The sequence below is a fragment of the Gopherus evgoodei genome, chromosome 4 (assembly GCF_007399415.2).
Source record: "Gopherus evgoodei ecotype Sinaloan lineage chromosome 4, rGopEvg1_v1.p, whole genome shotgun sequence".
NCBI lineage: Eukaryota > Metazoa > Chordata > Testudines > Testudinidae > Gopherus > Gopherus evgoodei.
Genome location: NC_044325.1, coordinates 14,686,211 through 14,818,507, shown reverse-complemented (window position 1 = coordinate 14,818,507; position 132,297 = coordinate 14,686,211). Strand labels below are relative to the sequence as shown.

The window sequence follows — 132,297 nt, the reverse complement described above, 5'->3', positions numbered from 1 at the left end:
GATCACCAGCAAGAAGTATGGGTTGGACAATCCTGTGGGTTTTGAATCCTTTCAAAAATGGATCATTGTCAAAGGGGAACTGAACAGGTGCAACAGAGCACAGGGAGCACTTTCCTCCAACTCTGTAGCTGACATCCTTATGGAGCCAGCAGGAACCCACCAATACTTCCACTACTCATTCCCAGTCTTCACCAATACTCCCATCATCCCCTCACACTAGTCTAAAATGACAATTCAACTGTGGATCACCAGCTGCAAGCAGCAGTTTGTCAATCCTACTGTAGATCATCAAACTGGTACCTGTAGCTAGGAAGCTACAGCTGGACTGGCATTGCATTGTCAGGGCTGAAGCCAGGGGGTATTAACTTAGCAGGGGTGGGCAGGGGAATTTTCAAGGAGGCTGTCATGGGAATGGGGCATGGCCAGAGGGTTACTGGGGAGTGATGTGGGGGTAGCATGTGTAGTTTTCTCTGAGTCTCCAACTAGAGCACAGGCTGGGGACTTTCAGGGCTGGAGTAAGTCTAGAGGGGGAGCATTTCTCAGGGTAGAATAAGAGGGATAGTGGAGCTGGGACTATGGTTGGAGGGGCAGAGATACTGTGGAGGGCTGAGAAGCACAGAGTGAGGACTCAGCTGGAGGACTAAGGAGGTTCACTGGTTGAGGCAGCTGTCATCTTAGAGCAGTCAGAGATGGTGCTCATGACAGCCACACACATCTTAAATCAGATTAAAGTTGCCCTAATGTGAAAGCTGGGAAAGCCTTAAACTGAGTGCAGATGACTAGTGTGGATACACTCAATTTGTGAGGCTTCGGACTGTGAATAAAATCACCTGAAACCTCACTGAGTGACTGCTGTAATGTAAAAGGCCTATCATAAAACATAGAGCAAAATCATTCTGCCCCTTTCAGTTCCCAGAGATGGGTAGAGCTATTGTAACACATAGAGCTTTTTTGCACTAGAAAAGTTTATTGTGTTTAAATGCAATTGCAAAGAATTGAGTTAGCTGGCATTGCTGACCGTGACTGACCAGTGCGTGTAGACCAGATCAAATTGTGTTCAGCATTGCATCAGCTAATCGTTACTACTAACATGATACTGAACACAATTTGCCTTCATTTACATAGACCAGTAAGTCATGTCAATGAGCAGTGTTTCAGCTAACTCAGCTCTTCACAATCATGTTCATATACAATACAATTTTCTAGTGAAGCCAAACCAATAGAGGAGCTATAGCACACATTCCTCTGAAAATCTATCCTCTGGCAGAGCCTCCACTGTACCCCACAACAAATGAGACTTTGACAGGTCAGCACCTAACTCACCATGTCCCCATCTATAAGACGTGATGTCCCCTGTAGTACCCAATTTATTAACGTTTTTTAATCAGCTCAAGCTTTAGAAAGTGTATTTAATTTTCTAAAGCTTGTTGAATAAAAGGAATGATCCTCTATGCCCAAGTTTTCAAAAGGGAGAGCTGATGCATATCTGTAGAAATGTTGGCCCTAAAACTACACACACATTTCTCCAAACGAAGGCTCCAAATCAACACACAGATAATTCTTCAGACTCCACTCCTCTCATGAACACACATAATACTTTGCTGAATCTGTTTTAATTCCTTGAATTATGTATCATCATAATGAATGTTTAGATTTGAATTAGTATTATTTACTGCTTTTGGTTGTATTTTTTTTAAATGCGATTGCAAATGTTAAGAAGCTGAACAAAAGTATGGTTTAGCTTTTTCAGTGCTGCCCGAGATTTAAGCTGCAGGAATGCATGGGTACAGAGTTTTGCTGTTGTCATTTTCTATTTATATGTTTTTTATCAGCAAATGGGGTTGAGTCAAATAACCAAAATACATTCTTAAAGGATAACTTTGAGTTTGTCAGACCTAGTTTATTGGCATTGGCAACAGTTAACCAGAAACTCAAGGACCACATCTAATTTGAATAAAATGGAGCTATGTAGCTACACTCTTCTTTACTACATATTTGTAGCCTAAAGAGACTACAACTCCCAGCACACAATTCTCTATGTAGGCCCACAGCAAGATAAGGTATTGACTGTGGGGACCTATAGTCTTTGGAGGCAGAACCTCCACATTAACAAGGACAGCACTGTGTGTCATTTGACAAAAGTGAATTCAGAAAGAGTCCTGTTCCTTGGCACTGAACAAGGAAAAAGGAAAACATCCCTAAAGCTACAATATCTGTCTGTCTCTGCTTCATTGTAGAATTTCTGCTTAGAGCCTTTTCTAGTCCTACTCCTTCCCAGCTTCCTGCTAAAGTTTTAAAGGAAATGTTGTCTATACGTGATATTTAACAAGAATATTTAATAAATTAAAGATCAAGACAGTTTGTCAGCTTTACCATCATTCCACAATAAATTATCTATTAGCCATGAGGTGGGTTTTGTCCAGTTGAGTCACTTAGATTGTAAGATTGCAAAGGTGGAAAAACATGTTCATTAGTTTTAGGATTTTTCTCAACAAGACTATCTCCCTTCACTAAGAGTGTGTTTGAATTCCATTGATACTAGGATCATGTAGCAATCCAGCTGGGGTTTGGAACCAGCAGAAGATTCCACTTCTTTCCTTTGTAATGACTACTTTGATCAGTGTTTAATCAGGTAGAATCTGTACATGTTGGTGGTTTCCAGTATTTTTTCTCATCCAGTCCTAGGTAGACTTGGTGTCCTGGTGAAAGTATGGGTAAATTTTGGGCTGCATTCCAATTGTTAAAGAAGAGAGCCTGCGATCTCTTCAGTTTGGCTTCATGTTATTTAAGGAGGGCCAAATGTACCTATAACATTGGCATCATTCTGATATCTTGATCCAAAAGTAGCTAAGCTGGATTTACTCCAGTGACTACAGGACACCAAATCAAATAAACAGTCTTTTTGTTGTAGATTTCTCTTAATAATCTGTACTGGTATCTCCTCCAATCTGCCAGTAGTGGATGATGGGAACTGGAAGCAATATGCTTGAAATTACACCATATCCCAAAAGCTTAAAATTAAAAGATGACAAACTCTGGCCTATAGTCAGCGACTATTCATTCTGGATGCCAGAATGAGACAAGATGTATTTTAACTTCCTTGTGAGCTGTTGGCTCTAGTGAGAACCTATATTTATAAGAAAAATAGTTAATGGCTAGTAATTAAGTATGTTACTTTCTTTGGGCTCTTCTTTTCCAAGGCCTACTGGGTAATGCTTTGGGCATGAAAGGTTTTTAGAATCTGTCTTTCTGGTCATTGTGCCACACTGCAATTTGGACTCTTGACACTTGGCGAGGCCACAATGTCCCTTATGTATCCTTTTCAATGTCATCTTTGTGGGACCACAGTATAATTTATCTATGGCAATCAGTCCTCCAGTTTTGGAGAGTTCCCCTGTCATTGCATGGAAGTCACAGATTAGATGGGAGACTTACTGCTAAGTAATTGTGCTATGTTATAAATTGAGATGCATTTTGCAGTTGTGTACCATCACTGGTGATCATTTTAACCAGTTCTGATTTTCAGGATGAGGCTGGAAGGCCACTAAAAATGGCACCCATGCGTGCTTCTAGATCATCTGAAGCTTCTAGAAAACACAAATGATTAACAGGGTTCTTGGTAAGATGTCAACCACCACTAGAAATTGCCCGGGTGCATACTCTGCTGTAAATATAAATCTCATCAAACACATGAGCAATCACTTGGCACTTCAGGGACATCATGTCTAAAACTTTTTACTAATGATACCCAGGGCTTGTGGTCTCATGATCTTGACATTGCTAAGACCCTGCAAATATCTTGTGAAGCACTCATGCCCATAGGATTGCAAAATATTCTCTATAAGGGAATACCTAGTCTTGGAATCTAAAAGCCATCTGGAACAAAATGCTACATGCTTCCAATCATCTCAGTGTAAATTCAGTAACACCCGGGCAAGCTTGTATCTGTAGGCATCTGCTGAAACAGCTGTACACTTGGAAACTTCATAAATGCCAGTAGTGAAGAAGTAGTCAATAGATGGTTTAGATTGCATGCCAGTGCTTTATCCACACCCAAACTGATTCTCCTCAAGCATTTCATAAAGAGCTTGGCCTTTTGAGGAAAGGTTGGGTATGCATTTTCTTCATTCTTGAAATGTACCAGCTCTATTACAATTTGTCTTCCCGATACAGTTTTTCAAGAAACATTACACACATCCTCACATTCTGGCCACACTGAGTCAAGCTCTGTGTTTTACTAGTATTATTTAAAAACAAATACCTTGTTGTGCAAAGTGGTAGTGACTTTTTTTTTTATGAATAGCAATCACTAACCTAAGACTCTTTAAGTCTGACTAATTATGCACAAATTCAGTAGGAGATTCACAAAGCAATTTTCCTATTTCATCTTTAGTTGTGAATGAGAGAAAGTAACTAACTATCAATATGTTTGAATTTCTCTAGTGAAAATTTTCTGATGGAAGTAAGCAACAGTTCAGAAGAATCAAGAAAATAAAAATGTACTAAGCACCTACATTTCAAAAGGATGGAAAACCCTTTACTTTGAAGACTTGTACCAGCAGAGGATTTATGCTAGAATGGTGGTTATGGTGAGGAGGGTTGTTTGGTTTGATTTTATTCCTCACAATATTTGTATTTTATATGTAGGTTTTTCAGTTGTTGATAACCATTACTTACTATGTTTATCACTCACATTCATATATCTAAATGAGAAGCAGGACAAGTATAGTAAGATCATCTTGGATGTTCTCCATGCATCCAATACTGCCTTTGAGAGGGGATCTTTGTTTAAAGCTAAAAGGAATCAGAATTCAGGTTTGGTATGTGCTAACTCTAGACCCCATTTTCCAAACTCACAATTGTTATTAGCCAGTATTTGGCATCTGCTCAGGAACATCAGATTCAAAAGTTAGGTAGTGATAGCAAAACTATCAGAGGGGTAGCCGTGTTAGTCTGGATCTGTAAAAGCAGCGAAGAGTCCTGTGGCATCTTATAGACTAACAGATGTATGGGAGCATGAGCTTTCGTGGGTGAATACTAGAACATCATTTTCCTTTTTTGAAAATTAAGCTAATACTTGGTAAAGATGCCGGATTGATAGCTCTGGAAATGGAAGTCCTACACAAGGTACAGGAGGGGCAACTTCCCCACACTGCTTTGCCACTGAACTTTTACTATATTCTGAAGGGGCCACTTTTAGAGTATGTCTTCATTGTAGTGTTAGCTTGGGCTAGCCTAGCATGAGTGGAGCATCCCCACTGCAAAGCCTTACCTGTGCCAGATCCATGTGGTTGTGTCCACAATGGTACTGAACTTGCTGGGCTGGATTTCTAGCAGAATGACTCACGGCTTTTAGCAGTACATTGAATTGGGCCACTCTTTGAATTCATTCACAGTGCGTTGTGGGAGAACTTGTCTGTCCTTCCTGGGCTCCCGTGGAAGTGCTCTTGTAGGTCTTACTGATGTCATGCCACAGCTTTACCACATGGTTGGTGTCAGTTTCTGGCCAACTGGCAGCACAGGAGAGGGATTTATTGAATGGCATCTCTGTAAATGCTGTGGAAGTGCAACAGAAATGGAGCAGGAAAATGTAGGTTTAAATCATAGTGCACAATAAAGGAGGAGTTAGACAAGAAATACAGCCCAAGTGGAATTGTGGGATAGGATAGGAGGACTAACAGCACCCCAGCTGGATTAGCCTGTGTTCACACAGCAAAGTTGGTGAGTTGCCATCTCAGGCTGAAGTGAAACCCAAGTTCAAGCCTATACCCTCAGCTATGCCTGCTAGCTCAGGCTTAAAGCACTCTCAAGCTCAGGGTAGAGGTCTTTTGTATGGCTGGGAAGGGGTTAAAGTGAAACACATGGGCTAGAGCCTGGGTAAAACCAGCACTGAAGCCTCCCCCTTTGTGGAGTGCAAGAGCAGCTAGTTCAGTCTGTGGAGCATCTGAATTCTTTTCTAACAATAAAGGAGCCCTTGCCGTGGGATTTGTTTTGGTGCGATGGGGTCTTGTCTAGGAAAAGGATGGAGAATTACAATTTATTTCAGAGAGGCCACACTAAATAGCTGTCAAATGGTGATGACTTTTGGTCACTATTAGCTTGCACCAGGTGATCTAGAAAGGAAAAAGCGCTCTCTCTTCTTACCCATTCAGATTTCCAAGTAACAATTCCAAAGCTGAACCCAAGAGACACAGATAATATGGCACAAATTCAGACAGTGCAGGTTGAATACAGTTTGACAACAGCGTTTTGACAGCTCACCAACATCTGCAAAACACCATCTATTTGGAGGGTTCCTTTTGATAGTAATAAAAGGTTTCTGAAGAGCTGAATGTCCAGAAATATTTGTTTCTTTCCCCCAAATATAAAGGAATATCAAAAATTGTGCTAATAATATTTTCAAAAATCAAACATTTCTCAAATAGTTTTTTTCTGTGATATGTGGCATATACAAAATATGCAATAGCATGGGTTTTACTGTTTTTAATTGGCTTTCGTGGAAATTCTGCATGACATGTTCCACCAATGGGGTGGAGCATGGCAACTGTGTAACATCTTAAAGTAACACTATTCAACAGTTTAGGTGGATTTAGAAGTACTGTACCACAGGGGTTGGGATAAACTCAGCGCACAATACTACTTTTTTGACCAGCTGTCTTTCTGATTCTCTTTCAGATACAAGGAGATGTATAGTATTTTCCAGAATTGTCTGAATGCTGAACTCTCATTGATGAGCATTTGTAACTCCTGAATGTACAATTGCTAGAAGTTTTATTCTGGTCAGAAGATTTTTCCACTTCCCAGGAAGAATTGTGCAGCACGGAACAACTCACATGTTTTACCAGTTAGAGCTTTAGTCTTTACTTAATTTATCTGATAGTGTCTCTGTCATCAAAATGAGAGTTTATATAAGCCACAGATTTTGCTTGCTGTCTGCTATCAGCCGTCTGTGCCCATTGCTTTCAATGGTGCAGTATCAGGCCCATAGTCACTAAGATATTTGAGGGTGTAAAATGTCTGTAGTCCCAACCAGTTTTTATAACCTCTCATAGGATTGTCTCAAGGAATTTTATTTAGCCTAAAATAACTCAGATTCTCGTTCAGTCACAGCTAAAGATATCTGTATAAACCTCTGGCCCATGAGGATACTTTAGATTGAGTCACTGAGAGCCTTGCAGCCTTCTCAGGTTTTTTGGATATAATTTAACATTAAAGCAAGAAACTTCAAAATTTTATAAAGATAAGAATTCCCAAAAGTACAGCAGATTAGTTCAGACAAGAGGGTGAGATTTCTGCTTACTAAAGTTAAACTTCTTGTATTTTTCTAGTTTTCTCCTTTAAGTACCTGAATCTAGTTTTCTCCTTTAAGTACCTGGATCTAGTTGGCATCTTTGTACATTCAAACACTTATTTTTTTGCCACATTCATTGATGTAAATCTAATCAGTCACTGCTCTCGTTTAGCAAGCTTCTTAGCTACAACACAGCTAATGAGACATTTTTTTGCATAAATTGAACAGTTATAACTAGAGATGAGCTGGAACCAAAATGTTGGATTCAAACTCTCAATACTGTATTTGGAGATATTTGAAATTTGAACCTTGATCAACATTTTGCAAACAATCCCTGTGTTTACAAGGGACTGTACCGAAACTCCTTAATAGTCCTGAATTGCGGGGTGTTCAGAATATTCCACTGGATTTTTGCCACCTAAGCTCTTCTCTAGTGACAACACTGCTGAGGTTAAATTTAGTCTAATTATTTTTGTGCTGGTGTGGTGTGACTGCTGCCAAAAATAAAAACATTGTTAATGCCTGCTGGGCAGAAGAGGATGGTGGACAGAAAATGGTTTTGGGATCATATTGACTCCTTAGAGAAGAACTGCTGTTGCCAGGAATTTGGGTTCTTAGCATTTTTATGCCTCTGTCTGTTTTTCTAAGTAATGAATACACTATGTAATCCACATCAGTATGTGTTTCTTTGGGGATGGAGTGAAACAAAACGTTAGCCAAGCAGAAAGGGCTGTTATTAAGAGAAAGGGCTTAAGGCAGCTGTATAAACTCAGTATACCAGGAGCAGGTGACCTATCAGAAGAGGAAACCCTCATATCCCAGGACATGCTATTATAGTACCTGAGTCAAAACATTTCACATTTCACAAAAACAGACAAGTTATAATGTAGTGCAGCTCTGTATCACAGCAAAAAAAAACCCACAGACCCTCTATGTATGTAGCCAAGAGAGCTATCCTTACCCTTAGACATAATCTGATTCTCCATACAGAACAGATAGTGGCTAGTGCTCCTCAGGAAAATGAAAATGTCAGCTAGTCCCATGCACATGGAGACCAAGAAAGCCAGAGAGGCTTGAGACTATGACTTCTCTAAGGATTTAAAAATGTATTTTCTTTGTTTCCTTTTGTTAAAGTTTATTATTTAGACTCATAGACTCATAGACTCATAGGTCAGAAGGGACCAATCTGATCATCTAGTCTGACCTCCTGCACAAGGCAGGCCACAGAACCCCACCCATCCAGTTTTATAACAACCCCATCCCAGGATCGAGTTATTGAAATCTTCAAAACTGGTTTGAAGACCTCAAGCTGCAGAGAAACCACCAGCAAGCGACCCGTGCCCCTTACTTCCATTATATACATGCCATGTTTATTTCTCTTTTGCATACCTCTACCTTTTACTTTTGCATGGTACCTCAATGAAACTGTTTGCTGATACCCAACACTTGTCATGCTGTATTCTAACTGTCCCTTTGTATTGTTTTATTCTGTGTTCAAAACCAAGAACATAATCGTTTTTTAAAAGAAACAAATTAGAAAAAAAATAGTTCTGCACTATAATATGTGGGGAAAACAAACAAACAATTACGTTAGAAAAGTGTGGTGTTGGTAAAGTGGACATCCATCCATGATAACTGGACTTAAACTGGACTTATTAATTTATTTCACAGAGATCTGATGGTACAATTTTTGCTTACTACAGACAATGTCTGGATTTGAAGTTGGTCTGGATTGGACCCAGTCTAGAGATGAAAGGCTCTTTACTGATAATGGATAGAAAGTAATGGACATTTTAATAGATGTGCAACCATAACAGCAAAGTAATTCATATCTTTGAAAAATGAAGCACACTCTTACACCGTTATGTCAGTTACTGCTTAGTTAAAGTTTGAAAATGTAGAGGTACTGTTAATGGAGAGCTTCCATTTTGTCTTCTGACTGCAAAAATAATCTGAGAATTACATGAGGAAAAAAACCTAGTACATTTTAGTAATGCAGGCTAGAAAAATAAGATTTCATTATCTCTTTTGAAAGCCATTCTTAGAGGCCATGATCCACATCTAGTGGAATCAAAGACTCCTGCTGACTTCACTGGAGTTGGATCAAGCCTATATTTCATACTAGCTTAGAGAAAACAACAGCGGTGACAAGTTGACTTTCATCACTGTAGCCTGGGTCACTTGTAGGACGATCATGTAGATAATTAGCGAGTGATAACAGGATGCTGATTAAATTAAGTTTTTATTTAAACACTTGGGGCTAGTATGATTAACCTCTTATTTTTTTGTGAAATGAATAAAATGCTTTTTCATATCGTTGGAAAACTCTAATAGATCTTCTACTCAATTCATCCAAAGCAAAACCTTATTGTTTTGTGCAACTTTACTGAAACGATAGAGGTTGTGACACAGGCAGTTGTACACACAAAATTGATAGTAATGAAGTAGATCGCTGGGCTGCTTGTAATGATTCCCAACAACAACATTAATCCATCCCAACACTAAGTACTCCGTAAAGTCAACTGGAGTTCTACAGGTGGAATACTTGCAGGATTGGGCTCACAATTTGGGACTCTGTCACTGCAGGTGATGGGTCAGAAGCTCAGATCAACCTAATCTGTGCTTAGCACACGGTACATCTGAGAAGAAGGGCATAGCTGACTCTGCCATCTTTCTGTCCCCTTGATCCTCAGGAAAAAAAGAGCCAGTGTGGCCCCTGGTGCAAGTTACAGCAGTGTCAGTGTTGCTTTGACTTGTGTAAGTTGGAATGGCTCCCTACAGGCCGTGCTACCTGCAAGAATGCTGGTATGACGATACTCCAGCCACACCCTCCCATCCTGACACATTCCATACTTCAGAGGGGCCAAGAGCACATGTTGTACAACTGTCTATGCCTGTTCTATGCCACTCAGGGATTTCCCCAGCTGGCTGTTTTAGCCAAATTTCTCTTTGTTGTGCAGCTGGAACGGTTGCAAATATCTGTCCTTCATATCAGTGTTTCCTTTCTTTTCTACCACCTTCAAAGTACTTACTGGGATTTATATTGGTCTACCCATCCTATACATACTACTGTTTTTAGTTGGGATATACAGAGAAAAACAGCAATCTTTGATAACCTGAAGAAGAATCCCTACAATATATGCTTCTGGAGTTTCATTCATGACCTCTTCATTAAAATGACAGTTCTAGAACTCAGAGCATTCTCAGTTTTTCAAACTATATCCATTCTTTGATGTCTTGTCCCAAAAGTCAACAAGCTCACATGAAGGACCAAACAATTATTTTCTGAGTTCATTACACCATTAAGTATTATTTTTTAAAAGGCCAGTTTAGACCTGAAATTTGATCTTCCTTATAATTCATAATCTGGTGGTGAAACCCTTGTAGATTCAAAATACGGATTTTTGGATTAAAATCCAATCACATTATCATCACTGTATATGAAGGATCTATGATGCTTTGTGCTCTGTTATGGAAGAGCCAGCAGAGGGTGCACAAGTTAACTAACAAACCATATACCCAGATTTATGCTGGCATTCTTGATGATACTGGTTCACCAAAAAGGAAGTACACAGGAAAGCCACTTTAATTTAGTGTTCCAGTAGAAACAAAAGGGAATATATAATTGAAAACTAAAGGAAAAAAAGTGGGCATGGGAGACACTTATTAATAGGCTTTCAGAAGGCCATTGCTAATATATAAAAGTATAATACGTGTTAGGGTTGAGAAAGACATTTTGGGTCATCTAATTCCAGCCATGCCTCCTCTACCCAGTACAGGATTGGTCACCTAAAGTATCATTTCATGCGATTTAGTTTTAAATGTCTCAAGAGGAGGCTTCCTTCCCTTCCTTCCCTTGAGAAATTATTAACAATCTTGCACTATCAGATATTGTTCCTTTAACCATATATATACTCAGAATCAAATTGCATAACAGTATCCTCCTCAATATGAATGAAATGGGCAAGATTGGGAGAGCTGATGAGAACTCCAGTCAGTATGCCTTCTTAATTTTATGGTTAACTTTGAGCTGAGTTAATCATTGTTATAACCATTTTGTGGATGGGAAAACTGACGTACAAGAAAGGCTTTCCACTGACTCCACTAGGCTTTGGATCAGGCCCATAACAATTTGCCCAAAGTAACATAGCATTTCCTCATCAGACCTGGGAATCAAATATACAAATCTTAATTCCCAGTTTTTGATTATTATTATTTATACAACACAACTCTCCCAGACCTAGAAAACAAGAACATTTTATGAGAGATCAAATATTGTTTTCTCCCATCATTCCAGATATAGTCTAGACTAATTTCTTATAGTTATACCTGTAAGAAAAAAGAGACAATTCTCATATTAAGAAAAAGCCCATCACACTTTTGTATCTTGACCTATTTAAATATTTCATTGATGGAATCATAAACAATTCCATTGCCATATTGTGACACAAGCAAAATGCTATCAGAATCAGGTGGAGTTTTATACAATAAACTGAATATGTTCTGTATTTTTAGCACTTATATAAACACAGATGGTTTAGTCAGAGCCTTATGTAAACTGATGACAGTATGTTATGACAAGAAAATGCATGATATAACTTTAGAACTCCTGGTTTCCATCACTCTTATGTATCCTAAACAAACCTGATCTTTACATAAATTACCCATCCCTTGTAAAAATGCTTGGACTTTTCCTAGGCATTTTTATTTTTTTCATAAGCAGGGGCAAGAGTATATGGAATGTCAATAAACTAGGAAGAAAACAGAAGGCGCTGGAGTCTGGAGAAATGAGCATAGGCTAGCGAGTCAAAAGAGCCTGAGCTTTAAACTTCACCTCAAGGTGAAATTCACCCTTGTGCAGAGGGCCTGCACAAAGAATATCTGTGCACTGCATGAGTCCCACTTAACCCCTCAAAATAGGGCTGAAGGCCAACTGGAGCAGTATATAGGCCTTGTGTGGTCCCTCTGCATAGGAGTGAATTTCACTCTTCAGTGAGCACCAGATAAGCTCATTTTATAATAAAATAATAATTGTAGAGTATTAGTTATATAGCACCAAAAGCATGCCAGGCACTCTACACACACAAAAATAAAGACAAGGTCCCTGCCCCAAGCAGCTTACAAGCTAATGATACAACATACAGGCAAAGAATGGGAGAAGGAATGCAACAAAAAGCAAGTGAATAAGCAGCAGGTGTTTCTATGTACATGTCCATACTCATTTATAAAGCATTTATCATTGTAGTATCGATGGCTGCCTATTTAACACATATATCGTTATTTGTATGTTTTATCTTGATTTTTTGTATGCTTGTTTTATATCTTGTTGATTGTCAATGTCTTTTTATTTTTATTTTTCTATTTAACATTTATCTCCAGGATAAAACATAAAAGGTCTGGTCTACATACAAAGTTGCACCAGTTTAATTGAAGGTGGGATTAATTAAATCTGTGCAAACCTCTGTGTGGACCCACTGATTTTGGTAAAAGAGTCTCCATTTATTTCTTTTTGGTGTAGCTTAACTTGACTGGGAACAGGTTTAAGCTAAACTGAAATAAAAGTGTCTACAGAGAGTGTGCACTATATTTATCAGTTTAAAAGGCAATTTAAGTTAAAGTAGTGCAACTCAACCCTCTAGGCAAGGCCTACATTTTACAGGTACAAGCTACACATGCAACTGTTGATCACTGATTACTCTCGCCCCTCGTTCCACCGATATAGTCACAAGGTGCCCGTTATCTACCGGGTAATGAGCATTGGGATAGGGCGGAGGCTCGATCACTGGATGTCCTCGGGAGGAATGACAAGTGACCCCGAAGGTGGCGATGGGGATAACGCAAACAATGAATCGTGGAGTTAAAATTGAGGGTTTATTGAATGGGTCACAAGTGCGGATGAGGAACAACTTAATACTAGTTACAACTTGGGCCTACAATATAATACTAGAACAAATAATAAAAATACTGCAATTACAAACAAAAGCTGACCCTGGTACCGCTCTAGGTCCCAGTAGTTATTCAGGTCCTTCCAAGGGTTAGTAAAGGTGCTATTGGTGCTATTATTAAGCATAAATTTAATTACTCGTCTAAGCTAAAAAATGCAGTAAGACAGTTAAAGATTGCCGTGAGACTCTGGCCAATCCCCCTTGCGTTCAAGGTTTCCTGGTCAGTGGGTTTCCCCTCGTAGGAGCTTTGGGGCGGCTAGAATCGGCTTTCGTCTCCGGCTTACACAGACGATTACAGGCTCAGTTAGTTAGCAGAATTAGCAGCTAGGCATACTTACACACACAAACCACAAAAGTTTCATCACCACTGGCAACCAGGTAGGCTTCTGAGAACACAGAGCCGAGGGAGACCTCGAGTTGATCAGGCTCGGTTACGGGTACGGGTTTCTTCATTTCTCCCTGCCCACCGCTTGCACGGTGGGCAATTTATAAGGGTAATGACGTGTTCAGTTTTTTGGCCAGGTTTCTCCTAATTAGGAGATTTACAGATGCCTCGTTACCACCCTCGGGGGGGGGGGGGTTCCTGGAACTGGCTGACCACAAAATTTGCCTAGCCCCAATGGTTACTTTCGGGGAAATGCTTCTTGTTTGAGAGTACGTGTATGCTCGTTTCCTGAACATGGAGGCCAGGGCAAAACTGCCTAGGGCTGTGGCACTAACAGTAACCAGTTTTAGTTTGATAAAGAGTCCACACAGAACTTGCACTAGTTTAAACCAATTTAGGCTAAGTCAGTGCAAGTTGTGTGTGTAGACAAGCCCAAAGAGCAATGGCAATTTAAGGAGAGACTTGAAGAAAGTAAGGATGGAGGCATGACCGACTGAGTAAGTTGTGAGGTTCTAGAGGAAGGGATTTTGTAGGACAAAGCATGAAGATGAGACTGGGAGAAAGTTAGTCATGCTGCTTCGTAGGGCAAAGTGGTAAATAAGCAGGGAAATGAAAAGAGAGTAGGGCACAGAAGGATGTGAGAGGCTAAATTGTGTAGCATCTTGAAGGCTAGAGCAGTTTGCTTAATTCTGATGTAGAAAGGACCCTGATCTTGCTCCCACTAAAGACAATAGCAGAACATCCATTGACTTAAATGAAAACAAGATTGTGCCTTAAATCACTGTCTGAACAAAATGATAGCTCATTATTTAAGCTAATTAAATTAAAAATTAAAGTGTAGTAATTGCTGTGTATTTCAATTTTCATTATTTCTGTACGATAACTGGGTAACAATTGAATTAAAGAAGAAAGAACAATTTCTAACAATAAAATAATTTGTACTTACAGTTGATATAAAATATGGACTACAGTAAATGAAGTGTAAACTACCCAATGTCTAGCTACACATGTTTATGCAGGACATATTTTAGCATCCAGTTACATTTACCTAGGGCTCTTTGTATATATTTGATTGTTTATTCCCTATTCTAGCAACACTAAAACAGTGAATCACAGGTAACATTCTGAAGCCAATAGCACTGAAGAAAATTTGGCCTCCCTCCATTTGTACTAATTTTAAAACGGATTTGCTCTAAAACTATATCTTCTTAATCTAAGGAAAGAGCTTTTCTCCTTAGAACTGCTCTATTCTGTTCATAATAGTACATGAGAATACAAGACTGTTCTACTTAGTAGATACCCATTTTAGTGTTAGTGAACCTGCATAAATAAATTAGTGAAGCGTGAGGATTTTTCAAGCTTGCATTTTACACAGACACTGAAATAATTTCAACTAATTGCAATGGAGTTATATTTACTATAAAGTAGAACAAAGAACCTGCATCTCAGCTATATGGAAACTGAACATAAGAACATAAGGTCCATCTAGCCCAGTTTCCTGTCTTCTGACAGTGGCCAGTGCCAGGTGCCCCAGAGGGAATGAACAGAACGTAATCATCAAGTGATCCATCCCCTGTCGCTCATTCCCAGCTTCTGGCAAACAGAGGCTAGAGACACCATCCCTGTCCAACTGTTCATATCTGTGTTCTTATGGGATTGGTATCAGGGAAACCTGTACTCGTTAATATCTTACTGTCAAACTGTCTGGAGTGGCTCAAGAGCATGAGTATCAACCTCATGGCAGACTATTAAGAAGCAAGGCACAAACCCCGAACTGGTTCATAGAATCATAGTATATCAGAGTTGTAACGGACCTCAGGAGGTCACCTAGTCCAACCCCCTGCTCAAAGCAGGACCAATTCCCAGCTAAGTTCCATACTCAGTTTTCAGCAACCAAGTATCCGGCACTACCACATCCTAGCCCACAGAGTCACAGACAGTCCCCTTGGGTACTCCAAACTATCTTGCCACCCAGGCAAGTTTGCCTTCAATAGATGGTCCCTTACACCAAAAAATCACAACAATATTCAGGTTACTTCCAGTCCAAAAGGACCAGTCATTTACCCTAGGTCAACTGCACTTCAGCTCTTACACCAGAGGCAACACTTATAGCCAATCCTATAATACAATAACTAAAGATGTATTAACTAAGAAAAAGAAAGGAGTTATTTACAAGGTTAAAGCTGATAAATGTACACTCACAAATGAGTTACAGTCTTAAGTTCGAAAAGGTAGTAGAAGCTTCTATCATAAGCAAACACTATATGTCCTTTAGGACAGTGGTTCTCAAAGCCAGTCCGCTGCTTCTTCAGGGAAAGCCCCTGGCCAGCACATAGACTCATAGACTCTAGGACTGGAAGGGACCTCGAGAGGTCATCGAGTCCAGTCCCCTGCCCTCATGGCAGGACCAAATACTGTCTAGACCATCCCTGATAGACATTTATCTAACCTACTCTTAAATATCTCCAGCGATGGAGATTCCACAACTTCCCTAGGCAATCTATTCCAGTGTTTAACTACCCTGACAGTTAGGAACTTTTTCCTAATGTCCAACCTAAATCTCCCTTGCTGCAGTTTAAGTCCATTGCTTCTTGTTCTACCATTGGAGGCCAAGGTGAACAAGTTTTCTCTCTCCTCCTGATAACACCCTTTTAGATACCTGAAAACTGCTATCAGGTCCCCTCTCAGTCTTCTCTTTTCCAAACTAAACAAACCCAATTCCTTCAGCCTTCCTTCATAGGTCATGTTCTCAAGACCTTTAATCATTCTCGTTGCTCTTCTCTGGACCCTCTCCAATTTCTCCACATCTTTCTTGAAATGCGGTGCCCAGAACTGGACACAATACTCCAGTTGAGGCCTAACCAGCGCAGAGTAAAGCGGAAGAATGACTTCTCGTGTCTTGTTTACAACACACCTGTTAATGCATCCCAGAATCACGTTTGCTTTTTTTGCAACAGTATCACACTGTTCACTCATATTAAGCTTGTGGTCCACTATGACCCCTAGATCTCTTTCTGCCATACTCCTTCCTAGACAGTCTCTTCCCATTCTGTATGTGTGAAACTGATTGTTCCTTCCTAAGTGGAGCACTTTGCATTTATCTTTATTGAACTTCATCCTGTTTACCTCAGACCATTTCTCCAATTTGTCCAGATCATTTTGAATTTTGACCCTGTCCTCCAGAGCAGTTGCAATCCCTCCCAGTTTGGTATCGTCCGCAAACTTAATAAGCGTACTTTCTATGCCAACATCTAAATCGTTGATGAAGATATTGAACAGAACCGGTCCCAAAACAGACCCCTGCGGAACCCCACTTGTTATACCTTTCCAGCAGGATTGGGAGCCATTAACAACTACTCTCTGAGTACGGTTATCCAGCCAGTTATGCACCCACCTTATAGTAGCCCCATCTAAATTGTACTTTCCTAGCTTATCTATAAGAATATCATGCGAAACTGTATCAAATGCCTTACTAAAGTCTAGGTATATCACATCCACCGCTTCTCCCTTATCCACAAAGCTCGTTATCCTATCAAAGAACGCTATCAGATTAGTTTGACACGATTTGTTCTTTACAAATCCATGCTGGCTATTCCCTATCACCTTACCACCTTCCAAGTGTTCGCAGATGATTTCTTTGATTACCTGCTCCATTATCTTCCCTGGCACAGAAGTTAAACTAACTGGTCTGTAGTTTCCTGGGTTGTTTTTATTTCCCTTTTTATAGATGGGCACTATATTTGCCCCCTTCCAGTCTTCTGGAATCTCCCCCGTCTCCCATGATTTCCCAAAGATAATAGCTAGAGGCTCACATACCTCCTCTATTAACTCCTTGAGTATTCTAGGATGCATTTCATCAGGCCCTGGTGACTTGCAGGCATCTAACTTTTCTAAGTGATTTTTTACTTGCTCTTTCCTTATTTTCTCTTCTAAACCTACCCTCTTCCCGTAAGCATTCACTATACTAGACATTCCTTCAGACTTCTCAGTGAAGACCGAAACAAAGAAGTCATTAAGCATCTCTGCCATTTCCAAGTCTCCCGTTACTGTTACCCCCTCCTCATTGAGCAGTGGGCCTACCCTGTCCTTAGTCTTCCTCTTGCTTCTAATGTATTGATAAAAAGTCTTCTTGTTTCCCTTTATTCCCATAGCTAGTTTGAGTTCCTTTTGTGCCTTTGCTTTTCTAATCTTGCCTCTGCATTCCTGTGTTATTTGCCTATATTCATCCTTCGTGATCTGACCTAGTTTCCATTTTTTATATGCCGCCTTTTTATTTTGTAGGTCACGCAAGATCTCAAGGGTAAGCCAAGGTGGTCTTTTGCCACATTTTCTATCTTTCCTAACCATCGGAATAACTTGCTTTTGGGCCCTTAATAGCGTCCCTTTGAAAAACTGCCAACTTTCCTCAGTTGTTTTTCCCCTCAGTCTTAATTCCCATGGGACCTTGCCTATCAGCTCTCTGAGCTTACCAAAATCCGCCTTCCTGAAATCCATTGTCTCTATTCTGCTGTACTCCTTTCTACCCTTCCTTAGAATTGCAAATTCTATGATTTCATGATCACTTTCACCCAAGCTTCCTTCTACTTTTAAATTCTCAACAAGTTCCTCCCTATTGGTTAAAATCAAGTCTAGAACAGCTTCCCCCCTAGTAGCTTTTTCAACTTTCTGAAATAAAAAGTTGTCTGCAATGCAGTCCAGGAACTTATTGGATAGTCTGTGCCCCGCGGTGTTATTTTCCCAACATATATCTGGATAGTTGAAGTCCCCCATCACCACCAAATCTTGGGCTTTGGATGATTTTGTTAGTTGTTTGAAAAAAGCCTCATCCACCTCTTCCGCCTGATTAGGTGGCCTGTAGTAGACTCCCAGCACGACATCCCTCAGCCCGTGCCGCTTCCTGCAACCTCTCCTTGGCCTGGGGTGGCAAACCACAGCCAGTCGGAGCCGCAATCGGCCGAATCTGCAGACGTGGCAGGTAAACAAACCAGCCTGGCCTGCCAGGGGCTTTCCTTGAACAAGTGGCGGGTGGATTTTGAGAACCACTGCTTTAGGGCTAACCCAGGCCAAGCACTGGGGATTTTTTGCTTATGCATAGTAATCCTCCCCGCTCAGAGTCCAAGCAGCATAAAGATACAGTTTCTTCTTGTCCAGGATTTTTATTCCCTTCCCCCAAAATTCAAGCTGATGGGATGAATCCACTGCACATCAACTGTTCACGGGTATCTGGGGGTTGGGGGAGCGATCAACAAAGTCTTTTGTCCTTTGATGTTCCACAGTGGTTTGTCTGGGGTCTATGTGCCTTTTTTATCCCTGCCAGGCAGGATCTAACATCTCCTGCAGCAAACTAGTATTTCACACTTGGTAATGCTTCTCTCCTGACCGCTGGTGAGTTACACAGTTACAAAAGTTTACAATGCAAACACTTAAAATAATCTTATAACCTGGGATACAGATATTAGAAGTGAGATTAATACATGCGGCAATTAACGAGCATTTCACAAAGCCTAAACACTAAACACATTTTTATAAATCTAGTACCTATTTTATCAATAATAACTCACAGATGAGCCAGACTGGTTTCCAGCTATGCATTTGTCAGTGTTCAGATGAGGGGTAGGGGCGTTGGCACCTGGTCTGCCAGCATTACACTTACTTCTTCTGAAGCACTCTTGAGAGCTCAGGATATCCCAGAGCAGTAAAGCCTGCTGGCACTTAAGGTTGTTCCTGATTGAACAAATAAGCAAACATATCTGAAGGAATGTCCTAGCCCTGGAAAACAATTAAGGATTTCAAGGGTTTTAGATATCAGAGGGGAAGCCGTGTTAGTCTGGATCTGTAAAAGCAGCAAAGAATCCTGTGGCATCTTATAGACTCACAGATGTTTTGGAGCATGAGCTTTCGTGGGTGAATACCCACTTTGTCAGATGCATGTAGTGGAAATTTCCAGGGGCAGGTATATAAGGCAAGCAAGCTAGAGATAACGAGGTTAGTTCAATCAGGGAGGATGAGGCCCTGTTCTAGCAGTTGAGGTGTGAAAAGCAAGGAATGAGAAACTGGTTTTGTAGTTGGCAAGCCATTCACAGTCTTTGTTCAATCCTGAGCTGATGGTGTCAAATTTGCAGATGAACTGAAGCTCAGCAGTTTCTCTTTGAAGTCTGGTCCTGAAGTTTTTTTGCTGCAGGATGGCCACCTTAAATATATACAAACCTGTAGGAGAGCACTTCAGCCTCCCTGGCCACACTATAGCAGACCTTAAGGTAGCCATCCTGCAGCAAAAAAACTTCAGGACCAGACTTCAAGGAGAAACTGCTGAGCTTCAGTTCATCTGCAAATTTGACACCATCAGCTCAGGATTAAACAAAGACTGTGAATGGCTTGCCAACTACAGAACCAGTTTCTCCTCCCTTGCTTTTCACACCTCAACTCCTAGAACAGGGCCTCATCCTCCCTGATTGAATTAACCTTGTTATCTCTAGCTTGCTTGCATATATATACCTGCCCCTGGAAATTTCCACTACATGCATCTGACGAAGTGAGTATTCACCCACGAAAGCTCATGCTCCAAAACGTCTGTTAGTCTATAAGGTGCCAAAGGGTTTTAGAGGAAACCTGAAAAAAGTTAGCAAAGGCCAAGACTTAAGAAGGCAGAGAGATACCTACCTTGCATTGGTATTGTGAGATTGAATTAACATTTGTCAGGTGCTTTGAGTTCTTCAGATGGAAAGTGCTATTTAAGAGCAAAATATTTTCAAAATCCAACAAAAGCAAGGACATTCTGACCTGCTCTTCTGTCAGAGGGTCTTGGGGCAACATCCTTCGTAGATTTGGAATTGTAATAATCTGTTGTACAAAGAAAGTGATCCAGTTACAGTGAAACAATGACAGGTGGCCTCAATGAAATGGTGATTGTCACATTATAATAATCAGAGTAGAACAGAATATGGATGGCTCCGCTCCTCTGAAAATCAGACCACTTAGGTGCCTAAATGTGCATTATGTGGCCTCACTCTAGGCATCCAGGTTTGAAGACTCTGGCCTTTTTGTTTACTAAGCAAGGCATTACCCAAAAGGAATCACTTCCGTTACCATAGCAAGCCAGGATTGCTTGAGGCATTCAAAGATGCCATGGCCTAAAGATATTAAAATGTCTAGAGACAGCCTTAGGACAGTGTGAAAAAGTTAACAGTAGATCAAGAAAAGAGGTATAAGAACTAGCTTAGTCAATCATAGAAAAGCCATCGAAAGTTGTTTCTTTACATTACAAAACTATAAACAACTTCTAATTCTGGCTTAATATTATGACTATAGAACTCTGCTAAAGCCACCTGGTGCTTGAGAACCATGTACAAGTTCTTACTAGCAAAACTAATTCTTAACATGAAAAAGCTTCACCAGAATTACAGTTATAGGCCACTATTCAGTAAAGCATTTAAGTATATGCTTCATAGGGCTTGTCTACATCAGAAAGTTGCAGCGCTGGTGAGGGGGTTACAGCGCTGCAACTTAGAAGGTGTACACATCTGCAGGGCATCACCAGCGCTGCAACTCCGTGTTTGCAGCGCTGGCCGTACTCCCGTTTTGTCTCGGGTGTAGAGGATCCAGCGCTGGTGATCCAGCGCTGGTAATCAAGTGTAGACACTTACCAGCGCTTTTCTTGACCTCCGTGGAATAAGCAGGTATCCCAGCATACCTGAGGAAGCGTCTGGTAATCAAGCAGGTCTCCTTCCCCGGTTTGCAGGGGGGTTTGGGGAACGCGAGAGCAAACCGCGGGGAAGCTGGTCTCCTTTCCCGGTTTGCTCTCGTGTTCCCCGAACCCCCGTGCAAGCAGGTCTCCTTCCCTGCGGTTTGCAGGGGAGTCTGGGGAACGCGAGAGCAAACCGCAGCGAAGCTGGTCTCCTTTCCCGGTTTGCTCTCGCGTTCCCCGAACCCCCGTGCAAACAGGTCTCCTTCCCTGCGGTTTGCAGGGGGGTCCGGGGAACGCGAGAGCAAACCGTGGCGAAGCTGGTCTCCTTCCCCGGTTTGCTCTCGCGTTCCCCGAACCCCCCTTGAAGCCGCCCAACAGCGCTGCAGTGTGGCCACATCTAACACCACTTGCAGCGCTGGTTGCTGTAAGTGTGGCCACTCTGCAGCGCTGGCCCTATACAGCTGTACTAATACAGCTGTAACAACCAGCGCTGCAAAATTGTAGATGTAGACATACCCATAGTAAGCACAAGTTCATATCCCACTGAAGCCAATGGGACTTAACCACATGCTAATAGTTAAGTGCACCTTTATGTCCAGGGCTCTATCAAATTCTTGGCCATTTTTGTGAATTTCATAGTTATAGCAATTTAAAAATCTTGAATGTCACAGTTTCAGATATTTAAATCTTAAATTTCACAGTGTTATAACCATGCGTGAATATGTATTTAAAGAGAGCAAAAATATAATCCTGTAAAGCCCTTAAGTTAACAAAAGCGGGCGAGGGAAAAAGAAGTTCTGGTTTCAAATGTCATTAGTTGAATGTGATTATTGAGCATCCTGCAACTGTGTCTTTCTTCATTCCCTGTCTCTGTGCTGAAAACACCTGTCTGTGTTTAGTTACAGCTCTCCGCATGCACGGAGTAGGTTGGAATTGTCAAACAGTGCTGAGCTGGCCTTGCAAGGTGGGGGATTCTGCCTTCCCCTGAGATCCAAAACCGTCACACAAGCAAAGTTCAGTGTGCTGCTTTCGTGATATTTTTGAAGGAAGGAATCTGCCGCCTACAATTCTTGTCAAAGCCAGGAACTGCATTAAGGGAAGTTAAATCCCCCATCAACAGGGGCATTTGTGCAGGGTCAAAAATATGCACAGCTTTTAGGAGCCTTGCTGCAGGTGGCCGAAACTTTTGAGCCATTTTTGCTACATGGCTTGACTCTTCCCCATAGCAGTAATATTGTCCATACAAGAAAACACTTGCTGAGCACCGGCATTTAACTCAGCATTGTCAGAGTGATTTTCATTTGACTGAGTGTCAGTCCAGAACAGTACATACATTACTTTGTTGTGAGCTTTGCGGATTATGACATGTCAAGATTTGAACCAAGTGATTAAGTCCATCAGTCCTGTGGCATTCTTGGCAATGAACTGAACTTCCTCATTCAGCTGAGCATTGTAAGAAGGGTTGAAAGTTTTGTTAAAACCTGCGTTTTCAGAGACAGTGTGAGCTCTTCTGGGATGAACTCTCAGCAGTACTTGAGGTGAGTGGCTTGGTATTGTACAGCTCAAAATCAAGAATTCTAATGCTTTGGGGGAAGTGCAATTTTTTGTTCTGAAATTTCAGTTGCATTTGCAATGTACTGCCTGTATCAAAGTTTGCGGGCAGGGCAGTATTTAAAGATCTTTTTAATGTAGCTGACCAGTTTATCAGCTTTACCAAACTCGCATCTCCACGGCTCACTGACTAGAGAAATTATATGTGCATTACATGTAACATGGACAGCGTTTGGCATTAGACCTTGGAGAACCGATTTGAAAGATTTTGTCACGTAAGTTGCATCATCGCTTGTGAAAGCAGATACTTTGTCAAAGTCCGCATCGTATTTTGAAACAGTTTTAATTATCACTTGAGAAACTGCTGTAGAGTTAACAGCATCCAAGTAAATGCAGTTGACAAGCACAGTTGTTAGCTTTCCTGTCTGTATATCTTTGGCCTGGTCAGAAATAAAATCAAACAGAATATGGTGTGCATAGTTGTCTTGCTCTTCTGGGCACTCATCGGAAATAACTGCAAAAGATTCACACGAGTTAGAGACCTCATCTCCTCAAAATGTCTGCAAAGCCTTTGGAAGATAGTCCTGTCGTAGCTTATTCGCACTTGGTAAGCAACCAGCATATTGTACATTCTGTTGAATGAATTCACGCAGTTTTGGGACATCAGGTTTTTCCAATAGTATATTAGCACTTGCAAATGTATCCACAAGTTCCATGATAGCTAAATGATGGGTCTCAGAGCTCTCAGTGATCTTCTTAGAAAGAGAAGAAATTGTTTTGGTTTTTTTCCTTTTTGTTTCCCAGCAATGCACTATGCTGCAGAGCCCTCTTTCTGCTTCAATGGCTTTCCGAGTTTAAGTGGTGCTGAACGATTGCCCATCATGCATGATCCAACGTTTTAAAACACTGCAGCTTGTACAAAACAGTTTGTCACCTGACATGTAGAATTTGGCTTTAAAATTCTTTCACACGATCTGCTACAGCAATGATTGTAGAGCAGAGGTGGGCAAACTACGGCCTGCGGGACTGTCCTGCCTGGCCCCTGAGCTCCTGGCCTGGGAGGCTCACCCCCGGCCCCTCCTCCACTGTTTCCCCTCCTCCGCAGCCTCAGCTCATTCGCTCTGCCTCTTGTGCAATGCTCTGGGTGGCGGGGCTGTGAGCTCCTGGGGCGGTGCAGCTGCAGAGCCCGGCCTGACCTGGTGGGCTGTGCTGCGTGGTGGCGACAGCGGCGTGGCCCAGCTGTAGCGCTGCCAGCCACCAGTGCTCCAGGCAGCACGGTAAGGGGGCAGGAAGCGGGGGAGTTGGATAGAGGGCAGGGGAGTTCAGGGTGGTGGTCAGGGGGCAGAGGTCTGGATGGTGGTTGGGGGGGAAACAGGGCATTGAATGGGGGCAGGGTTTCCAGAAGGAGGGGGGGTTGGATGGGGCGGCAGGGGGCAGTCAGGGGTAGGGGGTCCAGGAGCAGTCAGGGGACAGGGAGAAGGGGTGATTGGATGGGGAAGGAGTCCTGGGAGGGCTGTCAAGAATGAGAGGAGGGGTTGGATGGGGCAATGGAGGTCTGGGAACAGTCAGGGGACAGAGAGCAGGTGTGTGTGGATGGGGCAGGGGAGCCAGAGGGGCCATCAGGGAACAGGGGGAGTTGGATGGGGCAGGAGTCCTGGGAGGGCAGAGAGGAGGTGGGGGCCGGGCCATAACCCCCTCCCCTAACAGCCTCCCCTGGGCCACAACCCACTTCTCCTAGTCCCCCTCCATATAATTTACAAAACCCGATGCGGCCCTAAGGCCAAAAAGTTTGCCCACCCCTGTTATAGAGGATTTTGATTTATTTTGGACACTTATTTTAAAATACTTTCACTTGTTTCACTCCAACGGCGGAGAGAGTGGGAACTGACCTGGCAAAAGAGCTAAGTCACAAGAAGAGGTAGCCACTGCCCCGAAAGAAACCACAAGCTGCTATGCCAAGCACGGCCATGAGGAGGTGCTGAGCTGATCCCCTTCACACCTCCTTGCCATAGACTGTGAACTTTGATCAATAGCGCGGTGGTAGGAAGTGGCCTAGGGAGGGCAGCCTTAAGGCACCCCTGGTGTCAGACCTTTGATAGCCCTTACAGGCCATGGACTGGAGCCCAGTGGAGTGGGAGGGCCTGGGCTCCCCTAACAACCCCCTACCCTGCATGTTGAAGGGCCTATGCCCTGACCACTAGGAAACATATACTATGAGAGCAAACCATCACAAGAGCTCCTAATTTAGATTTTTGTTTTTCACTCTGTTAGTGTCTCAATCGTAAACAGATTTTCCTTTCCCATTTAAAAATATGAATAGCATTAAAAAATGAATTATTTATAAGTGAAATGCCTGGATAGAGAGATTGCATTATGCCTAAGGCTATGATTTTGGCACAGAAATTTTAGTGAATTTTATGGCAGAGGTGTGGGAAAAATAGTCACAGAAATGTCACCAAATAATGTATCTTTCACTACATCAGCATACACAGAAGCCTAGAGGGGGTGCTGAAAAGTGAGGCTCAGAGAGAGGGTTGGAGAGCAAGCCCATCCTGCACTCATTGCAGCTGTGACTCCTCTCCAGCGGGGCTGGACCTGGCTTCCTGCTCCCAGCATTGTGTCCTGGTGCATGGGTAGGGCCCTGCCAAATTCACAGCCATGGAAAAACACATCACAGACCATGAAATCTTGTCTCCCCCCGTGAAATCTGGTCTCTTGTGTGCTTTTACCCTATACTATACAGACTTCATGGGGGGAGATGAGCATTTCTCAAACTGGGGGTCACAAGGTTATTTTAGGGGAGGTTATGGTATTGCCATCCTTCTACGCTGCCTTCAGAGCTGGGTAGCCAGAGAGCTGCGGCTGTTGACCAAGTGCTTAGGTCTGAAGGCACCACCCTGCCAGCAGCAGTGCAGAAGTAAGGGTGGCAATATGATACCATGCACCCTTACTTCTGTGCTGCTGGTGGTGACAGCTCTGCCTTCAGAGCTGGGCTCCCAGCCAGCAGACACCGCGCTCCAGCCATAGGTGCTAACTTTTCCCGGTGCCGGTGAGTGCTCACACTCCCCGCCCCTTGCCCTGGTCTGACCCTGCCTCGCCCCTGCCTTGCCCCAACTCCGCCCCTTCCCTGCCCCATTGGACTCCTTCCCCAAATCTCCGGCCCGGCCCCGCCTCTTCCCTGAGTGTGCAGCGTTCCCCCTCCACCCCCTCTCCGTCCCAGTGCTTGCTGCTGCAAAACAGATGTTTCGCAGTGGGGAGCACTGGGAGCTAGGGGGAGAAGCAGCACGCTCAGGGGAGGAGGTGGAGATGGAGGTGAGTTGGAGCAGGGCACCCACCAATTTTTTCCTGTGGGTGCTCCAGCCCCGGAGCACTCACGGAGTCAGCACCTATGGCTCCAGCTGCTGAGCTTTGAAGGCAGCCACTGCCAGCAGCCATGCAGAAGTAAGGGTAGCAGTACTGCAACACCCCTACAATAACCTTGTGACCACCCCACTACTTTTTTTTGGGTCAGGACCAATACAATTACAAGACCATGAAATTTCAGATTTAAATAGCTGAAATCATGAAATTTACAATTTTTAAAATCCTATGACTGAAATTGACCAAAAGGGACCAGGAATTTGGTAGGGACCTATACATCGGGTTGCAGTGCCTCTCACATTTGGCTTGTCTGCCCCCTCTATAGAAGGAGACAGAGGGGCAGACAGGCCAAATCAGAATGTCACTGTATCCCCATGTGCCAGGTCATAACGCCAGTCAGTTTGGGGCTGTCAAAGGTACGTTCACAGCCATTTCTGAGATTTCATGTATGTTATTCAAATTCATGATTGCTGTGACCTCTGTGACAAAACTGTAGCCTTAATGAAACCCAGTATCCCTAAACATATGGAAACAATAATCTAATGAAAACCACCAAGCATTTATTTCTCTTATTTTGGTTGGAACAGAAGCCAACTTAACTCTGTTTATTTATAGTCTTTTCGTGCATTAGTATCATTAGTGAAACTCCAGGAGTAATATGTGTTATCTTGATAGATTATTCCTAGAGCTTCATTAATTTGTTTTCTGCTGTTGGAGTCAGCAGGGGGAGCTCACCTGACTTCACAGTGAGTAGTGGACAAGTGTCGGGACTGCACATGCACAGTATTGGTAGCTCTTTGTCATTTTGTTTTCACAGCCTTGTAATTCATCCTCCCTTTGCCTCCCATTGCTCTTGACAACCACACCTTTGTGTTCTTTTGTGTTGTCATCAAAAATGTGCTTGCTAGATCACTGCTCTCCAAAGTGCTATCTGTATCCCTCACTGCACTGAGGGCACCAGAACTGCCACTTCACTGATGTTCAGCTTGATTTAGTTTGCCTTCTGGCTTTAATTCTTTTACTAATTTTTTTCAGTGTTATGAGTCATTGTTCCTTCAGGAAGTGAAAATTAATTTCATAAGGGTGAAGTAAGGCAAGGCACTATGAGGGGGAAAATATGGAAAAAATCTTTTAAAATCATTTTTAACCCTCAAGTTATTGATATGTATTACCAATCTCTAACACCAACTTCATTTAGCTTATCTGGGATTTAAATATACTTAAGGGGACTGTTGGCACCTTACTAAAACTTAGTGGGGGTTGTTGGTTGGCCAGCTCGCAGTACCAAAAGGAAGGGGAAGGGTTGATGGAAAATCAGGACAATGGGACTGACAGTCCCTCAGGGGCAATGGTGAGAGGCCAGTGCTCCAGCTCAGCATGACTGACAGGGTGGGCAGGCTAATGAGAGAGTCAGGAGGCCAAGGCATGGGAGCGGGGGGTGCCCATCCTCTCTGTGAACTGGTGTTCCCTGGGCCTGAGTGGGGCCAAGCTAAGGCGAGGCCAACGGGAGCCCAGGCTGAGATGGGGAGCAAAGCCTTGCTGGCCAGGGCCAGAGAGAAGCAGAGAAGCAGTCCAGGGAGCAGAGCTGTCACCTAGGAGCTGCAGCATCAGCATGGGAGCTAGGGCAGTCCGGAGCCAAGTGTGGTGAGCAGTCAAAGAGAGTGAGGGGGACTGTACTATTGGGTTTCTGGGAAGTGGGCGGGCAAAGCCTGCCCACTGCTAAAGGATCCCCCCCCAGCCTAAGGGGAGGATCCACAGGACCACAGAACCCACTGATTATGGGGGACAACTAATAAAAGAACAGGGACAGGAGTGTGGTCAAAGGGTCATAAGAAGGGAACCTGACGGGGACACCGAGCAGAGAACCCCGGACAGCGCCCACTGCTCCTCAAAGGCGTCAAGGGAGCCAGTGGATGCCGCCCAGAGGAACTCCGCCCGGATGCGTGAACGGATCGTGGATCGGAAACAAGCCCCACAGTCACTGGAGTCTCCATCGGCCAACCTCCTCTCTCTGGTCGCGTGGATGGCCTTTTTAGCCAAGGCGAGGAGGAGGTTGTCCAGGAGGTCCCAGGACTTCATGGGGCCATGGATAGGGAGTGCATAGAGAAGGAGGTGAGGGGAAAAGTAAAGCCAGAAACACAAGAGGAGATTAGTGAGGAGCCGGTATAGGGGCTGCAACCTGGCGCACTCCAAGTAGACGTGCGCCAGGGTCTCCCTCACGCCGCAGAAGGGGCAGGTGTCTGGGACAGGGGTAAACCGCGCCAAGTACACGCCCGTGCTCACGGCCCCATGGAGGAGCCGCCAACTGATATCCCCAGCGGGCCTTGGGACCAGGGTAGAGTAGAGGCTGGCCCACCAGTGAGGGGGACTGTAGCAGAGTGGTCACCCTGCTCCGGCCCTGAAGGGCTTAAAACAGCCTTGGGAGAGGGCTATGGCTCAGAATGGCTAGGCTGATTGGGGAAGCAGCTACAGCTGTGGCCAGCTCAATTAGGGCCCAGCTGGCCCTGATAAAAGTGCTGTGATCCAGGCACTCAAAACAGAGATACTCTCTCACTAGCTTCTTGAGAGAGAAGGACCTGGCTGCCTGGGAATCAGAGAGGGATACCTAGGGTGGAGCAGTGTTGGGGAAGGGCAGAGGGAGCTCCACCTATCTAAGCCCTAGGCTGCAGGCTGAGTTAAGGGCCCAGAAGGGTACTAGGGCTGCAGAGAGGTGGCCCAGGAAAAGACAGAGGCAGCTGGTCCAACCCCCCTTACTGATGTTGAGTGGTTTATAGACTGCAGTCCTCCCCAGGGAGCAGGGGCTAGATGATGACTGGCAGTAGCCACTGAGGCAAGGTGGGGATAGGAGGTCTGGGGCTCCAAACCCCCTACCCCCCTACAGCACTGCCAGGGCATGTGAAGGAGGCTGGAGACACGTGAGGGACAGACTGTGAACTTCCCTTACATTCCAGAGACTGCAGGTTGTGATGTTCCTCTACCACAGAGTGGGGTGACATGTTTTTCCTTAGAGCTAGGGGAAGAACCCTGGTATATAAGGTCACTGGAGTCTGGGAGGGACATGGGGGCCAGCAGCAGGTGAGGCATCAGCCAGCAGAGGGTGCTCTGGAGCTGAAAAAGAGCTAATTCCCTGGACAACCAGCAGGAGGCGCTATGCCAGTGAGTTGTCTTTCCAGGGTCCCTGTGGCAGGATGAGGGCCCAGCGCAGGGAGACCCCACCAGATGGGGGGAGAATCATAACCTCAACAGGGCTGATGCTGGGAAGAAGGGACTTCCACCTAGATCCTGAGGGTGTGTGGCCCCTGCCAGAGAAAGTCTGATCTGCTACATCCGTACAGCACTGCCAGGGCATGTGAAGGAGGCTGGAGACATGTGAGGGACAGACTGTGAACTTCCCTTACATTCCAAAGACCGCTGGTTGTGATGTCCCTGTACCGCAGAGTGGGGTGACATGTTTTTCCTTTTATTCTTTTCCATTTTTTTTTAAAGTAGTTGCTGTTTAATAAATTGTTTGCTTTGAACTGTATGTCAAGGAAGCATCCAGAGCAGTGAGAGCACTCTGGAGTGGGGACACTCTATCCCCTGCCCTAAGTAACCACAAAAAGGTTGGGGGTCAAGACTCCCAGGATTCCTGGGCCCAGCCGTGTCGGGGTTTTGAAGACTCTGCAACCCAGGAGAGTGGAAGGCGAATGGTCAGGCAGGCCTTTGGGTAAAGGGAGTGGGAGTGAAGATCAGATCTCTTTGCTAGCCCATTTCACTAGGATGGTGTATGAGCCGGGAAAGTTCCCCACAATAGCAGGACCATTCCCCCGCTTACATATAAATCAAATTTGGGGCCTTTACTTCTCCCTATTTAAGATGTTTCATCTTGCTTTGGTTCTCTGTTAAACAGCTCTTCCATTAGCAGCTGCAGCTTCTTAAACTGCAAAGTATGTGGGGCTTGTTTCCATCTAAAGGCAGATCCACATACAGGGTTAAGGAGCACCTTAAGGAATTTAGCTGTAGCTCAAGTCGCGCTTTTTAGCTCTGAAGGTTCTGGCTCCAAACCCCACTGATGACCCAAGCAGGGTTTCTGTATCATGATAAAAATGTCACCCTTTATTGTGATGTCACCTTACCTTGTAATGTATACCAATGACTGGGAGTAATTAAAGAAAAATGTCTTGGTCAAATTATTCTCCATGTTTGATCTAGATTTTTATCTGGGGCAGAATGTATCCAGATCTGTTAACTTTCATCACATTTGTTTCCTGACATAGCTTAGCTCTATCACATTTTTTTATTTCTCGCACAATTCAGCATCTGACTACACTTGCCACAAAAAATTATTTTCAGGTTTTGACTTCAAATTTCAGCCACGTTTAAAATTAGTTATAAAAATATTCTTTTTCCACTATTAGTGCTGCAAACAATAGATTGTGCTTTCTTCACGTCTCGTAAAAAAAAATCAAGACAGATTTTGAGTGGCTTTAATATTGTGATCAGTTTGTGTATCTCAGTCAGGAAGAGTACCAAAAAATCCTTCTGCTTGAACAGAAACAAACATTGGGTCTGAACAGTAAGAGAAACATCTGGAATAATTCTATGGTCAAAAGAACTAAGAAGGTAAAAGATCTGAATGGTGAATTTGCTCATTGAGGAAATCATAGATTCATAATACTGGAAGGGTCCTCGAGAGGCTATCTAGTCCAGTCCCCTGCATTCATGGCAGGACTACGTGACCTCTCGATTTCCCTTCCAGTCCTATGATTTCCTCAAAGAGCACAAATGTGGATACAAGCCAAAGTGCCAGGAGGTTCTATTCCCATGAAATAAATCCTGCTCAGTGGAGAAAAGATGAGGGAAGCAATAGCTGTCAGATTCACAGAAGGACTAGGGAGATCAAGAATTAGGAGGGGGAGGTGGGAAGAGGACAACCTCTGCCTGCATGCAAAGGACAAGCTAGTCTGGATTTCCTGCATCTATGAGATCACTGGTCTGGACACCTTAGTGATGATAATAATGAGCAGTCAGAGACAATGTAAATTAACAAACAATATATAGAATCATAGGACTGAAGGAGACCTAGAAGGATCACCTAGTCCATTCCCCTGCACTCATGGCAGGACTAAGTATTATCTAGACCAGCGTTTCTCAAACTGGGGTCCACCAGGGTACTCCAGGGGGTTTGCCAGCCCACTGATCAACTCCTCCCCCTCCCTCCCAGTGCCTCCTGCACACCCATGGAACAGCTGTTCCCTGGCATGCAGGAGGCAGTGGCAGGGAGGGCAAGGAGCTGGGATGAGGTGCTCTTGGGGGAGGGGGAAGACAGAGGCAGGGAAGAGGAGGGGCAGGGGTGAGGGGGGTCTTGGGGGAAGGAGTGGAGTGGGAGCATGGCCTGGGGCTGAGCAGGTGGCTTGGGTGTCTGTGAAAAATTTTATATCAAAATGGGGGTCCTTGGGTTGGTAAAGATTGATGACTGCTGATCTATACAATCCCTGACAGGCAAGGGCGGCTCTACACATTTCGCCGCCCCAAGCACAGCGTCATGCTGCGGGGGGCGCTCTGCCGCTCGCCGGTCCCGCAGCTCTGGTGGACTTCCCGCAGGCATGCTTGCTGAGGGTCCGCTGGTCCCGCAGCTTCGGTGGAGCCGCGGGACCAGCGGACCCTCAGCAGGCACGCCTGCGGGAGGTCCACCGAAGTCATGGGACCAGCAGACCCTCTGCAAGCAAGCCGCTGAAGGAACCCTTCCTGCTGCCCTCCCGGTGACCTGCAGAGCACCCCCCGCAGCATGCCGCCCCAAGCACGTGCTTGGAGTGCTGGGGCCTGGAGCCGCCCCTGCTGACAGGTGTTTGTCTAACCTGCTCTTAATCTCTAATGATGGAGATTCCACAATCTTCCTAGGCAATTTATTCCAGTGCTTAGCCACCCTGACAGTTAGGAAGTTTTTCCTAATGTCCAATCTAAACCTCCCTTGATGCAATTTAAGACCATTGCTTCTTGTCCTATCCTCAGAGGTTAAGAAGAACAATTCTTCTACCTCCTCCTTGTAACAACCTTTTATGTACTTTGAAAGCTGTTATCATGTCCCCTCTCAGTTTTCTCTTTTTCCAGACTGAAAAAAAAATAGATTTATTTAATCTTCCCTCATAGGCCATGTTTTCTTTAATCATTTTTGTTCCTCTTGCCTGGACTTTTTCCAATTTGTCCACATCTTTCCTGAAATGTGGCACCCAGAACTGGACACAATACTCCACTGAGGCCTAATCAGCGTGGAGTGGAGCGGAATAATTACTTCTCGTGTCATATTTACAACACTCCTGCTAATACAGCCCAAAATGACGTTTGCTTTTTTTGCAACAGTGTTACAGTCTTGACTCATATTTAGCTTGTGGTCCACTATGACCTCCCAGATTTCTTTCCACAGTATTCCTGCCTAGGCAGTCATTTCCCATTTTGTAGGTGTGCAACTGATTGTTTCTTCCTAAGTGGAGTATTTTGCATTTGTCCTTCTTGAATTTCATCCTATTTACTTCAGACCATTTCTCCAGTTTGTCCAGATCATTTTGAATTTTAATCCTATCCTCCAAAGCACTTGCAACCCCTCCCAGCTTGGTATCATCCACAAACTTTATAAGTGTACTGTCTATGCCTTATCTAAATCATTGATGAAGATATTGAATAGAACTGATCCCTGCGGGACCTCACTTGCAGTGCATTTCCAGCATGACTGTGAACCACTGATAACTACTGTCTGGGAATGGTTTTCCAACCAATCATGCACCCACCTTATAGTAGCTCCATCTAGGTTGTATTTCCCTAGTTTGTTTATAAGAAGGTCATGTGAGACAGTAGCAAAAGCCTTACTAAAGTCAAGATATACCACACCTACCACTTTCCCCCATCCATAAGGCTTGTTACCCTGTCAAAGAAAGCTATCAAGTTGGTTTGACATGATTTGTTCTTGACAAATCCATGCTGACTGTTACTTATCACCTTATCTTCTAGATGTTTGCAAATGGATTGCTTAATTATTTTCTACATTATCTTTCTGGGTACAGAAGTTAAACTGACCGGTCTGTAATTCCCTGGTTTGTCCTTATTTCCCTTTTTATAGATGGGCACTATATTTGCCCTATTCCAATCTTCTGGAATCTCTCCCATCTTCCATGACTTTTCAAAGATAATCTAATGGCTCAGATATCTCCTCAGTCAGCTCCTGGAGTATTCTAGGATGCATTTCATCAGGCCTTGGTGACTTGAAGACATCTAACTTGTTCTTTTCCTATTTTAGCCTCTGATGCGACCTTATTTTCACTGGCTTTCACTATGTTGGACGTCCAGTCACCACCAACCTTCTTGGTGAAAACCAACTAAGAAGTCATTAAGAAACTAAGAGGTCATTAAGCACCTCTGCCATTTCCACATTTTCTGTTCTTGTTTTCCCCCCCTCATTGAGTAACTGGACTACCCTGTCCTTGGTCTTCCTCTTGCTTCTAATGTATTTGTAGATTGTTTTCTTGTTACCCTTTATGTCCCTAGCTAGTTTGAGCTTGTTTTGTGCTTTGGCCTTTGTAATTTTTTCCTTACATATTTGTGTTATTTGTTTATATTCATCCTTTGTAATATGCACCAAGGTGTGGTGTATTGAGGACTGTGCTGGAATTGCAAGCTAAGAGTGCGGGATTTCCTGGTCATCATGAGTTCAGGCTAAAGGCCTCCATAGAAAAGTATGTGAGCAGACAGTGTTGCCATCTTGGGCAATTTTTATTTATTTATTTATTTTGCCAATTGGAGTTCATTTCAAAGGCCTCGGTGATTAAAAAAAACTTGAATTGGTGACTTTTTGGGATACAAATCACTTTCTTGTGATGAAATTCCAGTGATTTTTACTTAGAGCTCTGTTGTTCTTCAGTCCCTGTGTCTTTGCTGCCACCTAGTGACTTTTCAAATGAGCAGCCACCAAAACACGTGTAATAGGAACAAATCCAGCTCCTCTAACCAGCAGATGCACACATGCCACTGGGAACAGAGTCTCACTGGCTGCAGCAAAGCGGGGCTTCTTATTGGCCCCAGGATGTATCCAGTTGGGTAAGGATGCAGCCAACAGGGAGGTGGGATATAAAGCGGCAGCAGCCTATGGGGAAGTGACTGACAGCTGCTACAAGTATTGCCAACCTCTCTGAAGCCCGGTCTACACTACGCGTTTAAACCGATTTTAGCAGCGTTAAACCGATTTAACGCTGTACCCATCCACACTACGAGGCCCTTTATATCGATATAAAGGGCTCTGTAAATTGATTTCTGTACTCTTTCCCGACGAGAGGAGTAGTGCTAAAATCGGTATTACCATATCGGATTAGGGTTAGTGTGGTCGCAAATCGACGGTATTGGCCTCCGGGTGGTATCCCACAGTGCACCACTGTGACCGCTCTGGACAGCAATCTCAACTCAGATGCAGTGGCCAGGTAAACAGGAAAAGCCCCGCGAAATTTTGATTTTCATTTCCTGTTTGCCCAGCGTGGAGCTGTGATCAGCACGGGTGGCAATGCAGTCCCAAATCCAAAAAGAGCTCCAGCATGGACCATACGGGAGATACTGGATCTGATTGCTGTATGGGGAAACAAATCTGTTCTATCAGAGCTCCGTTACAGAAGACGAAATGCCAAAGCATTTGAAAAAAAAATCTACAGGCTACACAGTGCTGCGTGACAAGCGTAACAGGAAGCCAGAGACTCAAATGGACGCTCATGGAGGGAGGGAGAGGGTACTGAGGACTCCAGCTATCCCACAGTCCCCAGCAGTCTCCGAAAAGTATTTGCATTCTTGGCTGAGCTCCCAATGCCTGTAGGTTCAAACACATTGTCCAGCGTGATTCAAGGTATAGCTCGTCAATTTACTCCCTCCCCCCACTACGTGAAAGAAAAGGGAAAGAAATCGTTTCTTTACTTTTTTCAATGTCACCCTATGTCTACTGAATGCTGGTGGTAGACGCGATGCTGCAGCAGTGAAGAGCAGTATCCGCTCTTCTCCTCTCCCCAATGGTAGACGATACAATATGACTGCTATCCGTCGTCACCATCAGCTCGTGCTTGATAACTGCTGAATAACCCTGGCTGGCCTCAGTGGCGCCTGGGTAAAAATAGGAATAATTCCTGGTCATTCCCAGTAGATGGGACAGAACGGCTGGTAACCATCCTCATCATAGCAACTGGGGGCTGAGCTCCATCAGCCCCCTCCCTTTCCTGTGTAAAGAAAAGATTCTGTACTGCCTGGACTATCACAGTAGCGGCAGGCTGGGCTCCTCTCCCCCGCACCGCTTAATGTCCTGCCTGGACTGTCATAGCAGCGGGAGGCCGCCTCCCCCTCATTTTATCTCACTAACAAGTCACTGTTTGTTATTCTTGCATTCTTTATAACTTCATGACACAAATGGGGGGGACACTGCCATGGTAGCCCAGGAAGGTTGGGGGAGGAGGGAAGCAACGGGTGGGGTTGTTGCAGGGGCACCCCCCGTGAATGGCATGTAGCTTATCATTTCTGCGGGATCTGACACGGAGCGGCTGCGCTCTCTGATACACTGGTTCTCTAGTACACTTGCCCCATATTCTAGGCAGGACTGACTCTATTTTTAGAAACCATAAAGGAAGGATTGACTCGGGGAGTCATTCCCAGTTTTGCTTTTGCGCCCCCGGCCGCTCTCAGCCAGGGGCACCCTGATAGCAGCAGACAGCACAGAAGGACAGATAACCGTCATCTCATTGCCAAATTACACTGGCAGCAGACAGTACAGAACGACTGGTAACCATCTCTGCTATCATGCAAAAGCAAATGAATGCTGCTGTGTTGCGCTGGAGTATTGCCTCTGTCTGCGGCATCCAGTACACATACGGTGACTGTAAAAAAAAAAAGCTGAATGGGATCCATGGTTGCTGTGCTATGGCGTCTGCCAGGGCAATCCAGGGAAAAAGGGCGTGAAATGATTATCTGCCGTTGCTTTCACGGAGGATAGAATGACTGACGACATTTACCCAGAACAACCCGCGACAATGATTTTTCCCCCATCAGCCACTGGGCTCTCAACCCAGAATTCTAAGGGGCAGGGGAGACTGTGGGAACTATGGGATAGCTACAGAATAGCTACCCACAGTGCAACGCTCTGGAAATCGACGCTAGCCTCGGACCATGGACGCACACCACCAAATTAATGTGCTTAGTGTGGCCGTGTGCACTCGACTTTACACAATCTGTTTTATAAAACTGGTTTACGTAAAATCGGAATTATCCCGTAGTGTAGATGTACCCAGATTTTCTTTTGAAATGGCAGAATCAGAATTTTTGAAGCCAGGTGTCATTCTGTGATTTTTGGACTACTCTTTGCATGCTATTGGTGAAAACTCGAGCTTTGTGGTTGGTAGCACTGGAGCAGAGTCAGTCTGGAAAGAACCATCCGAAAGCAAGGGGGAGTGAATTGCGCCTCATTGTCTTAAGGAGCAGCCAGTTTTGTCCTTCTCTGTTTTTGGTTTCTTGTGTGTTATCCTTCTTAATTCTAAGAAATAAAATAGTGTTATATTGCAGGAATATTTATGTTTTTATTTAATTTCTCCGTGTATATACTGTGGACATAACAGAAGGTACCTCAGTTGCTGCTGTGTTAGAACAGCAATGGGTATTCCAGTACTCATGGAGAGCTGATGAAGGACTCCTTTCAGCTTCATCTCTTGGCTTGCATCTTCTTGAACCATGTTTAATTTGCATGAACTGCAAGCAATTCTGAAATAGGCTAAGACATTTGCCCATACCTGTCCTTCAGCCTACAGAAGATCTGTACACACCCACCCACTCACATGCTGAAAATCTCATGCATGCCTAAAATTCATAACATCAAGTTCTCTAGTTTATGAAAATATAAACTAGTACTTAGCTGTCTAGCCAATTTTAGTCCTACACAGAATTTTGCAACATAAATAATGGCTGTCATAATCTGTGGGCAGGCCGCTCCTGCGGAGAGCCTTTTCCAATCCCTTGAGTGAACCCCTTTCAGTGGCAGGCCAGTGCCTCTACTTCTTCGAGGTGGGATCTTGCAACCCAAACAGTCTACGACTGAGTCTCCGGGTTACTCCAGGTTGCCAACTGCATTTTTTTCAGCAGACCCAATTGGTTTGGCTCCTGCAATTTTCCTGCAGGAGCCTCTGACAGCACAGGCTTGCAGTAAGATAGAAACAGCTTCTTCAAAACAAAGCATAATTTATTTTGCTCCAAAGGTGAGCTGAGAGAAGTGGATTTTAACATAACAAAGATTCCTACAGAGAGAAGGTGGGTGAGCCAATATCTTTCATTGGACCAAGTTCTGTTGGTGAGAGAGACAAGCTATCAAGATTATGGAGCTCTTCTTCAGCTCTGTGCAGCTCAAAAGCTTTTCTCTCTAATCAACAGAAGTTGGTCTTGTAAGATACTACCTCACCCAGCTTGTCTCTCTAATATCCTGGGACCAACAAAGACTACATACAAAGACTGCTACATGCATATTCCCTTACTGAAGCTTAACACCACTCACGCAGGTCTGGCTTATTTCCTGTTTCTGAGTTGAGAGAAAACAGTCTGCACTGCTTTCGGTCTCCTCCCTCCATTTCTCTGTGTCTCAGTCAGACTGTCAGATTTTTTTTTGGAGACCTGAAGAAGAGCTCTGTGTAGCTCAAAAACTTGTCTCTTTCACCAAGAGAAGTTGGTCCAATATAACATTTAAAAATTTGATTAAGATGATTGATTTTAAAAATTGAATGGTTCTGAGTTTAAGTAAAGAAGTTTCTGGTTATCAGGGAATAGCATACCTCACCAGCCTTCTCACTTCCTGGCCAGCCTCTCTGATCACTTCCCTCTCCCCTTCTGCTGGAGGCACTTTCCTAACTAATCAGCACCTTTCACTCCTTTAGCATCCCAGCCTTAGCAAAACAAAATGCATTACCTTTGCTAGCACCTGCAAGTAGAATCTCCACATAATGGCCTGTGACTACTAATAGCACCCTGATCACTGATGTGGATGCAGCAGAAAGAAAGCTACAGTCTCAGCTATGAGAAATTAAATACTTTCTATTGTGGGTTTATGAGCACCTGGATGGTAATCACTGGGCTAACAATAAAAACAGGGAGTCCCTGTCCTTGTGGTGCCTCTTCATTGTTTTTGCTGCTACAGACTAACAGAGCTACCACTCTGAAACCTGGGCTACCAATGTAATTGGGAGGATATAAATGGAAGGAACAGGAAGCCAGGGGAAGCTTAGAGGGTTATAGAGAAGCTGCATCTTGCTATAAGCCTGCATGATACTTCAGAAGGAAAGGCTAAATACACACTTGGTGAAAGGATCACAACCTGGTGTGTTTGTGATTGTGAAATCAGGTGAAAGGGACAAGTGGTGAAGTACCCTGGGTAGCAACAGAGGCACCTTCTTGTTGGTGTCACTAGGCATAAATCTAGGCCTCAGTGAACCAAAGCTCCTCCATGTTGAACTCTACTTGATCTAGAAAGCTAGCAGCTGTGAAATTAAATGCGTAACAGTAAGTTATCAGTTGCAGCACAGCTAAAACCAGTCTAAAGCAGTAGTGATAAGGCCTGTGCACCTTTAGCAGAAGGACAAGATAACTTGCAGAAAGAAAACTTACTAACGAGCTGCCGTGGCCAAGATTACCTAATGCACCTGCACTTACATAACTGCTACGGGGAGAGGAAGCGGGGGGGAGAAAGAGAAAAAAAAATCTTATAAAAAGGGAAAAGCCGCTTGTGTCAGTATGCATGATTTGAGGCGTTCGTCTCCTTGCACCGCTTTGAGATCTCAAATAAACTTTGCTTGCTTCTCTACCTGGTGTGTGTTCATTGGCGCTTTGCACTCTGGGCAACGAACCACTGTTGCTTGCCTCGGGCACCCTCTGTGCCTGCAACAGTTTTGGCGTCCCTGGCTGGGCTCGAGGCTAAAATTAGCCTTGCCCGGATCCCTCCTGGTGGTCAACGGATCGCGGCAACAACCGATGCCCAGTGCACACAGGTGACTTCACCGGGGGCCTCAGCGGAGACACAGTTTGACTGACCCCGGAGGGCACAACGGTGCAACGCGCTCGAGTAGTGGAGAAGCAGTTGAGGGCGACGGTGAGGAACCGGTCCTTTGGATAAGGTAGGAACAGTCCAGTTGTCTGGACTTTGTCTGATAGGACCTGGGGACGCCCAGTGTCTTCCTGCGGCATGGGGCAGGGACAGAGTAAAGTGGGGCGGGCATGGTGCACACCCCTAGAATGCAATCTAGTGAATGGGAAGGTGTTTGGTTTGGATCCGATGACTAAGCATAAACTGAAAAAGTTCTGTATAGTAGACTGGCCTCAATATCAACTAGAGGACCAGAAAAGGTGGCCACTGGAAGGATCACTTAATTATGACACAATCCTCCAATTACTCCTGTTTTGTCAGCGAACAGGTAGCTTCTGAAGCTGTTTGTATGGAGAGCTCTTGTAAAAAAATCCCCCACCGTAGCTTCTGTTCTTCCCCCTGTCTGGCAGAGTACAAGGATTCAAAAGCAGGTTAGGGATAGTGCAGGGACAAAGGAGGGACCTGTCTAGAAAGGGGAGACCCTATGTCCTAGTGCACTCTCTCCCTGTTGTAGCTAAAAAGCAAGATCAGATGCAGAATGGTACTGGGGGCCTGTGTGAGTGACTGTTACCGGAAGATGCCCAGAGTACCCTGTGAAGCAAAAGCTCGTGACCAGGACTACTCTAACGCAAGCCCGGTAACTAGTGGATCTTTAGGAGGTCCAACCCATGGTGGGCTGACTCGGCCTGGCATCGTCTGGTGAGGAAGCTACCTGGGTCTAGGAGTGTGTGTACCCATCTTCCCTTCCCCTTTCCTTTCCGTGTGGGCTACTGACAGTCTGATCATCTCACTGGATGCAATCAGAGTAAGCGGCGCCATCTCCCAGAGACTAGCCGACACTCTTTGCTGAAGGGAGGTGTAGGAGGGTTGTGGCCATCCTCCTTAGCCTCTCCTGTGTGAGTACCCTGTAGGGAAAAATCCTTAGTTTATGAGCCGCTAGTGCGGACAGGGCACCCTCCCTATGTGTGTAAGTGGAAAATGGGTGGGGGGGGGCAGTCTAAACATTCCATCTTACCCCCTAAGAGTACCCCCAGCATATTATATGTACGTACATTATGGTTCATCAACCTGCAGGTATTTAGAGAATTGGAATATTTACACGCGTGAAAATCCATTTAAACAATGCCACTAGAAGGTACTTCAATCTAGATAAGATCATACATCTAAGAGGAGCGTTTAATCACCAAAAAGCCCTGACACAGTGTGAGCAAATTTGTCTATTGAGGAAAGGAACAGGTTAATTTGAAATTCAGCTTGGCCCAGGGATAAAAAGGAAGTTGCTCTGCGTTCAAGGTCAAGAATCAACGCAGACTATGCTAAGTACAAAGAAAAACTGCTTTCTGCCCCAGCTGGCTGTGGAAAAAGGAAAATTGACAGAGGCGAACCAAAGGCAATACAAGTTACAGAACTAAGATTACATTTGCAAAGCCTAACTGTCCAGTAAGATCCAACAGTGTGCCTTTGTGACCGCGGAGCCGGTGTGGCTTGGTGACACCAAAGAAGCCACAGGCAGCCGACCTGGACTGGAATCTCTGAAAGAGATGCTACAGGAGATTCCAGGGTGTAAGAGAACAGCCCTCCCAAGAGCGGAAGCACGTTAGAAATTCTGGACAAGCTGTATACAGGATAATCTCCCATCCACCTCTCCCCCTTCTCTGAACATTATACACAGAAGTGGCCAGTCTGGACGTACATGTGTGAGTATGAAAAGGGCTTAGGGCATTAATATTTTCCTGAGTGATGTGGGAGTGTTCCCAACACTCTCCGTTGTTGTTTTATTATTTTATTAACGAAGCTTTAAAATTCAGTTATATGGTGTGTTTTCTTTATCTGCCCCCAATGATCCTGTAGTGTCAGCCTGATCACCTGACACAAGGGATAGATTGGTAACAGAAATTTGTCACAGTTTGGTGAGCAATTAAGAAGGGGGGAGCCCTGCAGAATTTACACCATCTATTTGTTTTACCCTTGTTATTTTATGTTTATGCTTTGCTTGGTACTGTTGGTGTTATATGTTGAGAACTGCATGAGTAAAAGTGAGCCCCAATAAGATAAGGAAACGCTATCTGGTTCTGGTTCTGTTCTGTTTAACCGGTTACTGTTGTTTTTCTGCTCTGTTCATTTGGGCATTAGGAGTGTGGGCGGAACTGAACCTCTCATTCGTAATTCCTCGGAGTGGAAGCCATGCATGTGAGGAAGCTCTGAGGTCGAATTGAGATCCTTCTGTCCCATCCCCTGTAGCGGTCAGTGTATAGAAGTGGGAAAGCCTGGCTTAGACTGTAAGTTCCTCTGCTCTGTGTAATTCTCTTTTCTGTTTAAGTGTCAGCAGACAGATGGATGGGTCTCTGGGTAAACCCTCTAAAGGGGGTTGGATTATATGTTAAGTAAATGGCCTTTGCCCAATGGCCATGTGTTTTCGTCCAGGTGACAAGCCTTACGAGGGAGGACTCGGGTAGTCTTGTGAGTAAGAATGTTCAAGGGAAGAGACCAGGAGGGGTGGGTGCTAGTTGAGAAGCCCACCCTCCTAGCTAAACTGGTAGTGGAACAAGTTGGTGCCCATGGAAGGGACGGTTCAGCAAGAAAAGCCGGATTGGGCCCAAGTGGGCAGGCAACAGACAGAGAGATTGGAAAACAGACTGGAAAACTTTAAGGGTGTAGTGGAAGGAAGGAGTCAGTAAGTGTAAGCATGGGGATTTCAAATACCCAGGACTTACTTGGAATGGTGAGTTAAGTTGATAAAAGTGGCTATTGGGAGACAAGCAAGTGATTTAAGGGAGAGTGAGAAGTTAATTCTGTAGTTGCTGGAGGGAACAGCAGTTGAACTTTGTAAAAATGCTAAAGAAGAAAGTTCTTGGTGTCTGTGAAATGTTTGTAAATAAATTCAGGCAAAGAAATTATTGGATTGCAATCATTTGGTTTGGCTATGAACAATTTAGTTAAATTAGCTGAAGAATGTATACTGTGTTATGTAATTGAAAACCTGGGCTGCCGATGAAACAAATACAAGAAAGGGTAGACCTCTGTTTTTTTGTCTTTCAGATAACCAGAGAAAACTGATGCCAGCTGAACAGCATTCAACGTACCATGCATTTACTAGCACAATAGGAATTATGTTTTGTGTTCTATGTTCTGTCTTGTGGTGTTTGTCTTGTGGCTGGAATTGTTGTGTTTAATATTTTCATAGAATAGTCTAGTTTAAAATCAAACAAAAAGGTTAAATTAAAATGCAGATGCTTGTCTTGTTCAACTTGGAATACAAAGTGTTTGGATAAATCAGGAGAATGTGATATACTAAAGTCTAATGCATTTCCTTAAGTAAGAAAAAGAAACGTCATTGGCCAAATTGTTAATTGCAAAAATTGTTAAAATTTGCATACCAACAGTCTTTGGAAGCAAAGACATGAAAAGTTAACCCACTTCCCATATTGTACATGGGATCTTTCTGGCTAACTCAGATTTCTAGCCAGGGGGCTGGGGATGGTGGAAAGCTATTGGACTAGAGGTTGAATTGAATGAACTCCTCAAAGTGGGTGTGCTTGTTCTAGCTTGTTGCTCCAAAATTCTGTAATAAGGTTATTTTAGTAAAAGGGTGTGTGTGGCATATATTGAATAATAAGACGAATGTACTGTATAATGACAATGTTTGTGTGTTCATTGTTGGGAAAAAGGTGTATAAGTGAAAAGTGGAAGTTTCCTTTGCAGGTCAAAAGAAGCCAAGAAGGGAAAAAGGACAAAGAACAGAATGAGTTAACGGAAAAAAATAATTAGCTAGCAAGCTCAGGCTATAGATACGACACTGACTCCATTCAAGGACACTGCTCACAGTTAAGACTTAGCTAACAACCAGGAAAAGGAGGGCTTGAATTTGCCCACGCAGCTATAAGGTTTGCAAAACACTGCCAGGCACTAATGAAATGTGTTAGGTTTCTTTTCTCACAGGTAAGGAAGCGCTACCCAAAGACCCTAGCAGCCCTGCCACTCCTTGGAACCAGGAAACTGGATTGATGTAAAGGTCCACCAACAAAAGACTGCTTTGGCTCCATGCTGAAAAGGCCCTTATTAAGCCCTGCTAACTACCAACACTGCTGTGAAGTACCAAAGGCTGACTGCTTGGACCCATGATTCTCACTGCAAAAAGACCCCTCCATCTTGGGAGAATTCTCCTATTGATGCTTAGCCTATTTCTCCTTCTAGCTCCACTGTGCCTTCTGGACAGTAGGGAAAAAGTACAAGGTGAAGTGCTAGTAACCTCTCCCTTGTTCACTGACAGATCTACTGTGCCTTTGAATTTTTCTAAAAGAATCAAAACCATTACAGAGTGATGTGCTGGTAACCTCTCCCCTATAGGATGCTGAACCACGACTGTTTCAGGAAAGAAGAAGGAACACTCAGAAATTGCCAAAGTCCGGGAATTCCTGACTAGAAAGGACATTAAGAACTGACCCTGGTGAAGAAACAAAGAATTATACACTGGCGGGAGGACATTTGTGGGACCCATGCTTGGGAATGTGGTATTGATTGGAGCTTGGGGTTTATTCTACAGGCTGCGCCCTGTGTCCTGGAGAGTGACTAATAATGTAACCCCCCCTCCTATGCTATTAATGTCGATGCCTTTTGAAAGTACCTGAGAATAGTTAAATAACAGGTGTATTATAGTACTACACCAAGGAAAGATGGTATTGAATATCACTGAGGCTGGGAAGACATTGCAGTGGGATCTAGTATGTTTAGGAATTCGGGATTTCCTGAATGACCAGCTGATGGCCATTCGGAGTGATCTTGAGTACCAGACTTGGCCCACTGCCCTTACAGACGCATCAGAAATACCATCTGATCTGTGATCATCGAGACATACGTGGACACTTCCTGGGCGGAAGTGTGGCTTCCCAGGGCCAGGTGTGCGCCCTTATAGGGGATGAATGCTGTACTTATGTCCCAGAAAACGCACAGCATATTAACAAGCACATCCTGTCAGCCAAACAGGCTTTTGAACAGTGGAAGGCCTAAAAAGGGGAACCCACCATTTCTGATTTCCTCTGGGACTGGTTACCCAACCTGGGGGGACTAGCGGGAGGCATTGTTCACCTCCTGCTCACTGGTGTGGTATTGTGTATCGTTACTCTCCTTTTGTTTGCTTGCTGTAAAGTACTCCTACATAGAATTTGTACCTCCCGTTCCCCAGGAAATCCCGCTATACTCCCTCATTAATGACCCCAGCTCCCTAGAGCTTAATCGCTTTTTGTCCTCAAAGTATAAGAAAACTCAGCCAAAAGTTTGTTGAGTATTCTCAAAGGAGGGAGTTGTTGGTGTCACTAGGCATAAATCTAGGCCTCAGTGAACCAACGCTCTTCCATGTTGAACTCTACTTGATCTATAAAGCTAGCAGCTGTGAAATTAAATGCGTAACAGTAAGTTATCAGTTGCAGCACAGCTAAAACCGGTCTAAAGCAGTGGTGATAAGGCCTGTGCACTTTAGCAGAAGGACAAGATACCTTGCAGAAGGAACACTTACTAACGAGCTGCCGCGGCCAAGATTACTTAATGCACCTGCGCTTAGGTAACTGCTACAGGGGAAGGAAGGAGGAGGAGGGAGGGGGGAAGAAAGAGAAAAAAAACTTATAAAAAGGGAAAAGCCGCTTGTGTCGGTGTGCATGATTTGAGGCATTCGTCTCCTTGCACCGCTTTGAGATCTCAAATAAACTTTGCTTGCTTCTCCACCCTGGTGTGTGTTCATTGGCTCTTCGCACTCTGGGCAACGAACCACTGTTGCTTGCCTCAGGCACCCTCTGTGCCTGCAACATTCTGACATGGCCCCATTGTTTTCTTAGCTGCTTTGAAGATATGTACTGAAGCTGTCTTATCTCTGTCATTTATCTTTCCTGCTGGGTTCTTTAATGACCCCTTTACAGCTTCCTTTGACTTAACTCTCTGCATTCAGGCAGAGGACAATACTAAATCCGACAAAGAAACCAAATCTCATACAATATTCATAGGAAACAATACAGATATATTCCCAGTTCATCAAATGGCACACTCAGGAGCGCCGCCAGCTTTTTTGGTGCCCTAGGCAGCAGAAGGTCCCGCCCCTGAAATGCCGCCCCAGACAGAGGTGGCGGAAGGTCCCGCCCCCGAAATGCTGCCCCCGACAGAGGCGGCTGAAGATCCGGCTGCTGCGGTTGACGACCCCCAAGTGCTAGCGCCCTAGGCGACCACCTAGGTTGCCTAATGGGTTGCGCTAGCTCTGGGCACACGACAAGAAGATGAACTGCACAGATGCTTAACTATGGCATGTGGCAGGGCTGGCCTTAGCATTTTTTTATCCAGCCTGCAAAATGTTTTGCCATCAGCAACCTACTCTCTACCCCCTCTCCAAACACTATTGATTCCTGTCCCTGACCCCACTTCCAAAATGTTCTTACTTGCCCACAGTGATGCACCTCGGGGACTACTCAGAGGCCTTTCTGACAATAAGGTCACTCGACCCTCTCCACCTTTGCCCAGCCCTGCCCTCTAATCCCAGGTAAACCCATTCAGAGTCTAAGACACAGAACCCAGTTGTATGTAGTACTCCTGGGGAATTCATGGCCCCTGAAGATTTTTTTTCCTCTACAGAATATGGATTCTGCTGGAGAGGCACTGCAGTTGAACCTTTTGCCCACCAGGGGCTGCTGTGGCACCAGAAGAGAGGGAAGCCAGCTGGTCGAGAGGCTGCGTTCCTCACAGTAGGACCATGTGAGGAGACACGGAATGGTAACAGTGGGGCATATGGGGATGCTGGAGAGGTCAGACTGAGGTTCAGAAGGGCTAGTGGGGGGCAGACCGGGGTGTGAGCTCAGGGGTTAGTGTGGTGACAGCATTGAGTCAGGGACTGAATCAGAGGGAGGGTGCAGGGCCACATAGGGATGGAGGAATGGGGGTGCAGGACAACATGGAGATTGGAGGGGCTGCAGGGGGATATGGAGCCATGGGGCCATGGGCAGATGTGCCTGACTAAATAGGAGAGGCTAGGGTTCTGCCAGGGTCTGTATGGGGGAAGCTCCCTAACAATCACTCCACACTCCCACCTTGCCCCCCAAAAAACTGTTCCATATGTCTCTCACCCACACTCAACAATCCTCCAAGTTCCCTCCCAGGCGCCTTCTCAGAAATTACTTCCATTTCTCTCAACTCCTCCATTACCCCTGAGTCCCCCAAGCCTTTGCACTGCCTTCTGAGGAGTGCAGGAAACATACTTCTGTATTGTAGTTTTAATGAATTATTACTCAAAGTTCTATATTAATATGCTTAGTAAGGTATCTATTTGTCAAAAAATTTCCTGAATCTTTTTTTTGTCTCCATTGTTATAGATGTAACCGTTTGCCGCCCTTTGCCCCCAATGTGCTGAGATACCACTGAACCCACCTGTGATGCCAGTCTGGGCACCTGTTTTACCTACCTTGTTGAGCCAGGTGATTAAGCCTCCTCCAGTACACAGGCAGGGCCATACCCAACTGCAGAACGAAACAGACAGTGAGATCAGTTCTGGCAAGGCTCAGCTTAAGGGACTTGCTGCAGCACTCAGGTGTCCACCTCCCTTGGAGTGCAGACCCAAAGGTATGTTATGAAGTCTGCCTCCTCCTTCAATGTAGAGGAAGGTATGTACAGCCTCTGATGCCCCGATTATGAATTGTACAAATGGTGTTATGTTATAAACAAGAAATAAGTTTATTAACTACTAAAAGGTGAATTTTAAGTAAATATAAGAGATCACAGACAGAACAAAGTGGATTAATGAGCAAATAAAACAAAATACACAAGCTAAGCTCAGTATAATTAAGAAACAGGTTACAAAATGTAATTTCTTATCCTAAATGTTATTTTAGGCAGGTTGCAAAGTTTCTGTGGTTTAGATTTCCAGTTATATTTCTTTTCCGACTGGATCCATGTCTCAGTCTGGACTCCTCCCTTGCCTTCCCTTCCCCTGTCTTTAGCAGCCTTTCTTCTTGGGCAGACAGGCCATGGAGAGGAGTCCCGTTTGCCTTCCTCCCCATTCTTAAATAAGATTTACATAAGGCAGGAATCCTTTGTTTCCCAAACATGACCCCCCTTCCCTTTTAGTGGAAAGTTACAAGAAGTTCCAGATCATGTGTAGTATCAGGTGATAAGACCACCTGACCTAGTACTGTCACAGTTATGTCCCCAGATGCCTCCCAAGAGGGACTGAGATTAGAATCTTCATGGTCTTGTTGTTCCTTCCTAATGCCCATCAAATCTGATGGTCTATCATCTGGTGGGTGTCTTCCAATACACACCCAGTTGTAATTGTTACATAGTCCATATTCCTAACTTTAGATACAGAAATGATACATACATACAAATTGGATAATCACATTCAGTAAATTATAACCTTTCCCATGATATCTTACAAGATCCATCTTGCATAAAGTACCTCTTATGTCATATCCATAACATAAGCATATTGCCATAAAGAATATGCTGTGCAATGTCACAACAGACATTTGCTGATAGGTATTTTGAAATAAAATTGCGAAAATAATTGAAACTGAACATAAGAACGGCCATACTGAGTCGGACCAAAGGTCCATCTAGCCTAGTATCATGTCTTCCAACAGTGACCAATGCCATGTGCTCCAGAGGGAATGAACAGAACAGGTATCATCAAGTGATCCATCTCCTGTCGCTCATTCACAGCTTCTGGGAAACAGAGGCTAGAGATACCATCCCTGCCCATCCTGGCTAATAGCCATTGATGGACCTATCCTCCACGAACTTATCTAGTTCTTTCTTGAACCCTGTTATAGTCTTGGCCTTCACAACATCCTCTGGCAACGAGTTTCACAGACTGACTGCGTGTGTGAAGAAATACTTCCTTTTGTTTGTTTTAAACCTGCTGCCTATTAATGTCATTTGGTGACCCCTAGTTCTTGTGTTATGAAACATAAATAACACTTCCCTTTTACTTTCTCCACACCAGTCATAATTTTATAGACCTCAGTTATATTCCCTCTTAGTTGTCTCTTTTTCCAAGCTGAAGAATCCCAGTTTTATTAATCTCTCCTCATATGGAAACCGTTGCATATCCCTAATCATTTTTGTTGCCCTTTTCTGAATCTTTTTCAATTACAATATATCTTTTTTGAGATGGGGCAACCACATCTGTACACAGTATTCAAGATGTAGGCATACCATGGATTTATACAGAGGTAATATATTTTCTGTCTTATCTATCCTTTTCCTAATGATTCCCAACATTCTGTTTGCTTTTTTGACTACCGCTGCACATTGAGTGGCTGTTTTCAGAGAACTATCCACAATGACTCCAAAATCTCTTTTTTGAGTGATAACAGCTAATTTAGATCCCATCATTTTGTATGTATAGTTGGGATTATGTGTTTCAATGTGCATTACTTTGCATTTATCAACATTGAATTTCATCTGCCATTTTGTTGCCTTTGCAGTCTGCCCGGAGCTTAACTATCTTGAGTAGTTTTGTATTATCTTCAAATTTTGCCACCTCACTGTTTACCCTCTTTTTCCAGATAATTAATGAATATGTTGAATATGACTGGTCCCAGTAGAAACCCTTGGAAGACACCACTGTTTACCTCTCTCCATTCTGAAAACTGACATTTATTCCTACGCTTTGTTTCCTATGTTTTAATCAGTTACCGATCCATGAGAGGACCTTACTTTCTTTAAGAGCTTTTGGTGAGGGACTTTTTGAAAAATCTAAGTATACTATATCCACTGGATTTCTCTTGTCCACATGCTTGTTGATCCTCTCAAAGAATTCTAACAGATTGATGAGGCATGATTTCCCTTTACTAAAACCACGTTGACTCTTCCCCAACAGATGCTTCCTTTGTTTCATTACTACCCCCAGCATCTTGACAAAATCTGGTGCAAGGGTCAGTCTGTTTCTCCCCAGCCATCTGCTTTTTTCCCATTTCATCTCTTATGCAAGCTACCATAAAACCACCACTTTCTCTTACTTTTTTTAAATTTGTATTCTGATAGTACCTAGCAGGCCTGATCAGGGCCCCATTGTGCCAGGCATTATATACAGAAGAAAGAGAAAGTCCCTAACCTGGTGAGTTTATGCTCTAAGGCCATGTCTACATAACCAAGTTTGGTTGACAAAAGTTATGCTGACATCCAAAAGTCAACATAATAAAAATCAGAATCACATTTTCACACTCGCTCCCTCTGTTGGCAGAGCGCATTCATAGTGGGGGCACTATCATCAACAGCGTGAGCAATGCACTGCGGGTACCTATCCCACAGTCTAGCTCAACACCTTCTATCACTAGGTGTTGTGGGAAAGCGGAGTGGATCGCGGCACATCCTGGGACTGGGCTGAATGTCCCATGATACTTTGCTTGCTGTCCCAGCAGTCCATGGGCTTCTGGCTTTCTTTCGTGGCATTTTTGCAATGGACCTTCTTTGCTGTGTACCCCTGCATCTTTGTGAGAAAGGCTGGATCTCCTAGGCTCTGTTAACTGTCATGAAGACATCGCAGATGGCAGTGCAGTTAATTGTGAAGTTCCTTACTGAAGAAGACTTGCAGATGCCTGACATTCTGTGTGATATGGATAGGAGCAATTTTAGATTACTTTTGGCATTCATAGAACAGGTTCATAGGGTAGACTATCACTTTTGGGCTCGGGAAACAAGCACTGAATGGTGGGATTGTATTGTCATGCAGGTGTGGAATGACGAGCAGCGGCTACAGAACTTTCGGATGCAGAAAGCCACCTTCCTGGAACTGTGTGTGGCGCTCGCTGCCCCAGCACTAAGGGCAACTCTCATTCTCGTGTCCTTCTGCTGATCAGTAGAGAAGCATGTGGCAATCATTGTGTGGAAGCTGATGACTCCAGACTGCTACCAGTTGGTCGCAAATCTATTTGGAGTAGGGAAGTTGACCGTTGGAGCTGTGTTAATGCAAGCGTTCAGGGCAATTAATCACATCTTGCTACGAAGGACCATGAGTCTGGGAAATATGCGTGAAATAGGCTTTGTAGAAATAGGTTTCCCGAATAGTAGAGGGGTTATACATGGCACATACATTCCAATTTTGGCACCAGACTATCTTGCAACAGAGTACATCAATAGGAAGGGGTACTTCTTCGTGGTGTTGCAAGTGCTTGTGGATCACCATAGGCGTTTCACTGACATCAATGCGGTGTGGTCTGGGAGGTGCATGATGCATGCTTCTTCAGGAAGACTGGACTGTATAGAAAGCTACAAGAGGGGACTTTCTTTCCAACCCAGAAGCTTATAGTGGGGGATGTTTAAATGCCCATAGTGATCCTGGCAGACCCAGTGTACCCCTTACAGCTGTGGGTCATGAAACCTGGACAGCAGTAAGAAGTGGTTCAACAACCGGCTGAACAGGTGCTGCATGACAGTGGAATGTGCCTTTGGCAGATTAAAGGCGTGCTGGTGATGACTTTATGGCAGTTTAGACTTTAACGAGGATAATATTCCCATGGTCATAGCCACATGTTGTATGTTGCATAAGCTCTGTGAAGCTAAGGGTGAAAGTTTTGCTCAGGGCTGGGGTGCTAAGGCAGACTAGTTGGCTGCTCAAAATCAGCAGACAGATACCAAAACTATCAGAGGAGCCCAGAGGGGGGAAATCTGAATCAGGGAGGCTTTGAGGCAACACTTTGAAGCACCAATCAAAGACATACATTATTGGTTCTCATTTTCAGTGTTACATTACATGTAGTTTTCATAGGAAGCAATGATGACATTTGGGACCTTATATTCCAGTAAGCAAATTATTAAAATGCCTGTGCATGTACTGGTAGTGCTTGCAATCTTAATTTATAGAGAACAAATAAAGTTCAGTCACCATTCGAAAACTTTGCTTTTATTGCCCAGGAAACAGCACACACAAACCCCCAAAGATGGTTGGTGGGAAAGGAGGAACTAGGGAAGGACAGACTTTCACAGATGTGTGTGGGTCCAGCTATCATTGTGAAAGTTGTCTGAGGGGGTGGAGTGAATGGGAAACCAAGAAGTCCCGGAAAGTGGAAAGGAATGTGTGGGCAGAGTTGGGGTGCAGGGGAGCTGGGAAATAGTTCTGAATCTGCTGCAGGGGAGGGCAAGCACGGCTCTGCTCAATCTGCAGCATTATTAAGGACTTTAGCATCTGCGTTTGCTCCTCCATTACTTTAATCATTCGCTTAGTTGCATCTTTAAACTCCTGATTCTCTTTTATGTCCTGCCATTCAGCTTCCCAGCACTCCTTGCGTTCCCTTTTCTCTGCATTGGAGCACCGCAGTACCTCCTGGAACACGTTGCCTTTGCAGAGGGCAGATGCAGAGGACAGTGGGGGTGTAGGGCAGAAGGCTGGGTGTGTGGGGAGGTTCAGGGGTCAGGGCAGAAGGCTGTGGGGGGGTTCAAGGATCAAGGCAGAGGGCTGGGGATGTGTGGGGGTGCAGGGCAGAAGGCTGAGTGTGTGTGTGGGGGGTGAGGGCAGAGGGCTGGGGTGCTCGGCTTGTAGGGGCGCTCCCAGCCCCCTGCCCTGAGTGGCTCATGGCAGGGGGCTGGAAGGGATATGCCCTGTTCCACCCCGTTCCCCAAGGCCCCATCCCTACCTCTCTCTGCCTCGCTACGGAGCTGCATGCATGCTGCCACTCTTCCCCCTTCCCCTCGCAAGGGCAATCAGCTGATCAGCGCAGGGAAGAAGAGGAGGAGGGGCCGGAAAGCACCACGCTGGGGGAAGAAGCAGGGGAAGGGGGACGCTTGGCTGCCACAGGACCAAGCTTCTGCCTCCTGCCCCCGCAGGGGAGAGCGGTGGGCAGGGGGCTGAGTGGGGCTGGGGGCCAGGACTGCGGCAGGCGGCAGTATGCCACTCAAAATTGGCTTGTGTGCCATGTTTGGCACGCGTGCCATAGGTTGCCGACCCTGATCTACTCCATGCTTGTGGCTTCTGCCCTGTTCCTTATGCTGCTCACATGTGTGAAGCTTTGATCTCTGCACAAGTGATTGCCGAATGGCATGGGAAAATTTCCTATAATGGGGGAAGGAACAAAGCTGTTCTGCCAAGGAACTTTCGGCAGAGCATTACCGAGTATCTCCAGGAAAGTTTCCTATAGATCTGTCTGGAGGATTCCCATAAGATCTCGGTGTGTATCAACACCCTATTCTGCTGTACCAATTAGCTACATAGCAAAATGTGCAGCTCACAGAAACACAGCCAGCCTTCCACATTTCTATACCGTGAACCCACCTCTGCACTACACAAACCACAGCCACTTACCAGGCGGCTCCTCCCCTGCTTCTTGCTCGCTGGACAGCAACTGCTGAGACTGGCTAAACATCTCTGGAATGGAGAACAGTTCCTGGCTGCCTGCCCCACTGAGTGACCCCACAGGGAGCTGCACATCGTCATCTAACTCCACCACTTCATCAATAACTTTGTCCTCCAGGTTAGGTCCTCTTTCCACTGCCTCCGGGGCCGCCAAAGAATCCACAGGGCTCTTGGCAGTGGAGATGGGGTCGCCACAGAGGATAGTGTCCAGCTCCTTATAGAACTGGCAGGTTTTAGGTAAAGCATCGGCTTGACGGTTTGCCTCCCATGCCTTTTGGTATGCCTGCCTCAGCTCCTTTATCTTCGCTATGCACTGCAGCGTGTCCCAATCATAGCCCTTTTGACACAAGCTTCGAGAAATGTGCCCATAGGTATCCCAATTCCTTTGGCTCAAATGCAGCTGTGACTACACAGCCTCTTCTCCCCATATACTTATCAGATCCAACAGCTCATCAATGGTCCAAGCGGGAGAGCGTTTGGCGTGATAAACCGCCATGGTTGCCTGGGAAGATGCGATAGGACCACTCCGCGCAGAGCCAGCAGAAAATGGAATTTCAAAAATTCCAGGGACTTCTAAGGGGGAGGGGAGGATGGTTGTTTACCTGGCTGCAGGGCAGTGGAATTCAAACAGCTGACTAGAGTGGTCAGCATGGGCCTTGTGGGACACCTCCTGGAGGCCAATTAAAGCAATGAAATCAAGTATGGTGTCTACAGTGGCACGTTGTTGAGAAAAATTTAGAGGAAAAAGACGTACATCTCTCATTGGAGTGGTTGTATTTTGTTGCCAAAACTGGACATTTTCCCCCGAAAAAGTCAGCTCAGTGTGTACGTGTTCACTGTTTGGTTGACAAAAGGCAGTTTTTGTTGACAAAACTTGATAGCGTAGACAAGGCATAAATATAAGATGAGAGAGAATGGGTGGCTACAACAGAAGTTGTGGGGATATAAGAATTGTAGTAAGATGAGGCCCTGAAATATAAACTCTTGTGTCAGAGGCCTAGTATGAGGCCTGAAGCCTGAACCAAAGTACTTCCAGGCATTGCTAAGCAAAAGCTGGGCTGTGAGCCAGAGGCAGGTCTCACTCACAGAAGCTGGCGAGAATAGGGTTGTTAGAAGCAAGTGCATTCACACATATAAGTGCTAACAAGAGGAACTTGTGCCAAGATGGCACCTGGACAGCCCGATACAAGGACACTCCATAGACATAACAAGGAATAGGCAGGTGCATCTTAAAGAGAGGACAGCATGATGGATAGATATGTTTGTCTGGAACAACATGATCAAATGGGAGACAGCACCCAAGTGAGCCAAGGGGCAGTACCTCAATACATCAGCAGGGATGAGTAATCTGTCCTGTAACTGTTTAAAACTGCGCCCGGGCAGCAGGAGGAGAGCTGGGGCAGCCTGGTGCCCCTCCCCTGCCCCCTGGCCAGCACCAGGCCAGCCGGTGTGGGGGATGCCAGCAGCAGGCCCAAGTACCAGGCGGTGCTGCCTGGACACACCGCCTCCTAGATGGCGGCAAAGGACAAGGGCTGCCCGGCCATGGCCAGCACGCCCCCGCCAGCCTTGGCCACTGCGGAGCCGGGTCAGCCGCCTCCCGCTGTGGCCTCGGAGAGCAAGTGGAAAAGTGGCGTGTGGAAGAGCCCCATGGAAGCCGGCAGGGGCTTGTCGAACCAGGAGGACTGCCTCAAGCAGATCCTCCTGCTCCAGCTGGACCTGATCGAGCAGCAGCAGCAGCAACTGCAGGCCAAGGAGAAGGAGATCGAGGAGCTCAAGACCGAGAGGGACACGCTCCTAGCTCGGATTGAGCACATGGAAAGGAGGATGCAGCTGGTGAAGAAGGATAATGAGAGAGAGAAACACAGGATTTTTCAAGGGTATGAAACCGAAGAGAAGGCTGAATCAGAAGCATCCGAGAAACTACAGATTGAATGCCAGCAGGATCTCTTGGACACGTCCCAGCCCCTGCCTCCAAAACACTTCTCGTATGGAAGAAATGGAAAGGGACATAAAAGGAAGTCGGCATTTGGAAGTGCAGAGAGGAAGACTCCAGTTAAAAGGGCTGGTGGCTGAATTTTCAAAAGTCAAGAGTAAAACTCTGAAACACTTTCCAGTGGAAGAGGAGCCGAGTAGCTCTTTATCCGAAACTGTTTGCAAACATGAACTGAGGAGTCAAGAGACTCCAGAAAAAGCCAGATCGCTAGTGGACACTCCCTTAAAACCATCCACCCCATTGAAAAGTCTCAGTGCCCACCCCAGGGATAAAAGTTTCCCCAGCGAGACAGAAGATCTGCCGTACCTTTCAACCACTGAAACATACTTGTGTCATTGGCATCAACCTCCTCTGTCACCGTTGCCGTTATGAGAGCCCTCGCCAAAGAAGGAGGAGACTGTAGCAATTCCTTCGTGGAGGGACCATGCTGTGAAGCCCCTGAGAGACTCAAATCCTTCAGATCTCTTGGAGAATCTAGATGACAGTGTATTTGCCAAAAGGCACGCAAAGCTGGAGCTGGATGAGAAGAGAAGGAAAAGGTGGGATATTCAGAGGATCAGGGAACAAAGAATTCTACAGCGACTGCAGCTTAGAATGTATAAAAAGAAAGGAATCCAGGAATCTGAGCCTGAAGTTACCTCATTTTTCCTTGAGCCAGATGATGTAGAAAGCTTGCTGATTACTACTTGCCTGTTGTAGCATTTGGCCGACCATTACCAAAACTAACTCCACAGAACTTTGAGCTGCCGTGGCTGGACAAACGAAGCCGCTGTCGGCTGGAGATGCAGAAGAAATGGACGCCTCACCGAACGTGCAGAAAGTAGCTGCACGGGTAGCGTTGCGATGGGTGTAGTGCACCATTGGCAACGGGCGGCGAGGAACTGTTTGTTGTTCGGTCCTGTGGATCTTTATCCTCGTGGATATTTTTATTCACTGATGGTTTTCTCCAGGCCTCTGTATTTTTCCTGTTTTTCACAAAAACTCTTTATCTGGCTGATTAACTGTGGTTTATTTATTTTCCCCAGCCCCCCCCCCAGCTTTCCTGATCAGCAAGTTCTCAAGCTTTATGCTGGCACAGCAAGGCTGGAAGCTCAGATCCCTTTTGCTCTCTGCCTAAGCTTCATCAGCTGCTGTGGCCACTACACTTCATAAGAGGCCTTGTGAGGGTTGGGAAGCCTAAAAATAGGCCTGCCTTGCGACCTGTCCCATCTGCGAGTCCCCGAGGGTGGTGCCTGTGTGTTGGCTCAGTGTGTGGTGCCCGTCACCTTTGTGAAGCTGGTGTTTATTTTCTTGGAAAGACATTCAGCAGCGAGACCTTGCAGATGGGACCAGCAGGCAGAGTTAGGCCAAGCTTGTCACTCTGTCACTTGGAAACTCTGTGGTGAAAAGAACCCAGCTAAGAGGAGAGTAGATTTGGCTGCAACTTCCTCTTGCCTGACAGGTCAGGCTTCTAGTACGGTGCCTGTGTTGTACTGGATAGGGCTGCTTTTTTGTTTTTAAATAATGGGTGAAACTAACTTCATGAATACCCTGAGAGAGGCTGGCAGATGGTTCTGAATGTGCCATGTCTCATTGAGTGCGGCTGGATTGAGCACTGCCTCTCACTGTCTCCACAAGACGCACATGGTTCGTTACCTGTGTCAGAAATCGGTTAGCTGCGCATATTCTGTAGCGAGACTGCCCTCGAATGCCAGTGTGGAAATGCTTCTGCAGCTGAGTCTGTTTGCCAGCAATTATGCCATGTTCTAGATAGATGGGGGTGAAGGGTTTTTTAAACATTTTTGTTTGTGAAAACAGAATTTGAGGCGCACAATTGTGGTTCATTTTTATTTAAATGTTTAAGGATGGCACTGGCTGGCAACTCATGTATCTTTTAGAACGCTTGGATTGGCTAGAGAAACTTAGAATGAGACCTATGCTCTAGCTCCAGTAATTTGCTTCCTTTATGAAATGAGCCTTTGTTGCTGTACTACACTAATCAGTGACGCCAAATGCTCTGCTGTAGGTGTAACTAGTACTGAAGTCTTGAGCCGAGGTATTAAATTCGGACAACATATTCTCAATCGCCTTTCAGGCTTCACCATGGACTGGAGTGAAAGCAGGAATGTTTGGTCTCTAAAGAGAGAACACCTGTTCCTCCTGTTCACAATGCTTGCCTGTCTGATTGCTCCACAGTTATTGTCTCACCTGACAGGTGTGCGGTTGGGGGGAGGAGCTAACTTCATTTCCGAAGATGTTAGTGGGCCAGGGAGAAATTATCCCCTCTGCTTGGTCCTTTTGAGTTTGTAGTCTCGTCTGAGGCCAGCAATCTTCTCTCCTTGCTTTGGTTCAAACAGCTATAAATAACAATGCACAAATAGAAAACCTAGTGGGTTTTTTTTTCTTTTCCCCCAGAGCTTGGGTTCTTATGCAATTTGGAAGAAAGGCTGATTCTCGCGACACAGCAGTGGGTTGTGCTAGGGTTCCTACAGTAATGGTGTTTGGAACCCACAGAAAAGGAGAAAATCTCTAGAAGCATGGGCCCTGGTACCACACAAACTGTATAATTAGGGCTGTGCACTGCATTTTTTTTTTTTAAATAAGGCTGTTCTTGGGTGTCCTGCTTTCGCATGATAGCATGTGTCCTTAATGGATTTCTGTGCAATTTGGAGCCAAAATGTTAAATGGGCAAATATTAGCTTGAGCCTTGTTTCTTTCCTTGATGTTGTCTCTTCCAGGTCTGCATCGAGCAGGTTTTGCATTTTGGTTACACCCTACATTACTGGCTTTTTAGGGGTCAGAACACTCTTGAGTCCCAGTGACAGCTAGCTCTGAGAGATATCTGCTGGTTGCTGCCTGGCCTCAGACTAAAGTCCCACTGGCCTCACTCCCAGTGCAAAGCCAGTTTTTAAACTCTTCTTTCTGCTGCCATCCAGAAAGGCAGCCAGGTTTTATAAATGATCCTCTTTAATACACAGTGATCCAGCAGTCATCAGCCACAGACGGCAGGGAGGGCGGGCCGGCCGGGAGTAGGGAAGTACAAAGTTAAATTTTCAGTGAGTGTTAGTGTGAAAAAATAGTCTTATTTCTCCCAATATGGGGTACAACACTGTGAAATTCAATCTGCAACGGAAGGCCCTGCAAGTCCCTATTAGAACCGTTCTTTGGTTTAAAACCTTGCTTTCTTTAACCAAGTTTAAGCTAGTGTAAAAATAAAATCTTAAAAAAAAAAATGAAAGCTTGTCTGTATTCTTCAGCCTTGTTTTATGGCCATTTGACACATAGTTGTCTGTAATGCATACTTTTGATACCATTTCTAATGTGTAAAATCGGTCATTTTGTAAATATCTTATAAAAAAATAAGTTCCGTTGTAAATAAAAACTATTGTGGCTGTTAATTTTTTGAATTTCTGCTTCAGTTTGTCAGAATTAACAGTGTTAATGGGGAGTATTAAACAATTCTGCCTATATGTTTAAAAATTTAAACAAATCAATTTTTTTTTACAATAAAATAGAAAAAAAAAACCTGTTTAAAAGTAAGTCTCGGAGTGCTCATCTTTGTCCAGCCTAGGGGGCAGTGGAGTGTCCCGCCACTAACTAAGCTGTGTCCAATGCCAGGGGGCACAAATTCGTAGTATGTCTTGTAGAGTCTACAGGAAACTATTACTGTGCTTCATTTGACAATAAGCCTGGCTTGGGTTCCTTCGTACCTTACTAGAGTCTGTGGTCTTTGGCAGTTCTCTCGGGGTCTGCTCTGTCAGCTATCTGCTCAGAGCCGGGGCAGCACACAGAGAGAACACTTACACAGCCGACTGTTATCATCATCAAACAAGAGCAGAGCACCACACTGGTAGCTACTGACAACAAAAATGAGATGATTTATGATACAAAAAGTGTCATAATCTTCCTTCAAATCCATCCCAAGTCCCCCTTATACTGTGATGTCCACAAGAAATTAGCCCACTAATAATGATTAGCTCAATGGCCAAGTGAGGATAGTGGCTATTTACACAAAGAGTAAAAAATATTGACGTATATTCCTCTGTTTTCCCCTTTTGACCCAAGGGGTTAGCCAATTCTTGAAGCCCAGTGGGTCATTTTGATTAGGAGGAGAAACTGATATTGGAATCAGATATTTCTTTGGCCAAGTGCAATCCTATTTATTTACAAAGAGCGTACAAAGTCCGGTTTCTCTGAGCACCACAGGAATTAAACAGGAAATAATTTCTTTGCTCACATTCTAAATTTATTTCAGCCAATACTCAGTGCAAAAAGCTCTCTAATCTTTTTCTCAGGGCCATGATCCCAGGGGATGTTCTAATTCCTTGGCTTTCTGCTCCTGGTCTTTCTGCTTCTCTGGTGTTTTTCCTGCTTCTTTCTCTCACACAGACACAGGTACTTCCAACAAACAATATCCAGTGACAAACCTCATCCCCTATGTGCCTTACATAGGCTTCTATTTTGGGTGATGACCTGCATCTGTGTTTTGACAGAAGGCTTTTGTTATTTAAGCTATCTGGTTCCACACAGAAGCTTAATTTTGTCCTACATTTACTCCAAATGAAGCATGGCTGTTACACTCACCAGTTTCAATTAAATTTAACCCAACCCATAATACCTCTTGCCCATCCTTATGTCGCTTATTTCAAGATCCTTGGAGCACGGTCTGCCTTACTATATACTTGGACAGGGCTGAGTAGAATGCAGGCACTACCATAATAATCAATGACAATTTATGCCAAATGTGTGTGCAGCTGGTGAGAATGGTTAGGTTCCACCGGGCCAAGCCTTCTGCTGCAGAAGTGGAGACTGTTATAGATCTGGAAATGGAGGCACAGAAAGATTAAAGCTAAAATTTTCCAAACTTGTGCATATAAGATAAGGCATCTAAATCCCTATTCAGGAACCTGTATAAAATGATTTGATTTCTAGAAGTGCTGGAGTTAGTTGGATCTGTAGGTGCTCAGCACCCCTAGACTTGGGGGCATAACATTAGGTATCTAAGTCTGAAAATTTTGGCCTATGTGACTTGTTGAGGGTAGGGACTCAGTGTCATTGATTAAATTAGTGCCTTGTTCAGTCCGCAATGTCTCTCAATCTGTTGAGGTGGCACAATGGCTGCTCGGCAGGGAAGCTGGCCCAGGGAGCTGGTGATGGCAGTACTGTTATCAGTAGTAGTCCAGGTGGAACTGCTCCTTACTGCTGCCAACCAAGCTGGTTTCTTCCCCAGCATCAAGGGACCCATGGTTGTGTTTTTCCTGGATCCTACAGGCCAGCCTTCGGTGTCTGTAACAGGACTGTGAATAACCTGTGATCTTCAGGAAAACATACTGCCAACTTGCCAACCCTAGCAATCAGCGTTCAGTTGCAAGGCTATTTTACCTTTTAAGACAACAGATGGAAGCTGGTATGCTCCTTTACACTTCCAGGCATAAAACAGGAGCAGGGGCAAGAAGGAGGGAAGGCAGCGGCATGCTTTATGGGTTTTCAAAGGTTGTTTCTGTTTATGGAACAAGTAAACAATATAAATTAATTCCCCTTTCTCCCACAATAGAAATGACCCATCCCACTTACCACTATGGCAACGCTTCAAGGCAGAGGAAAGTGAACACCAGGCACAGGGCTCCTGTTTACTGATCCTAGTCCTGGTCCGGTATCATGGGGCTGACCTCTCACCCACTATTTATCAGCTGGCTCAGCCTTGAGCTGCCTGGCAGGACAACTTTGCGGGCTGGAAGCTGAGCCCTGAGGCGGGGCTGCAGTGTGTGTATGTGATAATGCCGAGGTTACTGTGGAAAGGCCTGAGCGGGGACGAGAGAGTTGCTGAGGGGGGGATGTGCAGATACTGGAATTAGGATAAAGTGAGCACAGGAAGGGGGAGGGAGGAGGAGGAGCCGCCAAGGGGGGAGGTTCAGCGTGAGGGAGGAGAGTCAGTGAGGCGCTCCCCCCAGGGAGGGGGGGTCAGTGGGGAGCTCCCAGGGGGAAGAGGGGCAGCTCCCGCGGGTGGGGTGCGTGTCAGTGCATGACACAACCGGGGGTTCGGGTCTCTGGGACACTTCAGGGGCGGTGCCCCAGCTCCCCGGCTCCTGGCGCTGGGGTGGGCTCCCCCGCCGCGATGTGCGCGGGCAGCGGGCCCGCTCCAAGCGCCTGTCCCTGGCTGCCCGCCCGGCCAGCGGCGGCCACTCCCCGGCGGGGGCGGGCTTTGGGCAGCGGCGGGCCTGGGCCGTGGCCAGGGGGCGGGGGGCGCTCGTCCAGGGTGGGGCCGCCTCTGGCCCAGCATGAATCTCCTGGGCTGAGCGGGCCCCTCCAGTGCGCTGCGCTCCAGCCATGGAGTGGGCCGCGCTGCTCCTGCTCCCGCTGGCGCTCTGCGCGCTGCTCTACCTGCTGGGCCGCTGGCTGCTCGGCCTGGACGGCGACCTCACCCTGCTGTGGGCGGAGTGGCGGGGCAAGAGGCCAGGTAACCCCCGGGTAGTGTGGTGCCCAGGGCCGCGCCCTGCCCTGTCCGGCGCTGGGGGCAAGAGCCAGTGGAGCGGCAGCAGCTGCAGGGGAGGGGTGGAGGCAGCATGTGCCTCACTCAGGGTGACCAGCTGTCCCGATTTTATAGGGGCAGTCCTGATAGTTGGGGCTTTTTCTTATAGAGGCTCCTATTACCGTGTCCCCCGCCCCCCCTCCTGATTTTCCACACTTGCTGTCTAGTCACTCTAGCCTTGCTGTGGCTTTTGTGCCTGGGGACATGGATTTTAATCCGATTTAGTTAAAGGGGTGGAATATTTTGAAGTACCTTAAACTCCTGTGTGGACTCAATATCTAGCATTCACGTGGCTGGAGTCAAGTAAACTGAATTGAGGCCACTTTGATGCTGAAGAATGAGAGTGTTCACACAAGTATTCGGGGGGGTAGACGTGTTAGTCTTGATCCGTAAAGCGGGAAAGCTCCTGCTCCAAAACATCTGTTAGTCTATAAGGTGCCACAGGATTCTTTGCTCCAGTGTTCACACAGGGGTTTAATGCAGTTTAACTAATCCACTTTGGATGCACACCTTGTAGTTAATGTGGATTGTTTTCCTGAGTGCCCTTGTGTAGACACGCTCTAGGGTAGACTTGGGAGTGTGGGGATCACAGGGAGTGTGTGTGTGTGTGTGTGTGTATGGAGGGGAGGGTAAGACTATGGGAAGAGTGCTGGGAGAATCACACGGGTGTGGTTATGGTGTAGAAGCCAGTGGAGGAGGAGAGGGGCCTGGTGTAGTGGTAGCAAGGCAAAGCAATGGAGTAAATGGTGTGGAGGATGTGACCCAGACCTGGGTCTGGTTTCAGTGGTAGCCATCTTAGTCTGTATCAGCAAAAAAAACCACGAGGCATTCTTGTGGCACCTTAGAGACCAACAGATTTATCTGGGTATAAGCTTTTGTGGACTAGAACCCACTTCATGATATGTATGAAGTAAAAGATACAGGCGCAGGTAAAAATACATGAAAGGATGTGGGTTGCTTTACCAAGTGTTAAGTCAGTCTAACCTGGGTCTGTGTTTCTAGCAGGCTAGCATGTCTGGCTCTATAAGATAGGCTGCTGAAGTCCCAAGCTGCAGGGAAAATGGGGTCAGACTAATCTCAGCGCATCAGGTGGCAGTCCCAAGAGGGTCTCTTTGGGATAGTCACAGGAAAGTATATGTGGGGGATGGGAAGAATCTAGGATGGGGTGGGAGTATTTAGGTGTGTCTACCACATCTCTATTTATACTGTCCTTTGAAAGAAACTGTAGGCTGGAAATAACCTGCCTCTGACCAGATAATGCTGATGATTGTACCCTGCACAGCTGTGGAAAAAACAGGGAAGAGGTCTTTTGAAAACATTTCTGTATTACTTATTAGTGCCATCCAACTGCTAGATGCTTCACAAATGTGCAGGACATTCAAAAATGTACACTCATACCTTTTGAAAAAAGGCCAGCTATTTAAACATTTCGACCTGAGGGCAGAAAAGTTAATCAGCAAGACTTGTCCATCTCAGCTGTAATGGAGATAGTTATGAAACTTTTGTAAGAGGTTTCAATTTAGTTTTTAGTCTGTTTTAAACACATGTTCACTAATACAGTGCTAATAATTCTTTCTAGATTTCTTCTAGTATGATGTCTAATTTGTTCATGTTGTTACTTTTATAGCATCATAAGCTTGCTAGGTATTCTACAGAACAAATGAAAGACTGCACTGTTTAGAAAGAACCGACTGAATAAGGGTAACAAATAAAATGAGGGGATGCGGGTGAGACAGGACAAAGATTGTAACAGTTTACAAGAAAGTGTTACTGTTCCCACACTCTTCATGCTCCTGAATTTGCAAGCTGCTTAGGCCTTCTGTAAGTGTGTGTGTGTTTTTTGTTTTTTTTTTCCTCTGTGTGTGTGTGTCAGGCTACCTTCCCCTCTTCAAAACAGACTGTCTTACTTCATCAGTTAAATTCAGCCCAGGCACTAAGGTTCCATTCACATAAAAACTGTTAATTAAAAAGCCAGTAAGGAAATTAAGCACACAATATGAACCAACTGTGTGTTTTCAAGCTCTCTGTGTAATGTCCTCCCAAGGGTGTTTCCCTTCTTCCTTGCCTTTCATCACCTCAGCAGATCCTGACTTAAGAAGGATTTCATAATCTGTGCCTTTGATTTTAAGTTTGATAGAGTAGATGACAGATCTGTTACAGTGCTATGTGCATCAATGTTAAAAATTTAAATGTTGAATAACAGTTAATAAATATCTGATGGATCTTTTCAATACAGTTTTCTTGGTTTTACATTGTTTCAGTGCTGTCAAGTTGTTTTTATAGCTGTTCATCAGGGCCACTGCAAGGATATTCTGCGCCCTAGGCAAAACTTCCACCTTGCGCCCCCCACTCCTGCAGATCGGTTCATTGAGGGGCAAATCCCAACGAGACTTTATAGACCCCAGGGGCCAGCCATGCCTGGGCCAGCTGGGGCCAGCTGGGCCCAGGGGCTGCTCCCTAGACCAGGTTCCCCCTCTCCACCCCTGAATTCCCTGGAGGTGCGCAGCTCCCCCCTACCCCAGTGGCCCACATCTCGAGTTCAATCCCTGGCTTTGCCAGGCTTGGGCCGCTTCGGCAGGGAGGAGCCGCCTTCTGGAGGCACTGGAGAGCCAGAGCATCCCGGCAGTGGCGAGCCCCAGCCATGGAGGAGCTGGCGTGGCGTAGGAGGCAGCAGACCTGCAAAGGTGGCGGTGTTGCTAGTGGGGAGCAGCAGCCCCTCTTGCCCAGGCTGCAGCCCAGCATGCCCCCGGGGGGCTCCTGCAGGGTGCAGCGGATGCGTGCAGGCACCAGCCCCCATGCGCCCCTGGCTCTGCCCTTGCCTAGGTTACCATATTTCAACAATCAAAAAAAGAGGGCTGCCTCCGTCCCACCCTGATCCACTCCTTGCCACCCCTGACTGCCCCCCTCAAAACCTCCAACTGCCTGCTCCTTGTCCCCTGACTATCCCCTCCTGGAACCCCCCAACTGCCCCAACCCTTATCCACACTCCTGCCCCCCCAAACAGACCCCCAGGACTCCCATGCCCCATTCAACCACTCCCTGCCCCCTGACAGGACCCACAGAACTCTTGACCCATCTAACCCCCCCGCTCCCTGTCCCTTGACTGCTCCAATCCCTCTGCACAGCCTGCCTCTCTCCCCCCCCCAGAACTCCATCCCTCTGCACAGCCTGCCTCTCTCCCCCCCCCAGAACTCCAGACCCATTCAACCCTCCCTTTGTCCCTGTCTGCCCCCCCCCCCAAGACTCCCCTGAGCAGGCCCATGCCTGTCAATACTGGCTCCACATGGAGGCAAAATATGCTGCCGGGCTGCTGTGTGCTGAAGCAGCAGGGTGGGGCAGGGGGGCGGTGCTCTGGGAGGGGCAGCAGTGGCTCACACTCCCAGGAGCTGCAGAACCTGAGCATAGTGAGGGGGGAGTTGGGGGGCATGCCTGCAGCCCCTGTGCACCTCTTGGCTCCTCCCTCACTGCTCTTGGGCTCTGCGGCTCTGGGGAGTGTGAGCTGCTGCTGCCCCTCCCAGAGCAGGCTCAGGGCCCTATGCCCCAGTGGCAGCTCACGTGCCTGGGAGCCGCAGAGCCTGAGTGCGACAAAGGGCAAGCCAGGAGGTGCATGGGGCGCTCCTGCCTGCATGCAGCTGCTGCAGCCTGCCTGAGCCCCTTGGGGTGGGAGGTGCCGGGCTACTGCCTTTGCAGGGCTGCTGCCTCCTTGCACTGGCTCCTCCATGGTTGGGGCTTGCCGCTGCTGCAAGCGGGAAGCTCTGGCTTTCCAGTGCCTCCGGAAGGTGACTGCTCCCTGCTGAGCCAGGGCACTGTTTTTTGGTGTCCAACGACTTGGCGCCCTAGGCGACTGCCTAGTTCACTTAGTGGTTGCACCGGCCCTGCTGTTCATCAGTCCCACTCTTTTTTTTTCCTTCCTTTAGGTTCCTGTTTTGGTTCCCATATCTTTCAGTAGCTACGTGTGACCTGTTTTCAGGTGCAGATGCAGCCATTGTGTTCTCAGGTCTTTAATTGGAGATTGCTTTCTACAAAGCCCTGCAAAACTAGCTATGTTGATACCACAGAAATGGATGCCTTGTGGTTAGGCTCACAAGGTATTGGGCATTGTATGAACATAAAGGAGGCATGACCCCTGCCTCTGAGATGACAACCTATGGCTTGATACTGCAGGCTGTTTTGTGTGGTCAAACCCTATGCCTATGGGGCTCCACATGGACAGAGGGTTCAGCTCTCCAAGTGGTTAGTGGTTTGCAGGACTGGGGGCCAAAGAAAGAGTTAGGGTACAAGATGCACATAGAAAGGTCAAAATGGTGATCTGGCCATAGAAATACAGGCAGCTTTGTGAAATCTGCTCATGACTTCAGTTCCACTGAGACTGCTATTAAAATCTCCTTTTGAGGATAAAGGGAAGTCCTATATAAGCACCACCAGGAAATCTATTTGACTTCTTGAGGTCCTTCCTCCTATTCTGCTCAGTGCAGCTTTTTGAAAGTTGATTACAACATCTTAACTAGAACGCTGGCCAAAAGATTAGCACCTGTAATATAAAGAGGAAGGTGGTCTTACTTCAAGTCCGATGTCTTAACCATTGTAAAACCAGGGCATTTTTTCCTAGTTCTGTCACAGACTGAGCAATTACTCTGGGTGTTCTAGTAAAAACTGGTTCTTAACTGTGAGCCTTTGAAAATCAGACTGTCTAAGATTGCCAGAGGGATCTGTACATCTATTTTTCATTTACAGACTCCTAAAAAAGTTGAAAACAGCTGGTGTACAGCTAAGGAAGGCTGTGCTTAAGCTGCATACTTTAAGGGTATGTTTACATGGCAACAGTGTAAAAAAAAGGCACAAAAAAACCAGTGGCACTGAATCTCAGAGCCTGGGTCAGCTGACCTTGGCTTGGGCTGTGGAGCTAATAATAGCAGACTCTCAGGCGGAAGCCCAAATCCAGCAAGGAGGGGAAGATCTCAGAGTCAGGGCTTCAGCCTAAGTATCTACCCTTCTATTTCATAGCCCTGCAGCTTGAGCCCCCTGAGCCCAAGTCTGCTGCAGGCTACCTGTGGCCATGCTGCAGGTCTTTTGTTGCAGTTTAGACGTACCTAGTATGTGCAGTTTGGCAGAGGCAAGATCTCCATAGCATTCCTTGGCTTGATTCCTTCGTTCAACCTTCCTGTGGTGCCAAAGGATTAAAGGAGGACTCTAGCATGCTTTTTAAGATGTGTGGGAGCCGTGCTCTGAAGCATGTTAGGAACTGCACAGCTCCTTAAAAGTTTGCAAGGGGGCCTGCCTCCTGTGGAATACCCTACTGTGTATAGGACAGGCTGTTCCAAAGGTATTGAGCCAAATAGCTGCAGGTTGTGAAATTTAAACATGCTTTTGATCAGCAATCAGAGCTTCAAATTCTCTCTTTCTGTATAGGTTTCAGAGTAGCAGGTGTTAGTCTGGAGCCGCAAAAAGAACAGGAGTACTTGTGGCACCTTGGAGACTAACAAATTTATTTCAGCATGAGCTTTTGTGAACTACAGCTCACTTCTTCAGATGCACAGAACGGAACACACAGACAGGAGATATTTATACATACAGAGATGGAAAGTTGGAAGTATGCATACCAACAGGAAGAGTCTAATCAATTGAGATGAGCTGTTGTCAGCAGGGGAAAAAAACTTTTGAAGTGATAATTAAGATGACCCATAGAAGATGTGAGGAGAACTTAACATAGGGAAATAGATTCAATTAGTGTAATGACCCAGCCATTCCCAGTCTCTGTTAAGGCCTGAGTTAATTGTGTCTAATTTGCATATTAATTTGAGTTCAGCAGTCTCTCTTTGGAGTCTGTTTTTAAGGATTTTTTTGTTGCAAAACTGCCACCTTCAAGTCTGTCACTGAGTGGTTAGAGAGGTTGAAGTGTTCTCCCACTGGTTTTTGAATGTTATGATTCCTGATGTCAGATTTATGTCCCTTTATTCTTTTGCGAATAGACTGTCCAGTTTGGCCAATGTACATGGCAGAGGGGCATTGCTGGCACATGCTGGCATATCACATTGGTAGATGTGCAGGTGAACGAACCCTTGATGGCGTGGCTGATGTGATTAGGTCCTATGATGGTGTCACTTGAATCGATATGTGGACAGAGCTGGCATCGGGCTTTGTTGCAAGGATAGGTTCCTGGGTTAGTGTTTCTGTTGTATGGTGTGTGGCTGCTGGTGAGTATTTGTTTCAGATTGGGAGGCTGTCTATAAGCGAGGACTGGCCTGTCTCCCAGGCCTCCTTCTGCCTCCCTAAGTGGTTGCTAGATAGCAGGGTGTGTTTGTGTGTATCTGTACATACGTGTACACTTGCCTCTCTTTACCCACTTCTGTCTCTTTAGTGGTTGGTTGCAGATATTGGGGGAGCGGGGAAGGCTGAAGAGAGAAGTCTGTCGCACCTTTTAAAAGACAGTGAGGTTTGTGGTCATTCATACCTCTTCCAGAAGAGTGTTCCATAATCTTGCACCAGTTGATGAGAAAGTGTTATCTCTGCTTTCAGAAGTTTGACCCTTGAGAGTGATTGTTACACTTCTCAGAAGTGTAACTGTGTTGGAGGAGTGAGACCTCCTTCAGTGAGAGATGGTCATTTGAGGACCTGCAAGTCACCTACAATGATGATCTCTATTTTGAAATTAACATGTAGGAGCCAGTGTACAGAGTGAAACAACTCTAAGCCCTTTGTGCCCCTCATGTTGCTCAAGAGGCAAGCCGATGAGTTTTGGACTTCTTTTTTTTTTTCTTTCTAAAGGTTTGTGCACTCATTCCCAAGTATGGGGAGTTTCAATAATCCATTCTAAAAGTCATGTAGATGAGGCTCATGCTGGTCTGGCCGTTAGCTGAAAGTAGATGCTGTAACTTTCTTGCCAGTCACAGAAGGCTTCAGCACAGGCTAAAATTCCCAGGGTTTGAGGAAGGCTTGTACTGCTGCAGCTTCACTGCTTTGGTACTCAGCTTTACTCTAGCTAGCTTAGCTTGGGTATGTCTACTTGGACTGCAGTTACACCCAATGATTGCAATATAGACATTCTCAGCATCTGAACCAAATGAGAGAGAGAGCTGGGTGTTGTGTCATGTGGCAACAACAATATGCAGACCATTCTGTCTTCTACCATTGGCTTAATTAGGCAGGAATGGTAGCACTGGCTGTAAATAAGGTTTCCCAACAGTTCCCATTAGAAGACCCTGTTTTCAGCTGCTTATAACTTATCTATCTGGGCTGAAATTTTCCATGCTGGATGTCTGCCTCAGGCTGAATTGTTTTGGAAAACTTCAGACAAAACTTTTCAGCCATTTCAGACAACCAAGCTATAGAAAAATGCAGCAGTTTACACATGTTGAAGTCTGGTTCCCTTCAAGTAGGGGGTAGCTCAGTGGTTTGAGCACTGGCCTGCTAAACTCAGGGATGTGAGTTCAGTCCTTGAGGGGGATCATTTAGGGAGCTGGGGCAAAAATCTCTTGGGGATTGGGCCTGCTTTGAGCAGAGTGTTGGACTAGATGACCTACTGAGGTCCTTTCTAACCCTGATATTCTAAGTACCTCCATACTTTGGAGCAGGGACTGGAAATAGGTGTGCCAAAAGGATGTGTCTTTTGTGGTCCCCCATGAAATTTTCCCCAACTTTAGCCAAGTAATAGTTTTTTAAAAAAACACATTTTGCATATACTCAATAGAGACTTCAGACATTTTAGTGCTAAATTTGAAGACAATTCTATTTTTACTGGGCATGCACCAGCATGGGGCGGAGCAGGACTTGCCCTGCAATTGCAGCTCTGGGCTATTGTCAACCAGGCACCTGAATAGACAGCAGTAGAAAGCAAAACATTCCTTTCCTTTCGGAGGGGGAAAAACCATTTCCTTCTAGATCACCTTGGCTAGTGAGTCAGAGTTTGTTTTAAAAGGTGGGGGGGACAGGACATTGATAGTTAAGTGCGGGATAACTAATGCATGGTAGCTATCTTGCTGTAAAACATAGTGGAGACAGGGGACTTTAATTTTACCATGAAACAAACTATGGGTGAGGCCCGTCACAGGGGGATAGGTAGGTATAGTGCTGACCTTGCCAAGCTCCCTTGTAAACACAAGGGCCACTTAGGATTTTGAGCAACAAGTATAATGTTCTCAATGGAAAAACAAACCTTTGTTTATCTCTGGCTTTGTTGAGACACTGAGAAGAGATTGTAGACAGTCTTCCAGCAAATCAAGTCCACTTCTAGTTAGAGCCTTCAAATGCCTTTGATTATACCTGGTTTATCAGACTAGAACACCCTTCACATAGGTGTTTACTAGTTAGCCCTCCAGTCCCCAACTCCATAGTGGCTTGTGTGGAAGTTCTCACTGTCTCATATGCAGTGTCCATTGTCCTCATTAAACTGGTTTGAGGAGTTTCTAATTATTTTTATAAGGCATATCCACTCTGGTAACTTTTTCAGCCCATCTATAGATCTTCTTAGCCACAGAGGTAGTAACTGTGAAACCAATTTTACTGTCATAGATGCAGGGAATTTCTGATCATTGTGAAAAACAAGCTGTTGACAGATACAAGATCTTTTTCACACATTAGAATAATAGTGGTGTCTTTAGACCACAAATAAGATGAACGTTTCATGCTAAAGGCTTTCTGAACTGCTAAACTCTCACATTTTGGAGAAACTATTTCCATTCCACTCACATATTGCGTGTCAAATTGTCAGCTGTTAATGAAGTAAACACTAGTTGAGTATTTGTCTTGGTGTTGGAAAAACGAAGGGAAAACTTTAGCGTATTCCAGATTGATGCAACATAAGAACCTCATTAGCTCCCAAAAATCTGTCAGTGAATGAAAGCAGGGTGGTAAAGTTGTACATGCTTATCTTTTAATATACAGTATATGACGCTACAAAGAGGTAGGGCCCTACCAAATTCACAGACCATTATGGTCAATTTCACAACAGGATTTGATAACTGGTAAATTTCCCCATTTTCAGATGTTTAAATCTGAAATTTCATGGTGGTATAACTGGGGGGGGGTCCCAACCCAAAAGGGGATATTGTGGGGGGTGTGCAAGCCTGGTGTTTGTGTGGGATTGCCACCCTCACTTTTGTGTTGTCTTCAGAGCTGGACTCTGACAGCAGCAACTGTGGAGCTTTCTGCAGCCTCAGAAGGTTCGTGGAGGTGGCTCTGATCTCCCCTGTGTTGCTGAGAGCACCCCAGCCTGGGGCTCTTAGCTGCTAGTCTGGTCCAGCTGAGGGGGGCAAGACTTGCACTTCCTCTGCATAGCTGCTCTTGGGTACCTCTTCCAGCTGCAGAAAGCCCCCAGCTCTGCATGCCCCTCACTTCTTGCTCCCATAACTCTGCAGCAGGAGGGGAAGGGGTCACTGTACCAGGTGCACCCCCCCCACCCCCCTTCCAGATGCAATTATTAGCTTGTTTCAGTAAAACTTAAGGTCATGTGAACTTTAGAATCAGAGTATAAGGGTTGGAAGGGACCTCAGGAGGTCATCTAGTCCAACCCCCTGCTCAAAGCAGGACCAATCCTCAACTAAATCATCCCAGCCAGGGCTCTGTCGAGCCTGACCTTAAACTCTAAGGAAGGAGATTCCACCATCTCCCTAGCTAACCCATTCCAGTGCTTCACCACCATCCTAGTTAGTGAAAGATTATCCTAATATCCAGCCTAAACCTCCCCCACTGCAACTTGAGACCATTACTCAGTGGTACCAGATGACAGAACAAGGAGAACAGTCTAGATCCATCTTGATTGGATTTACTGATTGACACTTTACAGCAGCAAATAATACTCAGGGCTCAACTCCCTGATTGGTAGATAAGGCAGCAGAGATGGTTTTGTAGGGTAGTGATCTCAATTGGTAACCTCAAACTTGAGAACCACAGTCTTAAGTTAACAAAAACAAGTGGGGGCTGGGGCGGGGGAAAGAGTTCTGGTTTCAAATGTTATTAATTGAATGTCTGCATGGAGCATCCAGCAGCTGTCTGTCTTCTTTCCTAGTCTCTGTGCTGAAAACACCTGTCTGTGCTTAGACACGGATTTTTCTGAATCCAGAGTTTGTTGGAATTGTCAGACAGTGCTGAGCTAGCCTTCCAAGATGGGGGATTCTGCCTTCCACGGAGTTCTAAAACTGTAGCACAGGCAAACTACAGTCCACTTTTGCAATATTTTTATAAACAGGTATCTCCACGCTGCAATTCTTATCAAAGAACAGGAATTTCAGTAAGCGAGGTTAAAGCACCTTCAACAGGTGCATTTGTGCAGGGTCAAAAATACACAAGGCTTTTAGGAACCCTGCTGCAGGTTGTTGAAACTTTTGAGTCATTTTTGCTGCATTGCTTGACTCTTCCCTATAGCAGTAGTATTGTCTGAGCTGCTTTGCCATGCAAGAAAACACCTGCTGAGCACTGGCATTTAACTCAGCTTTGTCAGAATGATTTTTAGTACATCCATTTGGGGTGACCAGACATCCCAATATTTAGGCGTTTGTCCTGTGTTCTGACCAATGTTTGTCCTGATATTTCACACTCAGCTGGCAGCACTCTGTTTTTTGGGTTCTTTTCTGCTCTGTCAGCCATCCTCCCCCCCCCCACCCCATGTGTCCCGATATTTTCTCTCTCTCATCTGGTCATCCTACATTCATTACTTTGTTGTAAGCTTCGTGGATTACATGTCGAGATTCAAACCAAGTGATTAAGTCCATCAGTCCTATGGCATTCTTGGCAACGAACTGAACTTCCTTATTCAGTTAACCATCATTTAGAAGAGTTGAAAGCTCTGTTAAAACCTGCATCTTCGGTGTCAGTGTGAGCTGTTCTGAGACGAACCAGAGTAGCTCTTCTAGTGAGCTGCATGGTATTGTACAGCCTGAAACTAGGAATTCCAATGAGTCCTTTAAAACAATGAGGAGTCCAGTGGCACCTTAAAGACTAACATTTATTTGGGCATAAGCTTTTGTGGGTAAAAACCCCCACTTCTTCAGACGCATGGAGTGAAAATTACAGATACAGGCATAAATATACTGGCACATGAAGAGAAGGGAGTTGCCTTACAAGTGGAGAACCAGTGTTGACAAGGCCAATTCAGTTAGGGTGGATGTGGTCCACTCCCAGTAATTAAGTGTCTATACCAAAAGAAGGAAAATTGCTGTTGTGAGCCAGCGATGCCCAGTCCCTATTTAAGCCCAAATTAATTCTGTAAAGTTTGCAAATGAATTATAGCTCTGCAGTTTCTCTTTGACATCTGTTTTTGAAAGGTTTTGTTGTTGAAGGATGGCTATTCTTAAATCTGTTCTAGAATGTCCAGGGAGATTGAAGTGTTCTCCTACTGGCTTTTGTATGTTACCATTCCTGATGTCTGATTTGTGTCTGTTTGTTCTTTTACATAGAGACTGTCCAGTTTGGCCAATGTACATGGCAGAGGGGCATTGCTGGCATATGATGGCCTATATCACATTAGTAGATATGCAGGTGAATGAGCCCCTGATGGTGTGGGTGGCTGGGTCTTCTGATGGTGTCACTAGAGTAGATATGGGGATAGACTAGGCAATGGGGTTTGTTTCTTGGGTTAGTGTTTCTGTGGTGTGGTGTGTAATTGCTGGTGAGTATTTGCTTGAGGTTGGGGGCTGTCTGTAAGCGAGAACTGGCCTGCCTCCAAGGTTTGTGAGAGTGAGGGATTGTTTTCCAGGATAGGTTGTAGATTGTTGATGTGCTGGAGAGGTTTTTAGCTGGGGGCTGTATGTGATGGCCAGTGGGGTTCTCTTCCTTGTTGGGCCTGTCCTGTAGTAGGTGACTTCTGTGTACCCATCTCATTCTGGCAGTCTGTTTCCTCACTTCCCCACATGGGTATTGTAATTTTAAGCATGCTTGATAAAGATCTTGTAGGTGTTTGTCCCTGTGAGGGATTGGAGCAAATGCAGTTGTATCTTACAGCTGGGCTGTAGACAATGGATCATGTGATGTGTCCTGAATGGAAGCTGGAGGCATGTAGGTAAGTATAGCAAGTCAGTAGGTTTCCGGTATAGCGTGGTGTTTGTGACCATCACTTATTTGCACTGTAGTGTCCAGGAAGTGGATCTCTTGTGTGGATTGGTCCAGGCTGAGGTTGATGGTGGGGTGGAAATTGTTGAAATCCAGGTGGAATTCTTCAAGGACCTCCTTCCCGTTGGTCCATCTGATGTCATCAGTGTAGCACAAGTAGAGGAGGGGTGCTAGGGAATGAGAACTGAGGAAGCGTTGTTCTAAGTCAGCCATAAAAATGTTAGCATACTGTAGGGCCATGCGGGTACCCATAGCAGTGCCACTGACTCGAAGGTATAAGTTGTCCCCAAATCTGAAACAGGTCATTACTGGCTCTGGGAGAAGTACAGTTTGTGGCTCCACAATTTCGGTTGCATTTTCAGAGTACTTCCTGTATTGACGTTTCCAGCTTGGGCAGTGTTTAAAGATCTTTTTAACGTAGCTAACCAGTTTATCAACTTCAGCAAACTCGCATCTCCACAGCTCACTGACAAGAGAAATTGTACATGCATTATATGTAATATGGACGGCATTTGACATTAAACTCTGGAGAACCGATTTGAAAGATTTTTGTCATGTAAGTTGCATCGTCACTTATGAAAGCAGATACTTGGTCAAACTTGGCACTGTATTTTGAAATGGTATGTATTATTGCTTGACAAACTGTAGTGGCATTAACAGCATCCAAGTAAATGCAATTGACGAACACTGTTGATAGCTTTCCTGTCTGTACATCTTTGGCCTGGTCAGAAATAAAATCAAACAGAACATGCAGTGCATAGTTGTCTTGCTCATCTGTGGACTCATCTGAAAAAATTGCAGAAGACTCACATGAGTTAATTTTGAGACTTCATCTCCTGAAAATGTGTAGCAGAAACCTTTTGGAAGATAGTCCTGTCATAGCGTATTCACATTTGCTAAGCAACTGGCATTTTGTAAGTTCCGTTGAATGGACTTGCGCAGCTTTGGGTCAAGTTTTTTTCAGCCGTATATTAGCACTTGCAAATGCCACCACAAGTTCTATTATAGCTTAATGATGGGAGCTAGAGCTCTGTCATCTTCTAAGAAAGAGAAGAAATTGTTTCTGCCTTTTTTAAAAAACTTTTGTTTACCAGCCATGCACTATCTGCCGCCCTCTTTCTGCTTTGATGGGTTTCTGAGTCTTAAGTGGTACCAAACTGTTGCCCGATGTGTGTGATCCAGTGAAACATGGCAGCTTGTACAGAATAGTTCGATCCAGTGAAACATGGCAGCTTGTACAGAATAGTTTGATCCAGTGAAACATGGCAGCTTGTACAGAATAGTTTGTTACCATTGGCATGTAGAACTTGGCTTCCAAATTGTTCCACCCAATCCACTGCAATTTGGACACTCATTTTACAGTAATTGCAGGTGTCTTCTAGTAGGCAATCAATTGAGATCACTACACTACAAAACCACCTCAGTGTCTATATCTATCAATCAGTGAATTGAGCCCTGAGTATAATTGGTTGCTCTAAAGTGTCAATCAAAAAATTCTGTCAAGTGCCTCACCTTTCTTTTTTTTTAAATAAACAAATAATTGCATCTGGAATGAGGGGCGGGGGAGTTGCCTGTACAGTGTTCCCTCCCTAGGCAGCTGCAAAGGGGGGGGACAGGAAGTGAGTAGGGAGGAGGGGTGTGGAGCTGGGATCCAGAGCTATCTGCATCATACCTAAGAGTAGCCCTGCAGGGAAAGAGCAAATCCTGTCCTGCCCCAGTTCTGCCTAGACTAGCAGATAAGAGTCCCATGCTGGGGCACTTCCAGCAGCACAGGGAAGATCAGACCCAACTCCACAAGCTTCCTCCAATTGTAAGAACCTCTGGGGCTGCTGTCTAATCCCAGGACATCCTGCAGCAGCGGGAGGCACCTGGAAGTGGGTCTGAGCTCTCCCTGAGAGCAGCTGTGTGGCGGATGGATAAGTCCTGTCCCTCCCCAGCTCAGCCGGAGCTAGGAGCTCCCTGGTTGGGGCACTCCTAGCACCAGGGGGAGAAGGGATTTTATGGGGAAGGACTTATTTCATGGTCCATGATGTTTCTCACTGTAGTGAAATTGGTAGGGCCATACAGATATAGGTGGAAGCCAATTCCATAGTGTCTTTCTGTGTGTGTGTTCCATCTATGTGATGAAAGCATATCTATTAGTGCCATCATAAATATGTTATCTGTTGCCTGTTACCTAGGATTTTCAGAAACCAGAGCAGTGGTAATTTAACTTTCACTCCAGGTGGGGTCAGGAATAAATTAGTGGAAACACAGTGCTTCTGGCTGATGAAAAATTGATGCAAGTAAGTGTGCTCTTTACACTTGAGGATATTCTGTACCAAAAATTAAAAATTCTGCACACAATATTTTAAAATTTTGCAAGTTTTATTTGTTAATAAATAAATGCAGAGGCTCCAGATGGCAGTGGGGAGCACAGGCCACTGGCTGCCCAAAGGTGGGAAATCACCCTGCAGTCCTCCCAGCCCTGAGACACTCAGTGGTGAGGCTGCACCTGATCCTGACACAACACAAGGTCTGGACCTGTACCAGAAACACTACAGGGCCCTGCCTCCTTGCCCCAGGCAGGCAGGCTCAGCCCGTCAGGATCCAGGTATGGAGAGGCTCAATGTTGAGAGATCCAGGGGTGGGGTGAGAGGTTCTGTGTGGGACAATCTGGGTGCAGGCAGCTCAGTGCAGGGTCTAGGTGTGTGTGTGTGTGTGTGTGGGGATCTGGATGCACAGAGGCTTTTTTGGGGTGTGTGTGGGGGGTTCCAGGTGAAGTAGCAATTGGACTATGCAGGGGCTTCCAGGTAAAGGTGGTTGGGGCTCAGCAGAGGGGTCTTGGTGTGTGTGGGGGGGTCTCAGCAGAAGTGGGGCTTGGTGGGGTCTGGGTGCAGTTAGTTGGAGGTTACTGGTGAGGGGGGGTCTGGATGTGGGCACTCAGGGTGGTGCAAAGGGTTTGGGTGTGGTGGTCTGAGTGCAGGGGTGGGGTCCAAAGGTAGAGGTTGAGGTATGAAAGGCTAGAGGGGTTCTGGATGTACCAGGTGAGGCTTGGGAGGGGTGTCTGGGTATGGGAGGTCCAGATGTACAGGAGTTGGGTGGATGGAGGAGCAGCTCCCTGTACAGTGACCCTGCCCCCCACAGCTGAGGAGCAATGTGGGGAGAATGCAGAGCTTCCTGTAGCTGGGGTAGGTTTCTGGGGGTGAGTCTGACACGGCCCCAGTCACTCCTTTTAGGGGAAGAGAGAGTCCCATCCTCTTCTGCCTCCAGCCCAGCTGGGACTAGCAGGTGATCCTGGCTGGGGTGTCCCCAGCCATGCAGTGATTTACCTCTACTGGCTCCTCTGGGTACCTGAAACTATGTACCTGTGCCACTGGGCAGTGGTGCAGGACTGCTCATGCAGCTTCCTTTTATTTCCCTGACAGTCCTTTTACGGGAAAGCCAAAAAAAAAAAATCTGTGGGGGGGTGGGGTCATGAATTCTGTGCATGTGCAGTGGCACAAAATTCCCCCAGGAGTAGCTCTTGCTATTTATTAGATTTAAGCACATACAGATAGAAGCAATAGGTTTAGAATATCCCAATTACCTAGAATCTGAGATGATATTGAGTAATTAGCAGCAGGTCAGCAAAGGCTGGTCACTTCCTTGCCGTGGAGTATGATGTCAGAAAAAAGTCTCTCAGGATAGCATCAGAGAACTACTCCAAAGCACACTATTATCTAGTCTTTTTATAACTAACTTTTACAAAATTCAGAGCTCATACTTGGTCATCACCTCTTCAAACTTCACCAAACTATTTACCAACAAAACATTCCTAAAAATCTTAGTATCAGAGGGGTAGCCATGTTATTCTGGATCTGTAAAAAGCAACAAAGAGTCCTTTGGCACCTTAAAGACTAACAGACGTATTGGAGCATAAGCTTTTGTGGGTGAATACCCACTTTGTCAGACGCATGTGGTGGAAATTTCCAGAGGCAGGTATAAATATGCAGGCCAGAATCAGTCTGGAGATAACAGGGTCAGTTCAGTCAGGGAGGATGAGGCCCTCTTCTAGCAGCTGAGGTGTGAAAACCAAGGGAGGAATAACTGCTTTTGTAGTTGGCTAGCCATTCAGTTTTTTTTGACTCCTGAGCTGATAGTGTCAAACTTGCAAATGAACTGAAGTTCAGCAGTTGACACCATCGGCTCAGGATTAAACAGAGATGCCCTCCTGCCCCCTTGTTGGGGGTGGCTTTATTTTGTTGGCACAAAGAGCGGCTGCACTGTGCACCTTACAGCGGCTGTGCTGTAGCTGCACAGCTCTGCTGCTGTAAGGAGCGCAGTGTAGACAACGCCTTAGTCATAATAAGCTTCTATATCAAAGGCACCCAAACAGCCACTCACTTTGTCTCAATTTATAGACTCTTCTCCTCTCCTTTCTTTCTGATTAGCAGAAGGCACAAGCCCACAGCCAGCATTTGACCTGGCCTCCAGAAGCCCTGGTTATTCAAATGAACCTTTACCCATGTGGTAGTCTGTTTTATTAATTCCTGATGGCTGAATGCACACAATACGATTGCAGTTAGCTTGATCAAATTCTGGGGTAACTTTACCCCCAACTGCAGGGCAACATCTGTGTCATGCTGCCCTATCAAGTGTTCTTCAAGAAAACAAAATTGTTTAGATGTATTTGCTGTTTGTAGGATGTGTTATCTGCACAAAATTCTGTTACTCACACACTCAAGGGCACCCACCTTTACCCAGTTCCTAGGGCTCCAGGTGAAAAGCACCTAACTTTACTCCTCTGTGGGCTTCGGGCAAGCACCCTTTCTGTGTGGACTCAGGGTTTAATCTTTTGTGGGTTTACAGGGGCATTTACCAGTGAAAGAGCCTTACACAGTAATACTACATAACCTCTATTTATTAACAATCATCAAAAACATGCTATACATACAGTGCTCACCACTCCCAGTAAGACAGATGAACTTTTCTTGATGATCGGTCAGGATCAGGTCCATCTAGGGGACTCCACTTTCTGCATGGTGTCATTGGCAGAGTGTAGAGGTCTGGCAGCTCTGATCTTTGGGGCTGTGTCCTAGAGTTGGTTTCCAAAGAGATTCCTTTTGAACCCCAGTTTATATAGTGAAATTGAGTTCTGCTTAGCTGTACCTTAACCTTTCATTTTACTGAAATCTGTCTAACCAATTCTAACCTCGTATAACAAAACTCTCTAACCAATTCTGTCCCACCACCTTAATTAACTTAAACCTAGTAAAATTAATTATGTAACAGATAAACAATTAAAGAACCAGACAGATTATACAGATAAACAATAAGGAAGTGGGAGACCATAATGATTAAAACAATAAAGAAATGAGGATTTCACAACCACAATTATTGATAAGTGATTTCTTGACAGACAAGATGCTATCAAACTAAGTTTTCTTTAACCATCTTAAGATCTATTTCTTTTTCTGGTGATAGTGGGTGCCATTAGGTCAGGGTCTCCTTAACAACCTGATGTATTATTTTAATGTAATTTAGATGGAATGTGAGGTGTGACTTCCTGCTTTTCAGCTAATGACAGCTGCTGCTTGGCTGTTCTTTTAATCTGGCTGCAGAGAAAGGCCTTATCCTTACAGATTACCTTTATCAGACATGTCTAAAAAATACTGCACATCACAATTTTATCAATTTAAGAAAACATTTCTCAAGTTATGTTTTAAAAAAACCAAAACCAAACCTGGACCAAAGATCGGAAGATACAAGTGATAGAAACACAAGATAAGCCTACCAACTCAAACATAGATTTCCACCTCCTGTCCCAGGACAAAATGTGTTGAACTTTGTCCATAACATGCCTGTATATGCTACACAACACAAATATAATGGAGATCATCTATGTAAGGGAGGAATAAGAAAAGGTCTCAAACTTTCTTAATATCTGAGTGTAATCTTCCTTTTCACTAAAGCTTACTTAAAACGATTCCAGATTTCTCAAAATTGGACCGTGCTTTAGTGGAAATAACAATATTCTGAAGATGCAATCGAAGCCAAGCAGTTAGGGTCACCCAACTTTCTGTGCTATAAATGTGACAAGGAGAGCAAGATCAGTGTATCCTTGGGGTGCTTCTCATCTATTGAAACAAACTAGGAGAGTTTTTTCCCCAAACCTGGGGAAAAGATAATGTGACTGAGTAGAACTTATAATGCATCAAAGTTATCCTCTTTGACTTGAGCAGAATGCAAATGTGGGAAAGGAGCATTGATGACAACTACTGTCTTAGCTAAGGATCTCTCAAAGTAAAATGAAATCACTGAGCCTTGTTGTAAGTCTTAATGGGAATATCCCAGTGGATTAGAAACTGGTGGCCTTCTAAGTGGAAGCTGTGGTCAGTTTTCTCAGCGTAGCAGTTTGGTGCCTATGTAGCAACAAGTGCTTTCTAAACTACATTTTGATCACATTTGAAATCTATAACTGAAACTTATTTAAAATCACCTTCTGGTGTCCACCGTGCTTCTGAAAAGATGAGTCCCTACACCCCACGATCTCAACAAGGAATCAAAGTCTGTGTCACTTCTGCTTTATTACCAACTAAACAGACACTTTTTAAACATCTCATGCTCTAAAGCGTTTTTGGGAGGAGGGGTGTGTACTGTACAAAGTGGCAAACATCTGGGATTAATGTAAAAAAGTCTCTAGATTCTGCCACCCATTCTCGTGATGAATAATAGCTTCTCTCACTTAATAGCATGGATTTCAGTAGTTGCAGATGAAGGCGCTACTCAGTCTGGGTACATCTACATAGCCACTGAGAGGTATGATTTCCAGCTCAAGTAGACGAACGCATGCTAATTCTGCTTGAGCTAGTGCCTAAAAACAGCAGTTTGTCCAGTTTCTCAGGCTAGCCGCCTGAGAAGTCCTACCCGATCCCCTCGATATGTACTTGTTCAGTCAGTCTCGGATGCAGCAGCACAGGCTACAGCTACAGTGCTATTTTTAGGCACTAGCCCCATCAGAACTAAGGTGTATACTTCTACTTGAGCTGGGAATCATGCCTCCCAACCCCTTTGAGTAAGGGTTGCAGAATCTGGGCCAAGTGATGCTGTTGCTGCTTATAATAAACACAGATTGCAATCTGAGGAGTAAACACAATATATGTAAGAATGGGGAAGGCCAGCAAATAGCTGTAAAACAGTTAATATAAGGTTCCATAGTATACATGACATCTGGAGTCAGGCTGCAAGTTCTATCATTGGCAGATGAGGGAAGCTTGTCTTAGATTATAGGCATTTGTTTGTCACCCATGTATGTAGCTGGATGCTTGATGGCTCTGGTTCTAGAGAAAGAACATGGATTGGGAAATGTACTTGCCCACTCTGAGGAGAGCATAGCCAGTTTAAGGTGACTGTTGCCCTTGGTCTAAATATGAAAAACAATTCCACCTGACTAGTCTACCCTGGGAAGGGTGGACTCTCTCTCTCTCTTAAACTGTCAAGTATCAGAGGGTAGCCGTGTTAGTCTGGATCTGTAAAAGCAGCAAAGAGTCCTGTGGCACCTTATAGACTAACAGACGTATTGGAGCATGAGCTTTCGTGGGTGAATACCCACTTCGTCGGATGCATGACATGCATCCAACAAAGTGGGTATTCACCCACAAAAGCTCATGCTCCAATACGTCTGTTAGCCTATAAGGTGCCACAGGACTCCAACTGTGGTGGTTCATATCTCTAAATTTCTCCCATCTTCTCCTCTCCTGCTGGTGAAATGAAATAGAGGCCTTGTTTATACAGGAGCTATGAAACTCCAGGAAAAAAATCCAAAATGCACCAGAGAAGAAGCTGAATTTCTTAGCTGGCTGACACACATGGCTATGCTGCACAACCTCCCATGTATGTTGCGTATCTGAGCACACTAGTTAACCATTAGCACTATTCTGTTGTAATTCTATTTTATTTTAAAACACTCATTTGAAAGAGAACCATTAAAAGTTCTTCTCAACAAAAACACTTACTGGAACAAACCAGTTCTGACTGGTTTCCAACAGTATTCTATTCCAAGTTCTTCACAGAAGAGCAACACCCAAATTGATCCTAATGTACTCGCTAAGATGCAATACCATTGTGACACTGAGCCAGTGAGGGTTAGGCAGCCAGCAGGCTAAGTGACCCAAAATCAACCTTTAGGACATATTAGAAAAGTATTGAAATGGTAACTAGGGCCATTCCTTGTAGACAGTTATCATAGCCATATTTAATAGATGAGAGTTCTGTATTGTTGGAGAATTAGAGGATACTAATTGTATTTGTGTTTACCTAGAGCTATTAGAAGTATAACAATGTGATCTAATTAACTTTTAGATGCTAAACTTCTGTTCCTGTTTGTAACATTTCATTACTATATTCTATTTCAGAGATCAAAAGGGATATTAACATTTTAGATGAAACTGATGGTGCAATAATATCATTGTCTTTATTTCTCTTGGAAGTTTGTCGTAAGCTACCTATGAACCTTTCAAAGGTTAATTGCCTTATGCTAATCAATGCAACTAGTTATTGGTGTATGCCTAGGAAAGAGAGTTACTTCAAAGCAACAATGTATATTACCTATTCCTCATCCAAGGAATGCCTGCTGTGATCACTTGCTGCCAAGAGGTTTTTCAGCTGTAAAAGAACTTCAGAGCCTGATCCTTTATCTCATATCTGCTTAAACTTTTTGTCAGGGAAAACTCAAGCCAGAAGACTGAGGTCTCCAGATATGTCCTCAATTTATCACTGCAATTTCTCTTGGAATAATTTGAACAAACTCTGCACATGGACTGACTGTGGGACTATAACCTATTGAACTGATTCTGGAAGGACTCTTACAAATCAGCAGCTCATCATCTCTGCTGTGAAACTGACCTAAGAACTTTATTCATGTCTGTGTATATAATTTTTACCCACAGTAAATTTTTCTTTTTTAATAAATCTTGGCTTTCTTAATAAGAATTGGCTGTATGCATGTATTTTGGGTAAGATCTGAAATATTAATTGACCTGGTGAATAAGATGTCCAATCTCTTGGGCTTGGTAGAACTTGGTGAATAAAGATTTATATAACTCTTATTATGTAGGCTTGACTGAGTGGGAGCCAAAGGCTGGATTACTTAAAGGGAACAGTATTTTAGGTCCTCAGAGATCAGTAAGGTATTACAGAAGCTGTTGTGTTACTGGCTTGGTGAATCTAATTATTAGAACAAACCACCAGTTTGAGAGAGCGTCTGCCCTGTTTGAGCATTCCAAGTGTGTCCCCTCCAGAGACCATGATCACTTTGGTGTAGTCTGGTTAGGATATACATTACCACAGGCCAATTGGCTTTTGGGCCAGAACCACATACTTGTCAAAAGTTAAATTATGATATATTGAGAGTTTAAGGGTTAAAGATTTAATTACGAGGTGAGCTGCAATCATATGAAGATCTTGACCGAAAAACCCTTGAAGAGTTGTGCTCACAAAGGGGGCTGCCTTTTAAGAAAATGTTCTTAGATCAAGACCTGGAAAAATCTGTTCAAAAGACAGTGACCAGAAAGCAGGGTCTCCATCTTCATCTGTCCCAGATGCAGTGGCTGTAACAGAAGCAGTTAGAAAACTAGCAGTGAAAAACAAACAGCAGTTGAAGTAAAACTGGAAGATCTTTGATTGCAGGAAAAGCAAAAGATAGCTGAAATGGAAAGAGAAGCTGGTGGGAGAGCTAAACATACTTACTACAGATGTCTAGCAGAGGCTGAAATTGAAAAAGCTGCTCATCAAAGGAGGACTGAACGACTGACTGCTGAACAGGTACATCAAAAGCAAGTAGAAGAGCTGGAATGTGGCAGCCAAGTCCTGGGAGAGCAAAAGAATGTACCACAACCTGGAAATCCATCTCATCTTAATAGCAAAAATTTGGAGAGCATCTGTCCAATTTACAAACATAATGAGGATAGAGGAATTTTGTCTACCTTTTGAATGTCGGCGTGAAGTTCATCTTATTCCAGATGTGCAGAGGATGTCTATCCTGGTGACTAGATTCCCTGACTGGAAAAATCAGGGAAGTATTCAATGAAATGCCTATAGATGAAGCTTAGAATTATGTAAAATACAAAGATGCTGTGCTAAAAAGATTCAAGATTGAAATTTAGAAATCTCCAGAGGTCTGAGAATGTGACATACAGAGATAATCTCATAAAGCAGGAAGGGGCATAGAGTTCAGCCCCCTGCCTTCACTAGCAGGACCAAGTACTGATTTTGGCCCAGATCCCTAAGTGGCACCCTCAAGGTTTGAACTCATAACCCTGGGTTTAGCAAGCCAATGCTCAAACCACTGAGCTATCCATCCCCCATTAAAACATGGGCACAAAATGCATGGTTATTTGGGGAAAAAAAAGCCCACTTGTCAGAGGGTCTATGGTGATTTCAAATGCTGTTTTAATAGCGCAAGAACAATTGCTGAAAGTAGTGAGGTGAATGCAGCCATTTGTGACACACAGCCTCCATCTTGTTCAAAAGCTACAAAAATTGCACATGAATATTTGGAAGCAAGATTCCAGGAGGAGCATAAGCCGCAAGGGAAAAATGTGCAATATGCACCCTAATTTAAAAGGGATGAAGGGTTTAAGGGTAAACTAACTCCAACTTTACTAAAACCACAAGGGAGCCCAGAGTTAAAAGCCTCTTACCTTAAAGGGAAGCCAGTTATCACCAGTGTGGAATGACAGGTCACATAAAGTCAAATTTGTCAAGACATTAAAGAGAACATACAGCCTGTAAATGCAAATTCTGTATTGGATATTAATGCTGTTATTATAGATCCAGATGCTAACTGTGTAAGCAGTAACCCTGCCATCTTGTATGTGAATGCTGTTACTGTAACGTCAGGAGGTAGTCCCAAGATGCGGAATATGGCGTTAATAATAAGGAATTCATGGAGAGCTTAAGAATTAATAGGTCAGCGCTATTTAGTGTGGTACGATACAGCATCTGACATTACTGGCTGGCAGAGGTATAACACTTCTGGCTCTAGCTGAGTTTTCTAAACTTTCTTTGGCTAAGATTCAGCTGGAGTGGTTTTGTGGTAGGCATTAGGGATCATCTTCCAGCCAGTGTTCTGATTGGCAATGACTTTAGAACTAGGTGGCATCCAGCTAATGTCATATTAGGGACTGGGCAATTAGGACACTTCCATCTTGCCTGTTGTTGGGTAAGGATATGACAACTTTGTTACATCAGGCTGATATCATGACCAGGGCACAAGGAAAGCATGAAGGTGATTGGACTGTTACCCGCTACCCATGTTGAAAATTGTGTTAAGGAGGGAATTTGTGGTTTATTCTAATAAGCTTCCAGTTTTGGGGAACCTCTACCCTATTCTTGGCTGTTTGCCCTAATTGAGCATTCTCAGTATGGCCCCTTCGGTGACCATGGTCACAACTATAATATAGGGGAATATATATTTTTTTAACCTCCACTGAACAGTGGCAGTGAATCAGTCCTAAATAGCTAGAGAATGGGAAATCTGGCCAGTAGGCGAGAGTAGATTAGTTTTCAGCAGCAAAGGGAAGAGGGGACATAAGTGTGTCTATGCTGAGAGGATAGGTGCAATATCTTTGGTTCAACAAATATTGTTTAATTATGTAGATTTCTTTTTTGGGATGGGTGGAGGAAGGGTGGGGATGTGTACCCTTGAGATGCCTAACAAAATCAGAGTTTGGGATAAACTACAGGGGAAAAATTATGTATAAAAATAGTATGATTGTATCACTTAAAGTCTATGTCTGCACTGTAATGTGCAAATGGGCAAAATTAAGGTTGCATGTGGTCTTAACTCTGGAACTTCTTGACCTTCTGAGCACATATCCATGTAACCTTAATAGTTGGTTATAGACTGAAAAGTGACATTATAATGCTACTGTGAGGTTCCATGTTTCTGTATAAATGTGAATCACTGTTGGCATTGATCCATAAACTGTTTACTTGGTCATTTCAACAGAAAATGAACTGCCTGACAAGGTCGTCTGGGTGACAGGAGCCTCAAGTGGAATTGGAGAAGAATTAGCTTACCAGCTGGCAAAGATAGGGGCTTTAATTGTGCTTTCCGCAAGAAGAGAGAATGAATTGGAAAGGGTGAAACAGAAGTGTCTCGGTAAGTAAAAAAGTAACTTCCATATTATTGATCTGGCTATTGCCATTGTAGAAGTGTTGTAAAAAAACTTAATCCATACAACAGGAATAAATTCGTAATTAAAGGTACTTATGAACCTACATTATTATAACCTAGATGCTTTTCTTTGAGTTGTGTATTCTTAGAACATGTATTTTAGAAAGCTCCAACTGAAGGATGCAATGTTACAGGAGCAGTAAATGAAAAATGTTTGTGCTAAAGTTGCAGATGCGTAGGCACCTAGTGGGATTGTCAAAACCACTTATCTGCAATTTTAAGCAACTTAGCAATCTGGGCCTTTTTCTCTTGAAAATAAGAGGCTGTTTTCAAAAGGAACCCAAGGGCTCTGTGCTAACAGGGTGGGGTCATGTGGAAATTCTGGCAGGCTCTTAGTGTAAAAGTTGAGCAATATTTGAGCTGTCCAAGATGTGCAGCTATACTTGCCTTTGTGGCAGTTGGTGATCTTTAGCACTATCTTATATCACCTAAACATCGTGGTGGCTGTAACTAGCTCCTACTCCCTGTTACAACGAGACTGTGTTGCTGTAGTCCCTGTTTAGTGAGGCCATGTCTACACAGCAGGAACATTCTTGTGTCCAGTCTGCCTTCAACATGTTTGAACAGGGTAACAGCAAGGTTGCACAGGTGTCTCTGGAAATAGTTTATTCTTTAGAATATTTTACTGGTGTTGATGAATGAAATGCTAACAGTGGTGGCTTCAGTCTCAACAAAATGGGGTTACTGCACCCAGGTGCACAAGCAGTGACTGCATTTGTGGCAAAGGTTATGTCTGTAATGAAAAAAACACTTGTTGGGAGCAGGGACAAGGTCCAACACAATATTTGCCCAGCATTGTGGAAAGAGGACTCAGTTTAGCCTGCATATATTGGATTGCTACAAATGTAATCATTAACAAATCATGCTGCAGCCCTCTACTTTCTCCATAGCGTGCAGATGATGGAAGGAGAAAGATGAATGTAGTTATGGCCCAGAAACAATCAAAGACGAAAGAGAATTCGTTACCAGGTGGAGTCTAATTAAAAACACTTAAAACACACACACAGACATTAAGATGTGGGGGAGGGGAATAGTTTTGTTGCCTTCGCTGTGTAAAGAAGACTCACAAGCCACTATTTAGGAAGCAAGCTCAGTGCAACAGTGAGAAAAGTCAGTTGTTCAAAACAAAGAGAAAAGCTGATGCATTCAGCAAGAAGACTTGGAATTGATGGCACTTGGCTTTGCTAACGTATTCGTCAGCCTGAAAGCATCCTAAAGAACACTCAGTGTAATAAACAGACATGTGATGCAATAGTGAAGATATCTTATGAGCTGTATTTAAGCCTCCTCAAATCCTCCTTCATAACAAAAATAAATTGCAGAACGCTTGCATTTGTCTTTACCATAAAAAAGGACTATTAAAAAAAGAAATGGCAGCTTGACAGTGAGGGACTAGTCCAGGAGGGGAGGTGGTGTCTATAGGGTCCATCCCCTGCCCTCTCAGGAAGAGTGTGGTTTCACTGACTCAAGCTGTTGAAACTGCTCAGAATGGCAGGGCTGGCTTAGATGTTTTGGGATCTGATTGGCATGGAACAAACTGGCTAGCTTTACACTAAATCTTTCTGCTGCTTAATTAGAAGCAGAAAGTTGTCAGTACGCATTTTAAGCCATATAATCAGAGCACACTTGATGTGGAAACTGAGATAAACAAACCCGCTTTTGAGGATGGAACCACATCTTCATGTATAAGATGGAAGCCAGTTTAAGTTATAGAACATCTATGCCATTTGCTTCGTACTTGGTTTGCCAACTACAACTCTTACAAAAATGGTTGGGTGTGTGTTTACATACTTCCTTTCTCTCCTATTGAAAGCAAAAAAACCTGTCGTCTGACAATATACTGTCTGAATGTAAGGCCAGCATATGTGGTTCATTAGTGATAGGATGCCTTGGAACACTGCATGGCCTTCTGATGCTTCTCTTATTCTTGTGGGAAGTACTTCAGATCATTCGTGTTTCCCAGGCAGAGGGCATTTAAAAATAGCCACTGAAGTCACACCGACCCTGACTTTCTGGTTCTTGTCCATTAACCTTACAAGTTTACTGGGATTTGATCTCAAGTGACCTTAATGTTCGGTGTCTATCTGTCTCTCTCTCTCAGTAAAACTTTGAAGTAATGCTTAATATCTGAAGGCTTGCCCCCATGTCAAATTAATGTGTTGCAAGCCCAGGTGTGAATCTACTGTGCACCAGCTTGCCATGTGAATGAGACCTTACTCCCCATGAAAGTCATGAGCACGCTCTAGTGGTTACACTTGTGAATTTTCCACTGTGCATTATTTTTCATGACTATACAGCAGGGATCTCAAACTCAAATCACCCTGAGGGCCACATGAAGACTAGTACATTGGCCTGAGGGCTGCATCACTGACACCTTTTTCTTATAAAGGTACAAAAGTCCCCACCCCTATTCTAACCCCTTCCCCAAATCCCTGCCCCTACCCTGCCTCTTCCCCGTGTCCTCTCCTGAGCGCGTGGCTTCCCACTCCTCCCCCATCCTTCCTGAAAAGTGCTAAGCATCGCCAAACAGCTGTTTGGTGGCAGAAAGCACCTGGAGGTAGGCAGAGGAGCAGGGATGCAGCGCACTGAGTGGGGAGTGACAGGTGAGGGGAGCTTGGTGGCTGCAGGAAATAACTCAGAGGGAGTTGATGGGCTGCAGCAAACAACTCCGTGGGCTGTGTGTTTGAGACCCCTCGCTACAGTAACTCCTCACTTAACACTGTTACTTTCCTGAAAAATGCAACTTTATGCAAAATGATGTTAAGCGAATCCAATTTCCCCATAAGAATTAATGTAAATGGGGTGTGTGGGTGGGGTGAGGTGGTGGGGGTAGTTTCCAGGGAATTTTTTTTTGCCAGACAAAGGCATTAAAACTTATACTGTATACGTCTATAAACAACTTAATATTGTGCACAGCAATGACTGACTGACTGTGCAGCTTGGTTGAGGTGGTAGAGTAAGAGAGTGGAATATGCCCCAGGGAATGCCTTACTGCTAAATGATGAACCAGCACTCAGCTGAGCCTTCAAGGGTTAATAGGCTGTTAATGTAACCTCACACTCTGGAAGGCAGCATGGATTGAGGCAGGAGGGAGGAAACACAATAGATGAGGGCAGGAGCTGCAAATGCTTTCTTGCAAAAACTGAACATGATGATGAACTCACACTGTTCAGCTGGAGCACTCCCTCCTGCACAAGTGCTGACTTTCCAAAGCGGTGAGGGTGCATGCATGAGTGAGAGAGATGTGCATTGCCCCTTTTAAGTACACTGACACCACTTCAAGTACGTTGCCCTCTTAAGCAGATCAGATAGGAAGCAACAGTTTCCAACCAGCTTCCTCCTTTCTGTCCCTCTCCTCTGCTTTGTGGAGAGGGGGTACAGAGTGTCTGTCTGGGGTGGAGCGAGGGACATCCTGATATCGGCACCCCTCTTTCCCCCACCACCCCCAGCAGGCAGGAAGATCTCAGGAGCAGCTCCAAGGCAGAGGGCAGGTCAGGAGCAGCATGGCAGTGAGGGGAGGGACGACTGAACTGCTGCTGAGCCACATACCTTACAGAGAATTTATGGCAGCTGATTGGGAGGGGGGGCTGCTTCTGTGCCCCCCCTTCCCCCCTGCTCTAATCCTCACAAGGAGGAGCTGCTCTGTCAGAGGTTCACTGCTTGCAGGGTTAAAGCAGTCCACTACCAAACAACATTATAAGGGAGCATTGCACAACTTTAAATGAGCTTGTTCCCTAATAGATCAGCAATAAAACCACGTTAACTGGGACAATGTTAAGTGAGGAGTTACTATATAACATTTTAAAAAAACATTAAAATTAGCCTAAAAAGACCCAACACTACGTGTCTTTCATTTGTTTAATGCCCAAATAATGTACCTACACATACAGATTTTATTTTAACCCTTTCTGCCTTGAGGAGCTGTTTCTGTAGTCATATAGCAGTAACCATATTCAAGGTTCTTCAGCCTCTGGCTCTGGTATTGTGTATGTAGGTTGGCCATTACCACCCCTGGCCCTCTTGAAGAGGACAATACCCTGCATACTCTCAGGAATGCACACAGCTGAACAGTTTAACCTACAGGCAAAATATGAAGGATCATGATACTCTGTGCTTCTGAAGGCCTTTGTTAAAATCTTAATTAAAAAAGCCATATTGTAGTGGCTATAAGGAATGTGTAAATTCCGTGTAGACTGGAGTGTATTTGTATGTTGAAGATATGCAAACCCATTTCATTTAATAAGATAGTACTTTGTGTTGGTACTGTTATGATAGCATTCCATTAGCTAATTCTGTGTTTGAGAAAACAAAATCTGTTCCCTTTCCACTTAATGGAATTTCCGTTTTTGGAAGCTGTGTTGGTGGTGAGGATGTTGGATTTACTTATTTTAAAATATCAGAAATTAAATGTGCCTTATTGGTGATTTTGCTCCTTTTAAATACTATCTCTTACTTCAGAGATCTCCAACTTGAGCAGTAAAGATATCCTTGTTTTGCCCCTTGATCTGACTGATAGAAGCTCCCATGAAGCTGCAACTAAAACCGTGCTTCAGCATTTTGGCAGAGTGAGTTGACTTTTGGGCTGGGTCCTTCCCACCCCCAATCCTCCACCTTTATTCTTTGGTTTTGTTTGAATTTCCAGTAATTCAGCAAAGTTGGTTACTCATTTTGTATGTTTGTGTGCGCACGAATGTTTGTGTGGATATCAAGTCCTTGATCCTACAGTTGTTTGCTTGTGAGCATGCCATTGACGTCAGTGGGGTTCTGCACAGGTGCAACAATGAGCCAATAACTTGAGTAAGGATCTAAGAATCTAATTTGACTGTTCCTGATCTGTGGTTGGATAACCTCATTTCTAGACCTATACTGAAAATTGAATAACCATGGGGTGGGTGGGTGTGTGTGTGTGTGTGTGTGTGTGTGTGTGTGTGTGTGTGTGCATGTGTTGGCCTGAAAGTTAAACACAAGAAAGCAAATTCAGAGAGCTTAGTGTTGCAGTGTTAGTAATATCTTTTAGTGTTAGCTACCATGCACAACAGAAGTGTACATAACTCAAAAGCTGATGGTTCATATCGGCGGGGAGGGGGAAGATCAAATATTTTCCTATGCATAGGTGTTCTGCTCCAAATGCCTGGCTCTGCTGTTGTCCTTTTAACTTGAAACAATCTGAAATCCAGGCAGTGTAATAAAGTGGGAAGTTTTAGTTGGTGCCCATAGTCCCCTATGACACAATCAGCTCAGGATTAAACAAAGACTGAACAGCTTGCCAACTACAAAAGCAGTTTCTCTTCCCTTGGTGTTCACACCTCAACTGCTAGAAGAGGGCCTCATCCTCCCTGACTGAACTAAATTCGTTATCTCTCTAGCCTGATTCTTGCTTGCGTATTTATACTTGCCTCTGAAACTCTCCAATACATGCATCCGACAAAGTGGGTATTCACCCACGAAAGCTCATGCTCCAATACCTCTGTTAGTCTATAAGGTACCACAGGACTCTTTGTTGCTTTTACAGATCCAGACTAACGCAGCTACCCCTCTGATACATGGTCCCCTTGTCACTTTCTGCTTTTATAGTCCTGTTTTTGTAATTCTCTCTCGCCCTCATTGCTGTCTCCTTCTTCAGTGGAGCTCTGGGCAGACCTAAGGGTCAGACCACATGGACCATCTTGCAGGACCAGGGCCTTAGATGTTACTTGCTACAAGACTACAAGTTGTTTTTTGTTTGTTTTGTTTGTTTGTTTTTTAAATCCTACTATATAGCTTCCATCTGCAACTGTTCTTCTAATGGATCTTGGCTACTGCTCAGCATAGATGCATTGAGCTATTTTTGTCAGCTTTTTGCTAGCCCAGCACCAAAATTAGGCAACCCTCAATTTAGACTTAATTGTTGTGGGTTTCTACTGCTAGAGTGACTAAAACATCTCCTGCAGCAGCTAATAGTGGGCCAGTGCTACAAAAGCTAGAAGATAGGAGGTAGAGAAAAGCTGGGCAAGACTTGTGCTTCCTCAGAAAAAAAAGTTGGTGGTTAAGATGTGTATTAATTTGTTTTGTTTTTTTCTGAAGATTGACATTTTGGTGAACAATGGTGGACGTTCCCAGCGCTCCCTGTTTGTGGATACGAAGGTGGAAGTCTATGCTGCCATAATGGAACTTAATTACCTGGGTACAGTCTCCTTAACTAAACATGTCCTGAATCACATGGTCCAAAGGGAGAAAGGGAAGATTGTAACTATGAGCAGTGTAATGGGCATCATGGGAGCCCCCCTTGCCACAGGATATTGTGCCAGCAAGCATGCCCTCCAGGTAAGCTAAATTCCATCTGGCTTGCTAAACTAGCAGTCTTGGAACACAGAGACCTTCTGTCTCCAGGAAGCGCTATTGTTATAGCAGCTAGTCCTTGCAGAAGCTTTTATTCTAACCAACATCCAGCGAGGAGAGAGGCTTGGCTGAAGAAATGTATGTTTAGTGTGGGTTCCCTGCCCAAATATTTCAGAGCTCCTCAGAATTAACAGAAGGGGCTGGCTATGGATGACATTCCCCTACCAAACCTGGGCACAATTGGTGACAAGGAAAAGTGTCTCCTATCCATTCATCCTTTCCTTTTCGGATAGCAAACAACTCGCTGCAGGGGCCTCAGTTAGGGCTAACAGATTTACAACTGAAATAAGATCACAATTTTTTGCCTGGCTGACTTCCCAGGCTTGTTAGGCAAAATAGCATGGTGGTATTTGGATCCAAAAACCATAAGTTAGGCCCCCAAAATCGCCAACTAGGGCTGCCGAGAACTGGTTCAGGCCTCGGTGAAAAATTTTTTTCGGGCCCCCCCAGCAAGGGCAGATCAGCTAAACAAGGCTGATGAAGCCGGGGAAGCCAGGCCCCCTTCTGGACCGCTGGGCCCTGGTAATTTGTACAGCTTCCCCTCACCCTTGTTGGCCCTGGTGCCAACTCTGTGGGTGCTCTGGGGCTCAAGCATTCATGTGGGGGGCGGGGAGGGGGAAAATGGGTGTTCAGCACCCATGAGCCAGAGCTTGAGTGTGGAATGTGATGAGTTCCATGCTGCTAATAACTTCTGCTCTTGGGATAGGGAGTTTTTTTTTTGTAAACAGAGGCAGGGTGGTTAAGATAACAAAAGGCTTCTTCTTAAATTAAGAATCCTAAGTGATCCTGAAAGCATTGTCAGGCACTTTTGTTAAAAGGTAAGAAACAAAGAGTGGGAATAAATGGTCTGTTCTCAGAATGAAGAGAAGTAAATAGTGGTATCTCTCTCAAGGGCTTGAGGAGACCAGTGCTGTTCAACTCCTCTTTTTTAACGTTGTCCCACTTAACATTGAAACAACATTTATGTCCCTGCTCAGTTAGGGGATATGCTCGTATAAAGTTGTGCAATGCTTCCATATAACATCATTTGGCTGCCTGCTTGTAAGGTTCTGTGGAAGAGCAGCAACTTTACAAGGGAGCATTGCACAAGTTCCACTTCTCTGCCTCTTCCCCCTCCCTCCCAGCGCTTCCCCCCCACCCTCGCCAACAGCTGTTTGGCAGTGCTTAGGGACTTTCTGGGAGGGAGGGGCAGGAGCAGGGAAACCCTGCATCCCTACTCCTCCCCCTCCCTCTCAGAAAGTCCTAAGCACTGCCAGACCAGTTGTTTGGTGGTGTTTATGGTTTGGGGAGAGGCTGTGGCATGCTCTGGAGTGTGGGTGGGAAGAGGTGGGACCTGGAGTGGAGCAGGGACAGGAAGAGGGCCTGGAGCATTCCCGGCAAAATCCGAACCTATTCTCCAGGAAAGTTGCCACTACTGCAGCAAAGGTGCTTCCTAACGTCCTTGCCTGCAGCAGGCTGTGCCTGCGTGGGGTAGGCCAGGGGCACTTCCCAACCGCAGTACAGTACAGTATTATACAGTGTAATGCCTTTTGTCTGCCCCAAAAAACTTCCTTGGAACCTAACCCCCCACATTTACATTAAATCTTACAGGACAATTGGATTTGTTTAACATTGTTTCACTTAAAGTTGCATTTTTCAGTAACAAAACTACAGTATTAAGTGAGGAGTTACTGTATTTTTATAAATTATCTGCAAAAAGGGGTAAACAGTGAAGTGGCTAAATTAACAGGTGATTACAAAATTACTCAAGATAGTTAAGTCCAGAGGGTACTGCAAAGAGTTACAAAGTGATCTCACAAAACTGGGTGACTTGGCAACAAAATGACAGATGAAATTCAGTGTTAAATGCAAAGTAATGCACATGGCAAAATATAATTCCAACTATACAGACAAAATGATGGGGCCTAAATTAGCTGTTACCCTTCAAGAAAGAGACCATGGAGTCATTTGCAGTACTCTGGAAGCCAAATACTTCACATTTATAAGCATCCTTCTCACTGTGCCTGTATCATCCTGAACTGCAGAACACTCATTCTCCAGCTTCAAAAGACTTAAATTATCTTCCGTCATCAGTGGGACAGACACAACTAAATGTAGTATGTCCTTAACATGCATCAAGACCATACCAGGGAACTAGAGGTAAATAAGATTGCTGACAGTTTCAACCTAAAAGCTACAGTGAGACATAATGTCTTTAAACTGCGACATTAGTGAAAACAGCTTGTAGGGGATTGCAATGATTTTAATATACTGTAATTCATTATGTAATTCATAACTTAATTATTAAAATAGTAAAGATACCAACAATAGACACATTCAATAACTAGAATATGAAAGTAGTATTTAAAATATGCTGAAAATAGCCTCCCCCACAACCCTGGCAAAGTGCTCCCTCTCTTCTCCTCTTCCCCCCCCTCCCATCCCCAATAGCACGTCCCCCCTGCTCCCCTTTCAGAAGCACTCACTGGCAAAAACAAGTCTGCACATATGCACAAAATCATAAGTGGTCTAAACATCACAAGAACTTGGTAGTTTTAGTTTTAGTTTTTATTTATTTATTTGTCTTCTGGCTTTGGAGCCTTTAGGGTCCCCCCACCACTTCAAGCTTTTCCTAGCCCTTGTGGTTTCAGAGAACTATTTATTTACCCTTCAGTGAAAGCTGAGTGTCTAATAATCACTTGACTCTAGCAGCTGGGGCTTTAAGACACCAAAAACTACAAGACTCAATGAAATCATAGGATTTGGCAATGCTGTATGTCAAGGGGCACAGTGAAATTATCAAAAAACTAGAAACAGTTGATGTAGGACATACTTTATTACAGCCCTGTTTCCTTGTAAGGCTTTTTTATATTGGTGTAAATATAAGTTATGAACAACCTCCATTCCCAAGGTGTTTGTACAGTAGACCCTCAGAATTACTGTGTTCACTTTGGTATGGGGGTTTCCTTATTTATATTTTGAAATAGAAATAATCCCCTATGAACCTACAGCCTTACTAGCTGAAATACGTATTTCTGAAGGAGAAAGCCATGAGTGGTAATGGGAGCTCCTTGTGAAGAAGGGAATTGAAATTCATGTTCATGTCCTTTGAATTTTGAGCACTTTCATGACTTTCAAAGAATCAGTGACTCATGGCCCCTTGTGAAGTACCTGGTATCTTTCAGCATCCTGCCCTTTATTCTCAGCATTTCTTGCAACAAATTGGGGATGTGTATGTTTATCTTCACCAGTGCAGAAGGCTCTCAGAGCAATAGACCAAGAAACAAAATGGCTGTAAGGGTTGACGAATTTGTATAACTTTATGGGGTTAGATATGATCTGCCTTCAAGATTATTCTAGGAACTGCTGCTACAGTATGATTTTGTTTTCAGCTTAAACTGCAGTGAATGTTACAGTCAGTGAATTTGTAAAATGGCACCTTCTTACTCAACACCTGACTTGAAGGCGCACACAGCGGATATTTGCTTAGTTTACTGAAACATTTTGTAAAGCAAAGGGCTGGCATAATAAGCTAGTCAATAAGATATGAAAGAATGAGCCCAATTCTGCTGAAGAGGCACACGCATTGTCAGCTCTTACTGAAAACTCTTACTGCTGAAATCATAGGTGGTGGTTTGAGCTCTCACTTAAAGTCAGCTTTTGACTTCTACACTGAGGAGAACTGATCTGGAAGTCACTGAGAGAGAAAAAGCATATAAATGTGAACACCTTTCCCTAGGGTCACTTCAGTCGTCTTGTTTCTGACTGTAAATTCAATTCTGAATGCTTTTTTGTCTAACACAATTCACCCATAACCATGTGCACACATAAGGCTCTGTAAATTCCTAGACATAGAGCACTTTGCTAAGTGGTGTTAAGGGTGGGCTATTTATTAAAAAAGAAAATAAAATAAGCCCCAGAACACTGAAAGTTAACTTTATCTTAATCTAACATTTGAAAGTAAGGAAATGAACAATTAAACCACTCCACAGCCTTAATGTATAGCTAAACAAGCCTCAAATCACCTTTCTTCTGTTTCTTTCACATCTAGAGCTTGGTTCTACAAACTGCTATTTACATAGATGTAGTAGTTTGGTGTTTTTTTGTTTTGTTTTGTTTTTTTAACCAAAGGTTTCAGAAATTCAGAATAGGGTAGTGGATATCTTCTTGTAAGAGCCAATACATTGACTCTTGACCACCCCATTATCATCCTCATTTTGTCACATCACAGACCTTTAAGAAGTCGTCTGCATTCTTTAAAAGCACAAACTTTCAGTGTGAAGACACTGTATTTGTAAAGACTTGTATGTATAATGCTAGTTAGTGTGATGGCAGAGGAGCACCCTTACCTTAGATTTTGAAATGGCTTTAATTCCATGATTTGAGTCTAGGAAGTTTGTCTACATGTAATGGTTTTGTATTTGTTAATTCTTAATTGGTGACCCAGGCAGTCTTAATGAAACATGCAGAATGATGGACTTCAGTATGCTCTTCATACAAATTCCTAATTTGATAATTGGTAGCACATGGTGGCTCAATGGGGCAATGACAGCCTTCAGTATTCATCCTAATTAGGAATTTGTATTATTGGTGCCACATGGAGTTGCACTGAAGAATGATCTATGATGTCTTAGCTCGATGCCTAATCAAAAATTTCTAAAATGGATGTCTTTGCTAGATAGGCTGCTGCTACTTGCATAATAGCAGTGCAATTAGGAGCAGGACGTCTTAATGTTTGTGGTCATTGAGTTGAAAGTGTGTATGGATGGATAACACTTTGTTCTAGCACTGTCCCCTCCCCAAATGCACTCCAGCAAGGGTGTCACCAGGGGACAGAGTTAGGGTTGCTGGGAGGCCTAACTGTATTTCCATACTTTCAAATGTTGGGCTTTCTTTGATGCCTATCCTAATACCTAGGTTTCTTTTTGACAGCGCTTGTCTCTTAATAGCAATAATATTATTATAAAATCACTGATCTGTGCTCTGACACTGAACCTACCCCACCGAAACAAACAAAACCACAGCAGTGAGTTTGATGGACTCAAAGAGTTTGAGATTCTGTGCCAGGGTTTTTTTATGCAGTGTAAGCATTAGGCACTGTGTAAACAAAGACGGTAGTTAAAAATTCTGGTATGAGCCAGAATGGACTCCAGCTCACTTCCTGAAGCTGTTAGCTCCGCAGAGCCAACAGAAAAAAGGGGACAAAATATTTTAGTATTCCAAGTCACATTTATTTAAGTGGTAGATTCTTACACAGAATTGCCTTTTTTTACATTGAAATGCTCTTCTACTATGAAGAGCAACAAACAGCATTAAGGGGGAGAACCTAACTGATATGGAAGAAAAAATACATGACTGTCTCAAGTAGCACTCTGCGTACAGCATCTCTTACTGGCCACACCTACACTTTCACTTTAGTTAAGCTTCTTGATGCAGTTAAGTAAAAGAAGCTGGTTACTTATCTCTTTGTTTTGATTTCTAAGCTAGGAGTCTCTCAGTGCAGTAATCTAATAATAAACATGCAGTATGTTTTGGCCTGTTGACTCCCTACACCGTGGTGTGAAGTCAGAGAGGAGGATATGCCATGTGGAAATCTGTATGGCAAATAGATTCTGGAACCAGCTAAATCTTGCCCCACATGCTGCCATCACACTCCTTGATTACAGTTAGACATACCTCTGTCTGTAATTAAAGCTCAGCATTTTTCTGCAGTGTATTCAAGTCAGAGTCCAGTCCAGTTGTTACACCCCATATTCTTCAAAGAAATATTATCTTGTGCCATATTCTGTGTCTTATACAAGATGGGTCACGTGAGGTATCAGTGAAAAGGTTATTTACTGAATGTATCTATCCAATTTGTATGTATCATTTCTGTATCTAAAGTTAAGAATATTGTCTATGTAATAATTACAACTGTGTGGGTATGTACTTATTTTCTGGTGGGTGTTTCCCAAGCAGTCAGCCTTAATGAGCCATTACAAAAAGAGAATGAGTGTTCAAAGAGGTAGCCACACACCCCCATCCACATCTTCCAGGAATTCCTTGCTGTGGACCTTGCAGATAAACATTGTCTCATAGGTAGCGTCAGGGCAACAAATACCCCCTTGGACATTGCTGGTACTTTTCCACTGGAAACAAAGGCTTCCCACCTTATGTAAATTCTATTTAAATCTGGGAAGCAAGGCAATCTGGACTCTCCTCCGTTGCCTGCCCAGGAAGGAAGGCTGCTAAGAACACCTGAAGGGAAAGGCAGGGTTGAGCCCATGTTGAGACAGGGGTCTAGTCTAGTCTATAAAAAGAAATAACTGGACCTCTGAGCTTCAGAAACTCGGCAACTTGCTGTGACAAGATGGCCAATGGTTGTAAGGTGGGTCCTGTGCTTTTCTTGGGGGGTGTAAGATGCCACCCTTTGCCCCTGCCTGGGGAGGTGGTAGAGGAGGGAAGCAGGGGAGAGGTCTGGGTTTGCTCCTTGCTCCGAGTTCCAGCTCCTCTCAACCCCGTCACTTTCTTATCCTCTTCCCCCTGGGGTAGGGTTACGCTTTGTCGTTAGATGCTGGGGGAGGAAATCTCCCTGCCCTGTCTCCCTTATTTGTCTTCTGGTCTTAGCTCTCACAACACACCTCCAAGCTCCAGTCCTCTTTCCTTCCTCCTCTTCCCCTGACTGCCTGAACCAATTAACCTGTAGCAACCCTCCCTAGTCTACAGGGAACCATGCCTTAATTAGCCTAGGGCTTATATATTTCCATTCTACCACTGCTCCCTGACCTTCCTGTATCACATTAACCAAAACAACATTTAGAGGGAGAATTTACAGTCACGAAACTGGTTACAAAGTGTATTAAGCTTAGTTTGTGTGTGTTGTTTTATTTGCTCAGTAATCTTGTTCTGTTTGCTATCCCTTATCATCACTTAATTTACCTTTTGTAGTTAATAAACTTATTTCTTGTTCATCACATAACCCAGTTTATGCAATTCATATCTGGGGGGAAAAAGCTGTGTATATCTCTTTCCATATTGAGAGAGAGGGTAATTTTTATGAGCTTGTACTGTGTAGATTTTTCTATACAGCACAATACAATATTTTGGGTTTACTCCCAAAAGGGGATGTGCATGTGAGTGCTGGGTAAATCCCTGAGCTGATTCCTCCCACAGACTGATCTTGGTGTCTGTGTCCATTTGCAGCTGGGTATGTCCCTACCAGTGTGTGCTGGAGAAGGCTTGAGGCCCTGGCACAGCTAGGACAGGGTGAGGAAACCCAGGCCTGGTGGAATGGGCAGAACCAGTGGGACCTCAGCATATCAAGTGGCATCCCAGATGGGGGGTCCAACCTGTCACACCCTCCTCCCTCTGACACACACAATTCTTGTCCCTTACTTAAAGGATCGTTTCTATCATGTTTTACTCTCTGCATGAGGAGTTGGGAGAAGCGATAGCCATTTGATTGCAATGGTCTACTCCTTTCCATGCTCCTGCAGTTCTTATTCCTGCACAGCTCCTTTTGACAAAACACCAGAGGCCTTGATTCTCTGAGGCGCTGAGCACCATGCACTGCTATTAACTTCAGTTGGTGCTGGAGATGCTCAGTACCTCTAAAATTCAGGCCCCATAATACTTTGTTGGTGGGTGTTGTGCAGACCAGAGAACTGCAAGCGTGGGGAAAGCTTCTGGTGTAGAACCCCTTGTGCTTCTGAGAGCCGAGGGAAAGAGGCATCAGTGACTGCAAACAATCTCTTACTATCCAAGCCCTTTAGCTGCAGACTGAACTAGGAGTAAGCATTCAAAGTGGTCACTCAGCATGACAGATTGAAGACTGGTGGTGGTGATTGTGTTTAGTATAATATCTGGAACTTCTACAGCAGAGTTAGAGCTTAATACTCATTACATAAGATAAACCTCACAATACCACGGTGACCTACATAAATATTATCCTCATTCTGTGAATAGGGAAACTGAAGCATGGGGCAATAACAGTATAACTTCCTTTTTTCTAGGGTTTCTTTAATTCTCTTCGGCCTGAACTTGGGGAATACCCGGAGATAATCATTACCACCATCTGTCCAGGACCTGTCCAATCCAAAATTATACACAATGTCTTTACTGAAGACCTCTCAAAGGTAAGCAGCAGCTATTTCCCTGCTGAAACTGCTACAGTAGCAGCTAATTCTATTACAAGCCCAGTAAAACTTTCATTATATTTTTCAATGTAGAACTGAGCTCCTCCGTGTTGGGAAACACGAAGCTTCCAGCAGTAAGGAGCTGAATACCGTACAGTATAATAAAGGAACATTCTATAGGCCCAGATTTTTAAAGGTATTTAGGCATTGTGATGCTCAGTGGTGCAATGCCCAACTGATTTAGGAGTCTAAAAAATCTCTTTTTTCAGAAGTGATTTAGGCACACAGGAGCCTAAAAATCCCATTGGCAATGGGATTTTTAGGCTCCTATATCAGTTAGTTATTGCAACACTGAGCACAACCCTGTCTAAATACCTTTTAAAAATCTGGGCCTTTATCCCCAACTTCATATAGAATCACATCCTTGCTCACCTTTGCAAGTGCTTTACCTTCCCTTTCCTAAGTGCACAGGTTTGTTAATCCCTTTGTAGGTGACTGATTTGGTCTACACCCTCCCATTCTGGGTTACCTGGAACTTGCTGCTATGCAGCCAACGAGTGGTTGCAAGCTCCCTGTACAGTCAGCTTTTACTCACAGAATCATCCTGTTCTGCTGCGTAGAAGCCATTTTGCAGCTGCAAGGACTTGGTCTGGATTAGTCACACAGACCTTTGAAATGCAGAATACGTTAGCTGCCATCTAGGCAACTTCTGTCTGCTCAACTCACAATTTTCCCTATTTTGTTGACTCGATGGTGCAATCGTTGGCAAAGTGCCTACTGTTGTCAGCTTCAAGGCATGCATTCTTATTTCCTATGGGAAGCCACAGAAAATCTCTCAGGTTCCAAAACTGTTTCAGCTAAACTATCATGCAAAAAAACCCTAGTCAATCAAAATTGGTTTTTGGTTTTTTTTTGGCGGGGGGGGGGGTCCTACAACCTATCCAGCAAACATAATATCTGGGATAATTCCACACTATTCAACAGGCCACCTCTCCTGTGCATTCAAGCTAGGTTACCTATCTCATAGAACTGGAAGGGCACTGAGTCCAGCCCCCCGTCTTCACTAGCAGGACTAAGTACTGATTTTGCCCTACATCCCTAAGTGACTCCCTCAAGGACTGAACTCACAATGCTGAGGTTAGCAAGCCAATGCTCAAACCACTGAGCTATCCCTCCCCTGCTGTTCTGGCAAGTGTTTGTGTAACTGTACTTTCACAATAAATCATGTCTAAAGCTATTTTATTAAAACCTTGCTGGGAGCAAAACACTGGAGATCAGCATCTTCATTTGATTCTTTAAAATAAAATTTCTCAGGCTCCTGGGGATAAGAAGTCTGGTCCTGCCTCCTTCCAATCAATCAGAAAGAGAGTTTTCCTTAGCAGACTAAGTTTCTGCTGCAGCAAAGCCTGGTGCTGTGGAACACCTAATGGTGCAGTGCACTTAATGTCTCAGTTGCAGGACAGTAAACAAATATCCACTCTAAAATCCAGTGTGTGCTCTTATTTTATACCAAATTATAAACCAGGTTTAAGTTGGTCAGGTTTTGGACCTAACTGGGTTTTAAAGAATGGTTTAAAGGCTTGTAAAATTTAAATACTTATTATAGCATTATTGCAAAGCATTCTGGTTGGGCCTTTTGACTGGGAAATGTCCTTAATGTGATCATGGGACTCAGTGGTGTGAAGTTTCTTTTTGGGAAGATAGGCCTAGGGCTAAGAGGGTCTCGAAACAAGTGTGCATATAACACACATCTTTCACCTTTATGACAGCCAGATACAACACATCTTAAGTGAACTAGAACATCTATAATATCCTGGTCAACAGCATCTCCTTTCTATATGCTGAAACTATGTAAGGTAATGCTCCTGCCAGTGGTGGAAGCCTCCACTGGCACATCAACACAATTCACAAAACTAAGAGTTTAAAATGTGTGTCATTCACACTAGTTTATTTAGAATCCTAGTCCTCAAGCCCGCAGTGGAGTGGGACTACTGTCCTCTGACTTCAATACCAGTTAATCCAGTTTTATTCAGCCCTGCCATATCAAGTTGTCCAACACTTGCACTGGCTTCTTCTCAGTGATTGGAGGGTTATTAGCACGTCTCAGCTTAAAAACCACCATAAAGGGAGGAGCTGGCATAAAAAAACCAACTAGTGTGCTTTACTTTTTCATGACTCTTACATGAAGTTGTTCCCACCCAGAAATCAATACAAGATTAATATTCTAGAATGAAGAGGCTGGAGTGGCCAACCTCTCTGAAGAATCCATGTGGTTCTGCTGTGTGGAAGAGAGGCTGAAATGTCTGAGTGTGCAGCAAGTGCATATGCTCTGCATGGAGCCCAGTTCAATGAGGTGTTCCCTTTTCTGACAGTAGCAGGTATAGGCTGAGAGGGGAGGCTGTAACTCCAGGACTGGTTGCTATGCACATCTTCCAACCCATTGCCATGTATTAGGGCAACATAGGGCCAGGTGGCTGTTGGGATGAAATAGCCTGGGTAGAGCTGCTGTAGCCTTTGGAGGAAAATGACTTCTCCTTAGCACACACAGCTAGTTGCTTGGGTGGGGCTTTGGGCCCAGGCATATTATATAGGCTTCATTTACCCTAAGTCCTATACTGTTCATATAAAATGAATAGAGACCTGTCCTCTGGCCAGCCTATTTTGCCAGAAGTCACAAGAGACCTGTATTTTATTATTCTTAGGGATACATATGCAATGAGCTGTGATCCATTTCAAAATGAAGTATAACTCCCCCTTAAGGATGCAGCATAAATGAGGGAAGAAGACAGAAAATCAATTTAAAACAAAATGTCTGTCTCAAATTATGTATGTTCTAAGTACTGTGATGATGGGTACACAGGAAATCCAAAGATGGGGGAAATTAAGTATTTTTTTCTCCAGGCAAAAGTTCTGTAGCATTTCATCATTCCACTTTTCTTCTCAGTCACTAGAAAACACCGGTGATCAGTCCCACAAAATGCCAACTGATCGTTGCGTTCGACTTACATTGGTCAGCATGGTAAATGATCTGAAAGAAGCCTGGGTCAGCGATCACCCATATCTAGCAGTCTGCTACCTTTGGCAATATGCACCCACCTGGGCATGGTGGCTTGTGAACAAGATGGGCAAAATAAGAATAAAAAACTTCAAGAGTGGAGTGGTAAGCCATACCTAACAGGGTGTTCCTGTATATCCTTTCATCTCTCTGTAGACTGCATTCTCTGTCTACCATTCATCTTCCCCCCTGCTTGGTACCACATTTGGACACTACACAAGAATATACAGCCCCGTGGGTTATTGCTGTTCAAGCAGCAAAACAGTGAAGTCTGTACGCTTATGATGAAACATTTCACCTCAAATGTATCTAGTCTGCAGTGCACAAATGTAGGTTCAGAGCTGGATACTGAGCAGCTGCTAGAGACCTGGCCTGCGCTATGCTCTGTCACTACTATAATATTTAAAGTGACTTGAGCAATATATTTGGAATTCAGACAGGCTGATGATCTCTCACTTCCTTGCTTGTGTCACATACTTTAAGCTGTGTCTGAGACAAAAGCCTCATTTTAGGCAGAAAAACCTATGTTAAACACAACTCAAGCAGCAAAAGTTTCATGTGCACACTTAAAGGTGTCCTGCTGCACAACAGTATGTGATCAGATGCTGACAATACAAACACAGGTAGAATGAGATTTTTTTTTAACTCCATCTTGTGTGAAGGATTTCCAAATCTAAATGAAATAGAAAATGGAGGAAAACATTAATTAAAAGGTGTTGTGTTCTCATTATTACAGGATGCTGATGTCTCCTATTCTAAAAAGAAGAAAGCTTGAAGAGAAACCTGCACAGAACCCCACTAAACCAAAGCATCAGAGGGGTAGCCGTGTTAGTCTGGATCTGTAAAAGCAGCAAAGAATCCTGTGGCACCTTATAGACTAACAGATGTTTTGGAGCATGAGCTTTCGTGGGTGAATACCCACTTTGTCAGATGCATGTCACCCACGAAAGCTCATGCTCCAAAACGTCTGTTAGTCTATAAGGTGCCACAGGATTCTAAACCAAAGCAGTAGCTGTAGCTGGGGGAGTTCTGTCCTCTATTAATCTTTGCAAGTTAAGGCCTTTATATTTTTAATTATTCCTTACATTTTTGCTATCGTGTAACCTGACAAATGCAACTTAATGTGACTGTAAGAACATTTCTTGAATAAAAGCATGTCTGTAAACATATCTGCTTTAATGTTGCAGGGCCTTCCATAAATTCATTCTTTAGGTTTATAAAAACAATAGTAGTAGGACAGGAACCCTATTGTGATCTTTCTGCTGCCATGAGTTTACCCTGTATTTGGAGGGTACCTAAACAGCATAAACTACTTGATCCTATTTCTACCATTCTGACACCTTACAGACCCCACCCACCAGCCCAGATTCTTCCCTTCCTGGAGCCTGAAAGCCTCATGCCCCATAAGCTGGTTGCACCAGGGGCTGACATTCAGGACCAATATCAACCAAGCTATGAAGGGGGGAAGTGTGTTTATTGCTTGTGAGGGCTACTCTAGAAGGGCAGCACTGAAGCTGGATAAGTTGTGCACACATCTAATCAGTTTGGATAGTAGGGGATGCAGCAGGCTTGTGGCTTTCCCCTTAGCCCTGCATTGTTTAGGGGAAGGCACTTCCCTTCTTTACATAAGGGAGAAGTAATTGTTAGCTGAGCCCCCTCTCCTTTTAGCAGATTTCTGCTCAGGTAATCAGTTCTAAATGTCTCAGCTGTCTTGGACACCAAGTCAGTAAGGACTCCACCTCCTGCAAGAACATCTCCTTCCTGTTAGTACCCAGGAAAGTGGAAGAGTCTGACTACTCTGCTGAAGGGCTTGGGCAGTCAAACAGGTTCAAGTGTAATAGCTTTACACACATAGATTGCCCAGCTGAAGTCCAGGGCCCTGTTGCCCTCCACGGGGCTAAAGCTGGGGGTGGAATTGGGAGGGAGCTGTGGGGAGGGGGGACTGCAAGGGGGAAGCCCTCCTGCATCCTGAACTACCCCCCTGCCTACATACAGCCCCATAATGGTTTGTTTACACTGGAGGAGGGGAAGCCTGGAGTGTAGCTAGTGTGCACTTTTATAGAAACACGCCAAGGCTTCCTTTGTGAAAGGGCAGCTGGTAATACACATTAAATAAAATGATCTGAAGTTATACATAACAAGTTCTAATAAAATCAAAATACATCAATATATAAAATGATCAGAATAATTTCATATAAATATTCATATGTACACTTTACTTACCAACTCTACAGTTGTAACCTGCCTATGAATGCAAGTCACCTGTCGAGCTATATTAAAAAAAAAATAAAAATGCACCAACAACAGTTAGTGGCCAGAGCTAAGTCTCTCTTCTCTGAAGTGGAGATCAAGACACGTGTGGCAGCCACACAGGGAAAGGGGTTTAGGTAGTTCCAGCAGTGAAAAAACAAGATTCTAAAGTTCTTGCCTCCAGCTAGCACCTTTTCTGTGCAAATTAGGTTTCCTTGGTTTGGCAACTGCCGTCCAATGCCACTCAATGAGATCTTCATATTTCTAGTTGTACAAATGCAGCATTAGTGTTTGGTTTCCTACTTACAGATAGGAAATACAAAAAAACCACCTTACAATTCAACAGCCTACAACAAAGGCACATGGAGAGATGGAGATGAATAAACAGGGTAGCCAAGCGGTGGGTCTGCTGCTTGCACAGTAAGGTTTCTCAGAAGGACTGGGTGAGCTTGTATACTGTAGCGTTCTTCATCATCATTGGTAGCATACAGCAGCTCCCATGAAAGATTTGCCCATTGACCTCGCACAGCTTCGTCGTTGAGCTTCCCAACCTGCACTAACAATTCCTGAAGGGTAAGCACTCTGCTGGTGTAAACTCCCTTTGAAAGAAAAAACATTTAATTTTCAGTACACTAACAGAATTCAGACAAATATAAATGTTTCAGTTACAGAGCATAAAGTGAATAGTTAGCATCATTCTGGGTACTGTCTTTTTAAAACTGCTTCTTCCATAATTTCAACAACAGGCGAAACTGGAGACTGCAATTTAACAAGTGAGACTTTCAACACTGCAGTGCCTTGAACCAAATAGTGTCACATGCACTGGTCTCTTCCTAATATTTAGTGTAAGATGAAAGGCGTATAGGCCTCCAGACTATGCTGTTGCATATATTCACTAGAACTGTTGAATCTTTAATGGCTGGATGCTTGACTATCCCCATGTCATAGTTAACAAATGCTGCTGCATTTGCAGAACAGCTGTCTAGGAATTTCCTGCAGTACTAATGCCAAATTTTGTCAAGCATTCACTTGTTCTTTGGATTTAAAGTTCTCTGTAAAGTCTTGGAAGTAAGATGCACATTAAAATAAAGAGCAATGGAAAAAACACATTAATGTTGCTTGCTAGCATTTTGTTTCTCCCCTTACCATGTTAGGATCATGTCCCAAAGAAAAAAGATATGGCTTTTCCTGTAAAACTGCTTGTTGCCACTCAATATCTGATACTAAACCAATGTACCAGTCACTTTCATATTCTTCCAGATAGTTAATCAGCTCTTTGAAATTCTCTACTGGACCCAGGCTTGCTTTGTCAACCATGAGCTTAAACGTATATCTGAAAGATGCATAACAGAATGTCCAGAGTAAGTATAAACTTCAGAGAGAGGGACAAAGCAGTTATCAAGAGCAATGTAGCTATGATAACCCACTTACAGGTTGTTATAGTTGTTTCAGTTAGCTCAAACATGGGCACTACTGATTGATCATAGAAAATGCAAAATATTCAATGAATATGGTGATTTACTGTCACTTAGATAGCAAATCTCTCTTCACTACATATAGTTTAAAGCCAGCTCTGAAAGCCAAATACTCTCTTCCGACAGCATTATGCTGTTTTATAATACACATGGCTTTTTACCTGAATGCTTTCAGTGCTAGTTGGAACAGCTCTGGTTTTCCAGTTAGCCAATCCAAACCAACACACCAGGGAATGCCACCAGTGTACGCTCTAAATACATGACTAGGAGCAGGAACTGTATTGTCTAGTCCAAACAAACCAAAACAACAAGACAATACACCATGGACATACAACTCTTTCAGAGCTTTATCTTTAGTAATGTCTTCAAGTAAATTGGAAGGTTTTTCTTTCAAATGAAAAAAATCCAGTTGACTCAAAACAAAATGGTACCAGTCTTCTGGAAACCTCTGCCTCTTCTCATTAAGTTTGGAAGTAGGTATGGGTGCAGTTCTCCACTCTTCAGGTATGCTTAGCAACTCAGAGTAAGAGCAGCTAAATTCAACTAAAGGTAAGCTTACAACTTCCTGCTTCTTTCCTTTGTCTACAGCAGGGAGTCCAAGCACAACAGCTTTGTAGAGTTTATCTTCAGGTGCTGTCTCTTGCAGAGCACCAACTGCGCTCTCCATTTCTACTGACCCTGGAACAGACAAAAGTGTTCTAGGTGCAGCTTCCAATGGCTCGGTTTCTTTTCTCTCTCTTGTTCTGCTGGGGTCAAGTTCAAAAAGATCACTATCATCGGTCCAATCCGCAATTGTATCTACACTAAAGCTATCTTCATCCTTTATGGGCCTGAGTTTTTCTACTGCACTGTCAAATGCTTTGGGCTGGGTTAATGGAAATGACCCTTCTTTGTTCTTGGTTGTTTTGTCCAGCTTCTCGCACATTTTTGATTTTTTATAGCAATACTGGACAAGTATCCATACAAGCACTTTAAGGAAATCATCTTTCAGTTGCTTTAAGTTCTCCTGTGAATCAATGATTCCAGACAAGACATTCCTGGCATCAGAATACAGTCTCACAGGTAGAGCGGTACAAGGGGTTAAAATGTTTCCAAAATGATGATTGAGAGAGAAAGTCTCTGCATGCTCTTGGTGTTCAAAGGCCATTTCAAAAACTTCATCCACTCTGTGTGCTTCTGCAGTGTGGCAGGAAGTTTCCTGCAATTCTAGCCCCTATAGCACAAATGGAAACAAGTCATCTTTGCTCTTTGGCTGCACAAGCAATGCTAACAAATACTATTTTCTTGTATTAAAAATTATTTCCAGCAATTGAAGACACACTTCCATTTCTAATATTTCTGGCACCAATGAAGCTAAGATTTTCTTTTTATAGCACCTATCATATGATCTAAGATTGTATTTAACATCTGTAGTCAGACACGATAAATCTGAACTTTCTTTAGAACCTTGCATATTATTTGCCATGTTACCTTTGCTCCTTACAGATCAACCATATACAGTTGTTTTTAAAAACAATGTCTTGATCCACAGGACGAGTGATACAGTACTTCCGTACTTGCTAATTTAGTAGTCCCCGCCACCCACCCTTCTTCTATGTCATAACTTGCTTATGTGCTTCAGATCATTTCAAATGTATTATTACGGACTTAACGGTGCAGCACAAAATACCCTATCAGTTGCAAAACTAAATTAGCTCCACACCCAGAATATATTAACCTTATGTAACCTAACTTGTGTTACTTGTGCTATTACAGGAAGTTCCACAGAAACAAATTTGTTTCTCCAAAACATGACTAGGTAAGTTTTCAGTAAATATTCACCTTAATATTAACACAGCAGTATGTGAAGCCTCTTTCTAGTACTAATATCCACATCAGTCTGTCCTGAAAACGGCACAAATAGTGTGATCCAGGTGAAGAGAGACCTAAAAAAAGATGCAGAAAAAGTTAACTTTTACTGTTCAATTCTGTTGATTAAGGTTTCTTCTGTACATTGAGGAAACCATTGCAAAGACACTCTTATATGAAATAGTTTGTGGCCTGTGATGTCCTTGCAACAGCCCAGCACATTTACACAGCAACACTGATCCTGCCAGAACCAGTTTGGGTTGGCCAAGCACAGCACAGGTGTTACTTCAGTGAATTCCTGGCTTCTTGATGTACATATCTCATAGTGCCCGCAACCGTTACTAGCTGGAGCTTTGGGGCAACTTGCCAGTATGAGACATTGCCTTGTGGAATGGGGTTAGAATTGCCAGCAGAACTAGGGCAGTTGCAATGCTTGTGGTTTCCTCTTGCAATATAAAGGAATTACTGTAGACTACACTGGTTGAGCTGGAGACCTATTTCTGGATGTTACAGCCAGAACTTGTAAAACATCTTGAAATATTTGGTGAATTTGTGTACACAGAGAGTTTTCCAAGCACTGCTTTTTGCCATACTTTCTTCAGTATAGATTGAGCCTTTGTGCATTAGCGTCCACAACTTTAGTTAGATTATGGACTGCTGCTTATATTAAACTACCTTGTGTTGGGTCAAGAATAGAAACCAAAGCAAGTAAGGTGCAAATCTGGATCCAAATACTGTGTCCAGAACAATGACTACAGTACATTCTGAAACACTTAGGTAGTGTAAATATAAATGATGAGGCAAGCTGGGAAAAATTAGTGGAAACCAAGTTAATCTTCTTGCCTACAGGGTTACATATATACATAAGCTGTATAATACTACTACAATGCACGTCTATAGAACCGTTCAGCAGAGCATCTCAAAGTGCTTTCCAAACATTAATTCAGCTTCATGACAACCTTATGAGATGTTAACCTCTTTACAACAGGCAAGTGAAGTAAGTGGCTTGGTCCAAGATCACACAGTTGAGTCTTGGGCAGAGCAAGGAACAGAACTGTGGGGCATGGAGACAGAGGGAGCCACAGATAAAATAAGTGAGAAATAGCAAAGAAGTGCAAGGTACTTAAAATATTCCAAAAGGAAGGTGGGAATGGGATGAGAGAGAAATATAGGAAAGGGGGCAGACTTCTTAAAGTGTAGGATCATGTTTCTTCTATTACTCCCTGTATCAGCAAGGCTGATGATCCTGAAGATAAGACAGAGGAAGGCATGCCTTGCAACTTTTTAAATTAATTCAGCATGTTTTTTTGCAGCAGCAGTGGGCTCTGAAAGGAGTCATACGCAGCATTTCTCAGCCAACAGAAAGCTCCCATGATTTCTTGCTTTTGTGAAAAATCAATGTGTACACAAAAGGGAATTCAGAGACTCCCCCAGCAGCAGAGGGTCAGGCTGCAGGGAAAAGGAAGAGGAAGAAACAAAACTCTGTAATTCAAGGAACATGTTCAACAGAATAACTAAACATTTAAAAGAGTTCTTTTTGGCAGTCATTCCCCGCACAGCATGCCCACTTATATCAACTGGAGTTCCACACGTGTATGACTGCGGAATATACCCGATTAAAAATGTTAAAAAAGAACAGTCTTCCAGCCAACAGACCCTATATTAGCCCTCCTCACTATGAGTCTGTAATCACTGTAGTACATCATATTTTTTGGTAATGGAGAGTGAAGAAGAGAACAATAACCGAATAAGACTTCATACATGGGCTCCCAATTTCTAAATTATTAAACCTGCATCCAAGAACCATTAAGACATGCTTTTGTAATACACCACCTCCATAGTTAATCTTTACTTGCTCAGTTAGAAGGGAAAAACTCCTGCAAGACAATTGCATTTTTTTCTAAATTACCTGATTCGTAAGAGAGTTTGGGAATGCTTAAGTCATCCTTTATCTATTTAAGACTTTTCTAAAGTGCCTGTCACCACAGTCCCCAAACACTCATTTATGACAGTATTAATAATAAGCAGCTGTGCTTCTATGGCATTTTTATTTAAGGATCTCAAAATGCTTTATAAATATCAATTAAACCTCAATCCACCTGTGAGGTATTATCATGTCTGCTTTACGGATGTTTAAGCAGATGTTAAGGCCTAAATTTTGCAAGGGTACCCATTTTTTGGATGTCCCACCTGAAACTCTAACAGACTAATTTTCAGAGGCACTAAGCACCCACAGCTCCAATGGAATTTGCTGTTCCTTAGCACCACTAGGAATAAAAATCAGGGCCTCGATATCAAGTTGGGTACTACAAAAAAACCCGAGACAACCAAAATTAGTAGGCACTTGAAAATTAAGGCATAAATGACTTGCACATGTCAAGTTAATGGCAATGCTAGCACTTAAAAGTCCTGAAATCAAGCTCACTGCTTTAGCCAGTAGATTGCTCTCCCTCCCACAGAAACATCACATTGCTTTCCTCTACTCTTTGTTTCGATGTAAAAAGGTGATGGTAAACTTGCTATCTAACTGATTTCCTTAATTCAGGCCTTAGATTAGTCAGCTGTCACTTCTCCAGCACATCTGTGATATTGCAAAACAGGACAATGCATGTTTGCTGCCAGCACATTGTTCATTTGCATCCTCACTCACGTTCAAATCATCTTTGACTTGTACAGTGATTTTACTTTCAGAATGTTATAAAACACAAATCAGTAAAACCAGCCATTAGCTTATAGTTAAAACTAAAAATAACCTTATATTCCACTGTGCTAATAAAGTGCACTGTCTTGCTACCTTTTTGCAAAGATTATTTTAAAATTTGGGCTGTCAAAGCTACTAAAAGTCCTCTCTGTAGTTTAGGTTTTTATTTTTAAATTAAAATAGTGGCACATAAAGCATTGTCGCTTCATCTTTAAATGATCTGAAATCCTAACATGATCTCTTGCTTGGAGATGTCCATTCAGATTATCCCTTTAAAAAGCATGTAATTTTTTCTATTTTTAAAAAAATATTGAAACTGAGGCACGAGTGCCACAACAGTGCACTTTCATAGTAGCAATAAGGAAGATGTTCTCTTATTTACTGGAAGAGTGAACTGGGAGTGGGGATGCTTCCAACAATTACTTCAAGTCTCTTCAGCCCTTGTACCAAAACCATCGCATAGGGCTGTTGACAAAAGTTTCTGCATTTATCTCTTCCTCCGAAAAAGAGTGAATGAAGTTAGATTCAATTACCTTTGAATGCTAAGATGCCTCCCTTACTAGCCATCAGTGTAAGATAGCAAAAGTAAATACTCATAACTTATCAGCAGGGCAACATGCTCTTGAGTATTCTGGCTACGTGTGCCAAGTGTTTCTCAAAAGAATTTCTTGCAATTTCAGCAATTATGTTTTCTTTGGCGGAGAAAAAAAAATCTTGTTTTTTTTTTCTTTTAGTATCATTAAAAATAAATAAATACATGCCACAATCTTTTGTAACATTTTACAGCCAGAAGGGTCTGTTATGATCCTCTAGCCTCATCTCCTGCATAACAGACCAGAGAATTTTACCAAGTGGTTCATGTATTAAGCCCATAGATTTAAGTTAAACCTAGGTAGATCTTTTAGAAAGACATCCTCTCTTGTTCAAAATAAGGAATGCCAAGTGCAACATAGTTTTGCCACCACTGTGTCACTGTATTAGATCATAGCATTCTCTATTAAGAGAATGCAGCAAGGTCAGAAACCACCTATTTTTTTCTTAGCTGAATAAGCCCTGGAACTCTGCACTGTTTAAGTTTTAATCTAGGTAGTGAGTGCATTTATTTAATGCAGAGGTTGAAAAATCACAATGTTCTCCAATAGAGGCTACACAGATTAAAGCATTTAACTATATTATCTGCAAATTATTTTATACAGCTACAGTTTACCTACCGAGACTACCAGATGCTAGTGCAGACTGCAGTGCAGCAGCCAGACTCGGAACCACTTGCTGGTAGTACATGGTATCTGAACAAACACATGCTGTTGCACCCACAGGTCCAGGCCAGCTTCGGATAGGTCTAGGAAACCCAATTAAAAATATTGGTAGAGTGAAGAGCGGTAGCATGGGGGAAGAAAGTAGTGCAGAGACAGCGATGAAGGCCAATACAATTGGGAAGAAAACAATGTTGAGTGTTATTAAGGTGGCAGTAGACTTCCGACGTTGCTTTTTCTCTGTCCATGATGTCAAGAGAACAGCTGCAGCAAAATGCAGTTTTGAGATCAACTGAAGTAATCGATCCCGAATGACACCAGCCTGTTGAGATACATACAATAATCAAATATTTTTCTTAGGTATCTGGTCACATTCAGCATTGCTAGAGCTCTTTCAGGTTTACATAGTTTTATTTAGTACACTTAACATTAATTATTAAACCAAGAGAGAATCCACGTCTACAGAGTTTCAGTCTCCATATTCATAAGCCCTGAGCCCTAATTTTGGAAGAAGTGGGCAAGAAAAGAATAGGATGCAATAGCTAGCTGCTTAATCAAAATTAAAATTAGGTTTACCAGTAAGAGTCTGATTCCTGTATCAAGGCTTCTGTTCCACCACACATCTGTATTAAATAGCAACATCTGCACTATCGATACAATCACCATCTCCAACAGGGCATTCTCTGTATTTTGCCAAACCTAAAACAGAGACTGATTATTTGTTGTACCAAGCATCTGCCCTTTCTCCCTCTTCTTGACCTGGAGTATTTCTTCCAAGTCACTTCTTATTTCTTTTGGAAAAAAATTATTTTACAAGGTAACAAATTAGAAAAAAATTAAAATTACCATTCTAAAGGTTCTTGTGAATCCAATGCAAATAGATACAGAATGGAGACTTTGTAGGGAACTGTCTAATGAAAGAAATGCTATCATAGCAAATGGAGACACTGCAATTTAAAAAAAAGGAAAAGAAAACACGAGAGAAATATCAACATTTTTTCTTTGCAATTTCTACCAAAGTCCATAAATTGGCTCCAAATCCTGCAGTGAGCTCACTGCAGAATGGAAATCTTAGCTTGTGAATGGGAATTGCCTCCACTAAACCACTAATTTTCTTCATGAACTTCCCTCTTCCCCTCAAAAAAAAAGGTTAAAATTAGGTGGCATTTTAACACAAAGGGCCCATTCCTGCAAGCACGTTCGCCCATGCTTAACTTGTGATTAGTCTCTCTGAAGTTAATGGAAATACTCAAATGAGTGAAACATGTGAATAAGCACTGCAGGATTATGTCCCAAAACTGGTAGATCAACACAAACAAACTCAATCTGGGCCAAATTTTGGTTCCATAGAAGAGAGTGGAAAATGTGCTATTGACTTCAATGGAAGTAGGATTAGAACTTTAATTAGGAAGTTGCAAGGAACAAATATTTTGACTGACTTCCAGGGTCAAAACAGTTTTCTTTTAGAATTATTTTATCAAAGTTATAGCAAAGATTTTCAAAAGTGACCAGTGATTTTGGGGTTCCAAACCTACATTCCTTAAAGGCGGCTGGTTTTCAGAAAGCATGGAGCACTCACACTCAAAGTCAGTCCCTCAAATTGAGCACCCTAAAATTCATGCACTCTAGATCACTAGTCACTTCTGAAAATCTGAACCCATTAATTGTGCATACAAAGCTACAAGTAAAACTTCAAGCCATTTAAATTTTCTTAGCACATACATTTTAACTCACATAGAGAAATGTTATTGCCATGTTTTAATCATGTTACATATAGTATATAGAAGGTATTCCTACCTAGTGTTAGTAAAATCCTTCTGACAACACCAACTTTCATAAGCCTTCTTTGAGTCTCCATGAACGTGGTCACAGTCCTGACATCCTTTGGATAAAAAGGGTTTCGGAAGATTCCAAACAAGTACACTCCCTGAATCTCTCTAAGAAGCCACATAACTATAAGTAATATGATCAGAATGTAACTCACTATAGCCTGGGGACTGGCTTTGGAAAATGCTGAAAAACCAGCAAAGTGATGCAGCAAGCTGGCTTCTATGAGAGCCAATGTCAAGACAGTCAAATAGAAGAATTCCCTCCACACAGAGTGTATCCTAGGGCCACTGGACTTAGACTTGTTGGAAGCTAAATGGCTGCTCACGGTGTGCTTGAAGGCTAGACCAATCTCACTCAGGTTAAGACTGAGTATGAACCCAAATCCAGTCATGAAGAGGACCACACCAACAGTGCTGGGAATGAAATATGACGCTATAGCTGTTCCAGTGGAAATGAGAAACATTACTAACAACCTGAAAAGGGGGGGAAAAAAAAGATTTGATTGAAAAGAAAATAGGTTACAAACTACAATGTTATATTTGATCATTATGTCAATAAAATTTACCTTGTATTACTTGACACGGGTGAACCTCCTAGGCCAAACTCCAACACTTGTTCCATTCCCCACAGAAAAAGTGCATCAAGTGGGGGCAGAATCCCCAATGCCCATAAAAATGGCAAAAATAGAAATATGATGTGCAAAATCTGGTTTGTCTGTTCTAAAACTGGTATGTTAACAGTAAACCTGGATGGAAAAGGAAATGTATTTGACTCCTATGAAAGGAAGATACTGTGTGTATAGATGCATTTCAAGTTTAACACACGATACATTCAGAAGTATAAAAGTTATGTATCCCATATTCAAATGTCAGAATATAGTCAGACTTTGAAAAAAAAAAACAAAACACAACCCACAAAAATAAATATACTTAAATTACTGCCTGGACATTATCAGACTGACAACAACGAGAAGCCCAAAGTTCAAATCCATACCTAAATTTTTCTGAAGTTCAGTGTTTGAATCTATAATTCCAAATCAGGCCTACCTCTAATTTAAAAGTACTATATTTGGTATAAATATTTTAAGATATTTAAAAGCTGTAAAAATATATTGCTTGATAACTGATCCTTAAAAGGACAGCGAGGCAAACAGTTACTTCCAATAGTACTGAATTTAAGACTGAGGGTAACCATTTTAACTATCCTAACCTTATAACCTCTCAGTCCCCGCGAAACTTTTCTTGAAAGCTATTAAGTTCTTAATTTTCTACAAAAGCAAAATAAAAGCATTAAGTTCTATTGGAAAAATCCAGAAGCAGCCTGGAAAATTATACAATTGACTTACATCTCTAATACAAATCTTTCAAGAGAGTTATTTCATAGCATTTACCAACAAACTGCAGATATAAGCCAACATTAAAGTTATATAAACATGACAGAAGTTTACCTGTGTGCAAGATCCACTGCAATAAAGACAAAAATATAGAACGGTCTCATCAGAGCAGTAATTTCATAAGTATCCAGTGCCTGAAAAGTAGCTGTCTCTGTAGCTGTGTTTATGATTAAAGAATATTCTCCTATACAAATAGTTACCCATCCAAACACAAAGATCACAACAGTTCCTCCAATGTTACTATACAGCAAGGTTATTCGGTTTGGCAGCAAATACCAAGTTCCCAACCCACACATTACCCCAGCAAGAAAGGAATGAAAAACAATGTTGACTATATATTTCTTGCCTGGAATAATAAATTTAACTGTCTCTGAACCCACACAGCTGGAAAATTCATACTCATCTTCATCCCTTAGGGTATTCTGAATTTGCATTCTTTCTACTGTCACTGTTTTCTGTCTTGCATACAGATTTGTCATCTGGAGAATAAGTGCTGTAACAAGCATCAGTCCTCCTGAAAGTGCAGCAGTGTAATAGTCTTTCATAATGTCTAACTGATACAAAAGTGTTCCTATTCCTCCCAAAACCCATGGTGTCAGGAAAAGAATGATCTGATTCACATATATGTAAGGAGGCGCACAGTAGCCTAATTTAAATCGGGGACCACCCAAAACAGTCTGTGGAAAGCGCTTCAAGAAGAACTCCTGTTTGTAATCATTCAGGAGAGGTACATCTGGACCCATTCTTATTACTCAGGAATCTTGGATGAGTCCCATCTTTCCTGTAACACAACAACAGATAAAGAAAAATAAGGTAGTGTTACTAAATGACACATTCAAAACTTCACAAGTAGGCAATAAAGATAATTGTTTTGTCCTGTTTTCATTTGTAAAATCATATGGAATTCTCACGTTGTTAATTTCAGGAGACATCATCTATCCTATCTGCAGAATACACTGAACTTTAACGACTATAAGTAAACTGTTAAAATAGGGGAAAAAATTACAACATATTTTAAAATACAGAATATACTGACCATTGCAGAATTTATGTGAAGAATTATAGGACTAATTTAACATGGCCTCTACTCTTTGGAATTAATAAAATGAATTGTTTACCTTCACGACAGAGCACTTGTCTAGAATTGAAATTTACATCTAGCCCCATTCCAACTTATGATTTAAGCCTTGATCCCCCAAGGACTTTCAAATGGGAGGCCACCCATGTCCAGGAAGAAACCCATCGATTTCAGTGAGGACCCATGTGCGTACAGGAGTTCCACACTGAGTTCCCTGTAAAACTAGGGCTGTCTAGATCAGGGGTCAGTAACCTTTGGGAATTGGTGTGCCAAGTCTTCATTAATTTAAGATTTTGCATGCCAGTAAGAGGTTTTTCATGCCAGATTGGCAGTGCAGGTGGAACCCCAGACTGGCAGCAGGCTGAGCTGCTTAGCCTGCTGCCAGTCTGGGGTTCCGTCCGCCGGCCCTTGCCAGCCAGGGTCCCGGCTGCCGGCCCTGCTCAGCCTGGGTTCCGTCCATCCAGGCCAGCAGCGGGCTGAGCAGAGCCGGTGGCCAGGACCCCGGCTGGCAAGGGGCCGGCAGTCGGGACCCCAGACCAGCAGCGGGCTGAGACGCTTACAATCAAAGTAAAGATAAGACACAGATGGGGAAGTACATGTAAACAAATGCGACAAGATTGGTCAGTACGATGGGCAGTGGCCTCAGCAGACCACTAGCCTGTTTGCCATCCCTACAAAAAAATTGACAGCAAGAGTTTTAAGTAGTACAGTGAGGTAGCTTTGTAGATCTTTATGGGGCACTCCATAAAACAGAGGGACAGCATAGGGGAACACACAAGGTGCTTGTTTGAAAATGTAATAAGTAGACAATGAATGCTATTGGCTGACATACGCAATTCCCCATCTGTAATCCGGGAGAAAAAAATTGAAGACCTAATTGTAACAGGCACACCATGTATTCAGAATATGCTTGTTAATTATGTGAATCAGCAAGGCCAGCAAACCATTTACAGGGTTGTTGCTTCCATTTGGATTTTTTCTGGGCCAACTGTGAATGTAGGTAGACATCCAAAAGGAATTATTATTCAAGGGTAAGGAAACTTTTAAAAGGAGATATATTTGTATTCTACAAACGTAACGATATAAATGTATGTTTTCCTCTCTTACTGATCACAGAAGCAAGGATCTAGAGGCAACAGACAGGAGTACTCAGTCTGAGGCCCTGGCTAGAGAACAGGACTCAGAAAAAACTACTGTGTAACAACTCACTATTTTTGTTTTAAATGAGGTACCTGCAGGTATAGTTAGAAGATTTAATGCAGAAAGTGTTTTATACTAGCTGTCTTCTAACTGACAAGTAAACTGCACCCCATTTTTAACAGCACTATAGGTGTAGTGAGAAACAAATGTGCTTGTGCCACTGACATGTATCCTCTCACTACTCTATTTAATACTTCTAAGTGCTTTAGTGCACAACGTACAGTTTACATTCACCAAGGAAACAGTCACATGGTCTGCAAGCATACACTGGGCATCACAACATTCCATCAGAAATAATGGAAATGAGAGGCACCAAGATACTCTAAATTAGTGTTACTGGTCAATAAATGGCATTTTCTCTAAAAGATATCAGGCTAAATCAATACATTATACTCAGTAATAAAATGTAGAGCCATGAAGTACTGTTGATCTGCTGCCCTTATAACACAGAGCACTCTCTACATAGTACTGTACATTTCTTTCTCCTGTTGTAACTTTGCATGTTGTCGTATTATTTGCATTCTCCTTGCAACTGAGGTGAAAACAGCAATCATGTCTGAAAGCAACTAAAATGTAATGTGGAAATCCTGCCAATCATACAGATACTGGATAAGGCATTCATTACAAACAGTTCTACAGTTTATAAATGCAATATGGACACACCCTAGTAAAAATGTTCAAAAGGGACATTTGGAAAAAAAAAAAATAAAGGACATTCTAAGCTTGCTCTGAAGTCACTGGAACTTTTATAAATAAAATTAAATAGCATGTTTTAAAGTGCTGTGTGTGCAACAGTGCCAGGTCATATGTGAAAAATTGTGGGGGCATGTAAAGGAGAGAAATTCAATTTTAAAGGAAACATAAACCAAAAGGTAAAGTTTTACTTTTTTTTTTTTAAATAAAATTCCCCTGGCAGCTGTGATTTTATGGTTTTCCCACAGTGTTATTATTTGTTTCAAGTTTAGTATGCATTCTTGTTTCTAAGTATATATTTGCTAACCATAAACAAAATATTAACCAATAAAACACATTTAACAATGTTTTATTTGTTAAATAAACATATTTCCACTACAAAGTTCTGCATAAATAGACATACTTGCATAAAATTTAAAATCTGTGTGTATAAACAACACAGTCCTCCTACCCGAGTGCAATGCAAGACAGAAACATTGTAAGGCACTATAAAAAAACAAACAACAAATTTGTAAGAGAAATCAGAGACTTAAGCCCAACAAATATGAGAAACCATGTAATCTAAAACATCTCTATCTGACCTCTGAATTGATAAATATGTTGGTGCCAGATCTTCAAACAGGAGCTTACGTAGGTATAGTTACCTCTGCACGAGTCCCAGCAAAAGTAACTGTTTGCAGGATCTACCCTTAGTTTGCATTTCTAAAGTATGTGGACAGTTCTAGGCTGACCACATTGCCTGGTTACCCTGCTGGCCTGGATGACAACAGTTACATCAAACATAAGCTACCTTTGTTCACTTTCAAAGCCCTTCATGGTCTAACTCCAACCTATCCATTTTCTCTCTTTCATTACTGAAGCATCAACTCCCACCTCTGATCAACTCATGATGTCATTTGTTAAATTGTCAAACAAGCACCTTTGTGTGTTCTCCCATGCTGTCCCTCATCTGGGAGAAGCATCCCACAAAATATCTGCAAATAGCTGTAATAGCTACCTCATTAGTGTCCTTTGCTGGGATGCCTACAAAAAGACTGACAATAGGTAGGTCACTGAAGTGCTAATACCAGCCTATCATACTGATCAATGTTGTCTAATTGTTTCCTTGTACTCCCCTGACCTATACCCATGTGTTGTCCCTTGTCTTATACTTTGATTGCAAGATCTTGGGGGGGGGGGTTGCAGCTTTTTGTTCTGCTTGCACTAGCACAATGGGCTCCTAGGTACTACTACAATACAAACAACAACAATCGGACATAACCAGCGTAGTTCTACACATATTTCTCAGTTGCTTATATCATCCCCATTACCCAATAGTATCTGAAAACCATTAAATCTTTTAATGTGTTTAGCCTCACAATATCCCTCTGAGGTAGAGAGAGAGATGTTATCCATATATTACAGTTGGAGAACAGAGGTACAAAGAGACTTGACCAAAGTCACATAGGAAGTTATTGGTGGAGTCAGGACATGAACCCTAATCTCCCAAGTCCCAAGCTCGTGCCCCTATGTATGAGACCATCCTTCTTCTACAAGGCTTAGATCATTAAGTGCAGCTTTAAATTTCTTGGAGAGGCTGAAAGGGTGAGGTGGATGAATGCCTACTTCTAATATTTCACAGCAAAACATAGGATTATATTTGTATAATTTTCATTTTTAAAATTAGGTCATATAAGGCTTTGGGGTTATTTAAAAGTTATCTGCTTAGTACAAACCAGGCCACAATACTCAACACCTCTCATCACATGAAACTATCAGTCAGTAAGATCAACCAACCATAAACAAACAAATAAAATAAATACAAAAATAAACACACTCTTACCCCAAGCAGAGTTTTAATCCTGAGAGACTTCATGAAGTCCACCAAGGACTTAATTACTGCTATGAAATGTTCATGGAAGGTGCTCAGCTATCATGATGAGGAGGTGGCAATATAAAACCCTAAAATCAGAAGTAGATTTTGTACTTGGATTAGCAACTGATCATGACAATTTTGGAAGACTTATCTAACACACTACAGCTCCATATCTGCATACATACAAACCTCTGTCAGATCAAGGATCACCTACAAATTGCACAGACTTTGTACTAAAAACTAAGAAAGATAAGGTCAAGTTTAAGTGCAAGGCCTGGGGTACATCGAAGTCTTAGTCCTAGGGCCAGCATTCACACCCAGGGCCAGGTCCAGCGTTTTTGCCGCCCCAAGCAGCAGGGAACAAAACAAAAAGAAAGCTGGCAGCAGCTCTACCTCGCCACTCCATTCTTCGGCAGCAGGTCCCTCCGAGAAGAACTGAGGGACCCGCCACCAAATTGCTGCCAAAGAGCCAGATGTGCCACCCCCTCTCCGTTAACCACTCCAAGCACCTGCTTCCTGCTCTGGTACCTGGAGCCAGCCCTGTTCACGCCTCACTCTCAGCTCCCACAGCAGCATCCCAAATATCCTTTGGGGACGGCACCGTCTCTTTGTTCTGTGTTTGTACAGCACCTAGCACAACAGGCTCCCCATCCAGGACTGCGTGCCTTGCCAATGTCTGCAGTGGCCACCCAGCCAGGGACACTGCCCCTACAACCCCCCGCAAACCCTGGCACTTTCAGGCTCTGCAATCAGCCCTGGGGCTTGGCCCCAGTGGAGACCGAGGCCGGCCACCCCAGCTCGGCGTGGGGAGCGCGCCAGGCTGCCGCGTGCGGGGCTCAAGCCCTGAGGGCAGCACAGCCCGGCCAGCGCCTCTTGGGAAGCCGCGTATCTGGGGGCAGCGCGGGCTCCCCGGCGTCGGCGGGGCGAGCCCCAGGAGCGGCTCGCGGGGCCCAAATCCCCCCGCTCCGCCCCCGTTGGTTTCCACAGGAATCGAACTGAGGCGGGCACCGCCTGGCGGGGGATCCTCCCACTCCGCCTGGGCCGCTGCGGGGGTGCGGGGCTCAGACGCGACGGCGGCAGGGGCCGCTCTCGCTCGCTCGCTCTCTCCGCTGCTCCGGCTGCCCGGCCCCGCGCGCTGACGGAGGGAGCTGCGTCCCCCTCCCCCCGGCCGCCACTCACAGCCGCCGCCATTTTCCCGCCTGACGCAGCCCTCAGTCAGGGGACTCGGCCCTGCCTGCTGCGCCGCCAGGGGAAACGGCCCAGGGCTGCCTGCTGCACGCGCCGCACCTTGGCGGCGCTGTGGCCGGGGCGTTAGTCCCAGGCTGTGTCCGTAGGGTCGGTACAACCGGCGGCCCCCGCGCGCGGGCGGTTTCTGTAGGGCCAACCTGGGGCAGTGCTGCGGGCACAAGGGGCCTGACCCTGCCTTCGCCCCGGGCGGGGGATGGATCTGCCCAGAGGACACCTGGGGGCTGAGAGGGGCGTGGGGGGCACTGCCTGCCCCCGCCTTTGCTGTTCCTGCCGCTCACCGTAGTTAGTTGTAATGCCCGTTGGGGCTCGCTGCGGAGAAAGAGCCGGGGTCCCAACCAAGCGCTGTTCACTCTTAGCACTTAGTTAAAATATAGGTTAGTTCCCGCCCCACCCTCATACCTAAGGCCCCGTATAGACCCACTGGTGGCATCATGGGGCCCCGCTCAGGAGTTAGGCTCACATTGTGCCAGGCTCTAGAGCAGGGGTTCTCAAACTCCCCGCTTCTGACAACAGAAATTACCGCATGACCCCAGGAAGGGGGGCCAAAGCCTGAGCCCAGAGCCAGAATAAGGAATTTTTGTGCCCGAGGCAAGAGCCGGCTCCAGGCTCTTCGGCGGCGGGTCCCTGAGTCCCTCTCGGAGAGAAGGACCTGCTGCCGAACTGCTGCTGAAGAATGAATGAAGCGGCGGCGGCAATTCAGCAGCAGGTTCTTCCCTCTGCGAGGGACTCAGGGACCCACCGCCAAATTGCCGCTGAAGACGCAGTGGCGGTAGAGCTGCTGCCGAAGTGCCGCCGATCGCGATAGAGCTGTGCCCCTCTGCTTTGCACACCCGAGGCAAGTGCCTCATTTGCCTCACCCTTGTTACAGCACTGCCTGAGCCAGGCTATCCCGGGGCTAGGAAAAGCCTGAGGGCTTGTCTACATCACAAAGTTGCAGCGCTGGTGAGGGGGTTACAGCGCTGCAACTTAGGAGGTGTACGCATCTGCAGGGCATCACCAGCGCTGCAACTCCCTGTTTGCAGCGCTGGCCGTACTCCCATTTTGTCGCGGGTGTAGAGGATCCAGCGCTGTAATCAAGTGTAGACACTTACCAGTGCTTTTCTTGACCTCCGTGGAATAAGCAGGTATCCCAGCATACCTGAGGAAGCCTCTGGTAATCAAGCAGGTCTCCTTCCCCGGTTTGCTCTCGCGTTCCCCGAACCCCCGAGCAAGCAGGTCTCCTTCCCTGCGGTTTGCAGGGGGGTTCGGGGAACGCGAGAGCAAACCGCGGCGAAGCTGGTCTCCTTCCCCGGTTTGCTCTCGCGTTCCCTGAACCCCCGTGCAAGCAGGTCTCCGTCCCTGCGGTTTGCTCTCGCGTTCCCCGAATCCCCGAGCAAGCAGGTCTCCTTCCCTGCGGTTTGCTCTCGCGTTCCCCGAACCCCCGTGCAAGCAGATCTCCTTCCCTGCGGTTTGCAGGGGGGTTCGGGGAACGCGAGAGCAAACCGCGGCGAAGCTGGTCTCCTTCCCCGGTTTGCTCTCGCGTTCCCTGAACCCCCGTGCAAGCAGGTCTCCTTCCCTGCGGTTTGCTCTCGCGTTCCCCGAACCCCCGAGCAAGCAGGTCTCCTTCCCTGCGGTTTGCTCTCGCGTTCCCCGAACCCCCGTGCAAGCAGATCTCCTTCCCTGCGGTTTGCAGGGGGGTTCGGGGAACGCGAGAGCAAACCGCGGCGAAGCTGGTCTCCTTCCCCGGTTTGCTCTCGCGTTCCCCGAACCCCCGTGCAAGCAGGTCTCCTTCCCTGCGGTTTGCAGGGGGGTTCGGGGAACGCGAGAGCAAACCGCGGCGAAGCTGGTCTCCTTCCCCGGTTTGCTCTCGCATTCCCCGAACCCCCGTGCAAGCAGATCTCCTTCCCTGCGGTTTGCAGGGGGGTTCGGGGAACGCGAGAGCAAACCGCGGCGAAGCTGGTCTCCTTCCCCGGTTTGCTCTCGCGTTCCCTGAGCCCCCCTTGAAGCCGCCCAACAGCGCTGCAGTGTGGCCACATCTAACACCACTTGCAGCGCTGGTTGCTGTAAGTGTGGCCACTCTGCAGCGCTGGCCCTATACAGCTGTACTAATACAGCTGTAACAACCAGCGCTGCAAAATTGTAGATGTAGACATACCCTGAGTCTCACTGCCCCTGGTTGGGAGGAACAAGGCTGAAGCCCAGAGGCTTAAGCCCCAATCGGGCTGTAAAGCTGAGCCCCGCTGCCTGGGGCTGAAGTCCTTGGGCTTTGACCCCAGTGGTGGGGCTTGGGCTTCAGCCCTTGACTCCAGCAGGTCTAAGTCAGTCCTGGCAACCCCATTAAAACAGGGTCGTGACCCACTTTGGGATCCTGACCAACAGTTTGAGAACCACTGCACTAGGCCATTGCTACCTGACTGCAGGGATTGGGCCAGCTCTGAAAACAACCCAACCTTCTCAGGCTCAGATTGGGTCAGGTTGGCTCTGATCTTCTCTTCCTGCCCAGGAGGTTGGAGTGATGGCAATTGCGTGCCCTGCTCTTGCTGGCCATGACCTGCACTGTGTGCACTGCGGAGTTAGCTTGCCAATGAGTTACAACGTCTCTCATTCCACAGTGAGGTGACAGCAATGGCCAATGGGGGGAGGGAAGGGCCATGCAGGCGCTGTCACGCCAGCCCCAGGGGCAGGCGGTGACCAGAGACGTATCGTGAGCATGGGGAGCAGGTTTAGGGGGAAGTATCAGGATCAGGTCAGATCTGAAAATAACTCGATACTCTTGGGTGGAATTTGGGTCAGCTGTGCTCAGGTCTGGTCTAGGTCTGGGTCTGGGTCAGGCTTTAAAATTAGCCCTGAGCAGACCTGTACTAAGGACTCTGCAAACCACATAACAAAAGATGGTCACTGCCACACTGCATACAGTAAGATAAGACAATAGATGGATACAAACAGATTGGAAGGCCAATAAAACACCTTGCTGATCTACATACTCCTGCTGTCTCCTTACTCCATCCTGTTATTTATATTTTTAAAAAATTACTGTTGCTATTTTCAGATACATTAGTTACTACCAGAAAAACCATAGGCATTCCCAAAGTAAACATTTGTTAGCTAACACTTAAGTCGCGACTTGTAAGTTCAAATATTATTCAGCACTGCAAATATAAAACTCGAATTCATCAGCTAAGGTTAATTATATAGCTCTTGCCCAACTGTAACACACTGTTGATTAATACACATCTATACAGTGGGCATTTTTGGCTGTGCAACACCAAAACAACTTTAACTCTGTCCGAGCAGTACAGTAACTCCTCACTTAACGTTGTAGTTATGTTCCTGAAAAATGCAACTTTAAGTGAAATGATGTTAAGCAAATCCAATGAGCTGGCTTGCGGCATTTAGGAGGTGGCGGGAGCAAGGACTTGGTGCAGGCTCCTCCTCTTTCCCCCCTGCCTCCATTGGGGAGCCTGTGCACCGAGTCCTCACTCCTCCCTCCTGCCTCCAAAACACCACAAGCCAGCTGCTTGCTACCAGCAGGAGGCAGGGGGAGGAGGAGGAAGGCGCTGATCCACGGGGTGTGCCAGCGGGCGGGAGGCACTGGACAGGGGAGGGGGATGAAGGGAGGCTGCCAGCTGTGGAGAAAGCAGGCAGCCAAACGATGTAAGAGTGGAACATTGCACAACTTTAAATGAGTATGTTCCCTAATTGATCAGCAACGTAATAACAAAACAATGTTAAGCAGGACGACTTTAAGTGAGGAGTTACTGTAATTATGTGGGAGATGGAATGGAGAGAGGTCTTTGAAACAACTTTATCTATCCATAACATTCAATTTCACTTGACCAGTCAATGCTTTTCTTTCAGCTCCAAAGTGGATGTGCTGACTCTACTATTCTTGACCTAATCACATCAGCCACGCCATCAGGGGTTCGCTCACTTGCACATCTACCAATGTGATATATGCCATCATGTGCCAGCAATGCCCTCTGTCGTGTACATTGGCCAAACCGGACAGTCTCTACGTAAAAGAATAAATGGACACAAATCAGACGTCAAGAATTATAACATTCAAAAACCAGTCGGAGAACACTTCAATCTCCCTGGCCACTCAATTACAGACCTAAAAGTCGCAATATTACAACAAAAAAACTTCAGAAATGGACTCCAACGAGAGACTGCTGAATTGGAATTAATTTGCAAATTGGACACCATCAAATTAGGCTTGAATAAAGACTGGGAGTGGATGGGCCATTACACAAAGTAAAACTATTTCCCCATGTTTATTTCACACACACCCCCTAAAGTTCCTTACATCTTGTCAAGTGCTGGAAATGGGCCATTTTCATTACCACTACAAACAGTTCTTTTTCTCTCCTGCTGATAATAGCTCACCTTAACTGATCACTCTCCTTATAGTGTGTATGGTAACACCCATTGTTTCATGTTCTGTGTGTGTGTGTGTGTATATATATCTTGCTACTATATTTTCCACTACATGCATCTGATGAGGTGGGCTGTTGCCCACGAAAACTTATGTTCAAATACATTTGTTAGTCTCTAAGGTGCCACAAGTACTCCTGTTCTTTTTACTGTTCTTTATGCCTATCCACCATCTGCATGACAAATACTGTATAAAATCCTTAGTAGACAAGCAGCATACTAAAGACCATCATTTTCTACTCTTCATTAAGACTCCATGTGTTCATCTCTCCATTGGTTTTTGTAAGGCACTCATCAGTGTAGTATCTAACCACAAATTTAATTGATGTGACATCTACAATTCAAGTATCTGTACATACAGAGCTAATGTATCTATGTATGCAAACCTCCTAGGCCCACATCATGAAATTATAACATTGACATAAAAAGAATCAGTTTTAGCCATTTGACAAATCATATACTTGTAACTGGCTTCATAGATTGGTACAGCGTTTTCCTAAAATTTAAGAATTCTGCAAATGTATACTGCAGACTTCTTAAGCCCGTTATGAAATTAAAGGATGAGGAGAAGATGGCCAGTGGCTACTCTAAATTTACCTTGTTATTGACCTTTCTAAATGTAAGATGTTGACAGCCATAGTTTGCACTTCTTAAGCTATTGATTCCTGCCTGTCTTTCATCCCATGAGTAAGGGTTAGGTGGATCAGGCATCAGGTGTGAAAGAAACGAAGATGAGAGTTTGGTGTCACTGCAAGAGGAGCATTGATTGTAAAATGTTCAATGTATGGGTGTGTTAATGGGTGTTCAGACGTATACAGGAATATAGCTATTGTCAGCCTTACATAGTATACTACACATTTAAAGTTGTCCTTAGTAGGTAATTTTCGTTTGTAAATGTTGGTCCATCTTTTTATTAAAATATTTTTAAAATGTATTTTTAAACAAAGTAAATTAACCAATTAAATAAGAAAAACAAAAATTAATTTAACGTTACTAATTAATTCCAGACAGACCTAAGCATAATAACATCAAATATATTGTTAGTTATTATAGGAGGAACATCTTAACATTATAATTCTACAGCATCATCAGGTAAAATGGGTTATTGGCGATATCAATCTACAAATAGTCCTAGAAGACAGATTTACATTCAGAGAGTCCTTTTTGTGAAAGAGACTATCTGAGTTGCCAGTTATTGTAGTATTGTGTAATGGGAAGGAGTTTGTATTTAAGTGCCTCTGTTCTGTTCTTTCTAGGTTCTTGTACTGTGCTGATGACCATAGAACGAGTGCTTCCCACTAAAGCATTAAGCAACATGACTAATATCTGTCATGTGTTTGTTCTCTCATCCTCTTTCCCAGGAGGATAAGTGTGTGCAGTGAAGTGTTTTGTGCATTTTTTAAAAAATAATATATACACCTGCTGCTATATGTTTATGTTAGAGAAGGCGGGGAGGTTTGTGATGCTCCTTATTTCCTGTGGGAGTTCATTCCATAGTCTTGAGCCAGCCCCCGAGAAAGCTCTGTCTCTTCTCCTAGCCTGCTGTCAGACATCCTTCACACAGAAAGTGGAGTCCAAACGCATCCCCTTCCTGCAGTTTGGTTTTATTTTCCCAGAAATTAACAATAATATAACATAGACTCATAGACTCATAGACTCTAGGACTGGAAGGGACCTCGAGAGGTCATCGAGTCCAGTCCCCTGCCCTCATGGCAGGACCAAATACTGTCTAGACTATCCCTAATAGACATTTATCTAACCTACTCTTAAATATCTCCAGAGATGGAGATTCCACAACTTCCCTAGGCAATCTATTCCAGTGTTTAACTACCCTGACAGTTAGGAACTTTTTCCTAATGTCCAACCTAAATCTCCCTTGCTGCAGTTTAAGCCCATTGCTTCTTGTTCTATCATTGGAGGCTAAGATGAACAAGTTTTCTCCCTCCTCCTGATGACACCCTTTTAGATACCTGAAAACTGCTATCATGTCCCCTCTCAGTCTTCTCTTTTCCAAACTAAACAAACCCAATTCCTTCAGCCTTCCTTCATAGGTCATGTTCTCAAGACCTTTAATCATTCTTGTTGCTCTTCTCTGGACCCTCTCCAATTTCTCCACATCTTTCTTGAAATGCGGTGCCCAGAACTGGACACAATACTCCAGTTGAGGCCTAACCAGCGCAGAGTAAAGCAGAAGAATGACTTCTCATGTCTTGTTTACAACACACCTGTTAATGCATCCCAGAATCACGTTTGCTTTTTTTGCAACAGTATCACACTGTTGACTCATATTAAGCTTGTGGTCTACTATGACCCCTAGATCTCTTTCTGCCATACTCCTTCCTAGACATTCTCTTCCCATTCTGTATGTGTGAAACTGATTGTTCCTTCCTAAGTGGAGCACTTTGCATTTATCTTTATTGAACTTCATCCTGTTTACCTCAGACCATTTCTCCAACTTGTCCAGATCATTTTGAATTTTGACCCTGTCCTCCAAAGCAGTTGCAATCCCTCCCAGTTTGGTATCGTCCGCAAACTTAATAAGCGTACTTTCTACGCCAACATCTAAATCGTTGATGAAGATATTGAACAGAACCGGTCCCAAAACAGAACCCTGCGGAACCCCACTTGTTATACCTTTCCAGCAGGATTGGGAGCCACTAACAACTACTCTCTGAGTACGGTTATCCAGCCAGTTATGCACCCACCTTATAGTAGCCCCATCTAAATTGTACTTTCCTAGCTTATCTATAAGAATATCATGCGAGACCGTATCAAATGCCTTACTAAAGTCTAGGTATATCACATCCACCGCTTCTCCCTTATCCGCAAGGCTCATTATCCTATCAAAGAACGCTATCAGATTAGTTTGACATGATTTGTTCTTTACAAATCCATGCTGGCTATTCCCTATCACCTTACCACCTTCCAACATAATCAGCTCTTTCTAGGCCCCCATAACCTAATATCTGATCACCTTATAAAGAAATGATAATTTATTATTTGTATTATCATAATGCATAGGAGCCCTAGTCAAGGACCACACAGAACCTGATTGTGGTTGGCATTGTACAAACACAGAACAAAAAGTTGGTCTCTGCCCCAAAGAGTTTACAATTTGTCCTCACAACTTTGCTGTGAAGCAAGAAAGCAGGCATTTCTGTTTTACAGGTGAGGAGCTGAGGCATGGGGACATTTAGCGATTGATCCAAAGCCGAATTAAGTGAATGGAAAGACTCTTATTAATTTATATGTGCTTTGGATCAGGTCCCAAGTGACTTGCTCAAGGCTTCACAGACAGTCTGTGGCAAAATTGGAAACTGAATGCAGATATTCTGAGTTTCAGTCTAGTGCCTTGACCACAGGAGCAGCCATACTTTTCCTAGGGCCAGCTGCTCTCTGTGTTCCACCATCTAGATTGCTAAATCCATTCCCCAGATCCTCTCCATCACTTGGGCACCTGGAAACACTTGTTTTGATGGGATTGTCATACTAATTCCTCATGGTCTAGATTCAGTTATCCCTATTTTTTCGGACCATCTTTCCCACTTCCTAGAGGCCTGGAAACAGGTCACCTGCAACTGCTGGGTTCTAATCACAGTGGAATTTGGTTATACCTTCCAATTTATTTCAACCCCACCTTCTCACCAATCTCCCCTGCCCCTTTTCAGGGACCCCTCTCACAAGCTTCTGCTAGAGCAAGAAGTTCAAAACCTCCTCAGCATGGGAGCAGTGGAGGAGGTTCCGCTACATCCGAGAAGAAAAGGGTTTTACTCCCATTATGTTTTGATACCCAAGGCCAAGGGAGATCTCAGACCCATCTTAGACCTGCATCGACTCAACCGTTGTTTCAAGAGGCTGAAGTTTCGCATGGTGTCCTTGGGGATCAATCATTCTGTCACTGGATCTAGGGGATTGGTATGCTGCCCTTGACTTAAGATGCAAATTTTCACATATTGATTTTTCAAGGACACAGAAGATTCCTGAGGTTCATAGCAAATCAAAGACATTACCTGTTTGTGGCCTTGCTGTTTGGCCTCTTGGTGGCCCCGGAGAGTCTTCACCAAATGCATGGCAGTGGTAGCGGCCTTCCTCAGGAGAAGATGACTGCTTCCATCAAGGGCAGGTCTCAGGTGCAAGTGCAGTCAGCCATCGCCCTCATCCAGTCAACCTTCTAGGCACTGGGCCTTTTGATCAACATTCAGAAATCAACCTTGATACCCATTCAGAGAATAGAATTTATTGGGGCGTTTCTCGACTCCCAACTGGCGAGGGCTCTCCTCCCAGTGAGGTGTTTCCAAGTGATCACAGAGTCAATACATTGCATGCAGTCTCAGCTAATCACCATGGTCAAGCTTTATTTGAACCTTTTTGGTCATATAGCTTTGTGCACATATGTCATTTATCACATGAGGCTGTAACTCAGACTTCTCCAATCCTGGCTCGCTGTGGTCTACTCCCCTTGAAGACATCATCTGGACAAGGCAGTCATGGTGTCACCTCATATTCTCTGCTCCCTGTCATGGTGGCTGTATCCTCAAGGGATCTGGGAAGGGATTCCCTTCACAAAACCTCAGCCATTGGCACACCTGTCTCCAATGCCTCAGAGATGGGCTGGGGAGCCCATGTAGGGATGCTCAAGACCCAGGGTCATTGGTCTGTGGAGGACCTATTGCTTCATATCAATGTCAGAGAGCTCAGGCCAATCCGATTGGCATGCCAGGCATTCTTACCCCATATTGCGAACCCAGCAGTCTCAATCCTCACAGACAATACATCGGCCAGGGAGGGGCTCATTCTTTCCCCTGTGTCAGGAAGCTGTTCATCTATGGAATTCTGCATCAAACACTCAATCAAGATCGAGAACTTGTACCTGCCAGGCATACAGAACCAGTTTACGGACTGGCTCAGCAGGTCCTTCTTGACTCATCACAAGTGGTCCCTACACCTGGATGTTGCGATGAGCATCTTCCACAGATGGGGCTTTCCCCACATAGACCAGTTCACCACACAGTCCAACAGGAAGTGCCAGCATTTCTGCTCCTTGAGTGGTCACAGCCCTGGCTCCATGACATACACCTTCTTGATGAAGTGGTCTCATTACCTTGTTCTACGCCTTTCCGCCCATCCTGCTATTCCACAAGTTACTGCAAAGATGTTAATTTATATGGATAAAGCAGGAGTGGCCGACCTGTGGCTCCAGAGCCTTATGTGGCTCTTCAGAAGTTAATATGTGGCTCCTTGTATAGGCACTGACTCTGGGACTGGAGCTACAGTTGCCAACTTTCCAAGGTGCCGGGGGGTGCTCACTGCTCAACCCCTGGCTCTGCCACGGGCCTTGCCCCCACTCCACCCCTTCCTGCCCCCTCCCCGCGCCTGCTGTGCCCTCGCTCCTTCCCCCGCCCCTCTAGAGCCTCCAGCATGCCACGAAACAGCTGATCGGGAGGTGTGGGGAGGAAGGGGGAGGCGCTGATCGGCAGGGCTGCCAGTGGGCGGGAGGCACTGGGAGTGGCGGGGAGGGCTGATGGGGGGCTGCTGATGTATTATTGTGGCTCTTTGGCAATGTACATTGGTAAATTCTGGCTCCTTCTCTGGCTCAGGCCACCCCTGTAATAAAGAGTCCAAGAATCAAAGATGTTGACCCTGAAGCTGTCCAACATGAAATGGTTTTAAACAAGGTTTGGAGTTTGATATACAGACACCTTAGCCTGCTTAGTAGCATGGCAAACACACCATTAACAATTCTTTTAAACTATTTATTAAAGATACGGAAAAATAAGGAAAACAATTAAAGCACTTGAAATATAAAATATGAAATAAAAATAGGGCTTTTATTTTAACATCTTTTTTTCCCTTTCCCTTTGGCTCTAGAGAGTTTTGAAAAAAAAAGCCCACATTGTTTTAAGAACGTAAGAATGGCCATACTGGGTAAGACCAAAGGTCCATCTAGCTCAGTATCCTGTTTACCGACAGTGGCCAATGCCGGGTGCTTCAGAGAGAATGAACAGAACAGGTAATCATCAAGCGATCTATCCCTGTCACCCATTCTCATTGTTTGACAGTCTTGTAGATATTATTAAAGATGGTAGTAACTCTTTTTTTTGGGAAAAGAGAAGATAATTATGATGGGCTGGAGTTGTCTCACAT

General features: G+C 44.2%; 3 protein-coding genes across 9 annotated transcripts; 2 read left to right on the top strand and 1 right to left on the bottom strand.

Annotated features, from left to right (window-relative positions):
- The first annotated feature begins 53,857 nt into the window (after positions 1-53,857).
- LOC115649690 (male-specific lethal 1 homolog) lies at positions 53,858-57,847 on the top strand. Its single transcript, XM_030558513.1, is given in 3 exon segments — positions 53,858-54,709; positions 54,711-55,323; positions 55,326-57,847. Coding segments are annotated over 3 exon segments (1,302 nt in total). The 5' UTR covers positions 53,858-54,160; the 3' UTR covers positions 55,466-57,847.
- Positions 57,848-60,875: 3,028 nt separating this feature from the next.
- On the top strand, positions 60,876-103,750 carry DHRS7 (dehydrogenase/reductase 7). 2 transcript variants are annotated; one of them, XM_030558511.1, is made up of 7 exons: positions 60,880-61,077; positions 85,163-85,315; positions 89,849-89,955; positions 91,454-91,693; positions 99,739-99,861; positions 102,806-103,021; positions 103,653-103,750. In XM_030558511.1, exons 1-7 carry the CDS (start codon positions 60,948-60,950, stop codon positions 103,689-103,691), a joined length of 1,008 nt encoding a protein of 335 aa, XP_030414371.1. In that variant the 5' UTR covers positions 60,880-60,947; the 3' UTR covers positions 103,692-103,750. The 2 variants fall into 2 exon arrangements, with proteins under 2 accessions (XP_030414372.1, XP_030414371.1); XM_030558512.1 differs by lacking the exon at positions 91,454-91,693 and having other exon boundaries at positions 60,876-61,077.
- Positions 103,751-104,073: 323 nt separating this feature from the next.
- On the bottom strand, positions 104,074-122,103 carry PCNX4 (pecanex 4). 6 transcript variants are annotated; one of them, XM_030558509.1, is made up of 12 exons: positions 122,019-122,103; positions 120,460-120,578; positions 115,721-116,447; positions 114,839-115,018; positions 114,241-114,746; positions 113,290-113,390; positions 113,020-113,142; positions 112,402-112,765; positions 108,463-108,566; positions 106,803-107,854; positions 106,313-106,499; positions 104,074-105,765 (listed from the first exon to the last, which is right to left on the bottom strand). In XM_030558509.1, exons 3-12 carry the CDS (start codon positions 116,407-116,409, stop codon positions 105,514-105,516), a joined length of 3,558 nt encoding a protein of 1,185 aa, XP_030414369.1. In that variant the 5' UTR covers positions 116,410-116,447; positions 120,460-120,578; positions 122,019-122,103; the 3' UTR covers positions 104,074-105,513. The 6 variants fall into 6 exon arrangements, with proteins under 6 accessions (XP_030414369.1, XP_030414367.1, XP_030414364.1 ...); XM_030558507.1 differs by lacking the exon at positions 122,019-122,103 and adding an exon at positions 121,672-121,743; XM_030558504.1 differs by lacking the exon at positions 122,019-122,103 and adding an exon at positions 121,002-121,374.
- Positions 122,104-132,297: the final 10,194 nt, after the last annotated feature.

Excerpts from the sequence above, each read along its gene's own strand:
- DHRS7 (XM_030558511.1), top strand. The coding sequence starts at position 60,948 with ATGGAGTGGGCCGCGCTGCTCCTGCTCCCGCTGGCGCTCTGCGCGCTG. Across the intron at positions 89,956-91,453 it reads TGCTTCAGCATTTTGGCAGA|ATTGACATTTTGGTGAACAA; the intron begins GTGAGTTGACTT and ends TTTTTTCTGAAG. Across the intron at positions 103,022-103,652 it reads AAAACTTCAAGAGTGGAGTG|GATGCTGATGTCTCCTATTC; the intron begins GTAAGCCATACC and ends TCATTATTACAG.
- PCNX4 (XM_030558509.1), bottom strand. The coding sequence starts at position 116,409 with ATGGGTCCAGATGTACCTCTCCTGAATGATTACAAACAGGAGTTCTTC. Across the intron at positions 115,019-115,720 it reads GCAGTGGATCTTGCACACAG|GTTTACTGTTAACATACCAG; the intron begins GTAAACTTCTGT and ends TTTTCCATCCAG. Across the intron at positions 106,500-106,802 it reads CTAGCACTGAAAGCATTCAG|ATATACGTTTAAGCTCATGG; the intron begins GTAAAAAGCCAT and ends TGCATCTTTCAG.